Source organism: Rhinolophus sinicus, linkage group LG09 (assembly GCF_036562045.2).
Source record: "Rhinolophus sinicus isolate RSC01 linkage group LG09, ASM3656204v1, whole genome shotgun sequence".
In the NCBI taxonomy this organism is placed as follows: domain Eukaryota; kingdom Metazoa; phylum Chordata; class Mammalia; order Chiroptera; family Rhinolophidae; genus Rhinolophus; species Rhinolophus sinicus.
The window spans coordinates 87,979,463-88,123,641 of NC_133758.1; the positions used below are offsets into that span (position 1 = coordinate 87,979,463).

Below are 144,179 nucleotides of genomic sequence, written 5' to 3' on the forward strand. Positions count from 1 at the left end.
TCCCTTCGACCCAGATCATTCCCTACTCATCCACCTTGTTAGAGTCTCTTTTTCTCTCTGCTTCAGACTTGCTGGATGATTATAAAAGCACCAGTGATAATTTCGTGTAGAGAGTACTGTTCTAATAAGCATGCTATGGTTCAGGTGAGTCCTCCGTAGCAGCAGCTGAGGACGGCCCACTGAGAAGCTGAGCAATAAACCAGCAAAGAGATGAGAAGCATGTGGACAAGAGGATGTCGGGAAATGAGAAAAAGGGACGAGCCCAACGGGTTCACATGGAGAGTGCAAATGAATTTACTGAGGGGCGAGGCCAAAGGTATCTGAAAGGTTAGGGGTCACTATTGAGCAAAGAAGAGGTGACAAAACAAAAGATTTACAAGTCGCCACTGGGAGCAGAGATGTGGGTAAAGCAGACATTTCCACCCAATTCTAGTATGGTAGAAATGGGCAACATCTCTGAAACCTTGAAATGACTTAAAAAGAAACAACTTCTTACAGTACAGAAGTAATTCAGCCTGTGTTAGCTTTTTTGTAAAGCATTTCATCCCGTTGAGTTAAGGCTCCAGATAAAGAGCTCCCTGGTCTTGTGTTTGGATCCCTCACTGCCGGGCCCCCCCTGCTAAGACATCAACCTCCTCGTTCCTTCCTTGCACCCTTTATGGTTTCCAAACACGACCCACCTTCCAGGCATACCTTCAAACTTGTTCATAATCGGACTTCTCGCAGATAAACTCTTCAGAATACTGTATCATGCGAACTCATTTCTGAGGGTTTACTATGTGCTGAGCAAAGCACCAAGTACATGACAGAACTTTTCTTATCTAATAGTCACATCTTAGGGAGTGAGTTGTTCTTCTCTCTGGGTCAATAAGCTGGGGTCATGTCTGGGGGTTAATATTTGGCAAAGGTAGACACCCACTATCAGAGAGGGCTTTGAAGAGTCATGGAGTCTGGGTGCTTTATTTAGCAAAAATTGCCTAAGAGCCATGTTAGAGTACTAAGTCTACAGAATTTAGAGCAGTTGACCTTGATTTAAAAATGCAGGAAAAATAACTTTCAAATACCAGAGAGGATCTGAATCTTTTAGGGATGTAGTCACACATTTTGTCATTATTACAGGTAGACAGGAAAACCCGAGTCCCCTAAAGGAATATAAGTAGCTTAACAATTACATAACAGGTAAATGGACAAGTCAACTAAGAAATCCAGGACAAGGCTTTTGGAAGATGCACTAATTGATCATAATGGTGTGAGTTTTAGGCCCCTTCCTAGTTTCCCTATAGCTCACTTTCTACATTTCCAAAATGACAATAACGGGACAAAGCAATAGAGTATTAATTTACATTATATGCAAAAATACAAAGTCTGGAGTATAGCAATTAGAGAAAGAAATTGAAATCAATGAGGGTTGATGTCACTAGGATTAATACCAGACTCACCGAACTTAGTCTAAATCTAGCACAGCTTTTTTGCCATATTTTATTTAAAAGGTTTTTATTTATGCATCCCTTTCTCCCTCTAGGTTATCGCTTCTCACAGGTATGTGCTGTGTTCTATTTGATCTTTGTATCCCTAGCAACTGATGGTATACATAGCATAGAAAAGACACTTGACACATATTTGATAAAGATTATCTTTACAAAATGATAATTGAGGAACCTCTCAGCGAGAAAAAAAAATTCATTCTAAAAATCATCACCTTAGAGATTTAAAGAATTTGGGGGTCTTTCACTGTGTTCAGGTCCCTCTAAGCAGAGCATGCCCACCCACGAATCCTACTACATTTGGTTTGTAAGATCTAATTACAGGGAAAAATTATTTCACGAAGTTTTCCTGGTGTACTTCCCATGTACACCACACCTAACTACTTCTGTGCCGTGTCCCGGCGGCTCTCCAGACTCAGGGCTCGGTATCTTTGAATTTGGTAGATGCTTTGGGCTCCTTCTGGTTTGATGATGGACAAAATTTCCCCTCTGGTTCACAAACTACTCTGCTTCCCATCTGGCTCTTGTCCCTGCTTGCTCCCCAGTGGTTATGATTTTATCAGGCTCTAGAAATATCCTCAGGATAATAAAACCAATCCTGAGAGCGCTAAGTGAAAACGGCAATGAAAACACTGTAATTTGAATTAAGAGAGACAACTGTCATCACTTGGGTAAAGGACACTCTTCAGGGGTCTGTATTGGCTGTTCATGGAATCGTCTGGGGAAATCTAGAAATATTGACTCCTGGTTCCCATCCCCATGGATTCTGATGTGATTGGTGTGGAGTGAGGTCTGGGCATGAGAACTTTTTTAAAGCTCTAGATGATTCTTATGCAAAATTTTCAAATCACTGCTTTCACTGAAAACCAAACTGGTGCCATTTACTTCTGCCATATTGCCACTTAGGAACAGACATTACTACGGGAAAATGAAACTATTTCTTAGCTTTGCGTTCTTGTCTGAGTATACCAAAATGTCTATATAAGTACTACTAAATGAACGTAGGTGGGCTTAGCTAACATGTTAAAAATTATCCTGCCAAGTAAAATGAGGTATGCTGGGTGGATAGGTTTCAGACTTGTTAAAACAAACAAGAGATTCCTAAATGTTAGTGCAACAAGGATTGATTCTTCTGTCTAAAGGGAGAAGCAGGGGTAATGTTCTCCCTACTTCCCATCTTAGCTGATCTACCCTCTCAGGATGTGGGTCCCCAACCCACAGCATTAAGTGGGTTGTCATTCTTCCACTGGCCCCTCCCACTTGCAGGTCATCTGCCCCGGCATTGGCTGTTTTTGGAGATGGTTGTCTGGAAAAATATGGGTCTTAGCTCTTAACTGAGGGAACAAATGCCAGCCTTTGGGTCTGACTCATGGGTAAGACATGCTGAGGGAGCCCAGGGGCAAGCAGGCCTCCTTCCTCAGCTGTTCTTTAAATAGCTGACAGGCAAGGCCCCTCCCCAAGTGACAGCCTAGGACTGGTGCTGACTCAGCTTCTGTTTCTAAGGATCCAGAGATTAGGGCATGCATGGCCCAGCTAGGTGCGGCATCTTCACTCTTCACTCCTGTCTGTTCCTCTCTTTAGATCATAAGGGCCAGCTCATACTTGGTGCCAAAAGCAAAGCTTCAATTTCTTGGAGAAAAGGGGGATGTATCAAGTTGAACAGATTGGTTAACAAAGCTGTGAGAACTACACTATGTGCAGTTTATATGAGCTACTCATTGTATGTTTGTCTTCTTTCGGACACATCTCAGAATCCTCTACCTGGACAGTCCTGGCCCGAGGCCTGACACAGGACAGAGCTGGTCACTATAACTGTTCACAACATCCACCATCCCTAACATGAGATTCCAAATGCATCCTGCCATAGCCGAGCTCTGACAGCCCAGCCTCTCCAGGGTGTGACACTGTCCTTTAAGAAGACTGCTGTTTCTTGTCTGGATACATTTGGACAGGTGTTGCGATCGCTTGTGTACTTGCTGGTAGAAGAGACAGGGGATAGGACATCCATTATTGGCTGCAGCTACCACTTAAATAGAATCAGAGGCAAGCAAAAAGGAGCAGGCAGTTAGAGAAGGCTGACATATTCTCTATTAACAGGACTAAGTCATGGAAGAGCAAGAGAAAGCTCACAGCAGGGCTTCCGGGCATTAAGGAGAGGGTAAGCATAAACAGCAGACTCTTCTTATCTTGAATGAACGACAGGCCCCAGCCTGCCTTGTTCTGGGAGATAGCAATGAACTGGTCTCCTTAGCAACGGCGGCAGGCTCGCTCAGCTTGCTACCAGGCAGGCCTCCTATCTGCAAGGCAGGAAGGAGGGCTATTGGTCCTGCTGCCTTCATGCCAGCCATCCAGAGCTCGTCCTCCACTCTTCACTGCTGTCATCTACTGCCTTTAGGTCATTCTCCATCATTAAGTAAAATCCTCTCCACTCCAAATCCTGAGAGATTTCAGCCTCTATGAAGATAGCCAGTGAGCAATTTTGCTTCACAATTCCTAAATTTCCTTTGTTGCATTGCATTTCAGTCCCCTAATTGAAGGAATCTACCCTGGATCCTAATATCCTGGAAATGTCCTCAGAAATTCTAAACGCCAACGGTCTATTTTCAGATCACCTCCTATCCTTTCTGCTCTCTCTGCCTTCATACCCACGGCATCTGTTCACAAAAAGTGTCTTAATTCCTCGAGCTGTTCTTTTATTACGGTCGAACTGAAACGTCTTGGCCTCTCTTCTTCCACTACTCAGCCCAGGCCCCCTTTTTTAAAATTACTATCTCACCAGAAAAAAATCAAAACCCGCGATCCATGCTACAATCTACCTTCTCTGATTCTAAAAACTCTGGTGTCACTTGTGCAACTGCACCGCGGCACAAAGTGATACCCAATCATTTTGTGGTTTCCAACTTCAGCTGAGCCCTCAGCACTGTTTATGAACATTTCTGTTTGTTTTTGACCAGCTGCTTCATCCCATCTTCTCAATGATTCTCAGTTGATGGTTTCACTTCCTATTTTAGCCACAAAATTGGCATCAGCAGCAGCCCAATCAATACCTTACTTCATTTTACTCTACACACTACAAACCTGTTCTCCCACCCCAGTCTCCGTGGGCAAGGTCTTCAGTCTTCCTCCTCCCCTCACCACCACCGCGGGCCTTGTCCAACCTCCCTCCCATTCCCTCTATGATGAGACAGGGGGATTGTAATGATGGCACTAAATCTTCTCTTTTGAGATTTGGACCTCTGGCATTTGACAAGTTGTGGGGACAAAGCCCCAGAAAGTAGTTTCCAGGCTCTCGGCCTCACATAGACAGGTGCTGGCTCAGGTAGTAAATGGCCATCAACTGTGATTGCATGGCCATCAGCTGTGGCTAGTTGGCCATCAGCTGTAACCAGTGAGCCATTGGCCACTAATATAACTGCTGTGGCTACGCTAGCAAGAAAAATGGGGGGCTAGCAAGAAGATGGTGGCTAAGCAAGCAAGAGTGGATTGCAGAGAGGCGGATGCCGCCAGAGAGAATATAGTGATATGACTCCCCTACTTATGGCTCCGTGGGTGTTCCTTTTTGGCCTCACCGTGTCCTGTGTTCTTGTGTGGGGAGTGGGACCAGAGACCCCGCAGGCCTCCCTGCACGACACAAGTGTAATTTAGCTTGGGACTTTTTGAAAGTTTTCTTTTCTTGGCTTCCTTTTCACCAAACCTTAATGACTGTTTACTATACATTTACTCTGCAGTTTCAGTGGTTCTGTTTATGTCGGCCCAGTGCTGGCCCTGTGACTTGGGAGAGGTTTTGCATCCTGTGGGATCCACTCCTGGCTCCAACTTAAATCTACATAATTTATGCGAAGGTTGTGATAACCAGTTTAACTGCACCTTCCCCCACCCCAATGACAAAGTCAAACTCAATAGAAAATTCCAATACAGGCGAAGCAATTGACATCCTGGTTAGAAAATATAAAACTGTGGACGAAACAAAAACTCGACACATTAGTTTCCAGCAGACTCTGCCCAGCCGACCCTCCTCTTTAATAAATCTTCCTTCTGTATTTCTACCGGCCTCATGAATCCTTTCGCAACCCGCAAGCGAGCAGCAATAATACTCTAGAAGTGGCTCCCTTAATCTCCCTCCTGGTTTTCTTTACCTTCCACATCTCCCTCTCGACTGGCTCGTCCCCTCATGTTTACAGACCTGCTCACATTTCTCCTAACCTAATATTCTGTCCCTTGACCCAGCATGCCCCATCTGGGGTTTGGCAAATTATGGCTCATCCGAAGCCCATTTTTGTCAATCAAATTTGATAGGAATACAGCCAGGCTCATTTCTTTATATTCATATATATGGCTGCTTTCACACTACAACAGCAGAGTCGTCGAGATACAGATCATGTGGCCTGCAGAGCCAAAAACATCTGCTCTATGGCCCTTTGTAGAAAAAAAATGCCTGCCCCTCCCTAATCACCACCCTCTTCCTCCCCTCCTGGCCACTCTTCAACTTGGGTAATTGCTGTCTTTCTTCTGTGCCTTGTCACCTTCTTAATCTTCCCTTACAGGCCACTCAGGTGACTCATAATTTCCTAATTCAGAGGCAGGGGAGATTTTCTCATTCCTTATTCATTCCTCTGCCACAGTAGACATTTGTCAAATATACCCTTCTTGAAATTCTAGGGAAAGATTGCAAATTCAAATGCCCAGAGGAGCCAGGCAAACCATGTCAATGAATGAAGAAGGCCACATTAAGATATGAGCATGTGGGGACTTGGAGAGCCTGTCCCCTTGCAAAAGGACAGCCCCTGCACTGTGAGTGGCTCCAGGTCTCTCTAGCCAGATTTCCCAATGTTTCAAGGGAAGCTAGGAATGCAGATTTTATATGACTTCTCTCAACTCTTAAATGCTGGCAATTATTTTAAAATTATTACAAACCCTGATAAGTCAAACAAAATGAAACGTGTTGTTAATCTGGCCTATAGACTTTGGATAAGTGCCCTGGTTTCCATGACTGAACTTAGCTGGTTCTTTTAGGAGATCTCTGATTTTCACTGCTGGAGGTTCTCTGTGAGCCAACCTGCCTGTGCCTTCTCAGGTATTCATTCTCAACCCATGGCTCATCCTTAGCCTTTTCTTACTAAATAGTCTCTCGGTGGAATACGAAATCTGTCTTTCGCTCTCTAACCTATGCTCCTGCTTCTGCCTCCCGTTTCCAATACCTGCTGCACTGCCCCACGTGGAAATCGCACAGACACTTCAAAATTCACATCTGCCCTCCACCATTCTCAACTGCTAACCTTTGCCAAGCCAGCACCTACTCATAACTTAAGAATCCATTTCCTCCCACCCATGGTGCCCTACTCTCCATCTTTCCATCAAGACTGGGGTGCTTCCCTCTGTGTCTTCATACTACTTTGGTAACTATACTTTGTACTGAGGATGGAAAAGGGGCCACATGTTAAACCTGACAAGCTCAGCAGACTGAAAATAACCACATAAGATGGTCTCAACATGAAAATTCCTATCTAAAAGCAGGTCTTGGCCTGTAGTCACCTCCTTAGCCTGTAGCTCTTGATAATGGTCAATCTTGACCTTAGGTAAGCCTGCCCATTGTCTTGTTTTGGCATCTAAGATAACACGCCCTTGGAAAGTCAGAGTAATCCCTCTTTTCTGGACCCCCCAGGGGCACAACCCACCATACCAGAGCAGGAAACTACACAATCCCTCATTTTCACCTTGTTCTTTGAATACCACCTCTGTGCTATAAAATGCTATTAACTGGCCGGTTAGAGCTCCATGCTCCTAACTCTGAAGGCTGCCAGTTCGATTACCACATGGGCCAGTGGGCTCTCAACCACAAGGTTGCTAGTTCAACTCCTCAAGTCCCACAAGGGATGGTGGGCAGCGCCCCCTGCAACTAAAATTGAACACAGCACCTTGAGCTGAGCTGCAGCTGAGCTCCCTGATGGCTCAGTTCGTTGGAATGTGTCCTCTCAACCACAAAGTTGCCAGTTCAACTCCCGCAAGGGATGATGGGCTGTGCCCCCTGCGACTAGCAACGGCAACTGGACCTGGAGCTGAGCTGCGCCCTCCACTACTAAGATTGAAAGGACAACAACTTGACTTGGAAAAAAGGCCTGGAAGTACACACTGTTCCCCAATAAAGTCCTGTTCCCCTTCCCCAATAAAAATCTTTAAAAATAAATGCTATTAACTGTCCTGTATCCACCAATGTTAAAAGAAGTGTGTGTCTCTCCATTTTACTTTGTATTCAATCCCAGAGATTTCCCCGCTTTGCTTTCTCCCACCCCTTTAATCTACAACCAGTGGATTTCATGTAACCCTCCTCCTTTGCTTCTAACATTTAAAATAAGTTGCAAAAAAGCCATTTTCTGGAGCATTTTCTCAATCCATTGAGACTTTGTTTCCGGCAGCTGTCATCAGTTTGGCTCAAATAAACTCTTATAAACTTTCTCTTAGGCTGGATGTTTTTTCGTCGATAGTACAAAGTATTATGATTATCTGTCTTACTTCCCTAGAGTGTGGTCCCTCAGTGGGACTGTCTCATGAATCTCTGTATTCCCAAATTCTAGCCGAGTGCTGGCATGTAGCAGGTTGCTAATAAATGCTTGGCAAATCAATACATAAACAAAAAAATGAGTAAGAGAAAGATGCACTAAAAAATTACATTGCCAAATTTTCTATGTCTACCCAACACTTTTATTAGTGTCATTTTTATTTTATGGTATCTTTGGCATGTAACTAGTATTCTTGTTAACATACCATTTCAGTATTTTATCAGAAAAAAACGTAATTTTCCCTTAATTGTGATTTTAAAAAGGATTTTTGTCATGTTAAAGTAAAACTTCATTATGTCTAGCAATAAAAAGAATAGTGAACTGTAATAATTGGAAGCCAATGAACAGAGGAGGATTTGCCAAATAAATATACCATTAAGCAAAGCATAGTGAGAACACATCTTCTAATAAGTGTGAGATTTACCGGGAGAATTTAGCACCATACAGGACAGAATTAGCTGCTTTATCTTAAAATCTTGTTACGTGGAATGATACTGAATAATGAACCAATGAAAAGTTTCTTTCAAGCAAATGTAGAAAGCAGTGATTCCAGCTTTCTGCAGGGTTCTTATATGCCCTATCAGGCATTTCCTTTTGTGGCATAGTTTTAAGAATCCTCTGAGCTATATTCCCCGGGGGGAGGTTGAAGGGGAGGGGCAGAGTGAAAACGTTGAATTAACAGTTTTATTTTCACCCATGGTACCTGGGACGCCCCATCATTGCAACTGGCAGATAAAACATTGAGAGCAAGTTCTCTTTTTCTACCAATAGGTGTCAGTATTGCTTAGGAACAAATAATAACAAGGGCATCTCACAGTACTTCACGCTATTAGACTTCCAGATCTGTTTTCATCTTCATTTCATACTTAAGCTCTACGCCTCAGAGTGTCCAGTGCAAGTAACAGTGGAATAAACAAGAGAAGATGATGGCATTTGAAGAAAAGTGAAGAGGGCTCACCAATAACACCACTTCACTCAGAGCCTTGCCTTTGGAAGAAATGCACACTGATGTCTCTCCCCCAGAAGACTGTTTTCCCATCAGGTAATCCTAGAATGATAATTAAGGCAGAAAAAGAAACCCCATGTTGCAAAGGATAAATCTGCATCGCTGAGAACCTCCAGATTGGGTTACATTCAAGTCACTATTTGCAATATTGTGATTAATAAGATATTTGGTTTTCATCTACAATTCCTGGCTTCCAGCTCCCAAAGCCCAAGGAATTTCCCAAGTATTGAGAATGATGAGTATCTTTTGTTATGTCAATAAGGTCACTTCTGGGTGTCCGGAGAACCAACTTAGTGATTAGAGGTTTGGAATTTTCTGGCCCAGCCCATTCCCCACCTCCCTGGAGGGGAAAGGGGTTGAAGATCTAGTTCAATTGCCAATGGCCAATGACTTAGTCAATTGTGTCTATGTAATGTAGCCTCCATAAAAACCCAGGAGGACAGCCCATTGGCCCTTTCTGTTTTTTGGAGACCTTCCAATCTGGGGAACCAGAACCCTTCCACATGCCACAGTGCCGGGCCACAAGTTCCATGAGGACAGAGCTGCTTTGTTTGAAACCTTGCCCTATGTATCTAAAATCTGGCAGCTTAATATCCTTTGTAATAAATCAGTAATCTAGTAAGTAACATGTTTCTTTGAGTTCTGTGAGCCATTTTAGCAAATTAATCAAACCCAAAGGATTTGTGGGAATCTCTGAATTATAGCCAGTTGGTCAGAAGTACAGATAACAGCCTGGACTTGCAATTGGCATTCTGAGTTGGAGGGGGTCATTGGAACCTTCAATCTATAGCCCATTGGTCAGAAAACACAGATAAGAGCCTGGACTTGCTTCTGGAGTCTGAAGGCGAAGGTAGTCAGGTGGTCTTACAGGATTGAACACTTCGCCTGTGGAATGTGATGCTATCTCCAGGTAGATAGTGTCAGAAATGAGTTGAATTTTTAGACACCCTGCTGGAAAATTGTTTGTTGGTGTGGGGGAAACACCCCTCCACACCGCCTCCTACTTTGGAACTGTGTCCAGGAATCCTTTTCACTAATCTACTCCTCAGCACAGCAAGAATCTACTTTGAATATATATGTATTCATATAAGTCTATTTTTCATGCTGACTTCTGGGATAGGACTGGAGTCATGAATACTGATTTGTTGATGCTCTCTTAATTTTTTTGTTATGTTTTTTTATTGAGGTATATAATAGACATATAATGTTAGTTTTAGGCATACAACATGATTTGATATTTGTATACATTATGAAATAAATGTTTTTAAATGTATGCATGCATATGCATCCATGTAAACATCTCACTGATTAACATATAGAACATTTCTAGCATCTCAGAAGGTTCTCTGTGGTCTCTTAACTTTGAAAATCATGAAAATAGTTTATTTCTCAAATAGTATTATATGTTTGAAACAAAAACAAGAACTCATGAGGCAGAAGAACGGAGGAGAGGGCTTGCCCTACTTTGTACTTTGATTGAGGTCTTTGCATAGCCTTGAGTGAGAGCTCTGTGGTCGAAGTTTTGGGGACGGTATCTCAACCCATGGATGGGATGGAAGATACAAGTCACAGTGAGGGTGTGGAGGAACTCTTGTGCGACAGTGGTGGATGTAAAAATAGACACAATCACTTGGGAAAACTGTGTGGCAGTGTCTACATATGTGTACCCTATGACCCAACAACTCTAATTCTACATACATATGCAACAAAAATACACACATACTTTCACCAAAAAAACATATACTAAAATGGTCAAAGTAGCAAATGGCCTGTCAACAATAGAATGCAAAAGTAGATTGTGGAATGCTCACACAATGGAATACTAGGCAGCCACTAGCATGAATTATCCACAGAGACATACAAGTATAACAATATGTATGAATCTCACAAACATAATATGAAGAAAAAGAAGATAGATAAAAAAAGAATGCATACATTATAATTCCACTTTTATAAAGTTCAAAATAAATCTATGCTCTGGTCTGGATCGTAGTTATCCTTGGGTAGGAGCAGTGATTTCTTGGTTAAAAAGTGTGCTCAGTTTGTGAAACTTCATCAACTTACACCCTTACGTTAAGGAAAGTATGCAAGGAAGTGTGTGTAAATTATTCTTCAATTAAAGCTGTAAAAAATTAAACTCTAGTCAAGTATAGATAAAAGTCACTTCCACCTGGAATGACAATGGAACTGGAGGAAGGAAATCACATTACAATTAGGCCCTCCAAGATGGGCAAGCCTTCCGAGGTAGAGATGGAGAATGGGCATGCTATAAAAAAAGGAATGCTATAAGCAAATCATGGAGGTTGGACAGGAAGGAGCTTCTGAAAAATAATAAAATAGGCCAAAGAATAAAGTTGGCATAAGAAAGAAACAGAAGAAAGTTCTCAAAACTAGACTGAGAGAGTCTAAAGAATTTGTTCTTTATTCATTTGTTGTTTTAAGTGAGAAGCAAAATGATTGTATCTACACTTTGGGAAGATCCATGTGTGGGATGCAGTGGAGAAAGGAGAGACTACCGTGTGGGAGGGGGTAGCGTACAAGTGTATAAGACCCTCTGTGAAGTGGCCCCTGCATACCCACCTCTTCAACCTCGTCCTTCACCTAATCCCACCCCACTACAAACCAGTCATCCAATTATTTGCAGTTCTTCAACCAAACCAAGCCCTCCCAGCTGGGCACCTGGGTCTTCGTGGCCTTGGAAGACCATTTCTCTGCTCCCTTACAAGGCTTACGCTGGAAAAGAGCCATGTCCCCTCCCAAAGTCTGCCAGTCCAAAACTTGTCTTCAGGACTAAAGAGTGTTGTATATAAACTGAATAAGAAACATTAGCTGTAAACAGTTTCTATGGTCAAATTACCTGCAAACTGAAGGGGAAAAAAATGTCTATTTTTTAACATTAATTTACAAACAACAATGCTTCATTCAGCAGTTTCTGAGTAATTTTTAACATTAATTTACAGACAACAATGCTTCATTCAGTAGCATTCCTGAGCCATTTTCAGTCGTTTAACTGAGGTTTTGATAACCACAGAAACTTGCAGCAGTGTCTATAATGAAAACCCATCAGGGATCACCCCAGAAGATAACCATCCCCAATTCTGTTTTGGTTCACAGTTTGCTGTGCCTCCCTTTTGCCACACTACCAACTAGAAAGATGCTCCCTGGTTATTGGAAAGGAGATGAAAATGGGGTATTGCATTATTTAATACACTTTTATAGGCTCAAATTGCAAAATGCTTGATGAGAATGTATAAAGGCAAAAGAGAGTCATCTGGACATTTTCCAGAAATTTAAAAGGAAACAGGAAAACTCAAGGAATTCATATCTTGCACACCTAAGCCAACTCCATTAAGCATTAAATGCAGTCCTCTATAAATGCAAATATTGGCCAAGGTGACACATGCCAGGCAGTGGCAAATAAGAGGCACAAATATGTGTCGAGGAGAAAAATGCCAGGCCCCAACCCCGGTGAAGAGGAAGAATGGAAGCCAACTGATGCTTCTTGGAGCAGCAATGCACTGATTGAGAAGCCCAGGGTTTCCAAATGAAGCGGCAGGAAGGGAGTTGCTCATCCGGAACCCCTAAAACGAAGGTCTTTGCTGAAGATCGGTGCGTTAAAAGTTCAAAAATACTGATACTCAGCCCCTATCCTTGGATTCAATTGGTCCAGGGAGGCTCCCAGGTATGGCGGTTTTCCTGGTGATTCTAAGGTGTAGCGAAGTCTAAGAACTACTGAAAGAGCAGGGAGGTAGGAGAATTACACTTGTGGGGTAAGTTCAGGTTGCAATACTTCCCTGCTGGGAATTCATTCTCTCTTACCTCACCCACCCACCTCTTCCCACCTCACCTCACCTCACCTCACCCACACTCACCCTACAGCTACTACATGAGTTTTAATGTCTCCCAAGTCAAACACCTGGAATACTTTGTCTTTCCCCTCCCAAATCCCCAACCCTCACTCCAGCACAACTCTCTGCATCAATCACAAAGTTCTGTCTATTCCTCATCTTAACTCTCACATCTGCCTTCTCCTTCCCATCTCCATAGTTGCTACCTTATTCTGGGCACTTGTTTGCTCAACAAATATTTATTGAGTGCTATCTATCACTCTTTAGGTAGAAGATATACACACTGTATTGGTTAATCAAACAGAATCCCCACCCTAAGAGGCTTCCGGTCTAATGGGGGAGAAAGACCATAAACAAGTCAGGGAACAAATAAGTTTAGGGTTGTAAATGTAAGTACCGAGAAGGAAACAGCAGAATGTGGGGACAGAGTAAAGGGAGGTAGAGGGAATCTGATTCCATAGGGAGGGCAGGAGGGTCACGTTCTTTCTTTCAAAACTCTCAGCTTCATTAAGAATCGTGGTCCCATCCCCCTCCATGCCATCCCCTGTGCAAGCAGCGCTGTGATTTCTGAGAAGCCCAGACACCTTACGAGGGCTCACAGACTCTTTCTGACCCTGCTCCCACCCACCAAACCAGGATCACACACTCTGGGGCTCTAACCACATCTGGCCTCTCGGCTGCAGGATCGCCATGACCCTCCAACTGTATACACAATTGCCCTGCCTAGAACGCCCTTCCCATGTCTTCCATCTGGCTTATTTCCATTTATCTTTCACAACACATGTCACCTTCCATGATAAGCCTCGTTGGACCCTCTCTAGTTCAAGAGGGGTTGTCACTTTCATGGGGCCACAGGGCACTCCATGTTTACAGGAAGCCCTGTAATATGACTGAGGTTTTCCCGGTCTGCTCCTCTGACTCGAAACATCTTCAAGACAGGGACAGTATCTTGTTCCTCCATTTCCTGTGGCTGGCACAGTACTTGGCACATTAAGGCACAGCAAATTGGAAGGTCCTTCGAATGCTTTTGGCCTCTTAGCTGGCCCTGCTTGATCTTAAAGGAATATAGGGTGGTGACTGTCCCTGGTGGCTCTTAAGTACTAAAGCCAGGAGTTAAAGCCATCTTCTATCTCCAAAGCCCATGTTTTTTTCCCCCCATAATGATGTCACAGTTGTCTCTACACTGTTTTTAGTCGATTGACTATCTAAATTGCATAACGAACAAATATATGATCATGTTAGAAAATTTTGAAAAATAAAGATAAACACACAAAAAAGCCACTCAAATCCCATTTCTAACCCCAATCACTGTTAACATTGTGGCACACATTCTTCCAGACATTTTCCTATGCAAAGCTAGTATATACATACATGTACAGGTTGTAACCAGGCTTAAAGGTACCGTGTTTCCCCCAAATTAAGACCTAGTAGGACAATCAGCTCTAATGCATCTCGGAGCAAAAACTAATATAAGACCGGGTCTTATATAATATTATATTATATAATTATCTAATATTATATAATTGATTGAGAGAGTTGTGCTGGGGTGAGGGCTGGGGATTGGGGAGGGGAAAGACAGTCTTCCAAGGGTCTGACTTGGGAGACATCAAAACTCATCTACTAGTTGTAGGGTGAGTGTGGGTGAGGTGAGGTGGGAAGGGGTGGGTGGGTGAGGTAAGAGAGAATGAATTCCCAGCAGGGAAGTATTGCGACCTGAACTTACCCCACAAGTGTAATTCTCCTACCTCCCTGCTCTTTCAGTAGTTCTTAGACTTCGCTACACCTTAGAATCACCAGGAAAACCGCCATACCTGGGAGCCTCACTAAACCAATTGAATCCAAGGATAGGGGCTGAGCGTCAGTATTTTTGAACTTTTAACGCACCGATCTTCAGCAAAGACCTTCGTTTTAGGGGTTCCGGATGAGCAACTCCCTTCCTGCCCCTCCATTTGGAAACCCTGGGCTTCTCAATCAGCGCATTGCTGCTCCAAGAAGCATCAGTTGGCTTCCATTCTTCCTCTTCACCGGGGTTGGGGCCTGGCATTTTTCTCCTCGACACATATTTGTGCCTCTTATTTGCCACTGCCTGGCATGTGTCACCTTGGCCAATATTTGCATTTATAGAGGACTGCATTTAATGCTTAATGGTGTTGGCTTAGGTGTACAAGATATGAATTCCTTGAGTTTTCCTGTTTCCTTTTAAATTTCTGGAAAATGTCCAGATGACTCTCTTTTGCCTTTATACATTCTCATCAAGCATTTTGCAATTTGAGCCTATAAAAGTGTATTAAATAATGCAATACCCAATATTATATAATACCCGGTATTATATTATATTATATCATATTATATTATATTGTAGACCTGGGATTGTATTATATTATTATATAAGATCCGGTATTCTATTCTGTTCTATTCTATTCTATTCTATTCTATTCTATTCTATTCTATTCTATTCTATTCTATTCTATTCTTTTATATTATAGTATATAAGACCGGGTCATATATTAATTTTTACTCCAAAAGATGCATTAGAGCTGATTGTCTGGCTAGGTCTTATTTTCAGGGAAACATGGTATCTGGTTAATTTAATGATTTTTACTGCCTTTCTGCTCTGGAAACTATGTTGCATATTAAACCATGTGGCAGAATCTACTAGCTGCCTCACTCAATATCTCAATATCAATATCCTCCTCCTTAGTAAGAGTATCCTGTTCTTTACCTGATCATACTGCTGCCCAGAGTAAAGGACATTTCCTGTATTCCCTGGCAGCTATTTTTGGCAAAAGAGATGCAAGCAGAATTATGGGAAAGCTGCTTAATGATCGTTGCCACAGCTTGAAAGGCTTTTTTCTTTCCCTTTTCTCTCTCTCTCTCTCTCTCTCTCTCTCTCTCTCTCTCTCTCTCTCTCTCTTTTTTGGTCCTTCTGGCTTTACCCCTTTTTTTGGCCTGGATGCAGACATAATGGCTGCAGCTCCAGCAGCCGTCTTAGACCATGAGGCAGCCTTCAGAATGGAAGCCATGTACTAGATGGTAGAGTGAGAAGGTCACAGCCTGGTGTTCTGGTGACTCAGTCAAGTCACCAAACCACCTCAGAAGGGTTGACTTCTTTTATGTGAGTGAGAAACTTCTATCTCCTCAGTCACTGATTCTTTTATGATTTTCTGTTGTCTGATATAGCCAAATTGGATTCCAATATAAAATCCCAGCACTGAGATAAGCACTCTGTCCTTCATTTCTTATCTTTCCCATCTCTCTCAGTTCTATTTTCTAGGTGAATTTCTTGACTTTGTATTTAAAACTTCCTGTTTAAAAATTTTTTGAATCACAATTTTATTGTCCAAGAGTTCTTTCTTTTTCATAGCACAGTTTCTTGTCTTATATAGATCACAGCTTTTTAGATCTCAGAAGAGATATACTCGTGTATCAAGATATATTTATATATCAATTAGAATGTCTCTCCTATTTTGAAGTATACTTTTGTTCCCTGAATTATTCCCCCCCCCCCTCCGCCTTGTTTTCTGTTGGTTTATCTTGGGTTTTCTTTTTCATGTTGGAAGACTTTCATCTGATATTTATTGATCCTTGGTTGCTGTTCACATTAAGAATGAGGCAATAATGGGACAAATTAATATGATTATGCCTCCTGATAGCAAGCACTGAGAAAAACACCTACTTCTGTGGTATTCTGCCAAAAGTGCATAGCCTGAATTTAATTATGAGGAAACATTACCCAAACCCAAACTGAATGACAGTCTACAGGACAACTGAAGGGTAGTCTTAGATATCCATACCATGATACACAAAGACTAAGAGATAAAAAGAGACATGGCAACTCAATGCAATATGAGCTGGAAATTTCTTTTGTAAACAACAAAAAACATTAAAAATAATTGGCAAAATCTGAGTAAGATCTACAATTGAATACTAATATTAATATCAGTGTAAATTTCCTGTCCTTGTGTAAGAGAATGTTTTTAAGAAAGACACACTGAAGTATTTAAGTATAATGTGGCATCATTTCTACAACTGACTCTCAAATGGTTCAGAAAAAAATAAAATGTACGTATATGTATATCTATCCACTTACCTATTTGCCGAGAGAGAGAAAGGAATAAAATAAATATGTTAAAATGTTAATATTGAAGGAAACTGGGTATAGTGCATGTGGAATACTTTATACTATTCCCCCAACTTTTCTGTAAATCTAAAATTAAGCCAAAATAAAAAGTTAAAAGGAAAAAGAATATGGCAACAGAAAGGCTCTCTGGGAGCTACAAGGAAATGGGCTGGCTAATGGCAGGCTCCAGTAGAGTTCATGCAGACATGAAACCAGCTGTAACTCTGGGAACCTTAAATGCCAGAGTAAGGTAGCATTTACCCTGGGAGTGTTTTCTCTAGCCATCTGTCCTAGTTGTTCCTAGACAGTTTCTTGAGATTATTTAAACCTTTCCATTTTTGGCCTAGAGTACATGGCTGTCTGCAAATCCTTTCAGTCCAATACCTCAGTCCCATCCCCTATTGCATCTGCTGTCAAAGTCTGGGGCTGTGCCAGTCAGTTCCATGGTGTGGTCTCAGCTATGGTTTCCTCCACTCTGCTCCCTCTGTCAATACTCATTAATCTGTTTTGCATCTTCCAGAAATTGGTTGAACTCTCTTATCTACCAAAGACCCCTTCTGTTCCTTTTGTTGTTGTTGTTGTTTTTCATTCTTCATGTGTTTTTATTCCGGAGCCATCTTGAACCAGAATTCTTTAAACAATTTAATGTTAATTTTAATCCGTAACTTATTGAGCAATACATCCTTTTTCTACTTATTTTTTTTTTTCCATTATGTCAATCCTTCAGCTTTTCAACATTTCATGTTGTCATGAGCTCTCTCAGGTCACTACAATCTCAGCCTTTGGTAATTTTGTCATACTGTTTATTTGGTCACTTAGTCAAGTTTCATTTCTTAATTATTTCACATGCATTGTCTTCTATTATAGCTTCACTTTATAGAGTGGGGCTTGCTAAGGCCAAACCCAATTTATTCTTTTTTTATACTTTATCTGAAGTAAGACTATGCCCAGAAAAACAGGGCAGCCCAGAACATCACCTCTCCTTCTCCCAGCCATGACTGATGGGACCAGGTGTCTGCCCCATATGGGCAGCCAATCCATGGGTTGATCAGGGACCTTTCATTGGTGTGGCTTGACTTAAAAGAGTTGGTCTGGATCAGATTCCCTCTGTTGTGAATTCAAACTATAAAATACAGAGATTGTTACTAGTCAGGGGCAGGCAGTGGAGTGGCAAAGTCACGTCAGCTCAGTGGTTGAGGCAGCCATTTGCAAGATGATGAACGAGCAAATGAAACAGATCTTCAGAGAGATGGAAACGACATATATGTGGAAAGGAAGCTGAAATTAAGTGAGAAGGAAAGAATTTATCTTGGTTCTGAACCACTCTCTAGTTCGTGTGAGGCCCAATTATACAGAATTCTGGGAAATATCTCTAACATTGAAACAATTCCTTTCTAATAACAAAGCTAGTTTGAGTGGGTATCTATTTCTTGCAACCAAAAAATAAAAATCGTTAGCTGTATTATTTTAATTTCCTGGTTTTTGTTTTTTTCTTAAAACAGAAAGAGTTCTTTATTTTAACAAAATAAAAATTAACATCTGTATCAATCAGTACTCAAATTAAAATGTCAGAGAATTAGAAGTCGTTGTTCTTTTTTTGAAAAATCCTGATAGAATCTGGAGTCCTCATGACTAATCCTTGGCTGGTTTTTGTCAGCTTAATCTAATCTCAACACTGGAATAAAAATTTCTGCTGGGGAAATTCATGCCAAGAATTAGGTATGAAGTTTCCAATGTAAGTTCTTTTATAGGAGTTCCTGCAAACAACTGGCTAAGGAAACCCACGGCTTTTCTGCTCCCTTCATTTGCCCTTCTTTATCTTTCTCCAGATGGCAGTAGGAGAAAGACCCAACGCTTTCAACGTGTGTCTATATTTGCTCTTGTGAAATTACATCTTACTTCAGGTTTATTTTCCACATGCATCTTGACCTATTAAGCTAGAGTTTCTTCTTGTTTTTATACCAAACGGATCAGATATATCATTGGTTTTGGAAAGAATGTATAGAGTTATAAGAATATCCAACCAGAATAAAATTATTTAAATGTACTTACACCCCATGATCCCAAATGTAGGGACCATGTCTTTGAATTCTCTTTCATAGTTACACCAAAAAGGAAAAAAAAAAAAAATAGACTCAGACCATGTAACCTTCAGCTGTCCAATCAATGTAGTTGAATGGAACCATTTCAATTACCAGGAGAAAATTTTATTAACTTTTGTGCCAAGTTTCAAAATAAAAAAATATGTTTAAAGCAAAGTGAGAAAATGACATTAAAATTTTTGTGTTGCAAAACTCAGCAATTAAGACAAATGTTTCAAACTAGGCACTGCCCATCTCCCATGAATAAGCAGTTTATTTTGGCAACTGCAGAAGCTTGTGTGGGTGGACTCGCAATGATCCCAGGCCATTACTGTTCTCTTCCAGATCAGTGAGAGATTTATTTCTTACTCAGCGAGATAATTGATCGCTAAAGCTAAAACAAACATTTCATTTCATCTTCAAACAATTTTTCCCACTTAAATCAGTTTATGTTCATAAAAGAAAATTCTGACAAGTATGACAAAGTTGGAAAAATAAATTATCCAGAGTTTCATCATCCAAACAGATCCAGTCTTAATATAGTCTCCTAGTGACTTTCTTCTCAAAAACCAAATACATATATATATATACTAATTGCTTTTTGTGTAGGCTAATAAGCTAATCTGCATGAAATGCTGAGTATGATCTAAACTGTAATGTACCACTTGTCCATGAACTCTCCTACACTAGGTCAAAGTTGTCATGCTGGAGGTATGTGTATGTTGAGGAAGACATTCAAAACAGTGCTTCTCAAACTTGATTGTGCATCAGAATCATCTGTCCATCTGGTTAAAAATGTAGGGTATACATTTGTTGTTTTGTTTTGTTTTTTTTATTGGGGAATATTGGGGAACAGTGTGTTTTTCCAGGACCCATCAGCTCCAAGTCAAGTTGTTGTTTTCAATCTAGTTGTAGAGGGCGCAGCTCACCGGCCCATATGGGAATCTAACTGGCCACCTTGGTGTTATGAGCAATGTGCTCCAACGACTGAGCCAACTGGCCGCCGGAGTATGCATTTTTAACAAGCCCCCAGGTGATAAGAAGTTGCTAGTCCATGGACATACTTAGTAGCAAGATGCTGCTGGAACATAAGAGAAGTAATGGAAGAAATTTTTGCTTTCACGTATCTATCTACCATTAAGCCATTGCCACATCCCTGACTCATTTCTGGAAAACAAGGGACTATTTCTCAAACCTAGAAAGTTTCCCACAGGCTGAGGGTGGAGTGAGGACCTGTTATTGCAATGCGAAAGTGAAAACATTGAGCAACTGCAGCGAGCCTCTCCTCTGTACAGGAAGTCTTGCATAGAATTCACATAGTATCAGTTCACCACTTCTCCTTTGGTAGTAATGTCTATGATATCTGGGCACAAAGTTTCCTAGAATAAAGGTTACATTTCCCAGCCTCCCTTGCAGCCAAATTTGGCCATGTTTCCAATTTTCAGTCAATGGACTCTAGGCAGAAGTATGCACAAGCCATGTTTTAAGGATGGCAATTAAATTAAGATATTTTATTTGTCCAAATTCAGATAAGCTACAACCCAGGTGATGTCAGGTGAAATTTCAGTTGAAAGGGCATACTCCAGAGACTGTTGCTAAAGTTCCAATCAAAAAAACCCATATCCCAGAAGTGACTACTCTGTATTTCGGTCACCAATATCTGGATCAACACCAGACTTTTTGCTAATGTTCTCAGTGAATTTCAGAAATGGGGTTTTCAGGGTGAAATTAGCAGTTTACTAACTAGTGCAACACATGCTAGAAAGGGACTCTCGTTGGTTAACTTTAAAGATATTTAAGAGATAAGGTTGGCTAAAATCTTTTCGACACGCCCCACCCCGGCATGAATAAGAGTAAAAGAATCCAGTAATGTCTGCAGCCTCTACTTTAGGAATGGGGCCGGAGGCTTCATCTCTAACCAATGATCCTCCATCAAGCCTTTGGTTTTAGGCTGACTGATGTCAACTACACAGGCAACAGATTCCTGCTCCTGGAATGCCGTCATTCCTGCCTAGGTTGAACTTTTCACTCCAGGTGAAACTGGAGATTGGAGGACATTGGAATTGAGACTTCATTGAATGGAAAGGATAGGAAACAGAAACTACTGCTAAGCTTGCTGATAAATAAATATTTTGTTAATAAATGTCTGGCTATGGCAGAATTTGTTCTGAGACCTGCTTTTCATATCACCTGGTCGCAAAGTTGGGGAAGCACCTCAGTTCTACGGTTCTCTACCGGAAAGGCCCTACAAATGGTGTGGGACCCAGCTGTCCTGTGTCCTTTCAAAGTAAAGAGCAAGAGGCGTAGAAAGAGCTGAATTTCCTTGAAGCCCACAGAGCCCCCACACAGCACTGAACCTCTCTCCCCTAGACACGTTTTTATGTCAAAGAGAAAGATTTCCAAGCTGTGTCAGCTGCTGTCACAGCAGAACCTATCTTGACTGTCCTGTGTGTCCCAGTCACCTTCCCAGGAAAAACTGTTCCATGCACAGCTTCCATGATTTCCCCTCGCCTTCCTCATGTGTGCTCCCTTCTGTATTTAGGATTCTCTTCTCCACCACCCTTCTCCTTCCACTTTGCACTCTCCTTCAGTCCCTTCTGAGAGTAACCAAAAATACACTCTTCCAGAGAAGGCTCTTCTATGACACTGCCACCTCGGTGGGGACTGAATCACTTACCTTTACTTTTCAAGGAAAAGAATTTTTCATCTTAACTAATTTCCAACAACAGATACATCAGAAGTCAAGCATTTTACCCTTAGACTCTACATCTTAACATACATGATTTTGAAACTAAAAATGATCAATTATCAGGATCAAATATAACCCACACCCCATATAACATGATATAAGATTTCTTTCCATTTTTCAGTTATTTTCTTTCTCTTACACTCTGCATTCATTTCACAGTTTTTTTTGAAATCAGTGTTTCAAGATTACAAATGCCTCAAGACTACGTAATAATCAAGATTACATAACATGGCTTTGCCAGTTAGAATGCCTTTCAGTTCTATCACCATTCTTTGTCCTTTTCTTCCCGTTTCCCTTTCCACTTCAACAAAACAGGAAAAAGAACCAAATAAAGGGTTTCACGCAGCTAAGACCACTCTATCTTTTTACACAGAACACTACCATAATTTGGATTCTCTGGAGATTTCCTCTTCATGCAAAGTCCAGTCCATGATGGAAGCAGTAGAAGAGGATAATTTAGCATAGAGTCAGTCTGAGTTCAAATCCTGACTATGTGCCCTTAGGCAAATAACTTCACCAATCTGTGCCTCAGTTTCCTCATCTAAAAAATGGGAATAATAACAATGCCTACCACATAAGGTTGTTGTAAGGATTAAACAGGATGATAAGTGTAAAGAGCTTAGTATAATGATTGGCATGTAGTAAGCAGTTAATAGCATTCACTTACCCAACAAACAATTATTCAATGAGTGCTATAAGCAAAGTACTGCTTAACATTGCAGCGAATTGAAAACGGACGCAGACCAGGTTCTTGCCCTTCAAAGGAATCTGTGGTCCAGTGGGAAAGATAAAACATGCAAAGATAACTATAATAAAAATGGACCTATGGTAAGATATTCAGGTAAGTTATTTATTGCAATATCTTAAAAAAAAAAATTCTCTGTTATTCCTGCTATTGAGTCTAATTCCCTTTGCCTTGAATCTGGGTTGGCCTTAGTAACTTGCTTACCTAACACTGTGAGAGCAGTGATATTCTAGGACTTCCGCCCAGGTCTCTTCGAACACTTGCTCTGAGGGATGCCAGCCACCCACCGTGTAAGAATCCACGTATCTGGGACCACCTGCAGTAAGGACGCCCAAGATACCTGTCTGGTGAATCTGCATAGGTAAAGCATCAGGCCTGGCTGTTCCAGCCGTCCCAGCCCAGGAATAAAACATAAGTAAAGAAGCTGTCCTGGCAGCGTCTTGACAGCCCCAGGAAATGTAATGTGGAGAAGAGTTGAGAACCCAACTAACATCCAGAACACCTATGGCCTCAGTCAAGTTGTCCCAGCCAACTAACCAGATACACCTTTAGACAAGCCATTTAAACTGTCCTTGTTACAGATCACTTATTTCGAATGTGGTTATGATAGTTGGCTTTCCTAAGTCTCTAAGCATGCGGAAATGAAGAAAACCGTGCATGCAGAACAGAGTTAGCATAGCAAGACCATCACTGCTATCCTGAGAAAGATCTACTTGCAAGATTGACCCCTGGCTGGTATCAAAGAATGTGGCTACTGAACAGTTCCCTACATTGATATAAACCTTCCTCTAAATTACAAGGGTTGCTCACTATGGCTAGACTGTTTGGGCAAACAGTATGGTTTATGCTGAACACTTGCTTTCCTTCTGGGAGTCTGGAATTTGGGTATGTGATAGGCAGAGGGTGTTTATTTGACTAGCCCTCGATAAAAAACCTTGGATACCAAGTCACTAATGAGCTGTCCCAGTAGACAACACTTTGCATATGTTGTCACAACCTATTGCTGAAAGAATTAAGCCACTCCACTGTGAGAGGACTCTCGGAAGCTGTCAGTTGCTTTCCTCCGACCTTCACTCCACGGCCTTCTCCTTTTTCTCATTTTGCTTTGTATCTTTTCATGGTAATAAATCTTAGCCAAGAGTACAAATAGATGCTGAGTTCTGAGACCTTCTATCAAATCACTGGACCTGGGGTGGGGGAGAGGGGTGATCTTGGGGACCCCAAACACACAGCACTTGAAAATTGTGAGAGATGTATTGGAGAGCTCTTCAACGCTCTTTTCATAACTTTCTCATACTAGTTCTCTCTCCTCCCTTCTTCCCAGGATATGCGTATTGAACCTCCTCCCCACCTAAGTCCAAGGTGGCATTTGGACATGAACACACTACTGGAGATGACCCTTTATTTCTTCAGCCCGAGAGAAGCTGTGTAACTGCTATCTCATATATAAAGAACAGTGGTTGCCTGCATTTTATTTTTTATCCAATTCTGTTTACCTTGTGTGGGTGTAGTGTAAGAGCTTTTATCTCATTGGGCTGAAGATATCATTGAAATTTCTTTTTAAAGTATTTACCCAGACACTAAACTGGTGATAAAAAGGTATTTTCTTTGCAATTATATAGCAAGGCTTCATAAATGTATGGCTAGTCACTGAAGAACTGGCACCACACCACCAGCAGGCACTTACATCCTCCACATAAAACGTACACAGCATATCCTGCTATGCAGCATGTCCATCCCCACTGGGTCACAAGCATGACCTATTTTCAGATGGTTTTCCTGATAAACTTTGTGATTATATTTTAACAGGGCTGCATATCATTTATTTAATCTCAAAGAATGACAAGAGCTTACACACTGTGACAAGCAAAGTTGTCCTTGGATTTGGCTCTAGAAATCGACTGAGCACAATATATTTTAAGAATTCACACAATAAGCCGGTAAACGACTGAAGAGTGTGTGCTAAGCACTCTAAATATTATGTGCTAAGCACTTTAAATCATGTTGTAGACACAGACTGAGAGTTATGAGGCCAAGTGCTAACCTAGTCTGTGCTCTAATGATGTGACCTTGATAAATAATGTTCCTTTATTGGACCTCTATCACACCAGCTCTAAAATGAGAGGGTTCAAGTGGACCATTTTTTATCTCAAACATTCTATGGTCCGATGATAATATAAAGCATGGGCTAAGTGCCCAATGAGAGGGTACAAATGTATTTTGTAGGAGGGAGAGGTTCCTGAAGGCTAACATGGGACCATTTCATTTGCCAGAAAAGAAAGAGAAAGGCACCCCTATTGGGGGAAGAAACGTGGGTGAAGGGATAGAGAAAGGATCCATGCTAGAAGATGTCAGGGAAATTTCAATATAACAATGATAATAATAGCTAACCAACTGAATATTTACTTACGATGGTAATATATATTCTCTCATTTAATTCTCCCCAAAATCCTAGGTCTGGTTAGTATTCCTGTTTTACAGAAGAGACAACTGAGGCACAGAAAGATTCAGACGTTGTGCGAGGTCACATAGCACATGGTAGAGCCCAGATGTGAACCTAAGCCATCCACAGAGAATAGCTTCTAATTGTTGGCAGTCACGTGTGAAAGTCAGCAATAAAACTCTCCACAGATGCTATAGTTTAGATGCAATTGACTGGAAAACCAGCATAAACAGAAAAAAACAGGCCACGATCAAGAAGAATGATAGTTACCTTCATGGAGTTCCATTTGTGTGCTTTTTATCTATTAGCTAAAATCTTCACAGGTGTTTTTTTGTTTTAAATACCATTTTACAGTGAAGAAATTTGGGCTCAGCAAGTACAACTTGAAATAGCTAGAGAGCTGTCAGGTGGGAGGCTTGGAATCCAACCCTGAGTTTGTCTAACTTCAAAAATCCTACTTCTACTATGCCATGCTGGCTTCTTGGCAAGAAAAAAACCTATTTGCAAATATTAAAAACAGCTGTATCCTACTGTATGCTTTCATTTATATTAAATTCTAGAATAGGGAAAACTAGTCCATCAGGACAGAAAGCAGAGCAGGGTTGCTCGGGGAGGGGGAAATGAGGGAACTGACTGCAAAGGGACACAAAGGATATTTTTGGAACGATGGAAAGATTTTATATTTTGATTCCAGCATTGATTATATTTGTCAAAACTCATTGAACTGTCCACTTCAAATCAGTGCATTTAATATATGCAAATTATGCTTCAATAAAGTTGATTGTTTGAAAACGCAACTGAATCCAGTGTTGGGTCCTCTAGACAGAAGCTGGGCCACTGGCGTAATGTGTCTTCTCATATGCACGGGCCACTATAATGCTTAGGAAACACTAGCTGTTAGCATCCATTCCCACCACCTTTTATGCTACCTTCTTGTATTGCAAAGGCTGAAAAGGTAGAAATTACATTTCTCTGACTCCTTGACAGCTAATGTGTGCAGATTGTGAGTTAAATACAACCAGGAGACTTGAAAGGCAGGAGGGACGTCGAGGCCACCTGCCTGCTCTGAGGTTTGTTGCTGCTTGCAGGTAGGGTCAGGTAGGCACTGGGTTTTTCTGCAATAGCATTTCATTGTCCAGTGGCCAGCTTCATGAGTGTTATGAGTGAGTGGCGGCAAGGATGACCGTGGCTTTGTGATGCTCACATCGCAACTATGGCAGAGCATGCAAGAGTTCAAAGGTTTCCCCAGCAGAATCTTGACTTGACACATTTCTGACCATGGCAGGGGCAATGGCTTCCCAGGCAAATCAGTTTGATAGTTATCTCCTGGGAATTATTTCTGGAGGCTCCATTTAGCGACTGCTCCTCCAACTCCCCAATGATTCTGCAGGCATCTATTAATAATTACTTGTATTAAACCCCTTTCTAAGTGCTGGAATAATTTGTTTCCCTGGGACTATATACACACTGACCTCACCATGAAAGATGGTGTGGGTTTTCAGTCACAATAGTAACTAAAATAATTACCAGCACCATCAGGTTAACAACAGCTTTTACTGAGTACTGACTTTCTGCCAGGATTGACTCAAGGAGGTCCATGCAGAGGGCAGCTGTATTCTTTTCTTCACCATACTCAAGCTCTATGAGTACATCTGTCCACTGCTCCAGGAGTGAGATGAGGCACATCTCCTCACTTTTTCAGTCACTCTCAGATCATAATAAGTCCTCCAATTCACTTCAGTCCCCCAGATGGTCTCATTTCAGTCATTAAAATGTCCAGTCCGGGCTCATTAGCACATAACCCAATGCTCTCATCCACTTTAAAACCTATTTACACCCCTAGCTTGAGCTTTCTTTGGGCTGGAAAGCCTGTCCTTTTGAGGAGAGGACGTGGTTGGCTTCCGCTCCATTTCTCTGTAAGATGTTTGTTTCTCCGTTTCCCTTCTCCTTCCCGTGTCTCTTCCCTCACTAGATGGCGATCCTCTGGGTTTGGAATGAGGTTGGGAAGAGGTAAAACTAATCTCTGAAAAAGTCTCTAAACTGGTCTGGATATAATGTGGCCCTGGAGCCCTCTGGGTATGGCAGATTCCCATCACCAATTTTTTCTCTTCTGGGTGCTGACATAGCTTCCTCAGAGGAACCCCCACTGCATCCTTCCAGCTTCCAACCAGCTCCTATCGAGGTTGCCCAGTAATGAATCCTCCTCAGTTTCCATATCCGATGGTATATATCCCAGTTTATTTTTGCTGAGGTCCAGCTCGGCAGGAAGCCTTTTGGACAGACAGTCTTTTCAAAATGATTCCCAGTTAGCTCCATCCCACCAGCCCACATGGGAAAATTCCCCACTGTGTTGTGCTGCTGTCCAAGGGAAAGCATTTGGGCCCCTGCAGCCCTCAGACAGCCAACGTTAGCCAGAACCTTCCACATTTACTCTTCCAACGAGTGAGTCAAACATCAATTCCTACTTTCCTCAAACTCTCTGACGGGTTCTTGTCACCTGATTTGAGGTGAAGGGGAAGCACTCTTCTCCCCTGTAGCATTTTGAGGAGCAGGAGAAAAACTCTCTAAAAAAAAATTTCCTCTTTTTGGCCTTATCAGCCCTGACTCCTTTATCAATAGAAGACAGGTGATTGCATACGCTACCTCGAATAGACTCATACTCTATAAGTACGTCTTACCTATGTGGTTTAGCAACTCTCTTTAGAATGTGGAGGTATTTTGCAGATATTTATTTTGTTTGTGGTCCTTGAAGCCATGATATTTTGGTCTTCGGGGCGAAGATTGAGACAGAATGTTATTTAATTATCACAACGCTATAAGGTAATGACTAATGCTCCCATTTTAGAGACAAACTGAAGTCCAAATGGCAGAGAATGAGATTCTGACACATATGCGTATGACTCTAAGGCCTTTGCTGTTCACCATTATGATTAGATGTTTGACACTACAAACACTGATGCTATGGAGTCACTGATGTCCCACAAAATTCACACACTGGAGTCCTAACCCCCAGTACCTCCGAATGTGACCTCACTTGGAAATAGGGTTGTTGCAGATGCTATTAGTCAAGAAGAAGTCCTATTGAGTAGGGTAGGCCTCTACTCCAATATGATAGGAGTCCTTATAAAAAGGGGAAAATCTGAACACAGACCTGTATACAGGGAGAAAGCCGTGTGAAGACTGGAGCTCAGCTGCTGCAGGCCAAGGAACTGCCAAAAGCTGGGAGAGAGGCCTGGAGCTGATCCTTCCCTGGTGGCTTCAAGGGAAGCATGGTCCTGCAGGCATCTTAATCTTGGACTGTGAGCCTCGAGGCTGTGAGGTAATAAATTCCTGTTTTTTAAGCCATTTGGTTTGTGGTACTTGGTTCTGGCAGTCCTAGAAAACTAATACAACAACTACGTGACAGTTATGGAAGTAGAACTGAAATTCCAGATCAAATAAGCACTGTGTGAGAGAACACCTGAGCTGCTAAGAGAAGAAAAAGTGCTGCAGCCAGCAGAGTGGGGCCTGGTATTCGTCCAGGTTCTAGGACAGAATATTGAGTTAGTCATTAGGAACCTCTGGACAGGCTGCTAAATAGAAAGCGTCTAAATTAATTTTACTTCTCTAACAATAGAGGATTACTAATGCCTCTGTGGCTGCATTCCTCCCCACAACCTGCAAGGGAACAGACTCAGTGGTGTGCTCTCCATCTATTTATATGCATATAGGTTTTGTCCCTTGGGGAAGTACAGACATCCTGAGACTTATGGTCCAGCTGCCTGCAGGCAAGGGTGATTGGCTTGAATCAGTTTCCTATTATGGTGTGTAGGATTCACAGATCTTGAGATTGACAAGCTTTATCTCCTTTACTTCCCCACCTAACTAATAAAAGCTAATGCATTGGCCCGATTAGGCGCCCAGCCCTTGAGGCTGTAGGTCCCTTGGCCCCGCTTAAACTCTATTCATGGCTATTGTCTTTTCTTAAACCTGTGCTGCCCTCCTCGCTCCCCACAACCCTCGTCGAGCGGGATGGGACAGATATGCAATTAACTATTAATAAAAATATCTCAAAATCTCAGTGGCTTATCACAATAAACGTTTATTTTTCACTCACATCAGTCAGCGTGGATCAGATGGCCCTTCTGCAGGCTGCAGTTATACCATCTGGAATGACTGGCTTCCACTGAGGGGAAGGGAGAGATAGAGAAGGCACACTGGCTCTTAATTGCCTCAGTCCAGAAGAGACACACACCATTTGTGCTCACAGATCATCAGCCAGAACAACTTAAATGGCCCAACCTAGCTGCAAGTGAGGCTGGGTAATGTAGGAGAACACCTGGAACGTATGAGGGATGCTAATTACCTCTGCCATAAAACTATACAGGAAATAAGTGTATAAAATGCACTAACTGCAAAAGTGAGATGTTTGTTAGATGATAAATCCAATGAGAATCTGATCTCATTAATGTTAACGAGGAGGCACTCTGATGCCCTCCCATCTATATGCAAATTACTACAGCCTGGCTGATTGCTAAAATTTAGTGCTGCTCAAGAGCCCCCCATTACTTCTGGTATTTCCCAGAGGAGTTCCCCACATGTGACCCCTTCCACCAAACTAAATTGCTTCACGTATGAAACAAAAAAGTAGGAGTTTTCAGGGGTAGCCCGGGAAGGGGAGACTGTAGTAGAGTGCCAGGACTTGGAAGAGAAGTAAAAAGATTGAGGAGAGAGTCTCAACAGAGGGAGGGAAGACCAGCCAGATGGAAGCTGGCAGGAGCCTTGGAGAGAAGGGTGGTTAATGATGCATGCCCCATGTCAGGACAATGATATCCAATACTTAAGTTTAAATCATCTTCAATTCTTTACTGAGCTGTAGTCCTGTCTACCTAAATGATACTAAAAGTCTGCTATCCCAGAGAAAAGGCCTGGCCTTCAGGATTAAGGATTGGAATAGCTGGAGGGAACTCAGTCCCATATTTTCTAGGGCAAACCCACTATCTGGTCCCATATTTTACAAAAATTCACTTCTCACACCATGTATCCTCAAAAAAAAATATTGTCATTATGGAAGTCATCCTTGGAGGAAAGTGGAAAAGAAATAATTTTTCTGGGCAGTGGGTAAGCCCCATAGATAGCAGGCGACAGCACAGGTTTGAAAGTGGGCCCAGGCAGCATATTTTCATAGCTTTTGCCAGAAATGTTCAACAGAAAAACAAAACAAAACTATATTTTCATTGTAATTTTTTGCATAAATAAATCCTAGAGAGATACTAAAGTAGCTAAAAGAAAAAAATAGCTATTTTGGGTGGGGAAAAGGGGGAAATAGGGCAGACAGGATGGCAAGGGTAGGAGTGAGAATTTTCACTATGCATCCTTTCATATTATTTGATTTGCAAACCATATAACTATGTTATCTACTCCAAACTGTAAAAGCAATTGGTGTGGGGGAGGAAGTCTTCCAACTGCCATAGGCTTGTGTTAAAGCTGCTTTGGGAGAACAAAAGAATTGAAGCAAACGCTATCAAAAGTGCAGCAGTATAGGATGTGAACAGTAGCCACAGGAAAATGACACGGTCAGCACAAGAAGGAAATGGGAGCAAGAGGTGATGAAGGGAACTGACTTAACTCTTCATTCCTTGAAGGTCTAGAGATATCTGGGTGGAGGACCCGAGGAAGAGGTCGGTGATGTTGGGCTTTCCATATAATGTGAAATGGGAGCTGGACACTTTGAAAATGTAGCTATAAGAGGAAAGGATGGCCCTAGAAGAATGGGAGGACTTGGGGACATCCAAGTGACAGACACTTTGACAATTTGACGTGATCCATTTTGGATCTCACTTCTTTACTGGAGCCCTTCTCTCATTAAGGACCAGTCCAGGCTAAGTGTGGGAGACACTGAATAAATAAAGAAGAAGCTTACAGTCGAGTTGATAAAAACTGACTTATAAACAACAAGGTATTACTAATACTCTACTAGGAAAGTGTACAGTTTCAGTGGGGGCATGAGTGAGGAGCGGTCCACTGCGCCTGGAGGAGACCAGGTGATAAGGCTTCACAGTCAAGGTGAAGCATAAGCTAAATCCTGGAGGATAAATGGATAAACCAGGAGGTAGGGGAGGGAGGAGGTCCCTCCTGGCAAAGCAATCTATGCATAAGCTCGGAGGGATGATACAAAATGAGGTTTCAAATCTGTGCTGTGCAAGTGACTCCACAAGGTAAAGAGATAAATAAAGGAGGTGCTGAGACCGGCAGCTGGGGAAACAAGAAGAGAGGCTTTGTATGCTAATGCCTTTATCTTATAAACAGTGGGGTTTTAATAAGGGTGAGTCAAAGATCCTATAGATATCTGACCACATCGACTTAAGTAGTGAGAACTGCTGGAGGGATGTGAGACTTGAAGTTGGCAAGACGAGTTAGAAGACCATTGCTAAAGAGAGAAGAAAGTTGGAGACAAGCGCAAGGCTTTGAGCAAGTTAGTTAACATCTCTGAAGTTCAGCTTTTTCATTTGCCAAACTACCTGTTTTCCAGAGTTACCATGAGGATTAAACAAAACAGAGTATGTAAAGTACCAGGCACATAGAAAGAACTTGCTTCATGGTACAAACTACTGTTTCCCAGACACAGTGTAAGCCAAGGACTTCACTTCTGGGAAGCCCTGGTACATTGTGGGTGTTATATTATAATAAATTACCCCAAGATGTACTGGTAGGCCAACATTCATATGACTGTGTGGGTTGTCTGGGTGGCTCTTCTGCTGGACTTACCTGGGGCTCCTTCATACGGCTGCATTCAATTGGTAGAAAGGCTGTGCTAGGAGGTCTAAGGTAGTGGCTTCACCCACATATCCGAAGCCTTGACAGAGATGAGTGGAAGGCCAGGGCTTAACTTTACCCACATTATCCCTCATTATCCCATTATCTAATCGAAGTTTTATATATGGTGGGCTGACTTCCAAGAGAGTGAAAAGGGAAGCTACAAGCCCTCTTATGGTCCAGGGATTTATTGCTATGAAACACACCATCCCCAAACAACTCAACCATTTATTTGATTTATTTGCTCATGATGCTGCAATTTGGGCAGGAATTGGCAATTTAACAGGAATTGGCTGGGGCAGCTCAACAAAAGCTACTGATCGAGGGTACCAGGCTCCCTCACATGACGGACGCCCCTGCTAGAGTGACTGACATGCAGGAGATTGGCTGGGTTTCTCTCCCTCCACTCCCTCTCTCATCATTCAGTAATCTAGCCTCAGCTTCTTTACGTGGAGGCTCAAAAGAGATAGTCCTTTTCTCAGTGTTCATATATAATGAAGGCTCAGTGATATTCACTATTAATCACACAGGTAAGGACTAGGGACATGAAATGGTAAGGCAATGCTTAAAAGAAAAAATTAACAGTCAGATGCAGGTACATGTACACTCTACACTATAAAATCCCCCCCTTAAATCTTTTACTTGTTTTTAAACTTGGTTTTTTTTTTACTTGTTTTTCTAGTTTTAAACTGGGAGTTCAGAACAAGTCACGTGCTTCTTCGGTATGTGGATTGTTTTGAGCTAAGGGCAATTTTAGTTTCAGGTTCAAGAGAAACTTCTTCCTCTCCCTTTAACTACCTAGAATTCAAATTAGGGGCCTTGCCCATAATAAGAGATTATCAGCAATGATCCCTTTTCAACCCACCTATATGGCCAAGCAATATCAAACTTATTAAACATCTGTTCTTCTTATCATTCTGAAAAGACCCTTTGAAGCCCCCGAGGTGCATTATCTCATTGCTAGCTCAGAAGGTCTTATATACGTAGAGCCCCTTTTCTATCTCTGAACCTCTCATGCATGTGGGGTTCCCATATATGTGTATGTATAAAATTTGGTTCTTTTCTCTTGCTAGTATAATCTCTCTCATGTCTATGTGATTATTAAACCAGAAGAACCTTAAGAATAGAGGGAAGGTTGTTCCTTCCCCACAATACAAAGAAACCTAGGAAGTTGGGAAAGGAAAAACAATTAAAACTCTTCATTAAAAAGTCAAGAGAAGTTTGAGCATTAAAAATGTCATTTTGTCAAGAATGCTGTGTTGACCTTTTGAAAGAGGTAGATTATATCAAAAAGGTTTTGAAGGGCTACTACAAGCAGAAAAAAAAAAGGGTAGGTAAAACAGTAGAGCATTATAAATCTCAAGAATCAAGAGAACCACCTAAAGAGCAAAACAAAGAAAACGACTGATCTCTATAAGAAAGGAAAAGAAAGAAAACTCCAGCATGCTAAAAAGCTAATATCAGTTCTCAAATTAAGGTTCAAGAACACTATAAAGAAAATCAATATGTAAACACCAAGTGATGAAAGGTTTGAAACTTATTGACACAGGTTTTATTAAAAGAAGATCATGCCAGCAAAGTTGAATAGGCCTGTGATGGATATCCGATGGAAGAAAAGTCACAGGCATGGTCACTTGAGGTTGTCTAAGTATTTTTTTTTGACACATCAATGAAGTCTTTATTAGAAAATTGGCAAACAACTGCTGCAGAAATAGAAAATGATGCATCTTATTAAATTTCATTGGCAAAAATGACAGTCGAGAGAATCCTGCAGTAATCTTTTCCTCAACCTACTGTGGCTTGCTTGCCCTTCTTCTTTTCCCACCCTTACTTCCCCCCTCAGGTGAGGGAGGGCAGTGGAAAGGAGAAGAATCTGAGCGACAACAGTGGTGGAGGGAGGTGGTGGGTGGAAGCTTCGGAGGCTACTGCTTCCTTGTTTCTAAAGGGTTTGTTTTTCATGTAGAAACTAGACAATTTTTTTTGCTTCAAATTATAAACACAAATTGAAGTAGATTATAAAACTGCATAAATCTTTCAGAAGAGGACTTTCATAAAATAATTGGCTCTATAAGGGTCTGAAAGACTAGAGACTTTACAAGATCACTGTGTCCATTTTTTACCTCACCGTCCATTATGCAGCTCTGTAGACTATAAATGATGCAGCATTATAAACACTCTAGGAAAAGAGGCAGAAAAGGCAATATTTATTTTAGGTATAAAAACATAAGAGAACTTTAGAAAGAGAAGATCAAGTAACATACAAGGCTACTTGGCTTCCATTGACTAAAACAATGGGATCCTTTCAATCATTCATTCAGCAAATATTTGCGAAACATTCAATCCATGCCAGACACTGTTCTAGACACTGGGGAGACAGCAGAAAACAAGACAGAGTTCTTGCTCTCTTGGCCCTTGGATTCAATGGAGTGAAACACAATAAACAAAGAGACATATAAATAGTGATTGAGGTCTATGAAGAGAGAGATAAATCAGGGTACAGAATGGAAGGGAGAGGTTATGAACCTCTTAATGTTTTGTCCTCCTCCTATCAAAGGTCTAACCCCAGACCAAGAATCTGGCATACAGTAAGCACTCAATAAATCTTTGCTGAATGACTACCAGAGCTGTCAGTGGTATCTGGTGAGCATGAGTCTCCAAGGTGTTTTCTGGTGAGCATGCTGGAGTGTGACAGGTCACAGGGACGAGTGGCATCAAAGAAACTACAAAGGAAACACAAAATTTCGGAGGTCCTGCCTGATGAAGATATCCCTCTACTGCCGTAAGTGACCCCAGGAACACAACACTGGGCAGGCCTCCTCATCGGGCTGCACGTGGAGCACGAAGCAGTCCTCATAGCAGTTCCTTTCATTGTGCACCAATCGGGACACTTCCTGGGCTTCAACTAATCCCCAGGACACTTCCCCCCCTTTCCTTTAGGCTGTTAGGCACAAAGGATTCTCTATTTCTCTGAAAACAGAATTATACTACTTTTGAGAAAGGGCCCAGAACTTAGAGAAGCTAATTTATCCTTCTTGGGGGGGGTGGGGGTGATGGGGGAGAGTAAAAGGGCCTAGAATTTAGAAACGTAGGACAAAGACCTTTTATCCTCTCCCAACACTGACTGTGGTGTGTGTGTGTGTGTGTGTGTGCCTTGTATACCTACCATTCCTCTCCTAGAGTCACCTCCCTCTCCCTTCATCAATGGGCCACCACCTTGCTGATCCTGTTATAGGAACACTGGGGGAAACTGAAATGGTATTGAAAGTCAAAGTGGTATCATTGAATCACGTTTTTTAATATAAACAATAACAAGAAAATATTTGATTTTTTGACCAAGGGTATAAAGGGCTGATCAGAGAGACCATGTTTAATCAATTATAAATTATAAATTATATACTTACATCATAGGAGTGTATATATCTAGATAGAGGTTTGTAGTGACAAATCTAGTATGTTGGTTTCTTGAACTTTGACTTTAATTGAAGGCTACAACATAAATGGACTCTTTACTAATTGAAGAATCAATCATTTCTATTTTAAAAAATGATACTATTATTAAAATGCGCATTGTACTAAAACATACTTTTAATAGACGTTTCTTTTAAGAGAAATTTGGAGACAGAAGTACCACATTTATTATAAAGGGCAAAATGAGTTGACTGAATTGTTACAATTAGCAAAGATAGAACTTGGTTGGAAAAAAAACACCTGAAAAAACAAGGGCATTTCATGTTCAGGCACCAATACAACTGAATTAAAGGTAATCAAACAAGTTAATGATTATAAGTAATATATATTTCAGAAAGTGAGTCAAGGTCAAGTACATAGAAAGAAATGGTTCCAAGAAAAGCAATTGTCTCAGGAGGAATAAAAGATATAACAGGGCTTCACCTACATGATAGCTATATACACGTATTTATTAGCTAAAAAAACAATCATCTCTGCTATTCAAATATGGCAGTAAAACAAATTTGAAATCACTGTTATGCATATTGGTTGCACCCTTTGAATTGTAATAGCAAACATGAAAGAAGGAAGCAGGTATAAATCTAAACTCATACAAATTTAAATACAGTAATACAAAATATAGGTGGAAACTAACTTGGAGGGTATCTACTTTATATATGTCTATTATCTTATTTTATCCTCATGAAAACACACTGAGATGGGCATTAAGTTATCCGTTTTATATATACTAAAATTGTCTCACAGAGAGGTCTTGTGACAGATCCAAGTTATAAAACCAGCAAGTAGTGGTACTGGAATTTGAACCCAGGTCTGCTGAATTCCAAAAGCCTTGTTTATTCTACCCAAGATGTTTTTTATGATCCCAATTAAATGGACCCTGATAAGTGAGATTCAGGTAAGCTTTCTAGAAACCTAGGTGTGAAGTGGAAGAGGATTGAACTTTGGGCGGCAGGGCCAAGAGCCAAGTATATCAAATAACGCCAATAATAATAACAATATATCAGACACTGAGTCAGAATAAAGAGCCAAGAAAGCAGTTCAAAATCTACCAAAAGAATGCCAACCGACATTCCAACATGTACTGGGCTCTTGTTGAAAACTCTTCCTTTCAAAAAACCCTGAAAAAGGGGGTCTTTAACACCCATAAGGGTAGGAAGGTAAAGAAAGAAAAGCCACCATCACCTGCAAGGTTAGACAGTGGTGAAACCCATTATACAAATAACCACAGAAAGCCAGGGTGGGGAAAACAGGGCCTTTATATCTCTCATATGAGATAACAGTCGTACTACTACTACTAATAATAGTAATGCCAACAACAGTTGCAGCAACAGCAGCAAATATTTGTTGAGACCTGTCAAAAAATATGTGAAGCAATTTACATACATTATGTAATTTGATCACAACATCCCTCCAAGGTGGGTGCTCTTAATATTCTCATTTTACATATAAGAAAACTGAGGCTTGTGGGGCAATTTGGCCCCAGGGCTCTTAACCACTACATCATAGATTATAATTTCCTATAGAAATACCCTGTTCTCACTCAGGAAATTTCAACTTTTAACATAAATTTTACTCTACTTCTTGATAAGTAATATCCTAGTCTTATCATGCTAAGATTTATTACATCTAAATATCGTTTTATTTTTACCCCCAACTATTTAAAAATGCAGTAACCATTCTTAACCTGTGAGCCTATCAGTCTTCTTCACTGTCCAACTTTTCCATCTGTATATAGGAATTGGGAATACGAGGGTGTGGATGATCTTAGCCTTAGACTAAAGTCTCTGATTATACATCTTTGCTCTTGGTGATCTACTTCCTCCACTGCTGCCCTTTCGAGTTTCAGCCTTCTGTTGATTTCTTGGCTGCAGTCTCCATCTGAATATATGATATCAATAGTAATACAGCCAACATTTACAAAGGGATTAATACATGCCAAGCTCTATACTAAAGTGATTTTTATGCGTTATCTCATGGTGTACTCACAACAATTCTATATGAGGTAGGTACTATTACTATTTTCATATTTCAGGTGAGAAAACTGAGGCTTAGAGAGGTGAACTAATTTTCTTAAATGACTCGGTTTCTAGTGGCAGAACTGGGAACAGAATCCAAACAATTTACCCCGAGAACCTATTGCTATTGGGTAAAATTTTTTGAGTTAATTCTATAAACTCGCTGAGATTAATCCATTTGCACCACTCTAATAACTAGGTACATAATACACATTAATATTCAAATTAAGTAACTCTGGTCCCTATCTGTCACAAAAACAAAAATGTTTTTGTTTCATCCCCAAGAGGTTTACTCAGGATTGGGTATATACTTGAACTGAGAAAACCAGAAACTCTGCTCTGGCAGCATTAGACTTTCTCGTTGTGATTTTTGTGTTGGCAGCACACACATGGCATTGCCATGGTCCAACAGAGCTAGGGGCCCCGTCCATAGCAATGCCTTAGAGATATGGGGACAGGAAGCCTATGCAGTAGTGGGGCAGACCCCGAGTTGGTTGCAGGACCTTCCCATGCATTGCATTGGGCAGTAGAGGAACAGTGCCCAGGCCCACAAGTATTTCAAGAGCCTGCAAAATGGCCAGATGCCTGAAAAAGAAATAAAAGCAACATAAAACTTATTGGGCCCACAATACAAAAAATATATATTGAAAAAACTGAAATTAATAAATACTGAATATCTATAAAGGTAACATCAAGTCAAGTAGTCATCTGCATCTAAAGACTCCATTGGTTAGATGGAAATACCTTCGGTGAGAAGTGGTTGCCTGTTAGTATGTTTCACATGATGTGAGGTGAAGCCAGTACAGGAAGAGGGTCTGAATGCTGTTCCTCTAACCCAGCCAACTAGCAGCCAGGCCTGTGGTGCTCTCGTAGCTTCTCCAGAATTCTCTAATCCCCTACTATAAACAGGAAGCCTCTCTCTTCCCCAGAACCACACAGGATTATGGCATCTCCATGAGAGGCTTGATCTACAAGGCCAACATATTTACCCCCAGTTCATTAGTTTACTCACTCCAAGTTCCTTTCCCCTCAGCACACAGCAGTTCCTTCCCCCTCTCATTGTCTCTCACTTTTCCCCATCAAAGGAAAAATCCCATTAGATGACACTGCCTCCAGGTTTCAGGAGGTACCAAGGAGCTGTAACTAATCAGCTTGGCAAGTTTAAGATTCAGAACAATCAATCATATATAAAGGGAGAATATAAGTTAAGGTAGACAAGAGATACTATATACAGATAACATTGAGTGAATTGAAATCATGAAATGCTCAGGAAAACAGAATATAAATATTCAAATTTACATTTCCATTAATATAAGATTATTTAAAGTTTTTTCATGCAATTTAGTTCAATATTTATTGATAATGAAAGATGATCATGATATATTTAGTGAAAAAGACTACAAAACAATATGACACGATTCTAGTTTTGTTTTAAACACTAGTGTACATTTGCTTGAAGAATGAAAATGTCTAAAAAGGTGAAAAAAATGTTTGTAACATAAGTTTTGTCTGGGTGACGGGATTATAAGTAAATTTTTTTTCTAATCTTTCTCTAATAAACATATATTGCTGTTGTAACTTTTAAAAGTTAATGAAAAAAAAAGTTATGCCCCAGTCTTCAAGAAATATTTTACTATGGGATTAGTTTATTTGGGGGGAAAATAAATAATGCTATTTAAAGGTGATATTTTGTCATTGAATGAGTTTTTAAAGAGAACTTCACTAAGAAAACTCTGGATCAGTTTCCTGGCTCACCCATGGGCCATCTGTGTATCGTAGGCAAATCACTCTGAACACAGTTTATTCATTTTGATCTAAAAAAAATTTTCCCAGAACTAACATTCTTTGACTTTACATCCTTAGCTCTGTGGTAACTAGTAATATGGATGGCCCTTTCCTTTTCCCTACCAGATATACCCTGAAATTCATAAATTTATTCTTTAATCCATGTATCCATACATCTATCCATTTGTTCAACTAACATTTATTGGCATGCTATTATGTGCCTGGAACTTAGCTAAAGCATCTCCTATGATTTCTTGGTTGTCTGAAGTTTGTTTTCTAGGTAGATTTCTCAGGGAAAAATATGCCAGGAGTTATTGCATGTTCACAGCTGCTTTATTTTTCTGTAGCTTTTAAACTTAAAAGCAAGTTTGGGTGTATATAAAAATCACTGTGTCATGTTTTCTTTCCTTGAGTATCTTAAAATGTGTTGCTCTATTGTCTTAACTGTGGATCGGTCTGATGAAAATAGGACTTTATGTTTCCTTTCTAAGTGACTTGGTCTTTTTACCTGGATGTCCATAGCATTTTTTCTTTATTGGCCAGTTTTAATAGAATATGTCTTGGTGTTGAAAATGTTAGGTTCATTTTCCAAGGTTAATGGTGAGCTCTTTCAATATAAATGTTCAATTTATTTTAATTTCAAGAAAATCTTCTTGCATTATGGATTTTTGTATTTGCTTTGTTCTACTGGTTTCATTTTCTTCTGCCAATATAAATTACACTTATGTTGGACCTTTCTTTCCTGTCTACAGCTCTCATTTTTCTCTTGAATCCTATCTATCTGTCTATCTATCTATCTATCTATCTATCTATCTATCTATCTATCTATCTATCTATCTATCTGTTATCTATCTATCTTCCCTCCTTTGTAAACTGTATTTCCCAAGTTCTATTTATGACAATGGAGGCCTAGGTTGTTTCAGAACAATGTGAAGGTATCTGAGCCTGGCACGTGGCATTGCTTTTAGATTTGAGGTGTTTGCTTATTAGAAAAATAGCAGCTGAAAAGATGAGAATTTGAGCAAAACTTTTGATAGATACAGGGGGCTGGGGGAAAACTGGAGTTCAGAGCCATGCCCGGAAGAAGGGATCTATACATTTCAATTAGGACCAAAAAGGGACACACTTTATGAGTAAGGGTAAAGTGCAAATAGACCAGCCTTCACAGTGACTTAAGTCCAATATGAATCATAGCAATCCCCAGCTGATGTTTAGCCATCGCATTTCTGAGTTTCCTAGTTCTAATATACGCTGTTCTCTTATAGTTTCTATTATTTTCTTAAATTCTTTTAGATAATTCTGTTATATTATTTAGTTTTCACTGGCTTTTTGATTACATATTTTCTGGTATGCAGTAATTATCCATTGTATTATTCAGTCCATTTCCTTTTTTTTATAACAGTGTATTTAATGTTCAACAATATTCTTTTCTGTTGTTCATGTATAAACAAATTTGAGTGTCCTGTGCTTTTAGGAAGTGGCTCCCTTGGAGGGGCTTGGGATGCACTGTAATAGCTTTCCTAGTTTCACTGCTTAAGAGCTTTCTCCTCTATTGTTATTACAAATTAGACAGATATATGATTGATTGATAGATAGATAGATAGATAGATAGATAGATAGATAGATAGATGATAGACAGACAGAAATGAAATAGCCTCTCTGTAGTCACACCTGCTTTCTGAGATCTGCATTCTCTGGAGTCCGCATTCCCCGCAGTGTTGGATCCTTTTCTCCTCTTTGCCCTCAGAGTTCCCGTCCTGCTCAATTTGAATTCTCTTCACAGTAGCATTTTCCTCAGGACAGTTTTATTAGCTATTTCAGTTCTTTGAGGATTTAAGCCAGCGCAGCACCTTTGATCTATGGTGTGTAGCTGTGCTCTTTTTATTCCACTATCCACAGTTGGAGCCTGGAACCCTCTCCTTTTCACTGTTATTCTCGTGATATTCACTTGCTGAGAATTCCATTCAAGGAGGGACCCTCTCTTCTTGAATTTTTGTTGGCAACTGCTGTATTGCTGTACTTATAGAACCATTAGAATTCTCTCTCTCCCCTCCACTACCTCTGCATAGCTGCTAAACTTACACGTGTCCTGCATGGGTCCTGCTTTGCTGGTGGTTCAGGTGGGGGCAAAACTCACTGGCGTTCTGAGGTTCATGGGGATGTTCTGTCAGTTGGTTTTCTCGAGGATGTAGTGAGTAGAATTTTTCTATTGCTATTCTAGTTATTTGTATGTTTTTAAGGAGGGATTGGAGAAATTTAAAAACTATGCATCGTGATGTCCCCCTGACCTGAAGTCAAGATGGGGTTATTTTTAAATCATGAACTTAGTGATCAGGGCAACACAAGTCAGATTCTGCATCACTCCATTGCTTTAACTGGCTTCTAAGATAATAATTACTTCCAATACAGTTTCTGTTAAACTTAGTTAAGTATTTCTTAGCTTCCCTAAAGGTATTCTTTTGAAGTATAACCAGCTTCTATCCGAGAGCTGCCCACATTCTGATATTGCTTTCATTTTCCTCACCAACTCTCTTCACATTACAGCTTCCTTCATTAGCTTGCCTCAGAATATGTGCATCCACATTTTGAACAATTTCTTCAATCAATGAGATTCTTTTTCCTTTAAAATCAGACTTTATTTGAGAAACTCCTTATGTTAAAATTGCTGTATTTTCCTCCAAGGCATGTTTCAAATTGTTCCTTATATTTCAGGAGCCTCAGTCAAAATGCTTCCTTCAATGTTCAGAGGGCTCACTAATCAAACATGGTTTCCTCAAGTTAATATTGCATTAACTTTGCAATATATTCCTTTCTAAAGAAAACTGGCATACTCCAGCCTGTTATCTTCACAATGATAGACCTGACAGAGTTCTCTGATGAGTGAAGTAAAATTATTATATTTCTATGCAATTTTATAGAGTCCCCTCTACTCTTCAGAACTGTTAATGTCCCCCTTCTTTTCTCTAAAAATAAGAAATTAAATGGGGGGTGGGAGTGGAGAAAGTGGTCTCTAACCTCCAGTGATCTACTGCAAGGCTCTGTACTTGACACCCCCCCACACAGTTAGATTTAATTTAATCAAAATTTGAACCTGTTATGAGTATCTTCTATATGCTAAGTTTTGTATTGAGTAGAAAAGATAAATGAGAAGTCATCCTCTGAGGGGGCATTAGAGTTAGATGTTGGTTAGGATCATTGCTTAGATTTATTGTTCACTAGTTGGTGACCTGAGTTAGCTATTTGATCACTCTGAATCTCAATTTTCATATCTGAGTATAATTCCTACATGATACAGCTATTGTGAAAATTATATTTATATATATGCTTTTTATATTTTATATACTTAATATATTATATATACACATATTTGTATACCTATACAAATATATGTACACAAATGTATATATCTGTGTATATACATATATATATTAAATATACATACACATATATGTAATTTTTACAACAGCTATACCATGTAGGAATTTTATATATAGGTATGTATGTAGTAGATGGTGCTCAATAAATGTTTGTTCCTTTTGGATAATGTTACAATCTACTTGTAATGTGATAACATTTCTTTCCCTTTTACCTCGCCAACCACACAAAATGGCCTACTGCTTTTCTTACTGAAATGAATTAAAATTGATCATGTTTCAAGAAATTCTTCCTATCTCAAATTGTGTGACATTTGTAAAATATATTGAGACAACAGGCAGCATTCTTAATCTGAGATCATAAACTCCTTTGGGGTTCAGGGAGTCTTTGAACCTTCTGAAATTGTATGTGAATCAGGCATGTCTGTGACGCCTTTTTGGAAGGAAGCAATTCGTTGTTATCACTAGATTTTTAATGGGACTGAGAAACAAACCAAAAAAGTCAGGAATCACAAGGGTGTTATAAAATCACAGCTGAGTTTCACAATAGACCGTACTTTTGGAAGTCAGACACTGTCTATGTAACTTCCTTTTTATAATAGCACAGAGCCAGAAAGAGTTAAGGACTTAAAATTTTTTTAAAAAAATTAAAGTAATGATGACATTCTTTTCTCTACTAGGAGGGGCAGGTATAAAAACAAGAACTGAAAAATAAAAAGGAAGAGACTGAAAGGAGGCAGGCCAAATACTGAGAGCAGTGACAGACCAGGAAGCAAAGAAAGAGAAGAGAAAAGCAAACAAACCACCTCCCCTCCCCCCCAAAATACACACCCATTTCCGAGAGAGAAAGAGAGAGAGAGAGAGAGAGAGAGAGAGAGAGAGAGAGAGAGAGAGAGAGAGGCGCATTGGAAGAGGAGGAGGGGGAGAAGGAAAGAAATTGATTGGAAGAGAAATAGAAATGCAAAGCAGGAAGGATGTGGGGGCGAGGGAGGGAGAATGAGAGAGGGAAGAGGTAGAAGGAAAAGGGGAGAGCGGAGAGGGGGAAAGAGGGAGAAAACGAGAGGGAGAGAGCATGAGAGAGAGGTTTGTTCTGTTCCTCCTGTTCCCTTCCCCAATACCGTGTTTCCCTGAAAATAAGATCTAGCCAGACCATCAACTGTAATGTGTCTTTTGGAACAAAAATTAATATAAGACCCACTCTTATTTTACTATAAGACCAGGTATAATATAATATAATATAATATAATATAATATAATATAATATAATATAACATAACACTGGGTCTTATATTAATTTTTGCTCCAAAAGACGCATTAGAGCTGATGGTCTGGCTAGGGCTTATTTTGGGGGAAACATGGTAATCTTTTCATGGCAAAGAAGGCTCCTTAGAAGTCCAATAGAAAAAGAAGTTTTACAGACTGAATGAAGGTGCATGAAATTCCAATTTTAGCTTAGTTTCATCATAGTGCCCTTGCCAAGTCACTGTTTTACCACCTGAATTGTCTTTATCTGAAACATGTAGATGGTTAATGTTAGTACACTAGAAAAAGTCCGCTGTCTCCATATGAGCTGTATTCCAAAAATACGTTTAAAGGTGATCCAATTTGAAGAAAGAATGCATTTTCCTATAGAAATAATGTTTCAAACAGTATCACAACAGTCCCTAAAAGCATATTTAACATATAATGGAAGAAAAGTGAACTGGCCTTTGAGTTATCAGCTGGGAGCTTGGTAAATGGGAATGCAGCGTATCTTTTCATTCCCTTTCTCACTTCCTTGAGAGCTTTGTACTTACCAGTGTTGAAAAATTGGGAGATGTGGCTGTACCTCAAAGATAAAAGGCAGCCAAACCATAAGTAGCCATTTGCACATGAGAAGCAAAGCTAAATTTAATTTCCTGATCCTTATTTCTGCCTGCAACTCTTTCCTGCCCCCCATGCGTGTCCCTCTTGCCTCTACATTTTATATTGGGTACAAATTCCAGTCTCCTCATTGAAATGGTGCTGGTTCTTCTGAACTCTGAACGTTTCTTTCTGTTCTGTTTCTGTATACCATCGTCACCTTCCATCCAGAGCTTTCAGGCTTCAACTATAAAGTGTTACCTCCCTGCTCATCAGCCTCCACTTTCTACCTTCAACCACTAGCCCTGGCCATTTCCCCCATCATTTACATCCTTGATAAAAGTCTAATATATACGGGGATAGGTAATGTTATCTGGATTGACAATGCTCTAATATGTGTATTAAATGGTCCAGGTAGAGCACTAAGAGAAACAAAATACTACTCTGCTTCCTTTGAGAAAGGAGGTCAGACTCCTTAGGCAGGAAGTAGAAAAATGGATGTGAGACAGATATTTAGAAGGGGAGGAAAATAAAGATGGTCCTGGGTGTCTGCTAGGATGGATCCACTCAGTAAAAAAGGAGGCAAGTCCAGCTCAAAGTAGAGGTAAGGTTTGACTCTAAATTGGTTCGAGAGTATAAACATACACACGCAACTCATTCTAGACACAAAGATGAAATAGAGGGCACACGTCTTAGGAAGGACATATCCAAAGAGGTGATGTAGCTGTAGAAATTGTATCAGAGAAACCAGTCCCTGAGAACGATGTTAACAGATGACAGAGGAAAAGTTGAACTCTTCACTTGTGTTTGCACAGAACTGCCTCCATATACAAACACAGCACTAATCAGCAGAAGTAATTAGTATCGAGAGAAAAATAATGAGCCATAACATGCATTCAATATAAATAGAGTTTAAGCAACTATAAGACAAGGACAAAAAAATGGACAGTAACTTCCATTTTTATAATTTAATCATTACTACTTCTGTATGACAGGTATTTTGTATAAGCAATGGTATAATAGATTGAGAGTCTGAATTATTTTCAAGTAGACTACTAGTCAAGAGGACTTAGAACTAGAGTTCTGTTGACATGCAGCCCCTCTCAACAGAGAAAGACTCAATTCCCAGAAATAACAGTTGCTTCTGTTTTTGGAGGTCATCCTAATCTGTAGACTCATGAGGCTTTAAACACTGGGGGAAAAACAGAAATCACTTAATCCAACTCCTTTACTTTAAAGGTAATTGACCCCTGGATGAAAATCATTTATGCACATTTCGGTATAGAAATCTATATAGTGGATATCTTTGTTTGCTAATTAGTATTTGCTACTAGGGGATGGAAAATGTGGCAACAAATTGAAATATTTGTTGAAAAGATCTTTCCTTTTAAAATTTTTGGTCAATGCACTTATTATCAATATTATGCTTGTTTATAAAAATAGTTACCATTTCCTGAGGACTTGTACTATGGTAGGCCTTTGTAAATATCCTCTCATTTAACCAACATAATCACTCTAAAATACGGGCATCATATCTCCCTTTAATGGTTGAGGACAATGAGACTCAGAAAGCAGCTAATAAGTAACAGAGCCAGGATGAGAACACATGTTATCTAATACCTAGTACTTTATTAGGTTGTATCACCATGGAAACATTTTTTAAAAAAGATATCAGAAAGATAGGAAAACATGAACACTTTCCATCCTTTCTCTAGTATGCGATCTTTCAAGTATCCTTAAAACACGTGTGCAAGTACAGTCTATTGAAGTTTACCCTAAAGCAAAGATGGTCATAAAGAGGGATGGCATACTGAAAGTATTTCAAAATTCTACCTCTTATTAAATGTGAAAAATCCAAAAGCTTCAGTAATTGTCCAAATCACCATTGAATTGGTTTGATGATTATGAATCTAGTTGGTGGTATGATTACGGGCTCATTTGTGGGCAGAGAACAAGACTGACAGGTTGCACAGGGTCTATTTCTCTTCATTTCTCATGTGGAACATTGATCTTAATGTATGAAGACCTAACTCTAGGTAGCAGAGTCACTCAAAATGATATGACTCACTGACAGAAACTTAAAAAGAAGGTTGAATTTTAAGGGGGTTGAGATATAGCCCTCCTCTTGTTTTAGGTTTTGTCATAGGCTATGTTTCCCAGAAAACAGATTCTGAAACACAGATCAACATGCATACAATTTATTAGGGAGATGAATATCTGTGAAAGGGAAAAGAAGAAAGCAGGACTGGACAGAGGGAAAAACTGGGCTATAACGTTGTCTTAAAAAGGTTTTACTGAAGTCCCCAACGCATAAAAACCTGCTCAAAACCTTGCTAGGGGCTCAGTCTTTTGGGAAGGATCCCGCTGAGCCTGCCGGCGTAATAAAGCTGTGTTCTCCCTGAAAAAAAAAAGGTTCTACTCAACTGGATGGGGAACTCTGATGTTGGACCGGTCCTAGAGAGTGTCACAGGTCAGTGTTGGGAGGCTGGGTCTTTACAGGCTTGTGTTGATCAGTCATTGGATGTGGATGCCCTTATCGGGGGCTCATCTTGGGCTGAGGCAGCTATATCTGCACCTGAGGCAATTCCCCAAGAGGGCTGGCTGGCTGCTGAGGTTTGTCTGCTGGCAGCACTTCCAGTAGCTGGGGGTATAAATCTTTCAGCCCTAAAAGGGGATCAGAACAATGCACCACAGTGCCTACCCCAGGTTTGCCAACTTTGATCGTATATACAGTATCATTTTGTATTATTTAAGATGTATGGGGTGAGTCATCATAAAATGCCCCAGAAATGCCCCAGCCTGGTGAAGATTAATGCTGCATATCAACTTTACTGGGCACTTAGGTGTTTCCTTTAGACCTGAGACCCTCAGTGTAAAGACCTGTGTCAGGAAGTTAGAACTTACCGGGTCAGGCTGGTGTTTTTCTGTGAGCAGAACAAGAAATCACAGCAGCCAGTGAGAGGAAATGGCCAGATAACTGAAAGACAGAAGCCAGGTTAGGAAGGAGCTCAGATCAGGTTGTGCCCAGCCACCTGTGTCAGAGAATGGTGATCCTTTGAAAAGCAGATCTGGGACTAAATAAAGCTCTTTTATAGGTTGGATTTAGCCAAAGGCTGTAGTTTGCTGACACTTGATTTAAAAGATTAGCATTAAAAACGCAGATCCAGGAATCTAGTTGGTTTCATTTGCATTCAGCACCACAAGATTTCTGTGTGCCTTGGGCAAGATCCTAAAGCTCTCTTGGTCTCCATATCCTCATCTATTAAATGGGTATAATAATATTAATAGTACCTAATCTTATAAGGTTGTTAAGAGTAGGTGATCGTTTAAGTTAAATATTGAGCAGGTTGTCTGTCACTTATCAAGTATTCAGTAAGCAATTTTTGGAAATGTTATTGTTGTTAAATTTATTATCACATTAAGTTAACTGAGTATTTTCTGTCAAAGCCACTATTAGCTTAAATTTTGGAGGCAAGAGAATAGCTCAAGTGAATCATTAAAATTTTAAAATAACCAAAGAAAAAGCTGTACAGAGATTCTTTGTACTATTTTTGCAACTTTCCCGTAAAGTCTGAAATTATGTCAAAATAAAATTGAAAAGAAAAAAAATGCATATCTTAGACTAACTTTGCTGGAATTATTTGGGATAGAAGCATGCATCTAGGTGTCTTGACTATTTTTATGCTGCTTGGTTTTATGGAATCATAGAACCTTTACAAAACCTTTTAATTTATCCCTTAATTTTTATGAAAATAGCACTCTACTTCAGCCATGCTACAAGAATAAGAAAAAAGAGTTTGTGTATATATTTGTATTAGAAAGAAAACAGGTGACAGATGAGAGGCAAGCAGGGGAAATTAAAGTGAGAAATCTTCAAGTAGGAGGTGAAAATGCAGAAAGAAAAAGTCCAGGAAGGCATGTACTGCTATATTTTTTCTCAGTTCCTCCCTGGAGATATTTCTTTCTTGGGGAAAAATAAACGAATATTTATGAACAACTACTGAGTACCAAGCACAGTACTAGGTGATTTCACATATTATCTCTCATTTACTAATAACCATCTTGTGGAAAGAAATATTACTGCCATTTTACAGTGAGAGAAACTAAAGCTCAAAGATAATAATTGCGTTTTCTATGACCACACAGTAAATTATAAAGCTGGAGAGAGTGTAGCACAGATTTAGGGTCAGAAACAGATTAAATGTCCATCAGCAGATGAATGGATACACAAATGATGGTATATCCTTGTAATGGAATATTACTCAGCAATAAAAATGAACTCTTGATAAACTCAACAACATGGTTTAATTTCAAAGTAATTATGCTGAGTGAAAAAGCCAAATAAAAAAGAGCACACATTGTATGACTCATTTATATAACTTTAAAAAATGCAAACTAATCTGTAGTTACAGAAAGCAGGTCAGTGGTTGCTTGGAGATGGGATTGGGGTGGGGAGTGGCTGGAGAAAAATTAGGGGGGCAATAGCTACATGTTCATTATCTTGATTGTGGTGATGGTTTCATGGGTGTACACATATGCCAAAACATCATATTATACACCTTATGTACATATAGTTATTGCATGTTAATTACATCTCAGTGAAGCAATTTTTTAAAAATTGGGTTGGAATCCCTGTTATACTACTTCCTAGTGCTTAATCTCTGAAACTAGTTTCTTTATCAGTTAATAGGGTTGATAACACCTACTTCAGAGAGTTGGTGTGAAGATTAAAATAAGGTGATTAGTAGAGTGACTTAACTATAACACAGTGCCTAATATATAGTAAGTGAGCCGCAGAAGTCAGTAAGAAGTCCTAGACTTGGAGTTCTTCCCTATTAGAGCATTCTCTACTTTAACTAGTAATGTTAGTCACTGTTATTTTTATCTATAGCTGTAATTGAAACACATCAATCTTACTCAAAAGGCCAAGATCTTCCCACTAAACTGCAACAAATTTTATGATTTGAGTTAAGGCACACCATCCCCTGTTGGGGAACCAGGCCCAGAGTCTCCTACAAAAAAAGCTGTCTGAGAGCCAACAGTTCCCAAATTGTGGCTATTATACTCTTCAGCTCCAGAATTTCTGTTTAGTTCCTTTTTATTTCTATCTCTTTATTGATACTTTCATTTTGTTCGTACATTATTTTCCTCATGTCCTTTAGTTCATTCTTCATGTTTTCCATTAGTTCTTTGAGCATATTTGAAACAGTTGTTTTAAAATCTTTGTTTCGTAATTCCCATGTCTGAACTTCCTCAGAGATAGTTTTGACCAATTTATTCTGTCCCTTTTGAATGAGCCATACTTTCTTGTTTCTTTGTATACCTTGTAATTTTGGGGGGATAAAACTGGACAAAAATCTTTCAAAATACTTTTTACCTCTTATAAATGAAAACTATTTAGATCTCTCTTAAATGAAGTGACGAAACATATTTTAAGTAATGGGGAAATTATCCATTCAAACTAACTTCAAAAAGTGTAATTACATATATAAGAATACAGTGTAGAGATTCAGGGAACTCAAGAGCAGTCAGGCCTTTTACGGGATGGGACTGTGGGAAATTAGGAAGTAATTCCCTTTCTCTCTCAGGGAGCACTCAGCTTAGGGTTGTTACTATTCTCAGATAGTCTGTTTCATTTCTATCTCTCCCTGTAGAGTGAGTGCCCCTTATCTTGGGTTTATGTGTGTGGGTTAGAAGCCCATGTTTGGGTTACAGTTTCAGTGTTCAACAGAGAGTAAGGCCTCTCTTTCCCAATTCCAAATTCCCAGAAGAATCTGGTTGATTCAGATTCCTTAAAGGATCAAAACCTATTGAATCAGCTGCGGCCAGGAAGGGAGAAAGGTCCTTTCATATAAACATGGCTATGGGGACCCAACCTGATGAAGAAATTTCGGGACAAAAGGATGAGGAAGAGAGGGGTGCTGCTCTATGGAGGATGGACAGAAACCCAAAGAAGTATCTAGCACCATCCATTTTCAGATTTAAACACATTTAAATACAACTTAAAAGAAAGAAGAGAAAAAGTGCCATGTTATGCAGCTAAAATTTGTTAAGTTAGTTATTTATAATAGAGGTAGCATACGCATGTTTAAATTATTTACTGCTTAGGACTTTTAAACTAAAGCTGGCTTCATTTATTCCATTTACAACAAATGTTCTGTGCTTTTGTTGCCCCACTAGGGAAAACAATTAAGGAAAATCCTGATTCTTCTTCCAGGGAACTAGAAAAACAAGTAATCCCAGGGAGCCAAACCTCGTAAGTTGAGAATATTTCTCTAGATGACACAAGTCCTCAGTACACACGTGGCAGTCTCACTTGTAAGCTAATAAGTTGTGAGTCATGCTGAATCCTCTTCCCTTGAGGTTAAAAGTATTTCCTAGACTTTCTTTTTTTCTTTATCTCCTCCTCTGCTCTGTCTTTCACCTTTATCCCTTTCATATGTCAGTCAATTTAGAAAATAACACTAACCTTTGCAACTATCTCAAAATCTTGGTAGATTTTGTGAAGCAGTAGCTGCAAGGAATAAAAACTGTTTGGAAAATGCTCTCTTAGGTTCCATAGGGTGAAAATACTTTATCCTGGCAGGTATTTTTCAATCTGAGATGAGAAGCTCTGTTGAAAAGCACATTATTGCCAAAGAAGGAAGCTCTGTCCTTTTCTTTCTAGGGTTGTTCTTCCTACTCAGGTTAATAAAGATGGTAGTTAGCAGGGGTTATCTACAACCACAAATAATCTGATGTCTAGTTAAGCCAGTAATTTCAACCGATTTGGAGTCACAGCTGAACAGCAGAAAGCAAGAACGAACAATATATAAAACAAAACCAGAGAGTTTGAATAGTTCATCCACTACATAATCAGGACTTGACTCTTACACTAAGGCTCTATCTTACTCTTCCTCACATATTTACCTCTGGAGTTAGCCATGCTATTAAATTGTGTGTTGTCAATAATTGCATAATCTCTACCTCTGATGTTTCATTGTATTAAGTCTTCCCCTGAGTGCCCAAGTCCTCCTCTCTGAAAGAGAAAGACATGTATTTTACCATTTATTTTCTTGCTGCTGGGTGCAATTTTGCTCTAGGATAAACTCTTCGACTCAGACCAAATTATTGGTTAAATGTATATCTATTACTAAGTATATTTAACTACCACTCTTACCATAAAGAGGGACACACACCCAACCACAATTACAAATTAATTCATGAAAAGAAAAAGAAGCCAGTCATAATTATGTATTCTTTTTAAAGTGCAATAAATTGTCAGCAGGCTAATAAAATGAGATCTGACATATAATAACCTACCATCCTGCCATATTCTTAAATCCTAACTGCTTATTATGAATGATGCTAATATTTTACAAAGATACACAGTAAAATCAGTAAGTTATCACCTTTTGAAAGAAAAGTCTTCGTGGTGTACACTGCTAGAATATTTAATGCTTAATTGTTTAAAATACAATAGGATAGACCTCATGAGCCTAATGTAATTCAACAAATAGTAATGGGTTTACAATTACATTGTCACATATAATCTCATTGACCACCTTTTGAGGCAGGCTGGGGTTATTTTCCCCTATTTATGGATAGTGATCTTGAGATATAGAGGGCTTAGGTGACTTGCCATCAGCAATTCAGCTAATTAGTGATAAAACTGGAAGCATTATTCAAGTCTCAAGGGTTCTATTGCCCTATTCAGTATGTTTCTTCCAGGATTGTAGATGTTTATATCTCGGTAATATTCACAACTGATTTCTCTATGATCATGTCAGAAAATGCTTTTATAATACAGGTGTCAGGGATCAAAGATAATACCAGCATTGTATGTTACCCTTTAAAGTAAAAAAGATATATTCTACTTCATTCAATTGTTTATTCATTCAAACCATAAATAAACACTGATATATGTGCCAGGCATTGTGCTAGACTCTATTATACCCAGATGTGTTAGTTATCTTTACTGCATATAACAAATTATCCCAAAATGTAACGGCTTAAAACAACAAACATTTATTAACTCACAGTTTCTGTAGGCCAGGAATTCAGGAGTAGTTTAGTGGAGTGGTCTGGCTCAGGTTCTTTCTTGAGGTTCAGTGAAGATGACTGGGGATGCAGTCATCTGAAGGCTTGATTAGGGCTGGAGAATCTGCTTCCAAGGTCGCTCACATTGCTATTGTCAGGAGTCCTAAGTTCCTCATTAGCTGTTGGCAGGAAGGCTTCATTACTATAATGTGGGCCTCCCCTAAAAAATTACACTATGTCATTTCTACAACGTTCTATTCATGAGAACAAGTCACTAAGCACAGTCCAGACTCAAGGTGAGGGGAATTCAGCTCCACCTTTTGAAGGAATTAGTATCAAAGAACTTGTGGACATAATTTAAAACTACTATACCAGTGAATATAATTTACTTTACAGAATTTAATCTAATAATTACAAATGATTTGTTAATCTAATTGTAATATTTGGGTATTTAAATGGAAACTAATTAGAGAGTGTTTTTTTTGTTGCTATTGCTTGTTTGTTTCCATTTTGTGTCCCCATTTTCATCTTACCCTATTAAAAATTCTACATATAGTGCTAAATAAATGATGACTTCTTTTGTCTTAAGGCATCAATTAGGAATTGCATTCAGTGCTTATAACAGAAAACCCAAACAACAAAACCTTAAATAGGAGGGATTTATTTTCCGTCACATAACAAAACGTCCAGAAATGGGCAGTCCAGAGTGGGTAGGCTGGGCCTCCAAAGCAGTCATGAACCAGGCACCTCTGATTTCCTACACTATTAATAGTGTGTGTGGGTTTCGTTATTATGGCTGAAATATGGCTGCTCCACCTCCAGTATCATGCCACTGGTAAGAAAAAGAATGGGTACAGGTCCCAATGACAAACTACACATTTCTTCCATAAAGCTTTGAGTCCCTGCAAGCAACAACCACTTTAATTTTGTTGACTGGTCACATGGCCAAACATGGCTTACAAGAGTCTCGGGAAGTAAAGATTTTTAACTGACACATTGTCACCCTGAAAAAAATCAGATGTTGCCTTACAGCTGTCAAACCATTTATTCCCCCACGCTCTTCCCAGGATTTCACAAGGGAGTGCCTCAGCAAACTGAGGCCCGATGGAGAGATATCGGAAAGGCTCCTTTGAGGGGAAGTCTCAGCAAACTGAGACCCGAAGGATTCATATCGGTCCCTCCCCTTCAATGGATTCCTTGGAGATGTGCATGTGTGTGAAGGCAAAGTTCAAGCTGGAACACAATGGGAACTTGCGGAAAGACAGCCAGCAGGCTACTAACACACAGATCTTGAGATTAACAATCTTTTACCTCTTTAGAAGTTTACCAATAAAAACTACGCGTTGGCCTGATTCGGGGCTCAGACCTTGAGGCTTGAGACCTTTGGCCCCGCTCGCACTCTTATATTGGTTACTGTCTTTTCTTAGCCCTGCGCCGCCCTTCTCGCTTCCCACAGCTCCCGTCATGCTGGACGTGACAATCAGAGTTCTGCTAGTAAAAAAGAAAGCATATTGTTTTAAACAATTAGCAGTGTCTAGCACCCTGCTTCAAGGAGCTCTGACACACATTATTGAAATATCACACCAGACAGACAATACTGAGGTTTATCTGTGTTTCAAATGGGAAAATCTGGTCATTTGGAGTCCCACATATAAAATATATTTTTCAAAGAGGCCACAAATTTCTTTTTTCTGGTTGATAATGTTGGCTAACATTATCAACATTTCTAGTTGATAAGAATTGGCTGACAAAAATGTCACTTCTAGGAATTTGTCCAAGAAGATTGTAACTGTACAGTTGTGCAAGGGACATACATAAGAAAGTTTATGAGTTGCTTACAATAGTAAAAGTTTGGGAAAAACCTAAAAGTCAATCAATAGAATGCTGGTTAGATAAATGATGGTATATCCACTTAATGGACACTATGCAACTTTTTAAAATGATGTTATTCATGACATATTGTTCAGAGAGAAAAGAACTGTGTACATAAGATTCCATGTATGAAGTATTGTATGTATATGTCTTTATGTGTATTTTAGTCTTAGAGACGCCTAGAAGAATGTAACATGAACTTTTAAAAATGGTTTTCTCTGGATTATAGGATTTTGGAAAAAAATTGTATTTGTTTGAATAGTATGTATTGTTTTCATCAAAATAATAGCTATTTTCAAAAATACCTAAGAGAGTGGGAGGGGCTGATTTTATCCAGTATTGTTCATATCAACATTCCTTCTTGCTAGTAATTTTCTTAGACATGCTGTGGCCAAACTTATCCTTGGAAGTGTTTCTTGCTCACTGGAAAAATATTATCCCTTATTTAATATAAATTTTAATAAAATTAAAATGAGATATGGAATCCTGAGGTTTTTTGCTTTGCTTTCCTTTCCATTTGGAACACTGTGACCGCTGAACGTTCTCCTTTCCTTGTTTTACAGTGGCTGTGGGAGGGAAGGGGATGAGGCTGGCTGTAGCTATGCACAGGTTGGGGAAGAGAAGAGGATGGAGGTAGGACTGTATGAGAGAGAAGTCTGGAAGCATGAGCCAAGGAAAGAGCACTAACCTTGACGTCAGGATATTTGCACTTCTCTTCTAGCCTGGGCCTATCAGTTTATCTTTCTGATCTCAGTTTTCTCACCAGGAAAATGAGAGGTCCGGGTAAGAATCATTAGGTGTTTTAAAATTCTCTCGTTAGATTCTTTTGGATCTATTAGTGGCATATCCTGGCAAACTACACTAGAGCTGAATCTAAATAAATCAGAGGAAAAATAACAACAATAACTTACAAACGTTATTTTTTTCTAGGCATGTTGCTAAATAAGTCGCCAAGGTTACACAGCTAATAGGTGGAGAGACCAAGATTCCAGCCCAGAGTCTACCCTCTCCTAACATCTATGCAGAAAAGTCACTAAAGAACTTCCTAATGAGAGTCTTTAAAGGAAGCAAAACAGCATCCTCGCCCTCTAGTTAGGCCTTGTAGACGATGGTGAACACCAATAAAGCCAAGACCTTACCTCCACCTCCAGACTGCTTTGGGGTTGCCTCAATGGTTAGTAAGCTCCTCCCTTTAATCTAGTGTTCTGATTCAAAGCCCTTTTGTCAACTAAAAGAAAGATACGTTTTCCAAAGCCCAGAGGAAGCCACTCCTGCCATTGCCTGGCAGCACTTAAGTAATGACAGAACCAAAGACCCCGTGTGCCTACAGAAGGCTTTGTGGTATTACCACTAACTGAATTTTCAGCACTTCCTGGTTCACACATCTGGTTAGCCAGCACCCATTGGCACACCTCATCCTGCCGTATTTCCTTTCATTAAGGCCAGAGAGATTCTGACTAAAGGGAGGTGGGGGTGGGAGAAAGGGAAAAAAACGGGGTAAGAGCAGGCTAGAGGTCAAAAGACTCCTGCAGGGCTAGACCCTGTCCATCAGACAAAGGTCCATAAGACATCCTCAGCCTCATACCCAGCTGTTTCACCGCGTTAGTCCCTCTCAGGTCCGGAAGCTAGTGCAAGATCCTACAGCAGGATAAAAAAAGGTGGAAGCGGCCAGTGAGGAGACTATTGCTCACAGAAGACCCGACTTCCCAGACCCCTTCGCAGAAGGGCGGGGCGTGCACTCGGCGGCCAATCCCCATGTCCGCACGTCGCCGTAGCCCCGCCCCACCCTGCCCCTCTCGCCCCGCCCTTCCCCGAGGCTGGTGCGGCGGCGGCGACGTCAGCGCTCGGAGACCCCTGGGTGGCGGCTGCGCCGTCGGCGGGCCGCGGCCTGAACGCGCTGCAGGGAGGGGCGGAGCGAGCGGGCGGGAGCGCGCGCTGGGCCCGCCTCTGCCGCCGCCGCCGCCGCAGCCGCCGCCGCCGCCGCGGTTGCCGGGAATAATCTGGGCGGCAGCCGGCGGCCCCGGCTAGCGGCAAGGAGCCACTTCTGCGGCTGCCGAGAAGAGCGAAGGTCGCTGGTCTCGTGTCGTCCCCCTCTTTGCCCCCCAGGAGGGGCGAGAGGGAGCCGCGGCTGATGTCAGGTACGGCCGGCGGAGGCGCCCTCAGGCTATGGGTTCTAGGTCTTGGTTCCCTTCTCCCTCCCCCCTCGGAGTGTGTGTGGGGGAACGTGGAGGGTGGAACCAAACCCCGGGCGCGGCCAAACAGGTGTCCCGGAGTTGCCGCCAGGGCAGGGACGTGCGGGCTCCTGCGGGCGGCGAGGGGCACTTCCTGCTCCTGGAGTCCCTGCGAGCTGCCATTGGGTCCTCCTTCCCACCGGGCCGCTATTTCGTTGATATCTTGCCTTCACTTCGTCGTGGATCCTTCTCTTTTGCCCTCTCGAGCCTCTCACCTTTTCGCGCGCTGTCTGCCGTCGGGCGGCGACTGTGAGGCGCGGCGGGACCACTTAGCGGTCCAGCTCCTCCGAGCGCTCCCCGCCCCCGTCCGATCTGTGGGTCGAGCCGGACACGTAGCTCAGGTGTGGGCACCTTCTGCGACAGCCATCGGGCTGCCGCGCCACCTGAGCGCTCAGAGAGTGGGCGTCTTCCACAAGTGCTGGGGGACTTCCTCCGGGCTTTTTTGGATCATCAGGTTTGTCTGATTAATTTATTTTTTCAAATTTCCCTGCCTCTGGCAGAATCAGCAAGCCAGGCGTGCTTTGGGCACTTGTGTGGAGAAAGGGGAAAGAGCCCCCCAGACACACACACACCCTGTGTGATATGATTAGTAGGTGCTGAAGAGTTGGCCGTGCAGCTTTAAATTTGAATAAATTATATACTCGTAAAAGATGAACATAATTGAGGGGTGGGTATTTATTTTTCCCTAGCTCTTTCCCTCTCCCCTTATTATTTTTTTAAAAATAACAGACAAAAAAACACCACACCGTTCTGGAAAACTTGACTGTAATCTAGTTCTCTAAATTCTTTATAGGTATGGTGGTATATCCTTTTAACGCTTTTCAGATTGAAAAGTATTATGCTAACCATGATTCGATTTCATTAGGAATGAAAAGTTAATTATTATAAAGTTACAACTTGAATGCATCAGAGTGAATAATTAGGCCGATGTGTAAGGGACAGAAATATGTTCACTTACTAAAAGTTGGGCATGGAACCATAGATAGATCTGCCTGGGTGCCAGGAAAAAGTGTTTTGCTTGAATTCAAGTTGTTTAATTTTGGTATAAGTTTAGACAGTGGGAATCTTGAGTTTTTAGGAGGCATTTAGACAACTTTTCACGCCCTTACCGGATAAATGTCAAATAAACTTTATACATATGATGCTGTGTGTTCTAAGCATTGTACATAGTAAAGTATACTTATTTTCTGTCAGCCTTAGGCTATATTGATGTGCAATTTTTATGAATATTAAGTTTCAAGTTACTAAACAGTTAACTCTTTTTAGTGTATGTTAAGTAAAACTGATTCAGTAAGGAAAGTATGACTCATTTAAAGTTTTTCATGGGAAAAGAATATGGTGTTTCAGTACTACTGGAGAACTATTAAATATCTCTTAAATTTGCCTGGAATTTATGTTTTTCTGAATCTTTTTAAGACTTCAGCATTTAAAAAGTATTTTGTGGTTACTACCCATTTAAAGGTATGGTTTTTCTTAAATATACTTTCTTGGAATAGATTATATTTCTGGGTAAATTGAATATCCAGAAATTCTTGAGTTTAATCACAAAGTTATTTAGGAATACATATAATGAGTTAATGTTTCCCTAGTTATAGAAATACAAAGGTTTATCACTAGACATATGCCTTTTACGTATATTGATTTAGACTCACTAAGGTAAAGATTGCATTATATTCAGCTTATGAACTTTATAAACAATGGTAATTTAAAATAGTCTTTGTGTGGTAAAATCACTGATCACAATTCTTGTGACAGTGCAGGTATAAACAAACATTAAATGGAAAATGTATAACCATGCTGAAGTTCAATTCATTTAAAATTTTAAGCTTTCCAGTATAACCATGTTACTTTTAGAGGAGTTGTTGAGATTTGCATAAAAAGGCTAGTGTACAAGCTGTAGCAAGGTAGAAAGAAAAGTATGGCAAAATGTTTTGCCCCAAATTCAGTGGGATAAAGGTCATTTTTTTAAAAAAAGGAAGAAAAAAATGGTAGCTTTGTTCCATAAAAACGGAAGATAACATAATGTCTTAAAATATAAATCTGTAGCTAATGCGTAGTTAAATTTTAACTTTGCAGCTAATTCAGATGTCCAAGGGGAAAATACATGCCAAAATCTGTAAACGTGTGACAGTAAGAAGAGTCCTTTGGAGGGAAAAAAACTCATCACAACTGGGGGAGTGCTACACGCATCCAGTGAGTATAGGCCATGGATGCTGCTAAACATCTTACAGTAAACAGGACGTCCCCCACAACAGAGAATTATTCAGCTCAAGAGGTCAATTGTGCCAAGTTAAGAAACCCTGGCTTAATGGGACTTAACAAAAGTTGGAGCATAGATGTTGGAGGGATGAGGGTGTTTGTATAGACAGAGAAGACAGTAGGGATAGAGGAACTGGTTGCTTGGGATGTTTAGCAAACTGTACATAGTTCAGGATTGCTGAAGCATAAATTATAAGGCATGGAGTATTGAAGTATGAGGCTGGAAACCTAGATAGAGTCTAGATCAAGGAGGGCTTTTATATGTCATGTGCTAATTTTTGTCTTTTGGGCAGTGGGGTTCCATGAAGGATTCGTGGAGTGACATGGTCAACTTTTCATTTTAGGTAGGTCATTCTGGTGACAGAATGGGACGAGTTGAGAGATAAGCACTTGAGTCAGGGAAATGGGTTAGATATTACAGTAGCTTAGGGGAGAGGGGTGGGTCTGAAATAGGACAAGTAGTAGAAATGGAGAGGAGAGGATTGGATTAGAAAAACATTTAGGAAATAAAGTTGGCAAGATTTGGTAATTGGATGTGGGGAAAGGGTAAAGAGAGTGTTAAGAATGTCTCCCTAATTTCTAGTTTAGATAATCAAATGGCTCCTAGTGAAACTGGAATGCATCAGTCAGTAATTTAGGTAAAATGAGCAGGCTTAAGGGAGGAATGTAATAAGTCACTTTTGGACATGTTGAATTTGAGATGCCTGTGGCCCAGGTGGAAATGTTTAGTGTATATATATGAGTCTGAAACTTGGAGAAGCCTGAAAAGGATCAAGAGCTCTTTTTGTGTAACAAGTGTGGGGAAATTAGTGCACTTTGATTTCTCTTATATTATTTCACTCTCTAGATAAAATTGTCTACCATTATTTATCTTTTGTCAGAAAAGTAATAGGTGTGTACTTGATTAAAACATGAAAAGGTTATAAAATGAAAATAAATTTTGTCCTTCCTGCCCATGCCTCCCAATCTTGGTTCCCAGAGTTAGTCCTTATTAAAATATCTTATAGACAGTAGTTTCCGCTTATCCACTGGGAGTATGTCCAAGACCCCCAGTGCATGCCTGAAACTGTATAGTACCAAACCCTGTTATACAGCAATATGTCAGAGATACTGCAAGTTTGGTTCCAGACCGTTGTAATAAAACCAGTTGTAATTTTTTTGGTGGTGGAGGGTTTTGCCTTCAATTTGAAAAAAAATATAACACCTGTGAAACATAATAAAGCAAAGAGCAATAAAATGAGGTATGCCTCTGTACGAGGTGTGATAAAAACGGTGAATGTTAAAAAAAATTATTACAGTAAAAGACACATTGCCATTAATCCTCCCCCCCTTCAAACACACTTATCCCCTTGATGTTGCCTTCTGAAGCTGTTCTGGAAGTCCTCTTTTGTGAGTGTCTTTATGAGTTGACTCCGTAGCTGTTCCTCGATGTCCTGACTCGATTCAAAACGTTTACCTTTCGTGGTCATTTTGCCTTTAGGGAAGAGCCAGAAGTTGCATGGTGCCAGGTCTGGTGAATAAGGTGGATGAGGACAAACTTTTAATGTTTTTATTGGACAGACATTGCCATACCAGAAGCGATGTGTGGCACAGTGCGTTAGCATGATGGAGCATGAAACCATTTGCCTGTTTCATGTTAATGCCTTGTTCGTGATCCATGATTTACCGCACACTTTAAAACACAGCTTCTCTCAACTGTAGCTCACACCTGACTGACTGAACTGAAACTTGTCACACACTGTCACTAAGGTTCGATGCACTGCTTTGCTTATTGAAGATCCCTGCCTTTCGTTGGATGGCACTCGGCAGCGGCATTCACCATACTTGTAGATCATACCTCATATACTGTTTTTTCCTATACATACCTTTTCACTTAAAGGAAGCACTTCCACAACTTCTTTTTGGCATATCTGAATTGCCAGCATCACTACTTTTATGCTTTGGTGCCATTATAAGATAAAATAAGGATTACTTGAACACAAGCACTTTCATACCAATACCAGTGGATCTGATAACCTGACTACTAAATGAGTAATGGGAGGGGAGCATGTACAGCCTAGATGCTGGGCAAAGAGATGATTCAGGTCCAGGGTGGGACAGACCTGGATTGCAATCTTTCATCATACTATTCAGAATGGTGCACATTTTAAAACTTGTGAATTGTTTATTCTGGAATTTTCCATTTAGTATTTTTGGATCACAAGTAACTGAAACCATGGGAAGTGAAACTGAGGATAAGGGAGCACTACTGTATCTATCTTTCCAGAATTTTTTATATCTGCAGAAACAAAAAAGCCAAAAGTAATCATACTATGTAGACTAGTGTTTTCTCTTAAAAAGTAAATCTTTTATCTTACACAGTTGTTAAAATGAGTAAGGTTGTGTTATAAGAGAAAATAGGTGAAAAGAATAAAGTGGAGACTAATGGATCTAGATCATCACTTCTTTGATGTAAATTAAAGGATGCGCATACATATATGCTGATATAAGCCTTACTTTTTTCCCAAGAATATACAAAAAACAATAGTAGTTACTTTTGGGGAGAAATAGGACTAGGGATGGGAAAAAAAACCATTTTCATATATATAAATCTAAATATAAAAATATACATTTATCTATGATTTCAGTTTGGGTTTGTCTAACATGATCTTTTCCAGAAGTGCAAAGATTTTTCTGACTGGCACATATAGATCATTATTTTTAATAGCTGCAGAGTATTCTGTGGTATGGATATAATATATTTTAACTAGATCCTTGTCAACAAACATTTTATAGCTATGGCTGCCATGAACTTCTTTCAGACTTCTATGTTGTGTGTCGTGTCCGTAAGAGAAATTTCTGGTCATTGAATGATGGGTCTTAGGTATATTTATTCAAAAAGACATTGCCAAATTGCCCTTGCAAAAGATAGTAAATATATTGTGAGAAAGAATCTGTGAATGTCAGTTTTCTCTCATATTTATGTCAATACTGGGTGTTACTAAATTTAGAATTTTTTTCCAATATGATAGATTAAAATCAGTATCTTTTCATTTCATTTACCTTTCTTCAATATGAGTGAAATTTGAAAATCCTTGACCATTGTATTTTTTTTTGTGTGTGAATCCTTTATTTTCTTTATCTGTTTTTATGTTAGGTTTATCTTTTGTATTTTTCTTTGTGATACTTTCCAATACTTTTTTGCTTACACATTTTTTTGAACATTTTATACAGAAAGATACCTTTGAACCAACAATTTCATAGCCAGAAGTTTATCCAGTAAATAACCTCATACAGTAGTCATAGCTTTTGAGTTTGGGGAAGATCTCAATTCATGACATAAAAATGTAAAGAATGTTTTCTTCTAGTTTTGTTTTAATTTTATTTTTTAAATATCGAAACCTTTAAAACATTTGGAATTTAAAAGAGAAAGGTAGGGATCTAGCAGATTCTTTTTATTTTTTCCCAAAAGATTAATTCAGTATCATTTCTTTTTTTTGTTTTTTTCAGTATCATTTCTTGAATAAGCCATATTTTTCTTGATTTGAAATGCTATGTGTATTATGTATTAAATTTCCGTATGTACTTGTTTTTTAATAGGTTCTTTATTTTGATCTGATAAAGACAACCAGGGATATCTTTGGGCTTACAAAATTAGGTTAATTAAACTTGCTGCTGTGACGGAGACCAAACGCTAGAGGAGCTACCAGCATTTCCCTAAATAAAGAATGAACAGGGTTATTACAGGATTTTGAAGGGTGGATTTTAGACAAAAGTTAAATGAAGTAATGTTTGATAACTTTAAAGCATAGCAGGACTATTTGTCCAGGGGTTAATTAACATCAAGCCTGGGCTAAGAAGCTGACGTAGAGTCCTGTTTACTTGGAGACTATAAAGTTAAGATAAATGTGGCAGGTTGTGTCTGAGAAATCCTTGTCTGACTCTATGTTAGAAATTGAGGCTGTTTCTGTTTCATGAATGATCCATCATCCATGCAAGAGTGGAATGTTCTAATCTCATTGATAGACTTTCTGACAGTCTGGTTGTAGAGAAAAAAGTTACTTAGCATTATGTCTTTAGTAAACACAGGCATTAAAAAATACACATTTTTTACAGATTCACAGATACATTGATATGCCTGTTCAACCTGAATATCAAATTATTTTTATTACTATACCATTGTTTATTGTAGGCAGTACATTTTAATATCTGGTAGGCCCAATATCTTGTATTTTAAGTGGGTCTTAGTCCACTCAACACCTACGATCGTTTCCAGAATTTCCCGTGTTCGCATGTTTATTTTTCCATACTTTAAACTTCTAAAAAATCTTGTGTTTTAGTTGGAATGGCTTTACACACACACACACACACACACACACACACACACACACACAATTTCAAGAAAATCAACATCTTTATCATTACTTTTTTTGTCTTGGTAAAATACACATAAAATTTGCCATCTTAACTATTTTTAATTGTACAGTTCAGTGGTAATAAATACATTTATATTGTGCAGTCATCACCACTATCTGTTGCCAGAACTCTTTTCATCTAGCAAACTAATAACTATACCCATTAAACAGTAACTCCCCATTCCCTCCTTCCCCCAGGTCCTGGCAATCACCATTCTACTTTCTATCTCTGTGGTTTTAAGTGTCTCATGTGAGTAGAATCATATAATGTTTGTCATTTTGTGGTTGCCTTATTTCACTTAGCATAATCAGGGTTAATCTATGTTGTAGCATATGTCAAAATTTCCTTTTAAAGGCTGAATAATATTCCAATGTATGTACTGTATATCACATTTTGCTTATCAATTCATCCATTGGTGGAACTTGGGTTGCTTCCATATTTTAGCTATTGTGAATAATGCTGCTATAAACATGGGTGTATAAATACTCTTTTAGACCCTGCTTTCAGTTCTTTTGGGCATATACTCAGAAGTGAAATTTCTGGGTTGTACAGTAATTTTTTAAAAAAATTTTTGTGGAACTGCCGTACTATTTTCCACAGTGGCTGTACCATTTTAAATTTCCACCAGCAGTACACAAAAGTTTCCATCTTTCTACACCCTCACCAACACTAGTTATTTTTTTATTTTTTGATGGTAACTATGCTAATGGATGTGAGGTGCTGTCTCATTGTAGTTTTGATTAGGATTTCCCTAATGATCAGTTATGTTGAGCATCTTTTTATTCTCAACACGCTTATGCTTATTGGCCATTTGTATGCCTTCTTTGGAGAAGTGTCTGTACAAGTCCTTTGCTCATTTTTGTTTTGGGTGTTTTTTGTTGTTGAATTTCAGGAATTCTCTATATGTGCTGGATATTAATCTTTTATCAGATATATGGTTTGCAAGTATTTTCTCCTATGCTGTGGGTGGCCATTTTACTCTCTTGATATAGTTAGTGTCTTTTGATGCACAAATTTTTCATGAAGTCCAATTTGACTTTTTTGTTCTTGATGCATATGCCTTTGAAGTTATATCCAAAAAATTACTGCCACCTCCAATGTCGTGAAATGTTTGTCCTATGTTTTCTTCTAAGAGTTATAGTTAGGTTTTTAATCCATTTTGAGTTAATTTTTCTGTATGGTAATAAGGGTCCAGCTTCATTCTTTTGCATATGGATACCCAGTTTTCCCTGCACCTTTTGTTAAAAAGAGTGTCCTTTGCCCATTGTTTGGATTTGTTGAAAATCTTTTGACCATGAATCTGAGGGCTTATTTTTGGGTGCTCTATTCTTTTCCCCTGATCTGTATGTTTATCTTTATGCCAATGCCACACTGTTTGATTACTGTACCTTTTGTTGTAAGTTTTGAAATCAGGAAATGTGAGTTCTCCAGCTTTATTCTTCTTTTTCAAGATTGTTTTGGCTCTTTGCGGTACATTGAAATTCCATGTGAATTTTATGGTAGATATTTCTGTTTCTGTAAAAAGCACTATCGGATTTTGATAGAGATTGCAATATATCTTAGATCACTTTAGGTAGTATTGACATCTTTAATTAACACTATTCTTCCAATCCATGAACATGGGATGAATTTCCATTTATTTATGTCTTTAATTTCTATTGAGGATATAAAAAATGTTTATGTTCTGATGGAACAGTAACAAAAAGGTATTCTCACTTTTGATTTCCGAATCTGAAATTTTGGAACTATTTTTTAAAATAAAATTATAGTTTGAGACTCACTACAATTTGATTTTAATTTGATTGTGAAGTATTATGTAATTTTTGGGAGGTTTATCAATTTGTTTTCTTAACCTTATGTATTTTGTCTGGATTCATAAAATCCTAAGGTCCATTCTAGTGCCAAGATTATGAAATTGCAATGCCCATAAAATGCCATATTTTGCCACATATAATGCACTCCCGTGTATAATGCACACCCACGTTTTGGCCCGAACTTTCAGGGGAATAAAATCTTTCATTCTGATTTTTTAATTCAAATTTTTATTTGTTTACATTTAAGTACTTGTTTTTTTTTTTTTTGTATTATGAAGGAATTTTAGCATTTGTCTTTTAATGTATTATGGTACAAGAAATTTTATGTAACAAATAATTGCGAAACACAAGAACAGATACAAGGTACAAGAAATTTTATGTACTGGTAACAAATTTACGATATTTACACATCATAGAAGGCCAATAACTCTTCATCATTGCAAGTTCAACAAAACCGATTATCATATTCCACGGTATTATTTTGCATATGGATATTGTTATTGATTTCTAGAGTTACACTTTTAACTCATAAGCATAAATAAAGGAATTGAAAACATTTATATTGATACGGAATTAGTACTACCCATGTATAATGCACATCCTTACTTTTCCCTCACAAATTGGGGCAAAAAAGTGCACATTGCACATGGCAAAATACAGTACTTCTGACTTATTAGGTGAAGGCTCTGTTAATATTTTCTATTTCTGTATTCTTAAATTAGTATAAATATTTTTAGTCTCTCTCTGAATTAATAATGTACTTCTATTATAATTCATGTGAGTTGAATACACATCAAAGGAAATAACATACGTAGTAGTTCGTATTATATACTAGTTTATGGCTTTGGGTTATAGAAATGTAAAAGTTTCAATTGATGGAATCATGATTTCGTGGTAGGTAAATACTTGATTATGTGGGCATACCTTTATGCAATTATAATGCATTTCGTTTTTATTGCTTTTTGTTTAATATGATAGAAACTTGTTAAAAAGCTTTGAAAAAACTTGACTTTAGAGATTTAGGTATGATTTGAAACACAACAGAAGCAGTTTTATTTAGTGAATTAAGCAGTATAGCTATAGATACCTATTTGGGAAAATCATTTCAACTGTATTACCCCTCTCCCCACCCCCCGTACAACAAACAAACATACATTTGAATGCGTGAATTCGTTTCACAAGCCAGGCAATGTGTTTGGTGCTAGAGATACAGAGATGATATAGAAATATAAGAGTCATAGCTGTCATCTAATGGGAAAGAGATACGTACATATTTATTATAATGCAGTATGGTAAGTACATAGTAGAAGGTGTGAATGAAGGAACAAGGAAACATGATAGGAGAGCAGTTAATTTGACCATGGGTGTTGGGAAAGCAGGGTCATGGAAAGTATTGAAACTAAAGTAACCTTGAAAGATAATAACACATCTATCCGGTAGAGAAAACTGAGGAAGGCACTTCTGGCAGAAAGAATAGAATGGCTAAAGTCATCCACACAAAAGTCCATGGCAAACTTGGAGGATGGGTGCATATAGGCTTTACAGATAGGAAGTATCAGAAATAAGAGGGCAGATAGGTAAACTAAAGCCAGATCTTGTGTACCAGCTAAACAGTATGGACTTGATTTTGTGGCATTAGAAAGTATGTTTTTTTTAAAAAACAATACTGCTATGTGAAGCCTCTGTGTAGTTAGTGAAGAGAAATACAAGAGCTGAGTCCAGGGAAGAATGATCAAGGAATGAAAGGAGAAAAGTGTCATCACAGAGTGGTACAATAAATAAGGAGATATAATCAGATTGGCAATTTGGAAGATGAGTAAAGTGAGAGACTTTGCTCTCTTATTTCAAGCCAGTTAATGTTTATTGCACTACTATCTTGTGAAAAGCATCATAGCAACTCTGAGAGGCAAGATACTATCTTTTGCCTTCTGGGAGTTTACACTCTAAACAGGAGAAAATATACCAATGACTATATCCTTAGCTCTTAGCTCCTAGGACAGTATTTGACACACTGAAAGAGACTCAATCAGTAGCACCTTCCAAAGATTACGTAAAACCTCATAATTAAGTTAAAATCAAATTGTATAAATCTCAAATTGTAATTCTATTTTCTTGGCTCCCGTCAGTATTGGGTTCAGAGATCAAAAGATGAGAATGCCTTTTTGTTACTGTTCTATGGTCCTCAAGTAATTTTTGCGTCCCTTATTGTTTCTGTAATACCCAACATTAGTGCTATGTTATACTGCTTTATGTCAAAATGAAGAAAGAGAGGGACAAGAGTGTCATACAGATTTTCTTTCACAGGTGCTCCTTACTGGCTAACACTCACACTGGGATTTCCAAGCCTGGGTGTATCTACCAGTAACTTAAAGGAGAATTGAATCTAAATCAAATGGAAAGAATACTGAACTAATGAAAAACTGCTTCCCTACTTTGAACATTACTCTGTGTCTAGAAGGGAGACTGAATATAGAATGTTCCACTTTGGGTTCTATTCACCCAGAAATCAGAACTCTCAAGCCTCTGTTCTATTTATTTCTTGATCCAGCAAACTACCAGCCACCATTCAATACTTTTGGAGAAAAAAATTTTCAGTCAAAATAATGCAGCAGTTCTCAAAGAGTGGTCCAGGGAAAGTGAGATCTCCTAGACCCCTTCAGGAGGTCCCTAAAGGCAAAACTATTTATACTAATATTGAGACATGTCTTACGTTTTTCATTCATTCTCTGACAAGTGTACAGTGAGATTTTTTTAGAAGATACACAATACATTAAAATAAATTGAATGCAGAAGGAGATACGGAATTCCAGATCCAGCAGCTATCTTCTATTAAACCAGATACTGAGATTTACAAAAATTTAAATCAATGCTACTTTTTTTAATTAATATTTTAAGAAAATACCTATAGTTAATTTCCAGAAAATATCATTTATGTTAACAGATGGTGGATTTTTCCTTAGTATTTATGAATAAACAAATGTTTAAAACTTTTTTGTTTTAATTTCTAATAATCTAATTAATAGCTATAAACATGTTATTTGAGGCCCTCACTAATTAAGAGTATAAAGGAATCCTGAGACTAAAATTTTTGAGAGTATTATTTTTAATAATTTTAATGTATAGTCATTAAACTCAACTTGGAAAAATATGGAAAGAAAAATCATCTTAGTTACCCCTAATTCCATCACTGAAATTAGAAATCAGGGTTGAAATTAGAAATTGTTAACATTTCGGTATGTTTTTTCTAATGTCTTTTTCAGGATAGCTTTTTTTTTTTTTTTTTTTTTTTAAGCACATAGTTGGAATGACATTGTGTATAGAATTTTGCATCTATTTTTTTCAATTTGTGTTTTAACCATGTTTTCATGTTATGTAATTTTCAAAAAATTTTAGTGATTGTATAATAGTCTATTTAATGAGTATACCTTAGCTTATATAATTCTCCTTTTCTAGTTTTTGACTATGAATTATTCTTTCATTTAGCAGATACTTGAGGACTTGTGTGCAGGCACTGTTCATAAATGTTTTTTTTATTTTTTATTAAGATGATTTCCTTAGCTTAAGAGTTGAGTCACTGAAATATATTTTTAAGGCAAAGAAGGGAATTTGCTAAAGAAAACCTTGTCTTTTGAGTTTTTTGTAATATCAGACCACATGGCAAACTGAAAAGTACTAGGAATTTACCCAACTCTTTTAGCCTGTATTGTGTTGTGGAACAATTAAGTGAATTAATTCAAAGCACTTCAAAGAATGTTCTTTGCATTGACTAATTTTTCAGTGTTACCTATTTTTATTTGATTGGTCGTATTTTAGATTTGACTGTTATTTTTAATTTTGTAATTCAAATATACAGATGACCAACTGAATATTTTCCTAGGCTCCAGACCTGCATGTCCAACACTTCTGTGTCAGTGCCCTACTGGTGCTTTAAAATAGGCACAGTAGAATATAGTAAATATTGATCTGACCAAAGTCTGTCATGTCTTTAATATATTTTTACTCGTCCCTCATTGTTGCTTAGTTTGGCTGGGTATAAAATTCTAGATTGGAAGTCACTTTTCCACAGAATTTTGAAGGCATTTCTCCATTACTTTCCAGCTTTCAGTGTTGTTGTGTGAAAATCCAAAACTATTTAATTCCTGATCTCTTGTATGTAACCTTTTGCCCCTTTCTCTGAAAGCTTACAGAATGGTTTCTTTAACCCAAGTGTTCTGAAATTTTGTAATTTTTTTTATGGGTCTTTCTAGTCACTGTGCTGGGTATCATTGGATCTTTTCAATCTGGAAATTTCCTTGAAATACTTGATTGTTGATGACTTCCTTTCTCTTTTCTCTGCACCTCTGAGCTGATCTTTAGTTATCATTAATTTTCTCTCTTTATTTTTCATTACCTTGTCTCTGCTTTGCTCACTTTGGGGGCAATTTCTTTAACCTATCCTATAGCTATTTTGAGGTTTTGATTTTCTTAAGTTTTAATTTGTATGAGTTCTTTTAAGTTTTCCTCTCATTGCATAATCTCTTCCAAGTTGCTTTAAATTTGACTGTCTTGTGTTTTCTTCCTTTTTTTTTCCCTTCATATTAGAGGATTTTTCTTAAACTATCTGGCGGTTCTTAATTGGCTATTCATATTTTACAGTAAATGCTAAATAACTAATTGAAATCTCTGTACACATTCCTGGGGCTTATCACTAGTGGTCTTCCCTGTTGGATGATTCAACAAGAATGACTCATTCCTGAACCTTTTGGGAATTGCATAGTGTAAATCCAAATCAATAAGATTTTAACTTTATCCATAAGCCACTGTGGCAAATTATGCTAAGGCTCTGTTCACAGGCCTGTATCTCCTTCCTGTTCACAGGTTCCTGATGTGTTTTCATTCCCAGTATCTTATTTGGTAAGGTTCTCTGTTGCAGGGCTGCCCTCACACTGCCAGAGCATTTTCTGCCAATGGAAGTATCTGGGAAATTTGTTTCCTGAGGACAGTCGATTTTATGGGTACAACTCTGAGGTGTAGCCTACATTCTCTCCAGAACTACCCTGAAGGATTGAGCTAAAATTATCCTCGATGGGACTGTGCTTGGTGTCTTACCCTTGCTTGGCTTCCTTCCCTTCCCTGTCTAACTTCCCTGCAAGTTTTTCCAGTGAACACTTTGTAATCACTTTCAAACAAATGTCTCCTTTCAGAATTTGCTTCCACAGAATCCAATTTAAAAGGACCACTAATGTTTGGGCTGTATTTTCTTTGATAATTTATTTTGGAGTGAGATAGCACTGCGATTTGCTATAATATTATATTTTTTGAACTCTCTTTGTCAGATATCAAGATAAAAGGAAGTTATCAAGCTTTTACATAAAAGAAGAATTGGTTAAGTTCTCAATTTTCTGGAATGACTTATGTAGCCTAAAAATTATGTTTTTTTGGAAGATTGAAGTATCCAGGAAAAGCCTGGATGTTTTTGAAGTCTGCCTCTTTGTCACTGTTCTTTATTTCCTCTGTGGTTATTTGTCCGTTTAGGTTTTATATCTTGAGTCAGCTTTAGTAATTTTTGTTTGTTTTGTTTTGTTTTTAGAGAAATTTGTGTTTCATTTAGGTTTTCATGTTTAATAGCTATTTTATATGTTCTCTTGTGTTTTTTTTTAATTTTATCTGTGAATGTGATATAGTTTGAATCCTGATTTGAATAAACCTAAATGTAAAAAAGACATTTGTGAACTAATTGATATAATTTGATTATAGAAGATAGTTGGGGAAATTTGATTAGGCTGTGGATTGGATGAGTCCAAAGAATTATTGTTAATTTTTGTTAGGCATTTCATAATGGCATTGTGACTTGTAAGAAAATGTCCATATTTTCAGATAAGTATATGGATGTATGTAGAGATGAAATGACTTAATGTCTGGGATAAGTATTAAAATTTTATAGTCAATTGACCAAAATAATAACTAAAGTAAATATAGCACATTTTTTATTATAATTTGATCTGTGTGATGGGTACATGGGGTTTCACAGTTATATTTTTGCATGCATTTGAAGATTTTTATAATTAAACTTTAAAAAAACCTCTCAGTTACCCCTCTGATGAAATTAGAGTGCATAGCACATTCTCTCCCACCCCCACTCCATTTTTATTCATTTTTGATATGCCTTTTGTGTCTTAGTATCTTACAGTTAAATTACTACTATCATTTTATTCTATGTAGCTTTTCTTTCCAGGATGATAATATTTTTGTTTTGCTTCATAATTACCACACACAGTTACTCCACAGTTTCGTATTGGAAAGAATTACAACCTTTTATGTTGTATGCTAAACTTTTCATTGAATTATTTCTTCATTTGTGATTTTTTCTAAAACTGAATTTAACTCTCAGATGAATTATATTTTAAAGTATACAGTATACCAAGGGTATGTGGGTATTGAATCGTTGCATATTTGAAAATGTTTTCCTGTTATGTTGAATTTGAATGACAACTTACTGATTACTTAAGTCTTTTGTCATATCTTTTTACCCTCAAATATTTGGTGTTTTGAAGGTGGTTTTTTTTTTTTTTTTGCATGTAATGATAAAGAAGAGAATGTTACTTAATAATTTTTCCTTTGTAGTTCTGCCTAATGTTTTGCCTTCGATGCTTGTTTTTCCCTAGATTATTAGAGGTTTTTTTTTAAAGAAGTTCAGGATCTCTCTCAATACTGGTCTATCTCTATTAGGGTTGTATATATGTGATCTTTAAATATTTAAATGCCTGGCATCCATTTCAGTGCATTTTCTTTTACTATACCTTACTTTTTCCTCATTTTGTTTGTTCTGTTCTCTTTGGGGAAATAAGTTATCTGTCTGTTGACTCTCTATTGCCTGTCTTTCATATCTGTCATTTTCTCAATAATTGCTTAATCTCTTCAACTTCAAAGACTACAAAATTGTCCTGTAAAGTTTAAGTGTTTTTTTTTATGAAGTATTCAGAACTGTGCTTCTGCCCTACCTTTTGCTCCCTGTGTTTCCCACTGCAAGATTTTTACATATGTTTCATGTATTTCTTTTTATTCATTTTAAAAATAGAATCAATTCTAGCTAGTCTTGCTTTAAAATTGTGTAAATGGAAATCTTTTTTGTTACCTTCCACATGTAGACAATTGTTTTATGAACCATTTGGATCTTTTCTTTGAAATTTTGAGTTAGAGATTTGTGCTGCTGCTGCTGCTGCTGGTGGTGCTGCTAGTAGTAGTTTCCGTGTAGCCATTTAGCTACCTGAGGAAGGTAAATTGGGGAGCTTGGATCTTGCACAGGTGCAAGTAGATATTTGTCTCTGATCTTTTTCCTGTGATTTTTTAAAATTTTTTAACCTCTAGTAGTTAAGAGGTCCTTCACTAGGTTGGGGGCATATCGTTCAAATTTGCTTGGTCATTTTTCCCATTTTGTCACGGTGAGTAGTTTACTTTGATAAAAAGTTGGGTTTGTTTCATGAGTCAGAACATATTTTTGTCCACGTAGTTATTTTTGATCCATAGCGGTTGGACACCATTTAACATTCCCACCAGCAATATATAGTGATCCAGTTTCTCCACAGCCTTACCAGCATTTACTGGTATCACTATTTTTTATTTTAGGCATACTTGTGGATGTGTAGAGATATCTCAGTTTAATTTTAACTTGAATTTTCCTAATGGCAAATGCAATTGAACATTTTCTCATTTGCTTGTTTGTCATCTGTACATCCTCTTTAGTGAATTGTCTGTTGATGTCTTGCTCATTTTCTAATTTGATTTTTTTGTGTCTTTTCCTTTTGAAAATTCTTGATATATTCTAAATACTGGTTCTTTTGTTAGGTGTGTGGTTTGCAAGTATTTTTTTACAGTTTGTAGCTTGTCTTTTCAGTCTCTTAGTACGGCCTTTAACAGAGCAAAAGTTTTTAATTTTGATGAAGTGCACTATATCAATTTTTCCATTTTATGAATTGCACTTTTGGTGTCAGGTCTAAGAATTCTTTGCCTAGCTCTAGATCCCAAAGATTTTTTTTTTTTAATTTGTTTTCCTAGAAGTTTTATAGCTGCATGTTTTACATTTAAGTCCAGGATCCCTTTTGAGTTAATTTTTGTATAAAGTATGAGACTTAGGTCAAGGTTTATTTGTTTATATTTTTTTCCCTTATGGATGTTCAACAACATTTATTGAAAAAGCTTGTCTTTCCTCCACTCAAATGCTTTTGTGTCTTTGTCAAAGATCAGTTGAGCATATTTATATAGGTCTATTTCTGCATTCTCTATTCTGTTCCATTGATTTATGAGTCTGTTCCTCCTCCAGTACTATACAGCCTTCATTTCAGTTGTAATATGATGTTTTTAAACTCAGGCAGACTGTTCCTCCCATTTTGTTATTCTTTTTTAGAAAAACTATTCTATTTCCTTTGCCGTCACATAAAATTTTAGAATAATCTTGTCTATATTTACAAAAAATCTAGATGGGATTTTGATAGAAATTGCATTAAACCTATGTATCAGATTAGGGAGAATTGACATCTCTACTATGTGAGTATTCTAATCCATGAACACAGTCTGTCTCCCCATTTAGTAAGTGTTATTTGATTTTTTCCATCAACATTATATAGTATTTTTTTATACAAGTTTTGTACATGCCTCCAGTTACTTTGTCTTGTAATAATCTTTCTTCAAAGGGATCATTTAGAGGAGGGAGGTCATATTATAAATGTTTAGCTGATATTCAAAGATTCATTTAATTTCCCTTTTTTTCTATAAATCTAAGTAAATCTAGCTTAATATGTTAAATCTTTAAAATAACATGACTAATATAATCTGAATTCTATAAGACTGTAGCAAAATGATTAAGGGTCTAAATTCTTGATTCAGATTGCTAGTGTGACCCTGGGAAAGTCACTAACCTCTCTCTGTCTGATTTCGTGAAATGGAATTAATAGTCCCTAGTCTATGGTTTAAGGTACACCATGTAAAGCTCTTAATACAACACTCAAATGTTAGCTATATTGGGCCGGCCCCCGGTGGCTCAGACGGTTGGAACTCCGTGCTCCTAACTCCGAAGGCTGCCGGTTCGATTCCCACATGGGCCAGTGGGCTCCCAACCACAAGGTTGCCGGTTTAATTCCTCCAGTCCCACAAGAGATGGTGGGCTCTGCCCCCTGCAACTAAGATTGAACACGGCACCTTGAGCTGAGCTGCCTCCCGGATGGCTCAGTTGGTTGGACTACAAGGTTGCCTGGTTCAATTCCTCGACTCCCACAAGGGATGGTGGGCAGCGCCCCCTGCAACTAAGATTGAACAGGGCATCTTGAGCTGAGCTGCCTCCCGGATGGCTCAGTTGGTTGGAGCGCCTCCTCTCAACCACAAGGTTGCGGGTTTCGACTCCCGCAAGGGATGGTGGGCAGCGCCCCCCTGCAACTGGCAACGGCAACTGGACCTGGAACTGAGCTGCACCCTCCACAACTAAGACTGAAAGGACAACAACTTGGCTTGGAAAAAAGTCCTGGAAGTACACACTGTTCCCCAATAAAGTTCTGTTCCCCTTCCCACAATAAAAAAAAAAAAAAAAATGATATACATTATTTAAAAAAAAAATGTTAGCTATATTTATCTCTCCTATCTCTATTATTTATAAAGATGTTACTCGTGTTTGTAATGATGTTCACATCTGGTTGATGAGGTTTGGGGTGATTTCTTCTTCATTCAGTGCTTTATTGCTGGTTTTTGTTTTTTTTAACAATCAGTATCACAAAGGTATCCCTTAAATAATATATAAATTTTACTTATCCCAGCACTTTTCTGCATCTGAAATCTTAGTTGGTGAACCTAGAAATCTATATTTTTAAAATGCTCTTCAAATTCTTACTAAATCATATTTATCCATGCCCATATTTACCAATGCCCCACCCCAACAGTGATTATTCTACTCATTTTATTGACTTGTCTATAATGTGCATTTTAGCAGCAAATAGAGGGATAAACTCATAAATTAAAGTTAAGTACCCTTAGAAATGGTCTCTTACATGGAAGAAATTAACTTTCCAGTATAGCAAAAAGTTGCCAGACTCTTTGCTCTTCATATGGGTATTGCTTTATAATTTATAACATCCTGCTAATTTTTTCTTTCAGAAATACATTTTCGGGAAATGGCCTCTAAATCTTGGCTGAATTTCTTATCCTTCCTCTGTGGATCAGCAATCGGATTTGTCTTGTGTTCTCAGCTATTTAGTGTATTATTGGGAGAGCAGGATGACACCCAGCCTAATATTCTTCATAATGATCCTCATGCTAGACATTCAGATGACAATGGACAGAATCAGCTAAGAGGACAGATGAACTTCAATGCAGATGTTATCCAACATAAAGGTATGGTTTACTTTATTAAGGAGTAAACATAAACAGTATTTTTCAGTGTATGTAAATGTTGAGAGAATTGGGAAAAGTTATTTATATGAATTTTGTTATATCACTATATCTTTTGATGAAAATGAGCTTAATTCCACATATTAAATGACAGTTCTCAGTTTGCCTTAGGAGAAAGAAATTGCTGAAATCCAGATTTATTTAGGTAGTAAAGTATTAATTTTGAATGTATTTTTCAGTAGAAACAGTTCAGAAACTAATTTGGGGAAAGGCAAAACTTTCAGACTAGATTTTCTGAAAATTTTGTCTAACTTTGTTATGGTTTATATCTGTGTCTTTGGTTTCTGCTATTGTCTTGTTTTGGTCTTAGTTTTTACTCAGTCGTGTTTTCCTAGAGAAACTCAAGATACATCTATCAATAGCTCTATCGGTCTATCGATAGATATATCCATATATCTATGTATCCGTATCTATCTGTCTATATATGTATTAGTTCATATTTTTATAAGTAGCTAATATCACTAGTCTTTTCTCCCTAAAGAACTAGGAAAGTAGGAAACTAAAGATGTGTTATAATGACTTCTCTTTCTCTTGGTCTCATATCTCTGACCAGATTTTCTCAATTGAGTCCTCTGTGTGCCTATTAATTGTTGGTTTTCTCCAAGTTTCTGTACTTGGACTCTTTCTTTACCTATGTCATCAACCCTTACATTTTAATTTCCATCTATTCCTTGCTGTCTTTATCTTCAACCCAGCTCTAAACACTATAAGAAGACATTAACACAATTCAAAGATCACTGCAATTCTTGTGGTTTATTTGACAGAAAAGAATACAGGCAGCTTGAAAACAATTGGAATTCTAGGGTGCAGAGGGTCCCTTTTTTCTCTTCTCTTTCTAGCTGGAAATTACTTCTTTCCTACCTCTCAAAACAGGTTGAAGGGCAAAGTATCAAATCTTGGTTGAGTTTTATGAACTAGCATGTACATATATACTATAGTAAACTATCTTTGTTCTGTGCAAGTTTATATAACAGTGATTCAGCTCTAAGCAGGTGCCCTGTATTCTTATCGTAAAACAGTTTGATCACTGTGCACTTGCTCTGTGGTCTTGAAATGATGAGTTGGATTGAGGTTCCTCTACTACCAGTAGGCTGTACTACATTGGCCTTACTGCAGGCACATGTATTAGGTACCTATTTGTCCTCCTTGATAGCCCACAAAACGTAGGGTATGCTAAAAGTCTGTTCCTCTCAAACTTAACATGTGCAAATGAGACTCCTTTTCTTTTCCTTCCTGCGCCTAAAACTCGCTCTATCTCCTGTATTCTTTATTTTCTGCCTAAGCCAGAAGTTATGAAGTAATGGTAGATGCTTTCCTTCGCTTACCAATCCCTTTTCTCACTTAATTCTAAGAATTTACCTTCTTTACCGCTTTTCAGATTTCTTCTCTCAATTCATAGTGCATTTCCCTTAGTTTAGGCCTTCAGTTATTCTCATGTACCTGCACTCAGCCAAACTTCACCATGCTCTTTGTTCTTTCTTTTGGTGAGCACCTACTTGTTTAAAGACCTATTTTCTGCATCATTGCTTGTTTTCGCTGATATTGCTTTATCTCTCCTTCTTCTCCGTTCTAGCCAAGTTCCCACTGCACTGCTCTGTAGGATTTATCAGCCACTGCTTTCTTTTCCTTCGGCGCAGTCGAACCCTTTGTACATACCTCTATTACAGCATCTCTTAGTATGTGCAAGTATTGGTTTGCACATGTGTCTTACTCATCTTTTCATCTCCTGTGCTAGCACATGCTTACTACAAAGTAATTAATGAGTGAATAATTCAAAGAATGAGACAATATCTACCAGATCCCAGGGGGGGGAATTTGTCTTTCTCTAGATGAAACATATTGGGGATTCCTGTCTCCACCAATTTCCCTATCTATTCAGGATTTGGTGGTATATCTGTATAGCTAGGATATTGGGCTCCTCAAGTATAAGAACCTTGAATGCTCTCTGACTGAACATAGGGTGATTTTGTCTGTTTTTCTTATTGTGAATTTTTTTTTTAAATTGTGAATTCTTGATATTCAGAGGGGCATGAGTATATTTTCATGTCCTGCCCAACCTTGCCTTCTGTTTTCTCTCAGTTAACTAGAAATTTATGCCTCCGGTTGTTAATTTTTTATTGGACTGAGCTTTTGTAACTCACTGGTTGACCTTTCAGGATATGTTTTTCTCAGGATTCTGCCTACAGCACTGCAACGCAAGTGTGGTTTTGCAGACCTATGCTGGTCTACAGCTAAATAAATATTAAAATTGTGATTAAACAAACTTTTATGGTAATTTGACAGTAATTTTGTTTAAATCTAAATATAAAGACTTATTGGGGCTGTATTTTATATCTTTTAAAATTTTATTTTTTGGTATTTCATTTTTTGCATATTTATAAAAGTATAGATCTCTAACTATTGGAAATAAAAATTGGTTCTTTACCAAGCACTGGTCTAGAATCTTACAGTTGGACTCTTCTTCTACACCAGTGTTACTCAAATGTGGTCCTGCCCTCACAGCCTGTGAATTGTTTGTTACCTATCTGCACCCAGATAAGGAGCTTGCACCAGGATATAAAACAGTTAAGCTCACTGCTTAGGACTTTTGGGGTCGGGGTGCAGGGGTGGTGCATGGAGCAAGACTTCCTCAATGAAAAGCTTAATATGTCGCTTTATATTCTGGTATAAACTCCTTACATACTTCTTTGCAAACTGATACCTTGAAAAACATACTTTAGACAGTCTTGGAAATACTACCTCTACCTGTTCATCTGTTATTATTTTGACTGGTGGATTTACATTTTGTAATGAGGTATGTTACTGTCAGAAGTAATTTCAACTCTGCATTGATTCCTCTTCCCAAACTGGGGTAGTTGTGAAAGCCTTTTTAAAGTCACCTCAGGGTACTTGTAGAAATTCATAACATTGGACTCCAGTGAGCTTCAAAATGCAGCATGTCTTTCCTGCCCTTCAGAACAGAGAAAAATTCCTCTCAAAGTTCTGTTAAGAGCCTGCTGAAGCTTTCATTGTAGAATGGAGTGAAAAGCAAAGACTACCTAAGGCAGTGCTTTGCATGCCTATGAATCACCAAGAGAACTTGTTAAAATGCAGATTCTGATTCAGTTGGTCTGGGGTGGGACCTGAGATGCTGTATTTCTTACAAACTCCCAGGTGATGCTGATGTTGTTTGGTCAATGAACCACAGTTCAAATAGTAAGAATTTATGTCATAGTGTTGACTGTTGTTAGCTCCTGTGATCTCCTGGATAAAATTGACATGAAAACAATCAGTCAGAATGTCAATTCATATTAGGTTGAATTTTGCTTTCTTTGAGCTAAATCGTTAATTGTAGATAGGTTATTAGAAGTGGGGGGAGGGGGTCTTTAAGAAAATGTCTTCAGCATAATTTATTTGGATTTTATGTATACGTAAATATAACTTTAAAATTTTTGTTTATAGATGAGAACACAGACATCGCTGAAAACCTCTTCCAGAAGGTTAAAATTCTTTGCTGGGTTATGACAGGGCCTCAAAACCTAGAGAAAAAGGCTAAACATGTCAAAGCTACATGGGCCCAGCGTTGTAATAAAGTGTTGTTTATGAGTTCAGAAGAAAATAAAGAGTTCCCTACTGTGGGATTAAAAACCAGAGAAGGCAGAGACCAGCTATACTGGAAAACAATTAAAGCTTTTCAGTATGTTCATGATCATTATCTAGAAGATGCTGATTGGTTTATGAAAGCAGATGATGATACATACGTTATAGTAGACAATTTGAGATGGCTTCTCTCAAAACACAGCCCTGAAGAACCCATTTACTTCGGGAGAAGATTTAAGCCCTTTGTAAAGCAGGGCTACATGAGTGGAGGAGCAGGCTATGTACTGAGCAAAGAAGCCTTGAAGAGATTTGTTGATGCATTTAAAACAGAAAAATGTACACATAGTTCTTCTATCGAAGATTTAGCACTGGGAAAATGCTTGGAAGTTTTAAATGTAGAAGCGGGAGATTCCAGAGATTCCTTTGGGAGAGAAACTTTTCATCCCTTTGTACCAGAACACCACTTAATCAAGGGTTTTCTACCTAGAACCTTTTGGTACTGGAATTATAACTTTTATCCTGTTATAGAGGTAAGTTTAGAAATTTTATTACAGTATAAATACTGAGACTGACTTTTGTTTACTTAAAAAAATAGCTAATATGTAAAAGTTTCTTTAGTACCACTAAGAATACCCTTAGTCTTTTTTTTCCAATGGAAAGTATACCAGTTTCACTTTATTATTAGTCACCCTTAGTCTTTTTATGTACAGAGGCAGTAGAACAAAGTAAATGAGAATAAGAGTGTCAACAATAGTCATTCAACAAATACCGGCACTACTATATGCCGGACACTGAGAAGGTAGCAGGTAAGTACTGCCAAGTTCCAGTTCTCATGAACCTTACATTCTGGATGAGGACACATAAAATAAACAGATATACTAGTTAAGATACAATGTGATTTTAGGTAGGTGTAAGTGTGCTGAAGAAAAATAAAGCCAGGTAAGAGGAAGAAGAGTGACTCAGAGTGGGTAGTTACCTAGTTTGGGTGATTAAAGGAGGCCTTTCTAAGGGGGAACTTTTGAATAGAAACCTGAGTGAGGTTTAGCAGGCTGTGTGAAGATGTGAGTAAAGAGTCTTTTAGTCTTCAGGAACACACATGAAAAGACTTTGAGGTTCAGAGAGACCTAGGTTCAAATCCTGTTCTCCCACTTAATAGTTGAATGACCGTGGATGGACAGAATTTGCCTAACTTTCAGGCGTCAGTTTCCCCATTTGTAAAATGGACTGGATCTGCCTGTCTCATCCAGCTGTAATTGCAGTGTATTGTAGTACAGTGCCTACCACAGAGTGAGGAAGTAATAAGCCTTACCCCTCATTTGAGGCCTTAGCTTACATTCCTGAGAATTTTATCTAAAATACAATATTCAGTATTTCAGACGTACAGACAAATATTTGAGAAGCATATAATATCTTGTACCCACCAACCAGCTTTACCAAATATTAGTCTTCTACTACATTTGCTTCAGAATTTTTTTAAAGAAAAGGGTATAGATATAGTGAGACCTGTGTACCATCCCCAATCCAGTTCTCCTGCGTTCTTCCTCAGCTAATCATTATCTTGAATTTAATGTTTCTGATTGCATGCATGTTTTTATATTTTTATCTACATGTATCTACATGTATCCATAATAATCTGTAGTATTGTTTTGCAGGTTGTTAAATAAATGGATTTGTACCATGTTATCCTTGTACATTTATCAACAGCAATATATGTATGTTTTATTAATTTAGATTGCTGTGTAATAATCTAATGTCTCAATATACTGTGATTTATCTGTCCAGTCTGCTAATATACATTTAGTAAGTTGCCTGTTTTTCACTATTATGAGCATTGCAGCAGTGAATGACCGAAGGAGACCAGGAATCATGAAACCTACTTTTTAGACTCAGTTCTATTAATTAATAAGGCCTTTAGACAAGTTACAGGACTCTGCCTTTTCTCTGGCCCTACGGTACAAATAATTCTCTTCTTCACAAACGTTTTCAAATCATCATCTAGAATAGTGATTGTCAACCGGGAGCTTTTTTTTTTTCCCCCTCCCAGAGTGCATTTGGCAAATCTGGAGACATTTTCGGTTGTCATCTGGCAGGTTGCTATTGGGTTCTAGTGGGTAGAAACCCACTAAATGCTAAGCAGTGCACAGTATAGCCCCTACAACAAAGAACTGTTCAGCCCAAAATGTCAGTAGCACTGACGCTAAGAAACCCTGACCTAAAACATCTGACCCAAGCTTTACGTAATCACCTTTAAAATGAAACTGAAGCAAATCACTTATGCTATCACCCACCAGTGTGTTCTTGGTACTTATACAGACATGAGAGCTGTCCTTATAGTAATTCCGCACTTAATAGGCGATAACACTGAGACCCACGAAAGTCAGGTGATAAGTAAGTCAGTATTGCAAACACCTCTGATTCTAAAAGCTGTTGCTATTTCCATCATGAGCTCTGCTCTGTGATTAATGGGATATGTGCCCAACAGAGGGGGAGGATATGTTAGAATAAATATTCTGTTGGGATAAAACTCCACTTTAATAAATAAACATTTTAAAGCTCAGTTTTATATAATGAGGCTGTTTGAAACCTTATGCTAGCATTTTATTACTATTGTAGGTGCAGCAATTTCCTAGACTATAAAACAGATGTATTCCCATGTGTGCCTTTTAAGTCTGTTTTATATTTTAGTGAGATGCTTTTTTAGTGGAAACTTTTCTTAATATATTCTGACCATTCCAAGATTATTTGACCTTTTCTCTTAATTCTGCACCCCTTCCCATGCAAAAATATACCCAAACTCAAGAACAATATAAGTGCACGTAACAAATACACCTAAATACATACAATTTTATCAAGTGTATCTGATACTGGGTTTACATACAATTGTTATTATCTTATAACCAGTAAAATATCCTTCTTTAAGAGTACTGCCAACAATTCCCACCTACAACTAGGGTATACCTAACAATGTGCTTTATATGAATAAAATTAGTATTTCTGTAGTGCATCTTTTATTTAAATTATCATGGTTTTAAAAATGGATGGCAAAATTTACATTCTTTCTATACAAATTTATTCAGTTATATTTAAGACTAAAATAGACTTGGAAGTACCAAAATTGACCCAGTCTTCTAACATTGCCTCTTGTCTCTTAGGAGGTTCTGTATAAACCCAACGTGAAATCAAACTTCTGTTATTACTCATCAATCATTCAATACATTTTCTCCTCCCAGAGTTACTATTTTTCAAAACCATCCTAAATTTCATGTATACATTCTCTGTAGTAGTCACTAAAAATGCAGTGTAGAAAGGTTTTATCTAGCAAGTCAGGGTGTGAGATATTCTAGTTGATCGAACAGTTATGTTCTTAAGTTGGTTGTTCAGAACTTTTCATACAGTTCTCTTTTCATACCACCTTCTCACTTCCTTATAAGTGAGTCTATTCCCTAGGAATAGTTTTCGCCAGAGAATTTCCAGTCTTAATACAGTGGATTTAAAATAGATGTGTAAATATATATGTATATAAATATGCCTCTGTGTGTGTGTGTATATGTGTGTGTGTGTGTGTATTATACACACACACACACACACACATACATTAGGTTGGTGCAAAAGTAATTGCGTTTTTTGCCATTTTTAACGTTTTAAACCACAATTACTTTTGCACCAACCTAATATATCCTTCCACATGTGAGATTGCCTTTTTCATAGGTCAGAAATGATAAAATATGACTTATTAATTTTTCAGTTTTATTTACATTAATTCATCTGAAACTCACTGGCATTTGATATGGTTGAGATAGAGAGTGCCTGATTTTTCCAAATTGTTAACTGATTTTTCCAGTACCTTTCTTTTTTAAAAAACCGAGTCTTAATTTCATTATTGATTCAAAATACTTCCTTTATCATACACTATAGTATTACTTATAGAAGGATCGGTGTCTGGAATTTCAGTTCTTTTCCGTTGTTTTATTTGGTTTTGGCTCAGCACCATATTATTTTGAAACTTGTAACTTTACAACATATTTAAGTTATTAATCTAAGAGGGTGTATTTCTTTCTTTCAAATTGTTTTGGAAACTCTCATGTCTTTATCCTTGTGTATAAATTCATTAATTTAGGGACTGTGGACGTCTTTGTCCAGGATTTTTTAAGTTACCTTTTAGGTCCCTTAGTAAAGTTTTATAGTTTTCTTCAGATCTTTATTTCTTCTTAAGTATTTCCCTAGGTATTTAATATTTTTGTTACTGTTATACTTGGGTCCTATCTTAGAACTTCTTAACTGGTATTTCTGAAAGCTTTTGTTTTCTTAAAGCATCTTTGAAATCTGGCTCTGTCCTTGGACTCTTTATTTCTGAAGATTTTTTATTTGATTCTCTTGAGTTTTTGGAGATAACCATAATGTATGCAGAGAACTGTTTTATTTCTAATAATTGTGGCGGCTTTTTAATTGTCTTTTTTTAGTTGTCTTTTATTGCTTATAATGCTTAATAATAACAGTATTCTGGCCATCCGATAAAAAGATGCAATAGAGTATAACATAATTAATGCAGTAAATCTTATCAAAAATATTACTACAATATTTCAGAGTCATATAAAATTGCTCCCACAGAGGATCGTCAATTTAAAATTAAATGCTATTGTTCTAGTGTTTTAGCTTAATATGCACTTGTCCAGTAGCCACTAACTACATAAATTAACTATTGAGCGCTTGAAATGTGGCTAGTCTAAATTGAGATGTGCTGTAAGTATAAAATTCACACCTGATTTCAAGGACTTAGCACAACTGAAAAGAATGATTAATAAGTTTTAAAATATTAATTGCATATTGAAAAAAATAATATGAATTTGCTCAGTTAAATAATATGCTACCTTCAAAGGTGTTTCACTTGTTTCTTTCTACTTTTTAAATGTGGCTACTAGAAAATGTTAAACTGCATTATGTGGTTCATATATATCTCTTGGACAGAGTTGATTTAGATAATCACAACTTGACTTACATATTTCCTTTTCATATTTGTTCTTATTACATTCCCTAAAAGTGTAAAAGTAGGCACCAGATAATTTTTCAGTGCCGACATAGTTGTCCAAGAATCTCACGTACCCAGTGTTTGTTTCAAAGGAAAACTTCAGAGAGAAGGCCACAGAAAATATAATGGACAATTTCTTGATGATTGTTACTGCATTGTAAGCTACATACTTCCGAACATGAATTATTAAATGTTCGATTTAGTAGTCACTATGAATCTCTCTTTGAACTTGCCAGACTATCTTTCTCCTTGGGCCCTTGCAAAGACATTAGAGTCTTAAATTTTGTTGGAGTCACTTGGGTGAAACATTATCCAGATACCAATTCTGATCCCAAAATAACCTTGTGACTTTAATTCTGTGACCAGTTTTTTTCCCGTTTTCTTTATTTTCATGTTTTTTCATTCCTCTTATATTTTTATTATTTTAAATCTGTTCTCATACCAACTGTATTAGTAATGTATGAGAATTATAAAATTGAACAAAGGTTTAACTCTGACTGACTTACTGAGGGCTACCTAAATTTTATTATTCTGTCAATATAGCTAATGTTTATTGAATATTTACTATAGGCAAAGCATAGTCCCAAGCACGTTACACACATTATCTCCTTTAAGTAACCATCTTTTGCAGATGGGGAAATTGAAGCTTACAGAGATCCAGTAACTTGCCCAATGTCACGCACTGGTAGGCAAAATTTGGATTCAAATCTAGGTTTGACTGAGAGCTTTCTCACTTAAATACTATACTGTTTGGATTGATGTGTAGATGAAGTATTAGGTTGCAGACACATAATGGGCAAGACTCTGTAGTCATTGAATGTGCCAAAAATGTCTTTCTGAGACTGAGCCAAGTAAAAATTTATAGTGAGAAAATTATGAAGAGAAAGCAAAACTTGAAGAAATAGAGCTTTAGTCTTTGTAAAGCTAGCTGCTCCTTTCATTGAAAGAAGTCTCAAGACTTTTCTGCTAAAAACACTGTAGAGTATGAGAATATTATTTCAGTTAGAAATACTTTAGCAAAGTCATGTTTAGTTTTAAATCATTAGGACTCTAATTCTTTCACAGGTCTAATAAATTAGGTGCCTCTTTAAACTTTGCTAGCTTTCATTATCGGAGTCTTTTAAAATTAGTGTTTCATTTATCAGTATATGAATATTGTATGTTGACAATGTGCTACTTATTAACAATGCCTGTCCCTGCTTCTTTTTTAGGGTCCTGGTTGCTGTTCTGATCTTGCGGTTTCTTTTCACTATGTTGATTCTACAACTATGTATGAGTTAGAATACCTCGTTTATCATCTTCGTCCATATGGATATTTATACAGATATCAACCTGCCTTACCTGAGAAAATGCTAAAGGAAATAAGTCGAGCATACAAAAATGAAGATCCAAAAGTAAAATTGGGAAACTTTAAAAGAAAACCATAAATGAACAGAGGTAAAATGTCTAGCATTGCACTGAAGAACTAATGCATTTCTGATGTAGGACACTGGAATACCAGTGAGGAATTCTTTCTAAGTGACCATTCCATATTAGAAATCTTTCATATGAATGACTGTAAACTGAAGCTTTAATGAGCTGTGAAGTCTGTTAAAATGTGTTTTGATATATATATATATATATATATATATATATATATATATATACACACACACATATATATACACACGTATATGTATGGAATATATATATATATGTGTGTGTGTGTGTGTATATATATATCTTTCCTAGTTCCTTTACCGTGGCCAGGTAAAAGAACTAGGAAAGATTTTGTTGTCCATTCCTGACCATATGTATTATTTTCACTGGGAAACTAAAACAGTTAAATTTGCTAAAACTACACTGTACCACTGTACCATGTTAGTAATACACACATGATGCTAAACAGATCTGCCTTAAAGAAAATTTTAGAAGGAAATATTGTTGCTCAGTATTGGTTATAAACTCAAGACATACGTTTATATTTGTAGTATGATACAAATGAACTCCCCCATACACACACCCGTGTGCAGTTTTTGGCTAATCAACATTTTGCTGTGACTACTTATAATTGGCAGTATTTCTTCCAGAAGAAGGTAGAATAAGAATGGCACTTGTCCTAAAGTGCATTAATAAAACTGCATTTTGAAATTATGGGCCTTGACTGTATTTTATATATGTTTGGTTCTAATAAATAATCTTTTATAGACATACCTCGTTTTATTGCACTTCACGGATGTTGCTTTTTTTTTTTTTTCTTTTTTTAACAAATTGAAGTCAAGACCTTCCACAAGCAAAGAGATTAGGACTTGCTTTATTACGAGACTCGCTTTACTGCGGTGATCTGGAACCAAACCCACAATACCTCTAAGGTCTGCATATACTGAGTCCTATTGTCTCTTCTAAATGTGTTTAACCTTCTTGGATATCATTCTCAACTGTTAATATTTATTTACTCAAAGTATTAATAGCATTCGATAAACATGGACTTTTAAATACTTTGTTCCCATATTTACCCATTGTTAATTATGGGTAACTAATAAATAGTAAATTTAATGCTAGTTCAGAATGCTTTTCTTAGTATCAGTGCCACTCTCAGGAATTACTAAGCAACATTTTGAATTATTTAAAACTCTTTCTAACTACATAATTACAGTTCCTTTTATTCTCATCCTGTTGAGAGATGAGAACTTGTTTGTGCCTTTCATAACTTGTTTAAAGCAGAGTTTTGAAATTCATTTTTAGGATCTGAAGTGGCTATTAGTTACACTGACAAAATAATTTGAATGCAGGATTTTGACCAGAGTTAATTAAAAACATCAGAAAATGCAGAAAGCTTAAACAAGCTGAAATATGTCAGATATTAAAAGACCCAATACTTAATTTGTGAATAACAGCCTGAATTTTCATGCTGACTTATATTTTGGGATGATTGTGTTGCCAGTGGGTAGATCATTCCCATTGAGCAGAATAACCATTCAAGACTCATCAGAAACACATTCATAAATGTTTTGTTCCTAATTTAATAACCCTCTATTTAAAGAGTTTCTGGAAAGAAAAAGAACGTATAAATTTTTGTTTTCTTGAGCAATATTATCTGAGTGTATCATAACAGAATATTTTACAGACTTTCTATAAGATCTTAAATGTTACAAATGATTTACATTTCTCTTATGTTTATTGTTACGTTAATTTTACGTGGCTGTCACACCATTGACTCTGCTGCTTAGCTAAATAGTTTATATTTATTGTGCCAAAACATGTCAAAACTATGACCTCTTTGAATGGTATATTTGAGAGGATGTTCATTTTAGTGGCTAATTATGGATACTCTTTCCACATAGTGAAAACTCCCACCAATTTTTACCTATTAAATTGTTTTTTATTGTTTTCATGGTTGTGTCATCTGCTCAAATTTCAAGACATTTATTCTAGTGTGTGAACAGTTCTTCACCTTGATATGGATGTGCATTTGAGTCCATATTTGCTGTTTTTCTGTATTAGAAGAATAAAGGGTTTGTCATAAACATCCAAAAACCTTAAAATTTACTCATAGGAAATTAACATTGTGATAAATCCCGCGGTCTGGAGTCAGGCTGCCTGGATTTAAATTCTTGCTCTATCACTTACTAGTTTTGTAAACTTGAGCAATTTACTTAATCTCTCTGTGCCTCCATTTCCTCATTTGTAAATTAGGGACAATAATACTGCCTACCTCACAGGATTCTTGTGAGGATTAAATGAGTGAATATATGTACGGCTTTTAGAACACTGTCTGGCCAGAGTATGGAGTAGTAAATATAAGATTTTATTATTCTGTTAAATTGGAGTATAAATATTTGTTTTAAATAAGTTAAAAATCTGCTTTAATCAAATCAGATATTGAAGGAAATATTTTGTACATTTCTTACAAGTAATAGCTAGTTTTTATTTGATGCCTGCTGTATGCCAAGTACTGTGCTTAGGTACTCTGTGTACATTAGTGTTAATCCTCACAAATTGGGTGTTATTCCCATATGATAAATGAGAAAACTGGGGCTTAGAGAATTAACGTAACTTTTCCGCTGTCACAAAGCTAATCAGTACCAGCTAGGATTTATACTCAAAGACTGTTCTTTGTACTCTGTCAGCCTTGAGGTTAGTCATTTAGCATTATTTCCATTTTTGCTTATTGACATATAACATCTGATACATTGACCCGTAATAGTAAAATCAACCAGTCAAAGTGTCATAGTGCTTCTCAAATTGTGGTTCTTATACTCTTGCCTGGGAGCTTCTTCAAATGCAGATTTCAAGACCTCAATCCTAAAAATTCTGAATCTAGCATGGGGCACAGGAGTATGCATTCTGACCAGACACCTTTGGGCAGTGGTTGTCAAAGTGTGGCCCCAACCTGCATTATCAGTATCTCTTGGGAACTTGTTGGAAATGCAGTCTCTCCTGGGCCTCATCCAGTCCTACTAAATCAGACACTCTAAGGGTGGAGGCTAGCACTTGTGTTTAAACTAGCCCTCCAAGTGAGTCTTACTCATGCCAGGTTGAAAACCTTTGCCCTCAGATCTAGGTGATTTTGATACAGATGAGCCTTGAAACATGCTGAGGATTACTGCCCCATAAGTAAGGTATGTTTCAAAGATTTACGTAAAGCATATTTTAAATAAGTGTAGTCCAAGATTATAATAAATGTAAAAGACTTTAAAGGTGGTTTAAAGGTTCAGTGGCTCATTCATTTTGGTAAAATTCTTTATAGCTTCTACGGAGTGACTAATACCAGGGCCCACAGTAAAATCTGTAATTCTCCAAGTTTTGTAATTTCCCATTGGACTAGGAAAGGGTCATTAAGTACTAGTAAGTACATACTAATTCATTGAAAGCATACCTAAATGAATGTCATAAGCAATGTCCACAATTATTAGTAAATAATTTTAGATAGAGGTAGCAAAACACTATTTTATAATATGCAGATTTTTTTGCTAGTCATACTATCAAAATTTCATCACTTTCAAAAATCAGTTGACTGTCCTATATGACCTAATAAAGTAAAAAAATTCAAGTGTTTGATAGCGTACAAGAAATCAGATTTCATGATGATAATAACTTACCTTTTAAATTAAGATCTCTGTCGTTGGACAAATGATTTTGTGGTCTCAAAACATAAGGCTTTTGCTATCTATGTTCTTTAATAACAGTATACTTATATTTTCAGTTGGGAAGTTCATAGATGATACAAAGCAGATTGTTGTGCCAGAGTTCAGTATTTGTTTTCAAATATCTTAAATTTCAGAGGAATTTTTGTTACTACTGTAAGAAGATTCAAAAATAAATCACTGACCAGTTTTTAATATTTTTTGAAATATGGTAGTTGGATTTGAGCATTAAATTTGCCAACAGGTTGTTTTCATAATTGTTTCTTGAGTATTAATTTTTTACTTCCTTGAGCCTATCAAACTATATTATTACCAGATTGAGGCTTGAAAAAAATCCCTCTATTGATAAGATCAAGTGTATCTTTTATTCTCCATTTAAATTTTCAGTTCATTTAGAGTATTCTGTCTTTGACAATTTCTGCTTCTTTATACTTGTTGCCTTCTTTATTTCCTTTATAACTAATTTCCACTTTCTAACTATTCTTAGTGCTGCCTTCACAAGGTTAATTTGGCTGTTATTAGTGATTAGAATTTGTATCACTGTTAATACCTATTAACTTTAGGTTTCCCTATGAGATTAGAAATAAAAAATCTGTCCAAGAATAATGTCTGCTGGCTCTCAGGATACTTGCACTACTTAAAAGTCTATAATTTTAAATTAATTATAGGTACCCAATTATTAAATTAAATAAAATTATTTGGATTCCACCACTACCACCCCTCCTCTTACTTTCCTGAAAAACAAATTATTAACTCATTTGCCTCATTTCTCTATTTCTTTATAGTAGGCCTGATAGTATCATACTAAAGAAGTCTGCGGGACAACCTGTGGTTTATTTTATGCTAAATGTAACCTCTATTGATAAAAAATTGCCATGTTTATATACTGGTGTTGAAATAGAAATTTTAATACAGATTAGAACAAGAAATTTTACAAATTCTCTATAGAGAGCCAATTCTAAAATTAGTGTTCTATTTCAATTCCTTTACCTCTCTGGTTTTCAGTTTATATTAGTTAAGTTTAAATAACTTTGCAGGGCCCTGCAAATTAATGATTCATCTAAAGTATATTATTAGAGGGGAACTAATCTTACTGCTAAGCAGTGTGCTATATTACACAGTGAATGTTTGTGTTTTGGAATTTAAAATTTATGTAAGGTAATAGTATCATGAATGATTTGAAAATGTTTGGTGACTTGCTTATTTTAAGTGATCACTGATAAGTCAGAAAAATGTATTTTTAAATATGTTTTTTAAAGTGCCTTTTGAACGTTTTTGAACAATGGATTTAAACAACTGCATAAAATAAATTACCATGTTTAAAGCTGGTTTATCTGATTATTTTTAACTAATGTAAAAGTTGTGGGAGAAACATTGTCTTTTATGGGGAATCTTTGGGTTATTTTATCAAAAATACTAATTTAAATTGTTTTCCTATCAAAGGTCTTTACTTTCAATAGCTTATGTAATTTTTACTGTAATACAGTATTATTTCTCTTTAAAGCAACAAAATATTCCACCTCTGATTTTGAATAATGTATCTTAAATTAAAAACACCTACTCTGTAGTCTAGATGTGTGTGCGCGCGCGTGTGTGTATGTGTAGGTATGTATAATATATAGCAAAAGAGTGCTTTTCTATTTCTCAGAATAGTTTGATCTATCATGTACACTGAGAAATTCATTTCTTCAACTAATTATTCAAATAATTGTGCCCGGCATCGACTAGAAATATAGTGATGAACAAAGCATACAGGATTCCTGTTCTTACAGAGCCTTAATTCTACAGCTAGACGATAAACAAGTTAAATAGGTGAATGAACAAGATATTTCAGAGAATGGTGTTAGAAAAATAAAATGGAATGCTATGATAGAGCAATTTTCTGGATGGGGTGTCAAGGCAGACCTCTAAGGAGGTAATATTTGATCTGAGACCTAAATGACATTTTATATACTTCAAAAGTTATTTATATCTATGAAGTTCTTTTCTCCTGCTGTGTTAAAAAAAAAATAATGCTTAATCAAGCTTTGGGTATAGGTGAAGGCTCACTGAGATGTGATCTATAAGCCAAAAACTGTTTTCAGGCATCTTTCATCCAGAGCTCAGGTCTATTAATATTAGATCAGTCTGGGAGTTTTAAGATATGAATAAAAATTAACTCACCTGTGCCTAAGCAAATAATTACAGATGTTCATAAGGCCCTTGAGTCTAGCCTGTCTACCTCAATTTTCAGTAACCTGCTACCCAGTATGTTCCTTACTAGTGTGTATGTACATGTATGTATGTATGTATGTATGTATACATATATATACACACATGCTGTCATTTCGATTAAACAGCTTTAGAAAAGCTAAAGAGAGAAATGCTATTCCATATTGCTTTAGTACTAGAGTTTTAAGATTTATTCAGATAGCCCCATGTTTTCTAATTAGTTGTATTTAGTTGTACAGCTAATTGTTAAGTCATTAGAGAAGAGATTTATTTACTTAAATACATACAGATTTACTACCTATTTTTAAGTTTTCAAAGGTATTTTCCTGGGAAGGATACAAGATTATTGCTGAATTTATCTTCTTCCTGAAGGGAAGGGCTCTACCTCAAACATATTTTATATCAGATCTAAACACGCTGAGAATATAGATTGTCCAAATAGAAATGCCTTTACTGTTTAATGAAGACTGAATGAACATTTAGCAACTAAAGTTGATTAAATTCAGCAACATTGACATTCTCCAGATAAATCTGTCAGTATCAGTAAAACATCGAAGTAAACTTTGTTTTGCCATGAGTTTGATTTGTTACTAATAAGTGAATTTAGTATTACTGCCTGGAACTTGACTGTAGTTTGTGCAAAATTGATATAAGTGGAGCCATTTTAAAATAGAGCTAGAGCAGCCATTCCAGAGGCACTGCCATGCATTTTTTATTATTCAAACCATTGAAATGTTTGAACTGGGAAAAATAACCTTGGGACTGTGCCAAACCAACATTGTATTTCAAACAACTGTTTGCAAAGCTAACAGGAAAGCAGATATCCTGATTAAGGACTGAAAATTAAAGACATGCTTTAGATTAGCACCACCATGTATAGCTGAAGAATAACTTAGCTTATTTGTACCTATAGAAATTCTTTTCTTCTACTCATGTAATTATTTCCCTTTCCTTTCTAAAAAACAAAACAAAACAAAAACCTTGCCTTGCCTTCACCCCTTAATCCAAACACTCTTTGGGTGTCTGCCTGAATTGGTGCTTCCCAAATAGCTATTCTTTTTGATCTCAAATTAACACTCATTTCCTCTCACTTTGGCTTTTTATTTTTAGGTTACAAGTTCTTAAAAATATGTGTTACATCATTTTTTCTGCCAAAAGAACCACCAGTTGTGCTAGTGTTTCTCATATTCTGTTATTGATGTTTCTTTTTTTTTCCAGGACTGAAGTTATCCGGGGCATTTATACTCTCTCTTTTACATATTGTTTCTGTATAGTGTAGTTAAATATAGCTGCTTACTTTGCAGTAATGAAACACTCACTGTCTTTTTTTCTGAGATGCAATCCCAGGACTTAAGCTATTTGGGTTTTTTATTGAATATCTAATGGAAGATTGACAGTACTTCCTCATTTGTAGGACTGCTTGATGTGCCATCATATAACTAATTTGAGTATAGTGTCTTAGTCTTAATCAAGTTCTGCCTTTTGTCAGCTTCAAATCTTTTTTCATAGAACTTACTCCAAACTGTTTTGTCTTTCCTCCTCCTATACCTATAACACTGGAATTACATTCCTGGTAGCACTTAGGTTGAATTTCACATTTCATTAATTTTGTTTTTCGATTATGAAGGGAGTAGTTAGAAAGAGAAGTAATGATTCAACTTTTCCTTTTCTATACGAGTCTGTCTTCATGTATATGTATTGTTCAGTGGTTGTGTGTGTGTGTGTGTGTGTGTGTGTGTCAGAGACAGATAGGACTAAAAAGGCATGTGTTTTTTTATTTTATTTTATTTTTGTTGTTGTCCTGTGAATTTGTTTTTATTGTAGGGAATGGGTCGGGAAATGTCACTGGGTGGTTATACCCCGCAGGGTACTACTGTCCATTCTAATCTTCCCGGGCCAGCTTTTGGAGCTTCTTCTTTTTCTTGGAGCTGCTGCTCTTGGTGCTAGCAGCCTCTTCAGGCCCACTGCTGAGTGGCTCCTCTTTGGAAGAGAATTTCCTTTTTTTCCTGGGGACACTCCTGTTTCCTGCCTCTTCAGGGTCAATAACTGATTCCTCTTTGGGGAACGATTTCTTTCTCTTGGGAAGACTTCCACTGCCACCTGTTTCCTCAAGATCACTACTAACCAACTGCTTCTTGGAAAAAGCTTTTTTTCCTTTATGTTTGGGTAAAGAGACAGGTGGATCCTCCATTCCATTTTCCTGAGGGGCCTCTTGGAGCTTTTGCTTTTTCTTCTTTTTGGGTCTTTCACTTGTCTCCTCACACTCCTCTGGTGTACTAAGGGCATGGTTATTTTAATAGTTGGGTTTTTCTTTAAATTATTAAAACTTTTTCATACTAATAAGGTTTTATGTAATAATTGTATTTAATAAAGTGACAGTTACTATGTGCTTAGAATAATTGGGCATAGAAATGATTTGTTTATAAAAAGTAATTTTTATAAACTTACTTGAATTTCCCCTTACTTTTTGCCTTTGAATTTCTGCCTCTTTGAATCTTCCCCTGTTCTCTATTTTCTCATTCCATGTATTTCTTTTTACCTTTCTTCTCATGGGCAGCAATTCTTTACTTTCTTAAGACTTTTTGTTGCTTCCCATTTTCGATCAGCACATGTTTTTGAAGACTTTAAAAAACACACAAATCTTGTGAATTTCAGTTTCCTCTCACCAGCTGAAGGAACTTTCCTAGAATTAACTGAAAGGAGAATGAAGAGACAGGACTTGGAGAATACATGCCAACATAATCCTAGAATTTTCTCTTCCCTTTGGAAATATTTCCTTTTAGAGCCTACCCAGCTAAAATATGGGTGCATTTTTAAATACTTGAAAACCAGTAAGTATCTGCCTTATTATTTTTACACCCCCCCCCCCCCCAATTGATGTCATCTTGTTTGGTGAAAGTGGTGCATGAGGTTTTCAATGGCACTGATGCAGCAGAGATTCTTAGGAACAGAATCACAAGTATATTTCTACTTTATTTGAAACTGTTGCCTCCTGGGACATGGGTGTCCCACTGGGCACTGCCATCTTCTGCTCTGACTTCCTCCCACCATCATGTTTGGCCCTGCGGTGGGTATTGTCTTCTCTCTTATTACCACAGCACAACAGAGACCAGACTTCGTGAATGTTTCCAAATAACAGAAGGAAAATTCCATAGGAGAATGTGTAAGAGTTGCCAGACCCAGTGGGATTCTCACCCACCAAGCTGTTTTTTCTTTGCCACCTGTTTCCAAAGATCCAGAAGTAGCTGAACCACCCACCCCCACTAGAAGCATTCTAGATACCAACACATCTTTAAAGTGTGAGCCAAATTGACATCTACCCTAAGAAAAACGAGGAAGATTTTCCTTCACCCCTGTCTGAAGCTCTCACTCCTCACTTCCTGCCGGAGCACTGACCCTTCCGCTGGGAAACTGACAGTGAAAACATTGACTCTTCAGAGGATATCCCACCTTTCTCCAGGGAAGTGTGATCTGGATTTGTGGCCCCAATAAGAAAATCGCCCAATAATCTGACATGAATATACTTCATGAAGTCTGAATTATTTGTTCTTAAGAAAATCATACATGGAGCAGCAACAGCTAAACCCAGTGAGGCTATCCCAGGCTCAGTCCTGTTCCCATTTTGCATCAAGGGTTTCAAACATCTCTCAGGATCCAATTTGAGTCATGGTCACCTCGCTATAACACTAGTCAGCCATGAAACTTAACAATGTTAAATGACTTTATGATTTCATTTATATTATGTTCCACTTAAAAATTAGCTACTGTGTTTCCCCGAAAATAAGACCTAGCTGGACCATCAGCTCTAATGCGTCTTTAGGAGCAAAAATTAAATATTAAGATCCGGTCTTATTTTAATATAATACAAGACTAGGTATAATATATAATATAGGGTCTTACATAATGTAATATAAGTCTGGGTCTTATGTGAGACCGGGTCTTATATTAATTTTTGCTGCAAAAGACACATTAGAGCTGATGGTCCAGCTAGGTCTTATTTTCAGGGAAACACGGTACTTTCAAATCAGTCTTCATCCTCTATTTATTTGTTTGTTTGTTTGTTTGTTTATTGGGGAATATTGGGGAACTGTGTTTTTTCAGGACCCATTAGCTCCAAGTCAAGTCGTCTTTTTTTTCCCACTCTAGTTGTGGAGGGCGCAGCTCACGAGCCCATGTGGGAATCGAACCGGCGACACTGCACTGAGCTCTGAGCTCTAACCAACTGAGCCCACTGGCCTCCCTCATCCTCTAAAATACCAAATTTTGAAAGTAGAAGCAGAAAGAAAGAGTCGGGAAATAATCACCTCTTTTCTTAGCGATCCTAAATTAGACATGTGACCAGCTATTTCTGAAATCCTTCAGTAATCATGATATTGGGTGTTTTTCCATCTGCAAGTCTCATAATCTTGACCAGGTTAGACTTTCATTCCATGTTTTATTTTCCTTAGACCCTCTTAGACTACTAAATCCTCAAACTAATTTACCAAATGGAAAACTTGTGCTCAGTGGTCAAGTGACTCAGAATAAGTGAAGCAGAACTGAGCAGTGAAACTTAACCTGAGTCTGGAGTTTAAAACACGGCAGGATCCAGTCTTCTTTGTAGGATACTGACTTAGAGGGTGGAAAGAGATGAAAAACAGCTGCGTGCTCATATATTTTAGTTTAAGATCACAATGACTTCATTTAGGGCAGTTGATTCCTTCATAATACTGTAAATTAGTGCTTTAACAGAATTTTTGCTATATATTAAGCAGTAGAAATTTATTTGGCCTCTTACCAATTCAATAGTCTACAAATCCTAAACTTATGGCTTATTTTCTAAATTTGCTCTTTGATAACTCTAGTAAAATTATTTGAAGCTCACTTGTCAGGATGTCCTTTAAAGAGTTTTCTTTTATCCTCTTTGCGTTTAAAACTTTTGATATGTAATTATCCATACTTCCTGTTGTTACTGAAACTGAAATAAGTGGAGCAAGGGAAATAGATGCTATGGAATGTGAAGCAGTGACTTTACCCAAAAGCACAGTTATTAGTATCAGTGAGATTATTTTTTAAAATAACCTTAAAGAAAATAATTGGTTTCCTTTGAACTGATACCATTTTTCTCCAGACTCCACCTTATATGACAGAATGGTAGTGGTTTCCTCTCTAAAATAGTAATTAAACTTCTCACACCTAAGTATTAAAAATTAACCTCACCCAACTCCTAAATTTAGGAGTTGTCACTGTTATTTCCTCTTTCACCTCTCCCCGAGGTTAATTCCACCCAAGATTCAACCCAGGCTATTCTGTACACTCGAAGTCAGCAAATATTTTGTTAACTTTTATGTCAGTCAAAATCACACCCAGGAGGCGGGGGTGTGGTAACAGACATCAAATCTCCTAATACCTTAATTCTAAACCAGTTAGTTCACAACCTCTTTCACATGAGAAACAATGATAGAAACAATTTGACAAGTAGCAATCTGGCTTCTTGAGCCAAGAATGATTGTGGTTAAATTAAATCTTGACTGTTCCTGACATTTCTAAACTGTCTTTTACGAATACTGGCCCTCCATTAACAAAGCAGGGAACAAAACTCATTCCCCAAGGACCTCACTCTTTATTTAATTCAACAGATTGGATGGAGAAGGGAGATGTATAATATCTTGAGGCAACACAAGTAGTGATCCCATTTTCTACCTTATACGCTGCACACAGGGAAAGGTCAGTAATTTGGCTCACCTCTTTTTACTGCTTTCGTATTCTAGTCTTGACTCAAGATAACTAAAGAGTTACTTTACTTCAATTATGTATTGTGATCCAAACAATTTCTTTCCCATTGGATAAAAGGTAGCTGTGAGCCCTCTGCTAAACATGTGAGATGGGAGAAATGTTATCATTAGTAGAGAAGTGAAAACAGACCAGACCCCTGCTCCATCACCACCAGTCAGGACTTTGGTGAAATCTCCTTTTTCTTTTCTTTTTTTTTTTTTTTAAATATTCTCACAGAGAATAAACGGATATCTTTCAGTGATGAGAGGAAGATCATACGAGGTCAGACAAGTTCACAAACTCATCCTAGAAAGGTGCTACATAAACCTCATTGCTGAATATCACTACTGTCACCTTCAAACTACTCCCCTTGGGAAGCTATGCACTGACGCCAGCGCCTAGTCCACCCTTCAGAGCAATTTGGAAACTTTTTTTCTGGAATGACCATCAGTGCTGTTGTCCTATTACCCTTGACATCCTTAGATACTATCTGTTTTTCTCCCTGGAAGTTTTCAGATACTAGCTTGGCATCAGCATGTCAGTGTCAGTCAAATTAACCCTTTGAGATCAGGTCTGGAGGTCGTGAGTGAGGGCTCTTGCTTCTCTGTAGAAGGACTCAGCCAGACCCCGAGGAATAGAACTTCCACCAGGGATGCCACTTCAGGCCATGTACTCACCTGTCCCTGCTGACCACTCTGCAGAAGAACTGAGATGAATTTCGAGGGAGTAATTTCTTTGAGTCATTTTTCAAAAGATGATCGAGCGTTCTTAAATGTTGATTTGAACTTTAAAATGTCTTCATTGTCTTGTAAATGCCGTATCTGGGATATCTATCAATGGCTGGCAGTCTGCCTTTCGTGTCACCGTGCCCGAATCATGATATGTCTAGCGCATCATTGAAGGAAATGAATTTGAAGCCCTTATTGCCACTGAATTTTTCACCTTTCCTTTGTTAGCTTGTGGAACTCTTTTTGGCAGATGAAATTGAGACTTTTAAAAAGAAAAATTGAAGCTCATGATGGAATTTAAAGTCCAATAAGTTTATTTTCCCATGATTTTAACCTGCTCAATCACTTGCCCAATCTTTTTTCTCAAACACAAGATTGCACACGTGTGCCTGTCCACACGCACAGAGATACAGCATCCACTTTGGAGGCCTGTAGTGGACAGTGTGTCCTCAGGGCTGATGGGACTTGTTAGAATCTTGCCAGCTGGAGACGATCACACAGGAAGCTGGTTGGGACTCACACTTAAGAGAAAGTGGAGGACACACGTTTGTGCAGAAGGAGGTGTTGAATTGTAAGGCGGTCATAACAAAGTCCTGAGCCAGTCCATTGAAAACTCGAATTGGGATGGCCCTTCAGTCTTGACCTACTTGGGACAAGGCTGCCTGGCTTTTGCACCAATGTTTCCTTGTCACTGGAGGAGAATTGCCCAGGTAGAGGGCAGGGTCTTGGACACGGCAGCTCTCTGTAGGTGAGTGTAATTCCCCATCGGCTGCCCACACTCTCAGCCACTGGGGAATGGGTACCCCAAACTTGAAGCGGGGACTGGACCACACTCCTCGGTGTCCACTAGGGAATCACAGTAAAAGTATGGCCATAAAAGCTCGGCTATAGATTCTGTCCTTAGGCCTTTATTGTTTTGTTTTTGTTTTGTTCTGTTTTGGCTTTTCAAGATTATCCAGACCTTCCCCTTCTCTCCACTCTGTACTTTGATTTTCACTACTTTAAAATGTCCCCAATTTAAAGATTAAAAATCAGGGTAAAACAATACTTGCCCGAGAACTCCTAAAACATACTCTGGCTGCAAAAGAAGAATTTTCTGAATCAATTTTGGGTGCAGATATGTCTTCAAGATAGTGATTTCAATTTGTCCGGATAGATACCCAGGAATGAAATTGATAGGTCACATGGTAGTTCAATTTTCAAGTTTTTGAGGAACTGCCCTACTGTTTTCCATAATGGCTGTACCATTTTACATTCCCACTGACAATGTATAAGAGTTTCGTTTTCTCTACATCCTCTGCAACATTTGTTATCTCTTTTGAGAATAGCCATCCTAACAGCTGCATGGTATCTCATTGTGGTTATAATTTGCATTTTCCCGATGATTAGTGATGTTGAGCACCTTTTCACGTACTTGTTGCTCATGTGAATGTCTATTCAGGTCTTTTGCCCATTTTTAAATTAGATTATTTGCTTTATTTTCTATTGAGCTGTAAAAGCCTATTTCATAGAAGCAGAATAGAATGGTCGTTGCCAGGGCTTGGGGGAAAGGGGAAATGGAGTGATGGAGGTCAAAGGGTACAAATTTCCAGTTCTAAGAATAAGTTCTGAGGATCTAAAGTAGAACATGGTGTCTGTAGTTAATAATACGGTGTTGTATACTTAAAAGTGACTGAGAGCAGATCTTAAGCCTTCTCACCACACACAAAAAGGAACTCGGTTAAATATGTGAGGTAATAGATATGTTGATGATCTTGATCTTGGAAATCATTCTACTATCTGATGTTTATCCCATCACATTATACACTTTAAATGTATACAGTTATGTTTGCGAATCACTCCTCAATAAAGTTAAAAATAATATTTAAAAAACAATGGGGAAAAACTAGAATCTGCCTTTAAAACCATTCTGGCCACAGAGGAGAATGGACTGCGAACCAAACTTATGTGCACCTAGTATGTGCTGACTTGAGTGTCCCCTTTATGTGCACCCATTTCTAACAGCTATCCTATGTGGCAAATGCTGTTATTGTCCTAATATTATCTCCATGGGTGGCCAACTGGACTTAGCAGCAGTCGCTGCAGCGTACTCTGTGCACTTTGTTAATTTCAAACATTGAAACTGTCTGAACACACTTTTCTTAATGTGAGAATGTACACCTTGTTATGAGGCATGTACAGGGGAGTGATTTGATCACAGCAAAACCTTGAGGGCATGGAACTCTGTGTGACTTGAGATGCTTTGGATACAAACATCCTATTCAGTGGGAAATTCATAGGCCAAGAAGAAGCAACTGTAATGGGTAAGTTTCTGTGCATGGAAATGTTTTTTAAAATGTGTATTGAAGGGAGATGTACTAAAGAAGCTTCAGCGTGTTCCTTTGTCTAACGAGATTTGCTTTAAAATGGATGTGCAAAGCCAGGATACCTGGAAGCAAGTAATAGAGGGTGCAAAACCTACCCCTCATAAAGTAGATAGTAGTTGGACAAGTCCCATGATAGAAGTGGCTGCAATCAGCTGTTGGTAGTTACACAGTAAGGGAGAGAGTGTAGATGACTTCTTTTGCATCGTTCAGTTAACTGAGAAACGAGTCACAGTTAACTGAGTTCTGAGTTAACCGAGTTAACTGAGTAACTCCAAGAGTTCTGTTTGAACTATCAGTTAACACTTCATGTGTGTGGATCAGTTTGTACTGATGTACCTCCCGCTATACTTGGTAAAACTTCAAGCTTTGCTGCCTATATACAGAAAGGAGTAGCTAGTTGTATAATATACTGTCATGCACTTGGTAGGAAAGGTGTCTGCAAAAATGAAGGGTGCGCTTTATATACATTTATATGTATATATATACAAATGTATATACCATCAAGAGATAAAAACAAAATCTTTGCTTCTGTCATAATTTCTGTTGAGGAATTGGTAGCTGGAACATCATTCATTTCCATATAGAAATGAGGTGACTTCCCACGGCGGCACGTTTATTTTGTAATGGTGAAATGGTGAAAATTAGTAAAGTACTTCTTCCTTTTGCCTCTCTAAGAGATTAACCTTCACCCCATTGGCCTGGTGCCCATGTAATGGAACTTGGGGGAGGCATTCCCCCCACTGCTGTGGTAGAAATGGGAATTTATAGTAAGAAGGAATGCAAAAAACATGTTGTTCAGCTTCTGGCATTAGAAATAAGATTATACAGGGTAAAAAAAGACTACGAAGTCAGGCAATTGTCTTGAGAGATTTTCCAAATACTCTTTTTTTTTCCCCCAATTGCAGTTGACATTCAATATTATTTTAAATTACTTTCAGGTGTACAGCATAGTTGTTAGACATTTATATAATTTATGAAGTGATTCCCGGACTAGTCTAGTACCCACCTGGCACTATACATAGTTTTACAATATTATTGACTATATTTCCTATGCTTTGCATCCCTGTAACTATTTTGTAACTACCAATTTGTACTTCTCAATCCCTCCACCTTTTTCACCCAAACCCCTAATACCCCTTCCATCTGGCAACCATCAGTTCTCTGTATCTATGATTCTGTTTCTGTTCTGTTTATTCATTTATTTTGTTCTTTAGATTCCACATATAAGTGAGATCATATAGCATTTGTCTGTCTCTGACTTATTTCATTTAGTATAATACCCTTTAGGTCCATCCATGTTGTCACAAATGGTAAGATTTCATTCTTTTTTATGGCCAAGTAATATTCCGTTGTATATACGTACGTCCTCTTTATTCAGTCATCTATTGATGGGCACTTACGTTGTTTCCATATCTTGTCTATTGTAAATAGCACTTTAGTGAACCTAGGGGTACATACAGCTTTTCTAATTAGTGTTTGGATTTCTTTGGATAAATACCCAGAAGTGGAATTGCTGGGTCATAAGGTAGTTCTATTTTTAATTTTTTGAGGAACGTCCAAACTGTTTTCCATAGTGGCTGCACCAATTTGCAGTCCCACCCATGGGGCACAAGAGTTCTCTTTTCTCCACATCCTCACCAACACTTGTTTTTTATTTATTGATGATAGCTATACTGACAGGTGTATGGTGATAAGATGAATGTAATAACTCAAAATTATAAGAGTACGTGCTGAATATAAAATCATAAGTGGGCATTCTTATCACGAGCTATTGGATCTCAAAGGTTCAAGTGTCTATGTCCAGTATGTTAGATCATTGTCATTTCACTATCGCTCCAGTATTTTTCCAGTTGGCACTCCTTGTACATCCATTTTCCAAGGACAGTTTTTGCCCCTTCTTCAGTGGCAATTTGTTTATTTGAGAATGATGGAACCCACACCCCACATCTCTCTCTCTCCTTACTATCCCTCTTGTCCAGTTACTACATCTTCTTACATTCCAGCAGGGTACCAGATCCATTTTCAAGGTCTCTACCATGAGAGGTCGCAGGTAGTGTGGAAAGTTCTTACATGTAGAGCATTTTATTAAAGTGTACATTGGTTAGAGTTGTGCAGTTAGAAAGATGGTCTGGATTCAGAGTCAGTTTTGAAGCCCCAAAGCAGTCTGTGTCTCCCAAGAAGGAAGGTAGTCGCAAACAGTCACCTTCTCAGGTCCCAAGCTGTCCACCTGGGGTGTGTGAGCTGCCTTCTTGGGATCAAAGTTGTTTGGAGTGTCCTAAGACTTCCCCAGCGGTGGTTATAGGTTACCTGCTGACTTTACGTTTTCATTCCTGTCTCTGGGTGAGTCTGGCTGCCCACATCAGCATCTCAGCCACCCAGCAAGTGCTCACAGTATATTCAGTACTGGATAGGTGTACTCTCTTTTCACAATTTCATCAATAAATCAGCAAGTTATTGCAACATGTTTGCAAAGGGTGTGAAGGCAAACATTTTTCAATCACTGCTTTGCTCCTGCCAGAGTCTGAGACTCTCCACTTAGACCTTCCTGGGTTTGACTAAGTTTCTGAGTCTTTGGCCAGATAATGTATTCTGGAGTCACCTGAGCTCAGCCCCCTCAGTCAATAACCAAAGACCTACTTGAGTGCTGCCCCTCCTTATCAGCAAGCTCACGCTAATTTTATAGATGTAAAATTTTACAGATCTAAAAATATATGATTAATGTCTGATATTTAGTGAGAGACTTAGAAGAAGACATACATTAAATTATTTCTGGGTATGATTTGAGTAACAAAAGAATTGTGGATCAGGAGTAGCTTTTGTTAGGGGTACTCAGAAAAAAAAAGGGGGAAGGAACAAGGTAATAGGCATAAACAAAAAAGGCAGAGAAAGTTGGCAGGAAAGGAGAGATTTTTGCATTGAAATACTGGAAAGATAAAAGAAGATAATTGAAAGTAGCCTAGGGCCTAAGAACCAAAGTCTGAGGGAATGTGGAGTAAAGAGAGAGATACCGAAGTGCTGGGAAAATGGGAAGTAGAAGGTAGAAGTTAACAGCCCCAGAGTTACAAATCCAGAACGGTATTTGCAGCAAATGCAGGCAGCTGTCAACTGGATTCCATTTTCTCCTTCCAAACTAACAAAATGTTTATTCGTTTAGGGCAGGAATATCAGTTAAAAATTTTTGCCTTCCAGATTAAGAAGTACAAATTGGTCGTTACAAAACAGTCATGGGGATGCAATGTACAGCATAAGGAATACAGTCAATAATAACTACCTGTGGTCTCAGGTAGGTACTAGATTTATCAGGGTGATCAGTTCATTCGTTAAGTTGTATAAATGTCTAATCACTATGTTGTATACCTGAAACTAATATTATATACACTGTATGTCAACTGTAATTGAAAAATTTTTTAATTATTTTTTTAAAAACTATTGCCTTCCTAGATTCCCTTTCAGTTAAGAGTGTGATATGACACCCATGAGATGTAGGTGAATATTCCCATGTTCTGAATATCCCTTTTCTCCGCTAATAAACGACAAAGCCTCCAGGAGAAAAGAATGTTGCTGTTCCCCTTAGCCCTTTCTCCTTCCTGCCTTGTGAGTGGTCTTGACACTATAGATGCCACAGTCACCTTGCAACCACGAGGAAGCAAATCACGTGACAGAACAGAAAGAGCTGAGAGGTGGAAGGTCTGTGATCCCTGATGGAAGCCTTGAGCTGCTGCATTTTTTGTTTTGTTGTGTTTTTTGAATCAGATTGCATGTCTAACAAATAGAGTAAGGTACATTTGGGAAGAGAGCCACCCAGATGAAAAACATACTCGTTTAGAAGAAATTAATATTATCTATAACAAAATAAATTAATTGGACACCTCTACTGCTGAAACGGTGAGAGAAGGATAGCCAGTTAAATTTCCAATGAACAAGGAGTGATAAAATTAACTGTACATGACTCATATTTATTCAGGTAAAATCAGCAAAATAATATGAATAGCATTGCTATTTCAAGTTCAGTCTTTGTTGGTGTATTTTAGTAAACCTAAGAATGATAGGGGCTTTCCTCAGTGTACGTACAAACTGAGTCTGCCAAGTTTTCCTGTTTTTTCTGTATAAGGTTTTAAGTTCTTCCACCTCAAAGAGTACTTCCTTGGGTGTTTTTGAAGAACCTAAGTCTGCATGGGGAAGAATTATTGTGTTATAATCCTTCAGGACTTTGAGCCCAGGGATATACACAGGCCAGCAATCATAATCTTAGAGGCACTGATTCCATTCGCCTTGCAGCTGTTGGAGTTTGGGTGTAACCATTCAGTATTAGCTGGATATGAAACAAACACCTCCAACAATGCTCTTCACCCTGAGGGTTCCTCAAACTCTTTGTTGTCCAGACAGATCCTAATGATATACACCCAAGGTGAGTTATGGAGAATTAATTACAGACTCCTGAGAATGTAAGAATGGGATGGCAGCCCAGTTGTTCTGAATCATGCTATTTCATAGAATCAACCTACTTTAGATAAACTTAGCATTTATTTTTAAAATCTTTTTATTAAAATATAGCTAATATAGAATATTATATTAGTTTCAGGTGTACACCATAGTTATTCAGTACCCACGTGGTACTGTACATAGTTATTACCATATTATTAATTATGTTTCCTATGCTAAAAAAGTGATCACTATGATATGTCCAGCGACCATCTGACACTGTCCCATGCTGTCACAATATTATTGACAATATTCCCTATGCTGTATATTAATCCTCAAGACTTAATTTGTTTTTGTTTTTTATTTTCCAAGTGCAATTTTCATTTCATTGTTTTACTTATTTTTGTATTAGTTTCAGGTGTACAAAACAATGTAATAGTTATACATTTGGACCCCTCACAAAGTGATGACCGCTCCCCCCCAATCTACTACCCCTCTGACATCCTGTATATGTTAAAATTCCTTTGACTATATTCCCTGTGCTGTACTCCACATTTAGTTATAGTTGACTTTCCATATTACTCAACTGCAGCTGCCGGTGTATGGCACAGCGGTCAGGCATCTACTCAGTCTAGGAAGTGGTCTCCCTAATAAGCCTAGTGCCCATCTGGCACCCTACATAATCTTTACAACATTACTGATTATATTCGCCAACTGTATTTCATATTCCTGTGGCTATATTGTGATTACTAATTTGTACTTTCTAATCCTTTTATCTTCTCCCCCATCCCACCCCCTTCCCATCTAGCAACCATCAATTGTTTTTTTCCCCCAAGACTTATTTTATACCTGGAACTTTGAACCTCTTATTCCCCTTTATTTCCCTCCCTTTTTAATTTTTCAATTATAGTTGACTCAATATTATTTTATATTAATTTCAGGTGTACAGCATAGTGGTTAGACATTAGTATAATTTAAGAAGTGATCCCCCTGACTAGTCTAGCACCCACCTGGCACTACACATAGTTATTATCATATTATTGATTATAGTCCCTATGCTTTACATGCCCATGATTATTTTGTAACTACCAGTTTGTATTTCCTAATCCCTTCACCTTTTCACCCTGCCCTCAAACCCATGCTTCATCTATCACCCCGATAAATCTAGTACCCATCTGACACCATACATAGTTATTAAAATATTATTGACTGTATTCCTTACTTAGCATTTATTTTTGATACTGCAACGAGTATGGACATTAACAAACACATTTCCATGTGACTTCCTTTAGAAAATGTATATATATTTGTTAACACTAATATTTATAAAAAGAATATATCTCTCAAATTTGGACAACAAATTGAAAATTGATGTTTTTGTACATCAATTGAGGGAAAATAAAGAAAATACATTTAAAATATATACACAATGTACAAGTGGGTAAAATAAATTTATCATAAGGAAAAACTATCAGTTCTGTTTAAACTATTTGAGGATTATATTAGTTTCTTTTTCAGAAATGTATTAGGTCAACTTAAGTACTATTTATTACAACCGAAGTACCAACACCTTTGTCACTCAGTTTGGAAAAAAGAACATGGATCAGATGTCAGTTACATCTTAACTAAAATAAGTCCTTTCCTCCCATTTTAATAGTTGAAATTTAAGAAAGAAAATAGGCCAGATTAGGAACATGACATGTTCTAAGTGGCAGTGTAGTTCCAAGGAGACCTTTAGGTTTTTTATTCCAAGGGTTGACTCCACACTTCATTATGCAGAAAGTGTTTTTGATCACACGAGACCTTCAAATCTGAGCTCCTTTGTGGTCAGGGGGTGCTAATGACTGTCAGACAGCTTGTCACAGACACTGGATTTTTTTCCTGGCATCCCTGGCTGATTTTCCTTCTATTTGGCGGCTGATGTGATGGTGACTGCCGTACTTCCTATCTGGGAGGCTCCATTTCCAGCAAGCCTTCTTTTACTATCATCTCTAGGTTGTACCTCCATTCCAAGTCCCCCCAGAATTTGTAGCCCTGTGATTTTAATTTGCATTTTTTAAGTTATTTTGCTTTACATGTCTCCTTTGTCTACTTCATGACTCTATATATGATCTCCCCAGGACATCAACAAGCCTGGAGGGTCTGATTCTCTTTGACACAGAGAAGCTCACCAGAGGCCATGCCTCTGAACTTAGTGTGTGGTTCTTTGGGACAGTGTTTCTGTCCCAAGCTCTCCTGCAGACTAGCAAATGCCCTGCATTACTGAGAGGAGAAGAGAAGGAAGGGAGCGGAAAGAAGTGAGACCCAAGACAAGTCACAATACCGGTCTCCAAAGAGGGGGAGGGTGCTAGACAGGAAACCTTTGTCTCTTCAGGTGTTACCCTCTGTTAGAGAAGAGAGCGCTGCACAGAGCTGGTCACCAACCAACATCAACCACTTCCTTTTACCTTCGGACAAAATTATCTTGCATGCAAACAGTAATGATGCTTATAATGATATATGACACCTAAACAACACCCTCAGGTGGTAATCCCAAGTTAGAAGTGTGACAGGGAAGTGCTTCACAAATGTCCCAGCTCAGGGTGCAACCTCAAGCTTGTACCAGGAAGTTCATGCTCAAGTTCAGAAGCTGGGGGCTTTCACTTCCACTCCTCCACCCTCCTTGGCGTGTTCAGGCCTGAGTCTCAGAGAGCTGGTTATTCTGGTTTGTAAAGAGGGCAGTTGTCCACAAGAATAGTTCCAGTGGGGCTGAGAGGTGTCTTGAGCATGGTGGGTGGGCCTCACCCCTGCCGGGGCCTGTATGCGTAATACAGCCTGCCCTGCGCGGGAAGGAGGACGGATACCGCTGCCTCCGCACAGGCGCGTGTGGTGCGCACCAGTGGTGAGCGTACTGGCGGTCATGGATTGGTCGGTTTTGACAGCTGGTGCAGAGAAGAGTATATACACAAGTGAACACGGGGAGGGGCACGTACAAAAGCTGAGGGCATGTAGCACACCAAGGGCTAAGCAGGTGGTGTGGCTGTGCCAGGAAGTCCATCAAAATGGCAAGTGGGGAGTGGAGCCTCAGGCCTTCGGTCGTGGTTCAATCCTAAAACCTGCTCATTGTGCGTCTGTTGCAGACAATGCATAGGAGTGAGTGGGGCAGAAAGTGAAACCATGAGGATGAGTAAGAAGAGGGAGAACAGCATGGGTGAGATGGCGTGTACGGGGAATCAAGAAGGAGTGGCTGGTTGTCACACCACCGGTCCCAAGTAGGCAGAGCATGTGGATGAGAGGTTAAGGCCGTGCAGATACGTAAGATGCTGACTACTTGGGTCAAGGGCGCTGTGATGATCTGTGCTGCCTTTTTACTGGCGTTTTACTCTTTGGAATGTTTATCCCCCACCCCTAACCACCCCAGAATATGAGCTCCTTGTTCACTGCTCTCTCTCCAGCTCGGGAACAACCTGGCACATAGCAGGTACACAACAAATATGTGTTGGATGCATGATTATTTAAACTGTCTGGTATTCCTCACTCTCATTATTGGAGGGATGAAGAGCCAGCCAGCCTCCAAAACCCATTCTGGATGTAGAAGCACTAAGAAGCCATGCATTCCAGTAAAAACAGAGAACCACTCTTATGTTTCGTCCCTTCTCTACCTGTCCCTGGCCCCAACACTGCTTTCCCCCGCTGACCTGAGAAAGGTCTTTTCTGTCCCTGCTGATTTCTAGCACCAGACCTCAACATGATTTCCCCCTCCCAGCCCACCCCAACCTCGTTGTACCACATGGTGGGGTGTCACCCTGCTCTTCCACGCAGGGAGCTTTTCTCAGCACCACTAAGTTTGCTGGTAACTGGGAGTAATTCTTCCCAACACAGAGGAAGCCTAGATGGAAAGCATAAACATGGGCCAGGGATGGACGGGGCTTTCCTGGCGCACCCTTTATATCGTTTTGAATTTCATCCATGATTAAACCATGAACCAGCCTTACTGATTTAAGGCCTTGGCTTGGAGTACAACTTGAAGTATATTCAGCAGACGTTCAGAATGACAGAGTGACTTCTGCAGGAATACTCATCTTTTTTCTCCGAGGAGATGTAGTGTCGGCACATCATCTGGCCATGTAGGATTCTTTACTGTACTTGGGCATGTCTCTTATTCAGCTCATAACTGCAACCCTTAGCTGCTGCCTCATACTTTCTTTGAAATTAGGCAGTGACAAATAAGATAACTCACTATAGATGGCTTTATCCAAAAAAAAAAAAAAAAAAGAATTAGCAAATATGGAGAGTCCACAGTTATGTGTGCCTGTGGTTTCCTTCGGTCCCTTAGATAAGGTGGAATTCTTTAAAAATGTGGAGAGATTTTGAAAACATCGCAATCAAGATTCTGTTCAATCACTAGTATCCACTAGACTGTAAATTTTTTGAGCTATTCCTCTCTACCCAAGCCCCAGGTCTCATCCAGAGCCTGACAGTGGCTTGGTCACAGTCCTCACCAGATTGATAGTGGCAGAGGAATGAAAGCATTCACTAAGCAGTGTGACAGGAAGAATTTGAATAAAGGATTCCTGTTTCCTCTAGTCTAATAAGAGGCAAACAGCTTCATAAATTCACGTGTCATCCTGATAGAATTTGTGAATTCTCCTGAATATTTGGAAATCTGTGATTTCATTTCTCCAACACATAGAGTATACTATGGTTTAGCATCAAATTTTTTGCAGTTCGGTACTTCTCTGCATTTTCTTTATTAACCAATGTGGAGTTCTCTCTGTGCTTTCACTATCGTATCCACGAACCATATTAATAATAAATTTTAAAAGATATAAAGAAAGTGAAGGAAAGAAGACCCTCATGAGGCTAGAAATGGAGGGGAGGAGAGATTATTAAATATGACTAGGTGTGTTTTGATTTGCAAGTGGGCTCGCTCACGTGTGACTGTCTCTTCTCTACTTGTATCAACTTTGTGTTGGCAGAAGGTATTCAGAGCAATACGGGAATGCAAAATCCAGAGATGAATGTACCAGAGGAAGAAAAGATACATTTGGATGTTGCTTTTTTAAACTTTTTCAGTGGGGATCTGATCTTTGCTTGGTCCCATCCCACTTTTTCTGAAGCGTGGCTGAGGACTTACCCTAATTATAAGATTCTGGACATTGAAGCTGCTGTTTATGCCTAAACAACTCCTCAGAATATTGCTGTAATTGCATGCCTTCCTTTCTGAGTTCTTAAAAAATAGGAACATGACTTACACGTTTGGAAAAGGTTAAAAAAAGTGCTTAGTGCTAAAAGAAATAAAGGAAGAGCTTAAAAACTTGCTAGTATTTCACTGTAGTTCTATGGTTTAAGATTATCTTCATTGCAGTAGTAATACCTTGAATTTATAAAATTCTATGTTTTAAGTCTTGTCCTACATACTCCCTCTCCCCACCCCGGAAATATGATGTGTGCTTGCTGGTTACCATTATACCCAATGTGAAGGTAAGAACATAGAAGGGAATTAACTAGCGTTACGCTTTGTATTCTCTTTGTGTCCACAGTCTCTGCGGGACCTCTTCTTGCACTGTGGATTCCGTGAACTCTGACATGTGGGTGGAAAACTGACAAAGCATTATCTTCAGACGAGCCCTCTCTGGAGCTCTCGCCCCACATATCCTCCTGAACGTTGTCCACCAATGTCCCACAAGTACCTTGAAATGAGTAGTTGAAAAGTGAACTCATCCTCTTAACTCCGATCTTTTGTCCTGGCAAATGGCCCTGGTCCCCCAACCAGTCACCCAAGCCAGAGTCCTGGCCTGTACCCTCCGCCTCCATGCTTTCTCTTTCATACCATCTTTCTGTGTTTTCCCCTGCTCTTCCTGCCACGGCTTAGTTCAGCTCTTTATAATCTCTTCCATGGACTACTGACATTATGTTCTGATTGTTCGTCCTGCTTTCAGCCCAGACTAATCCAGTGCATGGCTGCCAGACTGAGCTCTTTAAATCACACATCTCAAATCATTAATCTCCTAATTAAAATCCTTAAACAGCCTCCCATGGACTACAGAATAATATCCAAATTATTTCATGTGGCCTGTATGATCTGGCCCTTGTCCACCTCTTTAGCTTTATAATTCATGGCTCTAATATACCCTACACTCATATGTCTGTTTCACTGAAAGAGCATGTATGCCCTGGCTGCCATCTACTACAGTCTGAAGCAACAAGAAACCTATGATTCCGTTTCTATAATATTCCTGAAGTGACAAAATTACAGAAATGGAGAGTATGTTATGGGGCTAAGGAAAGGGTGGAGGCAGGAGGAAAGTGGGTGTGGCTATAAAATGGCGACAGGAAGGGCCATGCTGGTGACAGAAATGTTTTGTATCTTGGCTGCAACATCATGAATATCCTGGCTGTGATACTGTGCCAGTTTGGAAGATGTTACCATTGCAGGGGAAATGGGTAAAGGGTACATGGGATCTCTCTCTTGCTTTCTGTATTATTTCTTACAACGGCATATGAATCTACGATTACGTCAAAATAAAAGGTTTAATGAAAATATAACTGACACAAATATTATAATAAACATATGTTGGTTTGACGAAATATTTCCAGGACTATTGAAGACTAAATCTTAGCTATATCCCCTCAGACAAGGGAAGCAAAAGAAAAAATAACCATGTGGGACTACATCAAATTTAAATGTTGTTTTACAGCAAAGGAAACCATCAATAAAACAAAAAGTCATCCTACCACGTGGGAGAAGACATTTGCCAAGGAAACATCTGATAAAGGGTTAATATCCAAAATTTACTAAAAAACAAAGAAAACTCATACAACTCAATACCAAAAAAACAAACAACCCGATTCAAAAATGGGCAGGACATGAAGAGACATTTCTCCACAGAGGACATACAGATGGCCAACACACATATGAAAAAAATGCTCAATGTCACTAATCCCTGGAGAAATGCAAATAAAAGCGATGAGATACCAGCAGCACTCTTGATTAGCAATAGTAGCACTATTTATTAGGTACTTAAGAGCTACGTAGCCTTAACTTTCCCAAGCTTCAGTTTCCCTCCTACGTAAAGTAGGGCACTGCTATTTTATAGCAAAACTTCCAACTGAAGCTCTGAGGCACTGTGGTAGGCCAACTGTAGGGTAGGAAAAATGATTCTCCCTTTACTCTTCCAGGTGCGTGGCTGAGACCCCCGGGTAATAAAAGACAGGTTAACAGAAGAAAAAATTAATTATGCTTAAGTTAATTCCGTCAATTACATTTACATTTCAAATTTCATACTAAAATTGATGTAATGAATTAATTATTGGAGCCCTGCAAAGATACCAGACTCAAAAGGCAGCCAGAGGATTGAGGCTTATATATCATCCTGACCTAAGGAAAGGGAGAGGGGTGTGGGGCTTCCGAGGGGGGAGGGAATTTACTAGAAGGTGAGAAGAGGAAATGTCTGGTAAATAAAGGCTGCCCTGCAGATACATCTCCCAGGTGAAAAATTATCTCTGGTAATGGGTCTCTTCCCGTTGCAGACCCACTTTCTAATGTAAACTTTTTTGACAAAAGTGTAACTTCTGTTTTCAGAGCTTCTCCTGTGTTTACAGTTTCTCAAAATAATCTTATGCCAAAGAGGCATGGTTTGGGGTGCCAGAGTCTGCTCCCCTTTACAAATACGTTCTGAGGATGTCAAGATATTGGCTTGAGCCACTGGGCTGCTCCCCTTTGGGCAGCCTCACCTGTCAACCCCAGTGTACAGCAGCAATTACGATTTTGTATGTGGGTCATGACCTAAAAAAGGTCATATGTGAACAGCCAGTGTGGGGTCTGGAATGCAGGAGGCATTAAAAAGCATGTTACTTACTCTTTTGTAAGTAGCATCTCATATTTATTGGGCATTTAGGTACAGTGCCTTATCTCATCTAAGCCTCGCAATGATTTTTTGAGCTAAATAGTATTAGCCACGAAGAAAGCTCAGAGAAGTTTATTAACTTGCCCAATATCTCATAGTCTGATTGATTAACCCAGGGGTTTTCATGCCAAAGCCCAAATTCTTAACATGGAATATTCTCATTTTACTTGAGGCAAAATCTAGTATAATGGGTGAATGAGAAGCCAGCCTTTATACAGATTGGAGAGTCTGAAGGGTGCGGCTCAGGGTAGGTTAGAGACCATAAGAGCTTCATTTCTATTGTCAAATAAATACCTATGAAAAGCGCAAACACCTGTAAAAAGGAACACTTCAGATACTATGGTAGTATGAGGTTGTCACGCGGGCCAGCCTGCGGGGTCTCTAGTTCCACTCCCCACATAAGAACGCAGGATATGGTGAGGCCAAAAGGGAACACCCACGGAGCCATAGATGAGGGAGTCATACCAATATAGTCTCGCTGGCGGCATCCGCCTCTCTGCAATCCACTCTTGCTAGCTCAGCTACCATCTTCTTGCTAGCCCCCATTTTTTCTGTTAGCGTAGCCACAGCAGTTATATTAGTGGCCAACGGCTCACTGGTTACAGCTGATGGCCATCCAATCACAGTTGATGGCCGTTTACTACCTGAGCCAGCACCTTTCCACGTGAGGCCGAGAGCCTGGAAACTGCATTCCTGGCTCTGTCCCCACAGAGGTAATCTTTCATATTCTTTGGGGAAGAATCTCCAGTAACCTCACCCCTGAGACCTCTATAAGACAGACAGGTTGGTGCTTTTTGCAGCCTCACACAGAGGGTAACAAGCAGAGGGGGAAAGACAGAACTCAGAGGAAAGCTAATGCGCTAGTGCTGTTTCCTAGCATGGACAGAGTTCTCATTTGGGATGCCCTGGGACCAGGGAGATGTGAGTGAGCACTTCATAAATATTTGGTCAAAGCAGTTACCATTTCTTTCCAGTTCCTTTCAGTAACGCTCAGTGCCTCGTGCAGATTAACTGGCAGTTTTCTAAGAAATGGCAAAGAGTATGCTAGCTAAGTTAATAGATAATATGCCAAAAGTGGATGGGGAGCCCTGCATAGATTTAAAGTGATAATAGCTAAATTAAATGGAGTCATCAACTTAACGATGAAGAGTTTTTTAATTACCATGCTATGTGAGCAATTTCCAAAGGATTAATGGCTGCTTTGGATATAGAGTGACTAAGTCAGCAGGCTTCTGTTTTCCTTGTAGGTAGAAAACATATTGCCATGTGGATGTTTCATGAGCCATCAGTGGCTTGATTTTCAATAGATGAGTTCCTTTCCTTTGCAGTGAATTCAGTGCAATCCATTTTAAAACAACAGATGCTTATTGAGTACCTAGTATACAAGGTCTGGCAATTAAGTTCACGAACTTGTTGCAATGATGTTGCTAACCTTTTTTTAGTATCAGAGGGATTATTCATTATGAATTTGTACCAACTAGACAAATAGTTAACCAACTATTTAGAAGCACTGAAAAGCCTGCGTGAAAAAGTTAGACGACCTGAACTTTTCGCCAACCATTCATGGCTCTTGCATCATGACAATGCACCAGCTCACGTGGCATTGCCTGTGAGGGAGTTTTTAGCCAGTAAACAAAGAACTGTATTGGAACACTCTCCCTACTCACCTGATCTGGCCCCCAATGACTTCTTTCTTTACCCGTAGATAAAGGAAAAACTGAAAGGAAGACATTTTGACGACATTCAGGACATCAAATGTAATACAATGACAGCTCTGATGGCCATTCCAGAAAGAGTTCCCACCCTGCTTTGAAGGGTAGACTCGCGCTGGAGTCGGGGCACAGCTTCCCAAGGGGAGTACTTTGAAGGTGACTGTAGTGATATCCAGCAATGAGATGTGTAGCACTTTTTCTAGGATGAGTTTGCAACTTATTTGTCCAACCTTGTATGCAAGGCAATCTGATAGACCTGAGAAGAGAAACAAAAGGACGTCTCAATACTTTCTCTCAAGAAGACGGTAAAGACAAACTGATATGTGTGCATACATCACAATCCTCTATGATAGACTAAGATAAGTGAGTGAGCACATCTGGTCCAGGTGGAAAAGCTTTGTCTTGCATTTGAGATGACAAAGTGAGATTCATAAGACTGAACGAGAAGAAGGAATTTCCAAGAAAAAGGAACAACACCCATCAAGGTACCAGGCAAATAATCTTGGAGTATTTTCAGGAAAGAACAAATATTGTGGTTGACAGGAATTAAAGGGGTCCAGGTCTGGTGGAAATAGTCTGTGTTCTCCAGTCCTGTAGCCACTAGCCATCTGGGGCTACTGGTCATTTGAAAGGTGTCTAGTCCAAATAGAAATTTGCTGTAAATGTAAAATACACACCAGATTTTGAATACTTAATTAAAAAATAAAATACATTAATAGTTTTATATTGCTTATATGTTGCAATAATATTCAGATTGTAGGGAAGAAAAATAAATCTATTTTCTCTACATACCTTAGGTTCCTTAGCTGGGCCCTGTAAGTTAGACTGACAAAAGGCAGATTCACAAGAGAAAAACAAACACGATTTTATTAATGCATGCATCGCTCCTGAACATGAGAATACTCAGTGATGAGTAACTCAAAGAGGTTGTTAGAACTCGGGCTTATAGTGCATCTTAATAAAAAACAACAACAAATTCGTGGAGAAGTAACAAGGCAAAGGGAAGGGACTGTCGTGCGGGGTGTCATGCGGGGTCGCTGGTCCCGCTCCCCACATAAGAACACAGGACATGGTGAGACCAAAATGGAACACCCACGGAGCCATAGGTAGGGGAGTCATACCACTACGTTCTCTCTGGCGGCTGGGTTGGAGACACAGGAAGCAGGAGCCGCACTTTCTGCAACCTGCGGTCCACTTCTCTCTGGCATCCAACCTCACTTGCTAACTACAATCTGCGCTTGCCAGCCCAGCCACCATTTTCTTGCTAGCCCCCATTTTTCTGCTAGCGTAGCCACAGCAGTTATATTAGTGGCCAATGGCTCACTGGTTACAGCTGACGGCCAACTAGCCACAGCTGATGGCCATCCAATCACAGTTAATGGCCATTTACTACCTGAGCCAGCACCTTTCTATGTGAGGCCGAGAGCCTGGAAACTGCACTCCTGGCTCTGTCCCCACAATATTATTAAAATTAACTCCACCTATTTCTTTTTACTTTTTGTATGTGACTACTAGAAATTTTAAGTTACTTATGTGGCTAATATTCTTCTTCTACAGGATTGTGCTGGGCCCAGTTACGGCACACCTTGACTATGAGACAAAGCATTGGAAAGGCATTGGATTTGGGCCGTGTGAAGTGGATATGACACCGTAGGCCAGGTAGGGGACATGCTGCCCTTGTGATGATGTTGTAATTGGGAACTAGGACCGATGGTTGGAAAAGAGCTAGAAAACAGCTGCTCTGTTTGAGTAGGTGTTTGAGGTTTTGTGCCTAATGCAAATCAATGACAAAGGCACTAATGATAGTGCTGCCGCCCATGGAAAGTAAAAGGAGAGGCAGTAACTCTCAAGAAAAACTAGAGGTGATCCAGCTCTGGATTTGCTTTGTTTGGATTTTGCAGCGATACCCTGTTAAAGAAAACACCTCTCTCGTTGAAATTTCTGCGGGAAAAACATCGGTTGCTACTACTCTGAGTCTCTCCTGCCTGTAACTTCCATTTTCCCTCTGAAATGGTAGTCTTTAACGGAATTATTGAAATCTGAAGGTCGCCTAAGAACCCAGTTATTGAGTCCTGCCTACTGTTTGAAAGTTACCCTACGTACTTCTGCACAGATAGTGTGATAGGTAGGGGTCTGTTTAAATTTTAGTCTGTACCCAAGGAGATGTTTGTAAACACCTGAAGTATTCTATCATAAGTCTACACTTGAAAGGTAGGCAGCACGTGAAAGATGACACACTCTGCAGCCTCTTCAAAAATTGCTGTCTGAATCTGCACTTAAGGGGATTTTAAGGGATAGTATAAGACCTTTACAGTGGTGAAAAGAATGATTTGTCATCTGAGGAGCCTGGCAGCCTAACACCATGGGAAAGGCTCCTAGATTTATATTTGTCTCGCATTCCCTCTCTTAGTGGAGAATTCTCTTTTGTCTGATCCAATTAGAAACTTAGCTGATCTCCAGTCAGGACATTTTCTCATTTTGCCTGGGAAATAGCCTCTCAGGAAAAGCGCTTGTTGGAGTTCTTAGATGAGCCGGGGGAGCTAGAATTTCACTGAACTTGCAGAGCAGGAAGTATGAGTGTTCGGGAGTCAATTTGTAATAGTTGCACACGTGTCTCGGTCTGAGATTTATCTTCATGAAAAGTTATGAAAAGACCTATAGCTCAGTGACCATACAGCCTGGTTTGCCCAGGAAAGTCTCAGTTTACCCATATGTCCAGACTTAATTATTAATAACACCACCTTTCACTCTTAAAGTGTTTGTGTTTAAATGGTAAATTATATGGTTACTTTCTGTGTGTGCGTGGTGGTTTTAAAATATGTCTACACATTGTTTGATCTTCCTTCCTTCAAGAGGTAAAACCTAATTCCCTGCCCCTTGACTTTAGGCAGGATAAGTGACTGGCTTCTAAGGAATAGAGTAAGGTGGACGTGATTCTGTGTGACTTTGGTGGAGGTCACTGACTCCTTGCTATCTTTTGCATCACTCACTCTGGGGGAAACTAGCTACCACACTCTGAGCACGCTGGGAACAGGAATCTGATACTTGAGTAGAGCAGCTTGCCTAAATTCCTACAGTCAGGTGGTGGGGGAGCCAGCTCTCAACTCTGCCTGTCTGACTCCAAACCCACACACTTAAAAGAACAAAAGTACACTTTACTGCCTTGAAAAGAATTTTTAAAAAATGATATAACAGAAATTTTGACAAAAGGCCATGAACAAACGCAGAAAGACTTTGAAAGAGATAGTAAACCTAAGGTTTTATATGCTGTTTTTAAACCATTTTTGTGTTTTTAGAATGGTTCAAAAGACATGAAATATATTTCAGTAAAATCTCTCTCTCTCTCACCTTTATCCCCAGCCATCTACTGCCTCTTCCTGAAGGCAACCACCATTACTAGTTTCTTGCATATCTTTCCAGAAATATTCTATGCTTGTAGAAGACCATATATACATGTATTCTCACCACCATCATTTTTTCTTACACAAATGACAGCATAGAATAGACGCTATTTGGCACTTACTTTTTATTTTACCCTAACAATGAATTGTAGATGTCATTAGGCATCGGTACATAAAAAAGTAATATTTTTATAGCTACATCATATTCCAGTAAGTTGTGTGATATAATTTATGTAATGACTACTCTTTTCATAATCATTTCAGTTATTTTTCAATCCTTTGTGATTTTAAAAAACTGCTGTAATGAATAACCTTGTTCACATGTCATTTCTAGATGCAAGTTTTTAGCACCGTAGCCCTCCCACCCCTCACTTCCCTGACTTGCTGAAGGGTCAGTCTGAGGGCATTATGGCCTAACTGTTGGCTGGCTCATAGTTAAAATTCCAGTGGATACAGAAACTAGTGGTTTCCTTTTCTGTAATTTTGGGAATGGGATGAGGGCAAAAGAGCAAAAATTTTTTATTCTATTAAATAAATTCATAGGTATCTATCTTCTAACCTACTTTATCAGAAAATAGCTGATGAAATCATTTAAGCTTGGCAGATATTCAACACATTCTCATTTGTCTCTGCATCAAGGAAATAGTGGAGATATATATACAGAGGGTGCCAAAAAATATATACATATTTTAAGACAGGGAAAAACTGTATTAACATTGTAATACTCAATATATAGCAATAACAAAAGATGAATACAAGTCATGTGTGACTTCTGCAATTACAAGAGGTGCTCAAAGTGGTTACCATCAGCGTCCAGACACTTCCGATTACAGCGAACTACTGCTTGAGCAATGCTGACCAAAGTGTCCACTTGTATACATTTTTTTGGCACCCCTGGTATATATCTTTTCCCTCAAACGTCCCCCTTCCTCTCCATTCTCTTTCTACCTGCTCCCTTTCTCCTCCTCCTTTAGTTGCCCAATTGTCCTGACTTGAAAGCTGGGGATCCTCCCTGCTTCCTCCCTCTCTCTCGCCTCTGAGTTGTGGTGCAGTGGTCAGAGGAGCTGGAAGCAACCCTACATGCCCATTCTTGATTGCCAGGACGGTGGGCCCACGGGGATGGGAGGTTCCTCAGCAGAAGAGGCTATGCTCACACCAACTGCTCAAGGGGACAGTGCCCTCCTCCCACGCCTTCCTCCCAACATGTAACTTCCCCTGGGTCTGAGGTGTCTGTGTGGACAACTGGCGTTCCCAGGCAAGTTTTGTAAACAGCAGCTTCCCACAGTGTCTCCCCCTCACTCTACATCAGGCAGCTTTCTCACATCTGCCCTATAAATAGGAAGGATATTGATGGGGTTCAAGACACACTACCCCAAAATATGGCACCTTGGCATATTGAATATTTTTTAAAAAGCTAAAGGAATGTGGGAAAACAGCAGAAGAAGGGAGATCATTCTGACCTCCCCACCCCCTTCTCCCCTGAAACAGATCATAAAAACCTCACAGAGCGGTGCCCTCCTGAACCCTGGAGGAAAGACTCATCCTTGCTTCCAAAGACCAAGTGAGATCAAGATGAATCCTAACACACGGGCCTTGCTAAGTTCCCCCCAGTTTACTACACTTACCTCACACTCCTTAACCTATTAGAGTTCCCCACAGCTGGTCATCAAACCTACAAAACAAATACTCAGGTCTAACTGTTTCTTTGAGTCTTCGTTTCCTTATGAAGGCTCCCATGTCACATAAAACTTATATTGAATAAATTTCTGTGCTGTTCTCCTGTTAATCTGCCCCTGTCCGTTTAATTTTCAGACCTAGCCAAGGAGCCGAAGAGGGTTGAGGAAAATCTTTTTCCTCCCCTGCAATATCAGGGGCACAGTTTTCTCCAACAGAAGGTAGGCCCACATTGCATGTCCAGCAGAAGCCCTGCCCCGAGCTCCTCTCTGTGGGATGCTTGGAGAACGGAAGCCTCCTGCTCTCTCTTCCCTTGAGAACCAAGCCTGGTAATTCTTCCCTCCCCCGATAAAGCTTCTTCCTTGACCCACGCTGTCTGCCATGGTAGAATTTGTCCTGAAACCTGACGTGAGATAAATGGTGACCACCAAGAGACCATCTTGTGTGACAGGTGACCAATCAGTCCCCAAACCCTCCTGATCCTATAGTAGCTTTTTTATTGAATGAGCTCGGCTTGTAGATGCAAGCAGAGTGCAACATTTTTCCTTCTCACCTCTCCCCCTCAGATTCATTCTAGGCCAGCCCTGGAAGAAATCTCAGGCAAGTCTGTCTGTCACCTTTCTGGTCACTGCCACATAATGAAAAGTCCAGTCCAGCCCAGCCGAGCCACTGTGGGGCTGGAGGGACTGGAAGTCACTGTTGCCTGAGTCACAGCAGCTGCCTCCACCCACCCTCCTATCACCCTACTCTCTCTCTCCCCACGGTGGGAAAAAACTCAAATAGCCCCACACCTTTCGACAAAGAGTAGCAAGTGCCCGACTGATCCCAGAGCAGCATCCTCCCGAAATCCCAGGGATAATAGAAAGATACAGGGTGAGAAGCTGTGCCCTGTCCTGGATAAAACCAGGCTCCTTAGATCAGATCATGTCAACGTGAGTAACTGATAAGAATACTTCGAAGGGCAGACAGCTGAATACTCATAAAGCCTTCTCCCTGTTGGTGAAAGGACAATGAATGAATGGTGAGCGCTTCCATGGTAATTTCAGAAGTGTAGAAAGTAAGGAGGAGGAAGATGGATTCCTGTGTGGGGTATATGCCCCTCGGGACACATTCAGAATGAAAGTGCCCACGTAAGACTAGCACAATCCATCCACTCTACAATGTTTTAAACACTTACCAAGGATAACAGGGACGTACCAACTGCAATCAAATCGGTTCAGCTCGTCACAGGTCATGGAAGCAGGGGTGTTCCCACCTAGGAGTTTTAGGAATTTGCTGTGGTATTTCAAGCAGAAAATCTGAGCTTCACATGAGCACATTCAACTTTGGAAAAATTACATTATTTAACCTAAAATACTTTATGCCTCTTAAGTTGCCAATAAAATAGACCTTGGAGTTACTTTAATGCTTTTCTTTCCCCAGCAGGAACTTTGAATCCAAGCAGTAAATTAAAAGCATTCAGAGAGACACTGCTGGCTCTTTGTAGAAAGGTTTCTATTCAACTAGAGAAGTCTCCATAAGAGGCTGTTTAAACAACTTGTCAAGCATAACCCCCCCAAACTCATTTGCCAGAGTAGTTGGCACGAAGCAGGATACATAGGGGTGTACTTTAAAAAAAAGAAAATCCTGACTCTGGCTGATCAAGTTTCCTGATTCCTGATGGGAAATCTTCCTAAAATTCACTTTCTTGCAGTGTTAACATGTTCTAATTTGGTTCGATCTCTTACGATTACACACAGAGAGAAAAAAAAAAATAGCACTGCTTAATAGGAACCTGGATACATTTACAATTTTTGTCTAGCTTCTAAAAAGGCCCCAGAGAAAAAAGGAGTAGCATTTCTTCTGTTTGGGGATTTTCTCTAAGAACTCAGACTGGTGCGTGATTTGGTAAATAAACAAACCTTTGTATCGGTTTCATTATGGGTGGAAACCGTAGATTACAAAAACTAAAAGCATTGCAACTCAGAGACACTCCTTTCTCCCTTGCAATTTGACGTTGTACGTTATGAGTGACGAATAATGTTATTAAAATTTCCTCGCATTCTTAAGGGTATTTCAGTTATCACGGTAGGCGAAACAACCATCAAATTCCCCCATTCTGAGTACCTATCAGTTGTGAAGTAGATGTAGCAAAGGAGACATATGCTCTTTAGAAATATTAACGTCAAGAGTTAAGTGGCTTCTAAATTCAACATAGAATAAACGACTGCATGCTTCCTGCTACTCACATGGGGTTTGTTTACTCAATTATTTTCATGGGAGTCTCATAGAAAATTCACAGTACCGTCACGTGAGATTGTATATGTAGCAGGTCAGAACTCATCCTTGTGTATTTATGTGTGTAGAATGCCTGTATATGTTAATGAAAATTATTCACTATAATGGAGGGAAAAATGCCATTTCACTGTGTGTGGGCACTCGCCCGATCAAAAAGGGACCCCCAGCTTCCTGTCCCCTACTCTATGCATCTGTCCACATGGCTAACGTTTAATATGTATATTTTTCACATCGTAGAAATTCTTAATCAGCCTGTTTTATTTAGATTGCATATATCATTATATCTGACATTCTTCTAACTACTGTGTAATCAGTAAGATTCCTATCTTTTAAAGAATTACTGCTTAAGACAAAAAATTCCCATTCAGAGAAGAATGACCTATATCCTACATAAGGTGGTGGTCATTTTATTTATAGGATTTTTAAAACAAGTACATTTTTAATAAACTAAGTTGAATAAAGACACAACTAACCACTGTGCAAGAAAAAAAATGTCCAATCCAGAGTAATAGTGAAATTCAAAAGTCCCTTTTAATTTATAACTTGCCCTTTCCTGGGTCCAGCCTCGTTCATGCTGAGAAATGTGCAACAGAGAGGACAATTTAGTTTTAGGCTATTTCTTTAGTGTTTGTTCTATCTCCTTCCCACCATTTAGATACTGTTTCGGGCCCCTCTCTGGATAGGGCACCAGAAGATTGGAGATTAGAGGAAAGGCACAAAATGTTTAACTTGAACAGTGCTGCTGTAATCATTAACCGTGTCCCTGGGGCTCAGATGATAAAAGCCAGAGCCAGCTGGCACTCCTGTGTGTTCTTTGGAGATTCCCCAGTCACTGAGGAGTCTCTCACCTGACAATTTCTGGAAGCAAGTGATACCTTTTCCAGGTGTCTGCTTGTGAGTTCCCACTCAGCTCCAGGTTCATTCAATGGTTGGAATCACTCTCCAACCCCCAGGGTCCCACCAGGTTGCCTATTTGGATGGGGGTTCCTCTTAAAATAACCCGATCCAGCTACTATTTCGTGGTCCCCAGCCCACGAGTCATTCCTCTCCTGCCATACGGTGAAAACACAGGCTGTTCCTACGCAATCATCTCTCCTCCAGCTGCTGCACCAGGCGGGGCCAGCTCCCACCACAGCCTCCTGGCTTTAGCTTCCCAGGCAGGAGGCAAGCGACGGTTCCAATGACTATCAAACTTCAAGAGAACACGTTCAAGCACTACAAATGTGGTTTTCTCTAAGCTCTTCTCATTAGCTTAAAGTAAGGAGGAAACACCCCTCTCTGCAACCCTGTTTTGAGGAACACACCAATACCTCTCTGCAACGAAACCCACACAGGAGGCTCTTCAACCTCCCAATGATTCTTCACCTTCTCTTTTATAGTCTGGAGGTGAGTGATGGGCCAATGCTGGCAAAACCATTTCACATTCTCTTCATGTGCTCTGCATAGGCAATCCACTACTTTGCTTTGGAATGAAGGAGAGCTTGGCACTTACTGTTCTGTCCTCGAAATTAAGGGGCCTCTGCTGAAGTTTCAAGATACTTGTTACACTTTATGTTCTCAGTTCTTTGGTGGCATTGTTACCATCTATGTGTAAGGAGTTTGTAAGTGATAGAGAGAAGCAGCAGTGTATGTTTGACAAGGAGATGATGTACCTCCAGCTCAGGATATGAGTCTAAGGGGAAGAGTCAGCCCTTAAATGCAGGACCCAGATTTCTTCCATCTCTGTACTTCTCTCCATCCAGACTGCCCTGATCTGATTTGGCTTTAAACCTCATTATATCTTGCCCAGGTTGGGGCTAATCTCTCTAATTACTAATCTGAGATATCGGAAATTTATCCCTTCCTCTGCTCTCATCAAATTGTCTCTAATATATCACTGTATTCATTTCCTAGGGCCATTGCAACAAATGACTGCAAACTTGGTGGCTTAAAACAACAGAACCTCGTTGTCTCACGGTTCTGGAGGCCAGAAGTTCAAAATCAGAGTGTCAGAGAGTTGGTTCCTTCCAGAGGCTCTGAGGAAGAAACCATCCTGTGCCTCTCTCCTCACCTTGGCTGGCCCTGGCCATCTTTGGCATTCCTTAGCTTGTAGACATCATCCCAACTTCTGTCTCCATCTTCCAATGGCCTTCTCCTCTATGTCCGTGTCTCCCATCTCCTTTCTCTTATAAGGGCACCCGCCATTGGCCTTAGACCCACCCAAACAATCTCATCTTGAGATCCTTAACTTAATTACATCTGCAAAGACCCTATTTCCATGTACGGACACATCCGCAGGTACGGGGTGGGGACTTGAACATCTCTTTTTGTGGGGATACCATTCAGTCACTACCATCACAAAGGGCTTCTGCCACACAGCCTCCTTCTCGTCTACTCAGCACTCACTATCTGGCCTGCAAACAGAAAGGACGAGCATGCTTCTGAAGGACTCAGATACACACTGACATAAACTGTTTCTCCTTACATAGACTAAGTACATCAGAATGGGGATTGGAGAGCGTGGCGGGAGGAGGGAGCTGGTGCAGAGGCCGTCTCAGGGCGAGCGACAGCCATCAGCAAGCAGCGGCCTCAGTAAGCAGCCTGTGTAGGTTAGTACTAATCCATGCCCGGTACCCCCGCCCAGCACACAGCACTCCCCACACACACTACACACATTACACAGCACACACACACACACCACGCACATCACATACCACACACCATACTCCATACATACACACACGCACCACATGGTCACACACCACACACGCACTATACACTACACACACGCACAGTACACAGCACACACATTACACAGCACACACTTCACGTACCACACACACATTACACACTACGCACATTACACATCACATGGTCACACACCACACACATACTATACACACACAGCACATACCCTTCACATGCTCATACACATCCCACACAAACTTCTATACAGGGACGCTGGGTTGGAGGTAAGGCTCTTGGTCACACGATGTGATGGTGACATGAAGAGAAAGCTGGCTTCCGTGACCAAGGGGAAACATGCGCCCTGTGAGCCTTGAGAACTGCCACAAAGCCACCTCCTCCCTCCTTTCCTGGTCTCCTGTTCGTTCAGTACATTGTCCTGCAGTGATCTTCCTAAAAAGGAAGGTCAGTTTAGGAAGGATTTTCCTAAACTTGACCTTAATGTCCCTCTGGTTTAAACCCTTCAGTGGTTTTGTAGAACCTTCAGAATGGAAGTCTCCTCATATCCCCCCCACTGCTTAACATTTTGGTGTATTTATTTCCAGAGTTGGAAAGGTAATTCTATTTCTGTTTGCTGCTTTAGGGAGGACTGTAAAACAAAGATGATACTATACTTGTAATTTTGCATCTGGCTTTTTTTTTTTTTTTTTTTTGGTAATGTCTTAACATAAACTTTTTTCATATAATGTCATAACCTAAACATTTTCCTACATTATTATAAACTCTTGGTAAACATTTAGTGGCTGTTATTTAACTTTTTGTATCTTAAATCTGCACTACTTTTTTCCCCCCTTAACTTCCTGGTTCCTTCTAAAGGAAAAAGGATGATGAAAATAAAAAGTTCAGAGGGATAGTGATCTCCCACCATTTCCTGCTCAACCAGAAATTCAAGTACTGGAAATCTGAATCTCTCCGATTCTCTAGCTCCTCATTTGTTAAACCTATTTTTAATGTGGCTCTGAGGATTAAATGAGCTAATCCTCCGTAAATTCCTACACATTCCTACAGATGGTCGGCACTCAAATTGGGTAAATTTTCTTCCCTTCTCTTTAAGCTCTGCATTTAAGATGATAGCCAGGTCAGTCCCAGGGGAGCCGTGGGTCAGCAACTCAACAAGGGACCTCCTATGTCCACAATCTCATTTGTCAGATCAAAACCTTGCTCAGAGCTCCAAGGCTTAGCAGAGTGACAGAACCACAAGCCACTTCTCTGACTTCCAAAGTGGATTTTCCCTCTTAGCTGGTATTTAAATCTAAAATAAAAGGAATTTACCATTCATTCAGACATTCACAGTTGAAAGCTTTATAAGGAAGTTCTTAGTAAGCATCCATTGTATTATCCCCAGAGTGACAAATTATTTTACACTTACACAAAACTTTCTTATTGGGGGTGGCAGAAAGTGGGGAACAAGTGGAGGTGGTGTGTGATATAGTCCCAGACTAAATCCTTCCTCCCTTCTTTTCCCCTCCCCTCCTCTCTCCTCCCTTCCCCTCCTTTCTTTTCTCCTTCCCTCTCCTCCCCTCCCATCCTTTCCTCTCCTCTCCTTTCCTTTGCTCTCCTCTCCTCCCATCTCTCTTCTCCCTCTTCTTTTCAAGGGCTGTGATAATTGGATTTCTGCTACTGTTAGGAAATTATGGAGTGATCTGTTCTGTGCCAGCTGGGGGAAAGACTGGGTCAGTGGCATCGCAGGTTGGAAGTGCAAAGGGCCACTCTTGACCAAGTTATTCTGGGCTGTTCCAGCTCCTGTGCCAGCTTCCCTTTGACACGTTTATGAGGTTGATGGAGAAGTTAAATAGCCATCAGCCTAGCTGCATATCCACGCAGGAACTGGCTTGGAATATAGAATCCAGGATAAAAATAAAAAGGCGGCTGTTGTGCCAGTATTGTGCTTCCCTGGTCCCCTTAAAGACTAATGACATGTTCCTGTTGGCCTGTGGATAATTATTACTCTTTCTGAGAGGTGCCCTGGGAATCCAGAGCATGGAGAGGAACCAACCCTGGCAGAAGGCCACAGCGAAGGGCAGAACGCTGTCTTGGAGTCACCACTCCTCTTAGGGCCTCTGATCCCTCACCTCTAAAACGACTCTCCTTGGACTCTTTTCTCTTAGCTCATGTTGTTTCAAGGAACAAATTGTTAAAGTAGCTGTTTTAAGAAGGCAAGGGTTAATGTAACACTGGGGGGCACTGGAGGTAAAAGGCAAGGGCATGCAGGGCAGCTTCAGGATCCATCCTGTTCATCCTGGGAGCCCCACTTCCGTGTTTGTGGTTGCTCCGGTCCCCACCCTCTCCTCCCAGCTGCCTTGGCTCCCACCCTGCATCTGTTCTGCTCCAAATAACTCCTCCTGTTTGCACATAGCTTTCGGCTGCCATGGCCCTGATTCAAGCTCGGTCGTTTTACTTTGAAGTCTATTACCAACTGGTTAGTCCTATATGTCTCTTAGAAAAACCAATTGACCCAGTGTTTGGGGGTTGAATTGTGTACCCCCAAAAGGATATATTCAAGCCTTCTTTCCCAGTACCTATGGATGTGATCTTATTTGGAAACAGAGTCTTTGCAGATGTAATCAAAATAAGATGAGGTCATACTGAATTAGAGTGGCTCTAAATCCAATATGACTGGTGTCCTTAAACGAAGAGGTCAAATTTGGCCGCAGAAAAAATGATGCACAGGGAGAAAGCCATGCGACAACAGAGGCAGAGATTGGAGTGATGCACCAGCAGTCATGGAACAAACAGGATTATTGGCAACCACCAGAAACTGCAAGAGGAAGGAATCTCTTCTCTAGAGCTGTTGGGGCTTGATTTCAGACCTTTAGCCTCAGAATTGTACAGAATAAATTTCTGGGTTTTCTTTTCTTTTTTTTTTTTTAGCCACTAAGTTTGTGGTAATTTGCCATGGCAGTCCTAGAAGACTAATACACTCAGCTTATCTTTGAGGGCCAAGCCAACCTATGAATGTGGCCACCTCAGGGGGACTATTCATTCACTCTTTGCCTAGTCAGCCATGGCTAAGAGGGCAATGCCATTCAGTCGTGGCCACTTAGACAGCAAAGATGTAGCCACAGCAATTTCCTGTAGAAGGAGGCATGAGTGTAGCTAGGTATTTGCTGCTGTGACCTCTCCATTACAACGTAGGTGACTTTTAAATTAATTTTCTTTTCCCACGGTGCATGCTGCCCAGGATTGCATGCCATCTCTGGCTGTATTTTAGTCCAAGGAATATTTTTGTTATTTTTTTTGTTTTTGTTTTGCCAAGACAGTATTCTTAGTATAAATTAGTTTCCCATCTTCAATTCCTGAGGGAGGGTTTCTTCCAACAACAGGTATGTTGGTTTCTGTCCACAACTGCTCTTGTTCACAGGGGAGCCCGGTGGCAATGCACCCACGCTGGCTGGCACCGAGGCAGAATGGTCCTGGGCCAATCTTGAACGCGTGTTTACCTGGCGCAGCCAGAGGCAATTACCATTTTTAAGGAAAACTGATGATCTTACCCAGAAAATTGAATAAATCTACAGTCATGTCAAGTGAAATATAGAAAAAAAAAAAAGAAGTCACCAATGTCCATGACCTAAGGGATTGAAAACTTGATGGGCCGTGGTGACAAGAATGAGAAAGAAAGCAGTTTAAAACCAAGACCATGAATGATGAGTGTGTGCAGGATTTTCTCTTTGCTGCCCAAACAGTGTGTGCTTCCAGGGTGGAGATGGTATTTTAACACAGTAGACAGCCTAAAACTCGCGAGAAAAAAAAATAAAAAAAATTTTTGTGGAATTAAGTTTTATCTTAATGAACAAATCATTTTGATATATTAGAACTATATATTTATGATGGTGGCCCTGAATATTTGTTCAAAACACTGATTCTTAATTTAAGAACAAAATTAGAGACTGTAAGTTTCTGATAGTGTTGGCTAGGGTTTACCTTTGCTGCTAATCTTGACATAATCTGCTTGCTTGTGTGTTTTAAATAACTTGTTTTCATGAATGTAAACATACCTATTTACTGTAGAGATTTAGGATAGAAACTTGTCTTAAAACATTTTTATGCCAATGGTGTCCCAGAAATGATTCTTTGAGTCAGATCTCTGCTTAAGATCTGTCCCTGTTAGTGCATTGTTTTTTCATTCCACTGCCTGAAACTCTAGCTTTGCTCAAACCTTAGCACTGTCAGCCCCTCCAAGGAAACTGTTTACTCACCCTGCTTCCTCTATTAAGATAACTCTTTGCAAAATCTGTCAACTTAACAGGAATGTCTTACATTGCCTGTGCATGCATCTTATGAAAAACCTTCAGAAAGATCCCCATATGAAGTTGGGGGCTCCTTGACCCCCATTGTCAGCGTTGTTCCTTCTCTCTGGGAAGTAGATGGCATTAGCTGACTGATTTATTGTCTATTGTTCTTAAGCAAGGTACAAGATGAGTGTACTGCCTCTTAGAGGTAACTACATTCCTACAAAAGACAGGAGATGTCATGTCTGCAAATTTCCTGTCAGAAGTCCCTCTTTGTTCAGAAATAGTCCTTGCTTCTTTTTAATGTTTTCATTTAAAGATAGGAAAAAAATTGTCTATACAGTTTCTCATATGAGGTGAGAGATTTGTATTATTATGGCTCTGAGGAAGGTGATAAGAAGGGTTGATCATTTTTACTCCAATATATACCTCCCATGTAATGTACACCCACAGGGACATGGCTATGGCTGAAGGGCACGTGTGGCACTTGGGGTTATGAAAGTTCATTGCCAGGCCTTGGCCTTCAGCCACTTGTATTAGCCCACATCTAGGTTCCCACCCTTCAGTGTTCTGACCGTGCTTCTGCCTTTAGTCTACAGCACCTGAGGGTGGGAGGTGGTGGCAGGTGTTCTTTTCCTGTGAACCTTCCACCACTGCACCCAGGATGGTCACCTCGTACCCTCCACAGACTTGGCACCCTTTGTCATTCAGCTCTAGGGATGGCTGCAACGGTCCTTTCCAAGGACTTCTGAGTCCATTTTCCCACAATGCAGATGGGTTCTTCTGCTCAAGGTCTTCCCTTGCTTTCCATTGGTGTGGTGACACCATACTCTTATGGATTGAAGAATATTCCTGGAGTGAATGGGATTTCCTGTCTAGCTTTGTCCACACGTCCTTCTCCTGCCCTCCTTGTTAGTGGTGGGATGTGGAAGGAAATGGTGCAGTTAACATTGAAAGAGATCATATTCTAGAAAAGCAGTGATTACAGCCTAAAGAGTTCAAGAGAAGGCATGGTTGGAAGACATATCGTTTATTCTACATTTATGCTATAAAATTCCAAGTGATAAATTTAACGTAACCAGAAACGGAGTTATCATTCACATTTTCTTATGTATTCTGGGTGAGACCTGCATTTGTAGTCATCATCAGCAAACGGTAACAAACTCTGAGAGAGCTGTTGGAAGACAGTATTCATGGGCAGCATGGTGGATGATACCATATCATGAGTAATGATGCAACAAATATCACTAAATCGGTGGTTACAGGGAACTACCAAGGCAAGAATATCTATGTTGTTTCAATGCTAACAGGTTCTGAAGAGCCATAGCATTGTAAGAAATTGGCCAGAAATGGTACATTTGACAGTAGAGAGATCTGAACAGGGAGAGATATTACAAAGGGTCTTCATGTGTGCTGATTGAATCAAACAAATACATAAATACTTCTTCTCTACCATTACTCTAAATATTCATTGATAGATGAATAATGATATCTTACATGGGTCTATGAATTTTGTAATACATTTTTTTTAAAAATACATTTTTAAATCAAATTGTTTATATTGACAGGGATCCTGCAGAAAATGTTTGCCCAGGACCTTACACAGCCTATCTTTACCCTATCTTCACTCATCTTTCTTGGGAGAAAGAGGTCAAACAGCTACTTTGCAAGAGTAATTGTTTGGTCTATGACCTAAATCTCATATTATCCCTTTAGTCATTCTTCGTCATTTTTGTATGCTTCGTCTCTCCCTCTCTATCACTTCTTTTTCTCTACTAAATACACAGTCAAGTTCCTCTTTTCCTAGCATATCCTCTCTTTGACATTTCTATCCCAGTGACCCACCGCACCAGTGCACTTTCTTTTCATCATGATACTTTTTGAAAGGACAATTCACAACCTCTTCACCCACCTGCATTAATCTCTTGCAATCTAGGTTCTATTCCTGTTTTGTCCCTTTTTCCCCCTTTCCCTCTTCAGGCTCTGTTCATGTGTGTGTTTTTTTCAGTTACTCATAAGTAAGTCAGCAATGACTCCTGTTATGAACTTTAGGTATGTGTTTCTAGCTGCCCAAGTCATTTCTTCCCTGAGGTACTTACGGTTATTGAAGTTAAACAAACTGAAAACCATATCTACCATTAAGCCCCATCCATACCTTACTACTTGCATCTTTCCATTTTCACCAAAAAATGCTACTACTCACTTTCCTATTTTAATGGTTGTTTTGGATATGTTTTCCTCCTCCCTATTCCTGAGTTCCTAAATCCACCGCCTCTGAAAGGTTGCTAATATTTGGTTTAATACTCATTTCCTCTGCAATTATATTTTAGCCAGTGTTTTCACTTATAGTCTCTTTTCTTCTTTTGCTCCTTTGTTCACCGATATAATTGGTTATTAATATTGATCATACATGTAAACATTCCTCAATGATTTCCAGATTATTTTGGGAAGGTAAACGTAGTAAAATAAATAAATAAATAAATAAATAAATAAATAAAAATTTCTGGAATATAAGGGATGAAGATTCTATGGCTTTGAATTGTGGGTACTTAAAAATGCCCTCAGGCATGTCAAGACTGGAGAAATATTAGTTGCATACCATTTTCTCAGTAACCATTGTCTGTGTTACCCAGGGCCACCAGTGGAGTCAGAGTTACTAGCAGCTCTTTTCAAATTAAAAGCAGTCAGATAAAATCACAGCACATAGAAAAATAAAGTGTTCTCTTTTGCAAGGTTAGTATTTGCATTTAAAACAAACAAACAAAAGGACTCAGTGGCTAGCCCAGAGACATTGTTTATTACAAAGAATAAATGGTTAACTAGTAGAATTTCAGAGAGCAATGACAGGTCGACAGAGAAAAATGTTCTTTGGGGTGAAACTTTTGAACTCCTTAGATCACACAAATAGATGACGCTGTCACGTGCCTATTCACAAAAAAAGTCCCAACCAAGAACAGGAGCCAGTCAGGCAAGCCTAAGAGAGAATGTAAAAGGACCATTTAAGCCCCACTTAGACAATCGACTCATGTCCAATTATTTTGTCATTAAATGCCTATGTATCCAACTAAACAGAAAGCTTCAAAGTCGATAGATTAGTAGATTAATTCACCCGACGTCAGAAGTAAAGAGAGATTATTGGAAATGGGGCTTTCTTACTTCTTACCATCCTGCTTGGAGCCTTACTCCCTCTGAGACTGACATCTAAGGCCACCTTGTATGAAATCACATGCCAGCATATCATGCTTCCTGGAAATGTGTCTTGCTGTCACATTGTAAGGGGACATTCTCCAGGTGAGGGTGATTGAAACACTGAGAAATCAGAGCAGAACAAGACTTGGTTGGAAATATTTTGATGAGTCAATTGTTTAATTCTTATTCTCTCCATAATTTTCTTTTTCCTTACCTCCTTTCTCTGCCCCATCCCTGCTCGTAACAGGTTCTGTGTTCCATTGTCTCCAAGGGGACGTGTAGAGGGGTGGAAAGCAGAAATCTGTGGAAGCTTGGAGACTTCTTGGATTTCTTTTCCTGGAAGCTTTTATCAGCTGAGGAGATTAGGTCTTGAGGGGAAGGGGCAAGGCTGTGGTGGGAGAGAGACTGAGAAGTGCTGTGCTGTGTCTCGAGGAGAGCTGAGACGGATGGTCTTGGATGATCCGGTCATGGTTCTGCTTCAGGGAGGTGTAGTAAGGAGGTTATAAGGCCACTGGAACATGGCTGTGGAAGAAGTCTGGTCTCTGGGATCCAAGCTGTATCACCAGGAAGATTTCTGTGGTCTAAGAGTAGAATGGAAATGAATCTGAGAAGGACCAGGCCTGAATTTACTGCCAGGTTAGCTTCGTAGGGACTCAGAATAAACACTAAATTCATCTATTTAGAAAAGCAGAGATGAGATTTCTCACATACTTATCTTTGTGAACTGAGGTTTATATCGATGTATGGGTATAGGCCTCTCTGAATACACCCTGAAAGCTTACGGCTTGGGGCAGATAGTAGGTTTGTCACTAGAAAACATTTTGACAGAGGCAGTCAGAGAATTCCTTTCAAGGCTACTGACCAGTCAACTAAAAGTGGAGTGTCATTTTAAGGTTTTCCTACCTTCGGAGTAGGTAGTGACCCAGCTGCTGTGGCTAGAAGGATGTACGGGAGAGAGCCTTTTCTCCAGAATATACATCTATCACCTTCTGACTGCTAATAAATGGTTAGTACATTTTGTTCTTGATTTTAAGTTGTCAAGACCTAAGTTTCAAAACTACCAATCATTTAAAAGATCTTCACCATAGTGGGCAGGATTTTCTAACCTCCCATCTCATTGAGAGCAAGTTCCCTGGGAATGGGAGGAGGAGGACGCAGAAGTAGGAATTCCCATTAGGAAGGGCCACTGAGGTGGGACCTGCTATCCCTGAGGCCGATGTGAGCATAGGGGGGTGGGAAGAGGTCAGGCCTTACCCCAACCTTTCAGAGCCGTGACTCTGTAGAGGAATTCCCTGACAGGAGTCTCCTTAAAAATGCCAAGTGGTCCACCCCCGGGAATGCCAGCTTCATCTATAGAAACTAAGGCCAGTCAGTGTTCGAGAAAGACGTGGCAGCAACCAAGAGAAAGGGACGACCTTGCCCTGGGTAGAAGCATTCCTTTCTGCATCCTCACCAGTCACCGAGCCGGGTGTGTGAGAGCAGGTCCTGCCCTCCTCCATTCCCGGCCACCACTCAGCCTATCTTGGAGGAGGAGGGAGTAGATTGACTATGATATTACATTTTATAAATTAGGATTTTCGTTGCATAGGAGATTGAGATTTTATAAACGGACATGACCAAAACATAAGAATTAGAATCATAAAGAATGGGTGGAAGTTAGGTTGAGATATTGCTAAGTTATCCTGACTTGTTAATAGGTATGGATGGGGGACAAGGAAAAGGGAAGCTGATTCAACACAGTACAGTTCATGGTAGATTTGGGAAAAATAGAAGTTATGTTTTGTTTACATACCAGTGAATTGAGCTTGCTCGTTCAAAATAATTATGTGTATAAGCAGTTTAATTACTTTTTTGTCTTTAGTCTATTTTTCCATTGGGCTGTTCTCTTTATTCATTGATTAATTAAGGGCTTTTATATACTAAGGAAATTCACACTTGGTCATAGGTTGGAAAAATAATTTTTTCCCTGTTTGTTATTTGTGCTATACTTTTTTTTAAAAAGATTTTATTGGGGAAGAGGAACAGGACTTTATTGGGCAACAGTGTATACTTCCAGGACTTTTTTCCAAGTCAAGTTGTTGTCCTTTCAATCTTAATTGTGGAGGGTGCTGTTTAACTTCAAGTTGTTGTTCTTTCAGTCTTAGTTGTGGAGGGCGCAGCTCAGCTCCAGTTCCAGTTGCCAGTTGCTGGTTGCAGGGGGCGCAGCCCACCATCCCTTGCAGGACTCAAGGAATCGAATTGGCAAACTTGTGGTTGAGAGCTGGCGCTCCAACCAACTGAGCCATCTGGGAGGCAGCTCAGCTCAAGGTGCCATGTTTAATCTTAGTTGCAGGGGGCAGAGCCCACCATCCCTTGCGGGACTCGGGACCTTGTGGTTGAGAGCCCACTGGCCCATGTGGGAATCGAACTGGCAGCCTTCGGAGTTAGGAGCATGGAGCTCTAACCGCCTGAGCCACCGGGCTGGCCCCAGTGTGCTATACTTTTTAATGAATTTTTTTCCTGTAGTATTTTTTTTACATAATTAATTTGGTTTTATTTTCCTTTCTGGATTCTGATGTTTGTATCTTGCTAAGGAGAGCATTCCTCACCCTCAAATAATAAATAGTTAAAAAAAAATCATTCGTGATTGCTTCTAGTACTTTCTTTTCATGTTTATAAATGCCATCTTGAGACATATGAACTAGCCTTTAAGAGAGGGCACCCCCTGTTGCTTTACCAATGATGAATCTTTTGTAATGTTTTCTTCCAGCACTTTTCCACTCATGCTTAGGTCCTGACTTGCTAGGGATCACTGACCTTTCTGGAGCCTTGACCGTTAGGCTAATCGCTGTTATTTCTCACTCTGCCACCCGCACACGCTGATTCCCACTCTACATACCGTATGTACCCTTCTTACCAGCACCCTGATCTCTGTTCGAGGAGCAGCCTGGTCAGAAAGCCCACGGTATCCTTACCCCTTCTGCTAGAGGGGGTTTGATGTTAGGAACTCAGTCAGTGCCTAAAATTTGAGATCAGCAGCAACCCCAACGGATTAGAATATAACCTTCTCTCATGTTTCTTGGGCTTATTCTTGGGTTACATTTCCAATGCCGTTTGGAAGATAAAGCAACACCTTTACATTCCACTTTCCAGAATTTCCATCACCTGCTGGCTATGGATTATGTTGTTGGAAGTCAGCAGCACTTACTTCAAGATGGAAGGAATTAGCATTAACATAAATAGGACACATGATGTCTTTCATCAGAGGATTCTTATTAGGCGGTTGCCAACTTGATCCACCTGTCTGTGTGCAGGCTGAAGAATAGTGTTCTAAAGTCTCATATAAGCCTCCCTAAGAAAGACTCAAAAGCCCTATTATGAGTATTATCTCATAAAGAGTTTTGTTTGTTTTTCCCTAATTTTCATTCACTAATTCACTCAACAAATCTTTGCTGAGCACCTGTATCTTAGTTTGGGCTGCTGTAACAAATGACCACAGACTGGGTGGCTTAAACAACAAGTATTTATTTCTCATAGTTCTGGCGGCCAGTAGTGTGAGATCAGGGTGCCAGCTTGGTTGGCCTCTGTGAGAACCTGCTTACAGGTTCACAGCCAGCCATCTTCCTGTCTCCTCGCATGGTGGAAAGAGGGTGAGAGAGCTCTCTGATGTCCCTTTTATAGGGACACTAATCTCATTCATGAAAGCTTTACCCTCATGACCTAACTATCTCCCAAAGGCCTCGCTTTCTAATACCAGTAAATTGGGCATCAGGGCTTCCCCATAGGAATGTGGGGGGTCAGGAAGACACAGAGATTCAGTTCATTGCAACCTACTACACAACCAGGCACTGGGGATAAAATAGTGTCGCAAAACTAAATCCCTGTTTTTGTGGAGTATACGTTCTCATGGAGCAGACAAAGGAAAAAAAGTAAATCAATATATACCATAATATTAGGTAGTGATAGGTGCTACGGAAAGGCAGAGTAAGGCAGAGTAAGAGGATGGAGACTGATAAGGATAGGGCCAGCAGGGAAGACCTCTCTGAAGAGACAACATTGGAGCAGAGACCTGAATCAACTGGGGGAATGAGCGATGTGGACATCTGAGGGCAAAGCATTTCAGGAATAGGGAACAGCAGGTGCAAAGGCTTTGCAGCAGGAGTATGCTTGGTGTGTGTAAGAACCAGCAAGCTGGCCAGGAGGCGAGGCAGATGCCTCCACCCCAGGAGGCCTGGAAGAGGGGCCTCAAGCGGTGGGTTCTTGGCAGTGCACAGGAAGTAATTCAAGTAGGAGCCTAAACGAAAACGAAGCAAGGATCCGTTTGTTCAAGCAAAGGAAAAGGAAAAGTGGGCGACCACATAGACAGAGCAGTCCTGCTCCTGCCAGGGTTTGAGCCTATGATGGCTGTCCTTTTAATTAGGGGCTGTATATTCAAATCTGTAGGAGGAATATTCAGGATTTTTCTGGGAAAGGGCGGAGATTTCCCAGAAGGGCTCTGTTGGCCATTTTGTGTTCTTTTATGGTCTTTCCATTTTTGTTTCTGACAGTGGTGGCAAGGGGTGTGTCTTTTAGGGGTGTGTAATGAGTTTATAATGAGGCTTAGGGTCACTGCCAGGTGAAATCCTCACCATGTTGGTTCTAGCTGGTCGCACCTGGTCTTAGAAGCTCCCAGGTTATTAACCGTCCTTCCTGTCTTGGGATCTATTGACAAGTTTCAAGGACAAGTTTCAAAAAGGGCTGAGATTTCCTGTTCTGCAGCTATAGCCCTGCCTTTCATCTTCCGCAACAAGTCCTGCCGTTTATCTACTTCAGTTAGAGACATATGAGTGAAGGAAAGAATAGAGATATGGGGAGAGAGCTGAATGAAGATAGTATAAGCCACTGACTAGTTTTGAGTAAAAGGGCTGTGGGGGCAGAGCCCCAGAAAGTAGTTTCCAGGCTCTCGGCCTCACATAGACAGGTGCTGGCTCAGGTAGTAAATGGCCAACTGTGATTGCATGGCCATCAGCTGTGGCTAGTTGGCCGTCAGCTGTAACCAGTGAGCCATTGGCCACTAATATAACTGCTGTGGCTGTGCTAGCGGAGAGAGGAGAGAAGAGAGGGAGAGAGAATGGGGGCCAGCAAGAAGATGGTGGCTGGGCTGGCAAGTGTGGATGGCGGTTTGCGGACAGTGTGAATCCAGCCTCCAGTGAGAGTATAGTGCCGCCAGAGAGAATATAGTGGTATGACTCCCCTACCTATGGCTCCGTGGGTGTTCCTTTTTGGCCTCACCATATCCTGCGTTCTTGTATGGGGAGCGGGAGCAGAGACCCCGTATGACTCCCCGCATTACAAGGGCATAACCTGATTTATATTTTAAAAGGCTCACTGTAGCTGTATTTTGAAGAATTGACTATGGACGAGAAGGAAGGAGAGCAAGGTGTATTAGTCTGGGTACCTCAGAGAAACAGAACCAATAGAATGTATGTATTTATTTATTTGTTAATGGTAAGGAATTGGCTCACATAGTATTAGTAGCTGCGAAGTCCCACGGTCTGAAGTTGCAAGCTGGAGACCTTAAGTCTGAGTCCAAAGCCAGGAGCAGACCAATGCCCCAGCTCGAAGACAGGCCAACAGAGTGAATTCTCCCTTGCACAGTCTTTTTTGTACGATTCAGGCCTCCAGGGGATAGGATGAGACCCACCCATATTGGGGAGGGAAATCTGCTTTATTCAGTCTAACAGTTCAAATGTTAATCTCATTTAGAAATACCCTCACAGACACCCCCAGAAAATGTTTAACCAAATATCTGGGCATCCTGTGGCCTGGTCAAGTGGATACGTAAAATTAACCATCACACAAGGGGCCCAGTAAAGAGGCGATTGCATAGACCTGGCGAGAAATGTTCTGATAATGTCTCGGACCAGGAATGTAACACTGGACTTGGTGAGAGGTGGTCAGATTGAAGGTCTGGCATTGGGAGGAGAGGAGTCCAGTGCGACACTGAGGCTTTTGGCATGAACATGTGAATGGTGGTGTTATTATGGAGAGGGAGAACAGGAGGGGAGAAATCAGTTTTGGGGACTGAATACAAAATTTGGCTTTGGGCCTGTTCATCCTGAAAAGCCTATTAAACACCGAAGTGGAGAGTTCAGGCAGACAGATGGATGAGACTAGAAGGAGAGGACACCGCTAGCGATAAACACTGGGGAGTCCTCGGCCTAGAAAGAGGGTGTAAAGTCAGGGGCCGGGCAAGACCTCCAGGGAGAGGACTAGACTGTAAAGTCATCTGAGGCCTGAGCCTGGGGTGTCTCCAGTAGTAGAGGTCAAGGCCAGTGTCAGTGTCGGAGGAGGAAACCAGGATATGATTCCCTGGAAGCCGAAGGAAAAACAGGGGCTTAACAAGGAGGGAGTGATTCAGTGTTTGAAAGGCAGCCAAGAAATGAGGTAAATGAAGCCTGAAGGTTTTCCTCCTGGTTTGGCTCCTTACTTCCTGTTTCTGCCATCCGATGGGCTAGGATCGACCCCTGGAGGCATCGAGAACCCACCCTCCCAGTTAAGGGACACTGCTAGTTGCCTATGGAAGATGTTTTTCTCTTTCATACTCACAGAACCCCAATTTTATCCAGGGTAGTAACGTGTCCACCTCTTCTGAAGCTAGAAATAGTCACAGGGCACAGGTCTAGTCCATGAAGGACAAACAGAAGCCACAGAGTGAGGATTTTTGGAAAGATCTTTAAAATGGACTAACTCAGCTGGCTTGGGTGTCTGTGTTCCTTAGTTCATCCCTTTCTTCCTGTCTGAAGCCTGGACATGATGGCTGGAAATCTGGTAGCCATCCTGGCAGCAAAAGGGCTGTGGACACCCCCTAAAGAAGGTGGGGAGGGAAGCTGGAGGAAGCCCAGATCGCTGAATGCTTGGGCTATTTGCCTATTGACTTCTTTTTTGTGTGAAAAAATATACATCTCATTTGTTTAACTGTCTTGCATGTATTTTCCGTTACTTGACAACTGAACCTAATCCTAAGTGTCACATTCATTGTGCAGCCTTCACCTTGGGTCTCCCTGCCAAAGCAGCCCCTGTCATCCTACACAGTGGAAATAATGTGGGGCCAGGGGCACAGGCCATGTTCTAGGACCATCTCTTCTAGTCATATGTAGTTGTGTGCCTTTGGTCAAATCATTTGGACTCTTTTCAAACTTCCCTTTCCTTATCTGTAAAATGGGTGTGTTAAAAGAGCCAATCCCCGCTCTTCTTTTTTGAACTTTTTTTTTCTTCAGAATTTTTTCTTACCTCTCAGAGAGCTGTTCTGGTTATCTTGCTTGAAGTACATGTGAATGCAGCACATCTCTGGGGCCTGGATTAGATCAAGGACATGGTAAAGAATCCACGGGCAATAATAACATTTAAACTCGTACAGAGATTTAGCTACCGGAATAGAAAGCATAGTGTCTTTCAGTGATTTGACCCTACGGATGCTTCTTCAGGTCAGTGGGGCTGATTTAGGAACCAGTGCAAGAGATGAGGAGAGGCGGGTGGAAAAGGAGAAATGAGAAGCCTGAGAACGGGAGGGGTAAAGGGCTACCTCTCAAAAACAATGATTTTCAAAGTGTCCTCTACAAACATTGATGCCCAAAATGCCAGAGTACCGTGTGCTGGTTCAAAGAGTGGTGCCCATCCGTCCATCCTGTTTTTCTTCCTGTTGGAAACTTTTCAAAGTAATTTGAGAGGCAGAGGAAGGCGACAGAACTGCTTAAGTCAATGTCAATGCTTTTATCTGCATAACTCAGAACACATGACAGACAGGCAGCCTTTATCTTCATAATTACCTCGAAGCGGGCTGGGCAGGATCAGGGGCTACTATCTGATCTGATCCTGCAGTTCCTACACTGAGAAAGAGGCGACCTCCGGGAGAAGAGAGATGAAGCGAAACTCTTAAATCTGGCTGACAGCTTGGTGGGTGGGGGCTCGGGGGCCCAGTCAGTCTGATCTGCTGTTGAGCTAGTGCTGGGCGTCAGTTGGATTCCATTCAGATGTTTTTGTTCATAAACAATGATTTGATACGTCATCATCATCATCAGTTTTGTTCTTGTTGTTGGGTAGGGTAGCCTCTTGGACTTCCGGTGTCTGGCGACGGGAAGCCACCTCGTTCTGTTGCAGAGTCAGGCAGGATCTTGTGCCCTGGGACAGGGCAGCTCTAGAGAGTGCTCTGTGAAGTTATGGCAGGGAGCTGATGACAACTTTTTGTGTTACCCTGCCCAGAGCTGTTTACATTTGGAAAAAGGAGGACCCAGGAGCCAAAGTCTTAGCTGAAAGTCATGACTATGCTAATGGGAGGATTTCAGACAAAGTGGTATCAGTTACATTTCAATTAAAACACACACACAACGTGGCATTTAGATGGACTAGATAGATATTTTAGGGTTAGAGAACACTTGCCAATTCCTTCCTATCACAGCAGCTTATAATCTGCTCTGTCTATGCACGAAGCCTGCGCTGGCTGCTGCTGCCTCTTCTGGTACCTCAATGGGCTGAGATCATAGGAAAAGGGCCTAGAGCCAACAGGAGGGAAGCGTGGGGATGGCCCCGGAGATGAAGAATAAAGTGGCAAGCGTTCAGCATCCCTTCCACAAAGCACAGACCCGGTTCCTCCTCCCACCCTAGCCCTCACCTCCTAACTAAGAATTCTTTCTTTCTTTCATTCAACTTCTACAGGTTTACTGGAGTGCCTGTGATGCACAAGACACTATGCTAGATCTGCAGTAAGCAAGGCATGCCAGGAAGCCACCTGCCCTCAGAAGAAGAAATAGAAAGTAAACAAACACTGTGAGGCAGTTGGTGAGTGTGACGGAGTCACTGGGGGAAGGTGACTAGATAGGGAAGTCGGGGAAGACCACTGGAGCTGAAACCTGGGAGATGGAGGCTGAACCAGCCAGGCAGAGAGCTGGCTGCAGGGAGGACCTTACGGTTGAGGGAACAGCAAGAACAGATGCTCTGTGGTGGGAATGAACCTTGTCTGTGGAGGGACAGAAAGGATGGCTGGAGCACATGGGAAGCGACGAGGAAGAGACACGAAAGTCTAAGGTGGGCAGGTGGGAACGTGAACCTGCTGGGCCCTGCTGGGTAGGCTGAGAACCCACTGAGTGAGGCCTGGTAGGAGAGCGCTTGGTATAATTTACGGATATGAACAAAGACCACAGTGGCCACCATGGGAGAATGTATGGCAAGTTGGGGCTGGAGGGGAGAGAGTGGAGAATGATTGTGGGGAGAACTGCAGAATTCCTCTCCCAGCTTCTTGTGTGGGGCTGAGGGGCGCATCGGTGCTTGGGGAAGCATGCGTCATTTTCATCTCCACCCAGAACTCGTTTCCCAGGTCCCAAAGGTGCTTGATTATCCTTAGTGGCCATGGTGTCTTTTCTGCTGTGGGTGTGTGGCCATATTGTTGTCCCCTTCGCAACACCAGCTGCCATCTCTGCACTCCTATTTCTCCTCACGCTGCTGCCACTTGCTGTCCAGCCGCTGCAGTCTACCTGGGGAAAGGGGGTGCTGGGGATTTTGCCTCATGATTAGAGAAACTTCACTTGGCAAGAATGTCCTAGAATCCCGGCCAGAGGGCATTTGAAGGTCATTACCAGAAGCCTCATAGAACATATCTTTCAGTGTTCTGTTGTTGGGCTCTCCTGCCTCTGTTTTTTGGATTGCCCCAACCAAGCCATCTTCTAGTTTCCTGCTAATAACCAACACGCTGCAGTTACCTCAGCAACTATCATGTTCCCCTCACTTATTTCCATCCTGCTCCTAATATGATCCAGTGTGATTCTAACCCTAGACTCTGTGGACCTGTTATCCTCGAGAATGACCATTTGTGGATGGTGTTTCTGTCTTTTGACCTTCAGCTTTTTCTGGAGACCTCTGACCTGTTTTGTCCTTCCCCATTTCTGCTACTGTGGTACTGACACGTAGCCCCATCCAGCTGTTTAACTGACCCCTGATTCCCTGTGAGAAAGACTTGGGGACTGCCTTGGATGCATCCCCTGCCCAGCTGAGTCACCCCACCCCCAGGAGTCTGACCATCAGATCTGAAGTCGCTTTTGCCTTTTCTCCCAGGAGTCTGAGTATGTCCTCAGACAACTGACCCTGATATCCTAGAATTCACAAGGCAGGCATGAACATTAGATCTAAGCTGTGACATTCATTTCACGCATGTAAAAAGAATGTGTGATGACCCATGACTTGCAAAAGCAGCCCCATTTCATCACAATCACTTTGCAAATACCACTAATAGCTTTATGCTTTCAACTTGAACACCAAGCATAACAGCTATTGAAATAGATGAGTAGATGGTACCACATCTGCAACACCAGCACAACATCTGTATCTTGAATGACAAGGTTTCTGTTCTCCCACTGGTTCTCTGGATGTCCTGGTCTCAGAAGTGCTGGAATAGACCCTGGGCTGAGAGACGGCTTCCTCAGTATCTGTCCTTCCTGTGGATACCATTGTCTGAATTATACCTGTGAGCTTCTTCCTGAAAGTGTCTAATAATAGGACTAAAAAGAAACAGATTCGGGGACAGCCTGTTGGCTCTGTTGGTTGGAGAACGGTGCTCATGGCACCAGGGTTGCCGGTTCGATTCCTTCATGGGACAGTGAGCTGCGCCCTTCACAGCTATACTGGGAACAACAACTTGGCTTGGCGCCGATGGGTCCTGGAAGAACACACTGTTCCCCCAATGTTTCCCAATCAAAATTAAAAGAAAGAAAGAAAGGAAGGAAGGAAGGAAGGAAGGAAGGAAGGAAGGAAGGAAGGAAGGAAGGAACAGATTCAGCAGAAGCAAGCATAACTGTCTTGCTCTTTACAAAGCTAGGAACCAAGCCACCAAATGGTTGATAGATCACTTCCCTGTATATAGGGACAGAAGGGAAATTATGACTCAAAGATTAGTTCTTTCCTATGGGATGCAAGAGGAAGTGGGGATTCCAAGCTTATACTTCTTGGTTTTTGTTTTTTGTTTTGTTTTGTTTTTCTGAGAAAGTTTGAAGAAAATGTAAGTTTATGCTCTTATAATAGGAGGAGATGTGAGGGAATTGCAAATAGAAAGGAACGTGGATAACATTTTTAAAAATCCAAAATCCATCAAAAAAGCACGCATGTTCTTTTGCTATGAGAGAGTGGGTCTCATAAGTGTTTCGGTGTCCTGCCTACGTATGATGTTGTTGAACAAATGTTTGAATGTGTTATGACTCATTTTATTCTCTTCTCACTTCGGTCCCTGAGGTAACTGTCCATGAATGGCAGCATGGTGCTTACAGGCCGTGTGGAAAGGGCACTGGGTGGAAGTGAGGAGACCTAGATTCTGTGTCCTGAGAGGGCAAAAGGCCTGTGCAACCTCTGAGCAAGGGGCCTCCCTGGTGGAATCCCCGGGGTCTGGGCAATGCCCTGAGCAGTGAGTGAATCAACCCAGTTAGTGCTGGAGTCACTGAAGACCAGCCCCACTCCAGAGACAAACACTGGGAATGAGTTTGTGATACACAGGGGATACACCTGGGCTGTTCCATGGTAACCCCAGGTCTCTGGCATTACAGGACATGCCCTCTTAGGGAACACACAATCTACCCTCACACAAAGCAAGCGTTTGACCCCTCACTCTAGCCTGGTGGAAGATGTGAAAGACATAGTGGGGATGCAAAGTTGACCTAAGTGGAGCCATTTTAAAATAGAGCCAGGGCAGCTGTTCCTGAGGTACTACCTTGCCGGTCTCACTCCTCAAAGCTTTGGACTGTTTGAACTGGGCCAGACCTTTGGACTGCGCCTGAGCCGCATTGTATTTCAAAGAACTGTTTGCAGAGCTAACAGGAAAGCACACCTGCTGACTACCCAACTGGGCTGCAAAGTAAAGACTTTCTTTAGACTTAGCACCACCTTGTATTAAGTTTAAAGGACACCTTAGTTTATCTGCACCTGTGGAAATTGCTTCCTTGACTTAGGAACACCAACAGAAATTCTTTCCTTTTATGCATGTAATTATTCCCCTTTCCTTTCTCATAAATGTGCCTTACCTTCACCCCCTAATAAGAATACTCTTTAGGTTTCTGTCTGAATCATTGTTTCCTATATAGCTATTCCTTTCAGTCTCAAATAAATGCTTATTGCCTCTCACTTTGACTTTCCAATTTGAGGATAACATGAGCCACGCTTGCCCGCTCTCACCAACTATGTTAATACCTACTAAGGTCTATGGGTTCACTTCTGAGATGTATCGATTTCCCTCACTAGCAAGGAGTGCAGACCCCTAGGCTAATTCTTATGGGTTCTGGAGCTACTGCTGAATTAGAAGAAATTGTATTGTGAAAATTGCAGATGACATTCAGTATTGATGTAAAGAGGAGTTGGTATTTAATAAATAACAGGCAGGGTAATTGTAAAACAGTACTTACAGCATCGTGCATAGAAATGGGTATAAATCCTAAAGAAACTTGCCCTGGCTCCCTCGTAAATTGCAATCTGCCTCCAGAGCACAGAGGACTGGGGAGGGCCTATTTGAGTCTTGAGATTGTGGGGAAGAGAGGTAGACGTTTGGTTAAGTGAAAGTTTAAAAT

At 39.5% G+C, this 144,179-nt stretch overlaps 1 protein-coding gene and 1 long non-coding RNA gene across 5 annotated transcripts; one reads left to right on the forward strand and one right to left on the reverse strand.

Annotated features, from left to right (window-relative positions):
• Positions 1-43,771: 43,771 nt before the first annotated feature.
• On the reverse strand, positions 43,772-55,906 carry LOC141573203 (uncharacterized). The gene is made up of 5 exons (XR_012498879.1): positions 55,789-55,906; positions 53,643-53,822; positions 52,332-52,510; positions 47,217-47,289; positions 43,772-44,298 (listed from the first exon to the last, which is right to left on the reverse strand). It is a non-coding gene; the product is annotated as an uncharacterized LOC141573203 (long non-coding RNA).
• Positions 55,907-56,066: 160 nt separating this feature from the next.
• C1GALT1 (core 1 synthase, glycoprotein-N-acetylgalactosamine 3-beta-galactosyltransferase 1) lies at positions 56,067-90,370 on the forward strand. 4 transcript variants are annotated; one of them, XM_019729771.2, is made up of 5 exons: positions 56,067-56,341; positions 58,511-58,627; positions 75,022-75,258; positions 78,757-79,424; positions 85,132-90,370. In XM_019729771.2, exons 3-5 carry the CDS (start codon positions 75,039-75,041, stop codon positions 85,345-85,347), a joined length of 1,104 nt encoding a protein of 367 aa, XP_019585330.2. In that variant the 5' UTR covers positions 56,067-56,341; positions 58,511-58,627; positions 75,022-75,038; the 3' UTR covers positions 85,348-90,370. The 4 variants fall into 4 exon arrangements, with proteins under 4 accessions (XP_019585330.2, XP_074196865.1, XP_019585331.2 ...); XM_074340764.1 differs by lacking the exon at positions 58,511-58,627 and having other exon boundaries at positions 56,068-56,341; positions 85,132-85,357; positions 86,177-90,370; XM_019729772.2 differs by lacking the exon at positions 56,067-56,341 and adding an exon at positions 56,446-56,888.
• The last annotated feature ends 53,809 nt before the right edge of the window (positions 90,371-144,179 follow it).

What these genes read in the sequence shown, in the direction of transcription:
- C1GALT1 (XM_074340764.1), top strand. An exon ending in AGATGTTATCCAACATAAAG is followed by an intron (nt 75,259 to 78,756) that starts GTATGGTTTACT and finishes TTTTGTTTATAG; the next exon opens with ATGAGAACACAGACATCGCT. An exon ending in ACTTTTATCCTGTTATAGAG is followed by an intron (nt 79,425 to 85,131) that starts GTAAGTTTAGAA and finishes CTTCTTTTTTAG; the next exon opens with GGTCCTGGTTGCTGTTCTGA.